This window comes from Mobula hypostoma, chromosome 4, assembly GCF_963921235.1.
Source record: "Mobula hypostoma chromosome 4, sMobHyp1.1, whole genome shotgun sequence".
NCBI classification, from domain to species: Eukaryota; Metazoa; Chordata; class Chondrichthyes; order Myliobatiformes; family Myliobatidae; genus Mobula; species Mobula hypostoma.
The window spans coordinates 185,040,275-185,184,453 of NC_086100.1; the positions used below are offsets into that span (position 1 = coordinate 185,040,275).

At 43.2% G+C, this 144,179-nt stretch overlaps 1 protein-coding gene and 1 long non-coding RNA gene across 2 annotated transcripts; one reads left to right on the forward strand and one right to left on the reverse strand.

Annotated features, from left to right (window-relative positions):
- Positions 1–14,793: 14,793 nt before the first annotated feature.
- Positions 14,794–46,714, reverse strand: LOC134344995 (uncharacterized). The gene is made up of 4 exons (XR_010017587.1): positions 46,435–46,714; positions 42,146–42,253; positions 19,072–19,181; positions 14,794–15,844 (listed from the first exon to the last, which is right to left on the reverse strand). It is a non-coding gene; the product is annotated as an uncharacterized LOC134344995 (long non-coding RNA).
- Positions 46,715–46,829: 115 nt separating this feature from the next.
- On the forward strand, positions 46,830–109,705 carry LOC134345834 (UDP-glucuronosyltransferase 3A1-like). Its single transcript, XM_063047118.1, has 7 exons — positions 46,830–47,072; positions 73,320–73,418; positions 84,992–85,106; positions 90,816–91,347; positions 92,039–92,264; positions 95,633–95,852; positions 105,447–109,705. Exons 1-7 carry the CDS (start codon positions 46,991–46,993, stop codon positions 105,730–105,732), a joined length of 1,560 nt encoding a protein of 519 aa, XP_062903188.1. The 5' UTR covers positions 46,830–46,990; the 3' UTR covers positions 105,733–109,705.
- The last annotated feature ends 34,474 nt before the right edge of the window (positions 109,706–144,179 follow it).

Consider the following 144,179-nt stretch of genomic DNA (forward strand, 5'->3'; position numbering starts at 1 on the left):
CCCCAGTCTGGGTCTCTGAGCTAAACTCTAATACACTCTTCAGTATTAGTGACTGACACGCTCCCGTGTCTCTCCAGATCCGCACTGGAACTGGTTTTAACCCCTCCTTCACTGACACCAGTCCGGCCGAGATAAACCTCTCGCGCCCTTCCTGGACTTTTTCAGACCTGTCCTTCCCTAGCGGTTCGCTTAACAGCTCGATACAGCCATTCAAAATTTCCGCTTTTCCTTTCCCCGTCTCCTTCCTTGGGGCAAAGCACCTGGACGCAAAGTGTCCGACTTTCCCACAATTATAACAGACGACCCCAGGAGACTTCCGACCAGACTGCTCCCGGTCTACCTTATCCTTTTCACTAGTCCCCGGCTTACTTTCTGACTTTTCCGGTGGACTCTCCCCGCCGTCCTGACTACCCTTCTGGTAGCCTTTACTCGGGGCAACCTTCATTTTATGCGTCAACGCATACTCATCCGCTAACTTAGCAGTTGCGGCTAACGTGGCTGCCTCTTTCTCATCGAGGTAGGGTCTCATACCCTCAGGGACACAACCTTTAAACTGCTCAATCAGAATCAGTTGCAGCAGTCTGTCATAATCCCCCTCTACCCCTTTCGAGGCGCACCAACGCTCACAATATGTTTGCATCTCACGAGCAAACTCCAAATACGTGCGGTCCCACCGCTTCCTCGCATTCCGGAACCTCTGCCGGTATGCCTCCGGGACCAACTCATAAATCCTGAGGATGGCCTCCTTCACCACCTCATACTTCTGGGCATCTTCCGCGGATAAAGCGGAGTAAGCTTGTTGGGCTTTCCCTTTCAGTACACTCTGAAGTAAAACAACCCACTTATCCCTCGGCCATTCCTGACTTATAGCCACCTTTTCGAAGTGGAGAAAGTACCGATCCACATCGGTATCGTCAAATGGGGGAACCAGCCTAACCTCCTGGGTCGCCCGGAACCCTCCACCTTGGTTCGGCACGAGCCCCTGCTCGGCCCTTATCTTTAACTTCTCCAGCTCAAATTCCCTTTCCCTCTGTTTCTCCTCTCTCTCCAACTGTCTGTCCCTCTCTCTCTCTTCTCTCTCCAACTGTCTTTCTCTCTCTTGCCTTTCTACCTCTTTCTCTCTCTCCTGCCTTTCTAACTGCTTCTCTTCGTGTTCTAACTGCCGTACCCGGAACTCGTGCTCGAGTCTCAGTTTTTCAAGCTGTACCTGTACCGCGTCTCCAGCAGGTTTTTCAATAGACACCACCCCCAGCTCACCTTGGGGAAACACACCTTTAGATACATAGTGCTCTACAATAGCTCTGTGTATCTCCTCTCTCCTCATTGTCGACTTCACCTTAGCAAGATTCACCCGTTTGGCCACAGCTATCAATTCCGATTTCCTGGCATCCTCTAATGCCTCCAAGGTCGGCGCCTTTATAAATTCCTCAAGCTCCATTTCTGCTGTTTGTCTTTTCTTTCTTTCGGGAATTTTAACCCAATCAATTTACTCCGTCCCAAATTTAGCGTTCAAAATCGCGGACGAGAACCCCACTTATGTTACGTACCCCGTAACTGGGTTGCCAAACCAGCAGAAATGGATCACTCAGTTGGAGTCTGGAGTACTAGAACTAAGAAAGTTTTATTAAAGAAACCAGCAACACAGTAATCGAAAGGATAATAAATGCAACAATTCAACAATGATAACCACACATGTGCACAGAATTAAGATAACAGCATCAATCAAGCTCTATCGTTGTCTAGGGGTAAATGACCAATTTCAAAATGACTCAAAGTTCAGTCCAGTTTGTAGTTCAGTTCGCAGTAATCGTTGCCATGGCGATGGACAAGGTGGGGGAAGAGAGACATAGAATAGGAACAACTCATCATTCAGCACAGCTTCACTCACAGACCAGCGAGATGGCTCACAAACAGCATTTGGGCGGGTCCTTGGTGATGTCACCTGAGGTCACCGACTGTGACCCCTCCTCCAGATGCGGTCGATCCTCTGCAGTGAACCCGGCACCCAGGCAAGGGCGGACACACACCGGGTTCCCGCTGATCGTACCTTTCCACCCTGGTCGTTGTCTGGCACTTCTCACCCACTCGTGAGAAGCGTACCGCTTCCAGGGTCTCGTTACCTCGGGTGGCGTGTGTGTCTGTCTTAGCGAACCTGTCCCTTTTTATCCCCCTGCTGGGGTATCGCCTGTCCATCACTTCAAACAGTTCAGGGTTCAAAGGGGGGAGCCGCTCCAGACAGCTCTTCCTCCCACATCCCTTCATTACACATCTCCAGACGCTGCTCCATTGTTCCTTATCTCTCCTTCCCCTGAGGGCAGGTGGCAGACCAACTGCTGATGCCACTGATGCTAGCCCAGGCCAGCAAACATCTTAATTTTATGTGTATTCTCGTAACACTTCCCCCCTTTAAGGATTTTTACCGGGAGGTAAAAATTACAAACATGACTACATTATCTGATACATACACAATATACATCTTTAACAGTTATTTAGCTAATACAGAGAATTTGAAGCTGTCAACACCTTGACAGACAGTCATCACATTTTCTGTTCCTTTTACACGTGTTATTAATAATCCCTTAGACCAGGCTCCAACTCAGCAAACTTCATAGTGGCCAAAAACACTGATGAATTGCGACCAATGTAACCTCTCATTTGGTTTTGTCCCGGACCACAATAACAAGGGTCGTCCCATTCCGACTCAATTTTCTCTCGCAAGGGCTTAGTAGGAGGGGGACGGGTATTGACCGCAGAGTTATTGCAAAACTTCCTGCAGTACTCCACCATCTCCAAAAGCCTTCTGAGGGCCCTCTTGTCTGTCGGGGTTGGGAGGTCAGCGATAGCCTGCAGTGTAGCTTGCATCGCTGCCAGCTGCCCCTGTGTCACCACAATTTCCAGGTAAGTGACCCTCGTGTGGCCGAATTCATTTTTTTCAAGGTTCACTATCAAGCTGGCTTCAGACAGCCGTGTTAAATTGCCAATACACACCTCTGTGTTCATCAGCCCTTTAGTCACTGAATTACTCGAAAAATATGGGTGTTGTTTACTTGGCTGCCCTATTGTAACCACAATCGCCCAACGTCCCAGTTCTTTGCATTTCCTCGGGACAATCAAACACATGGGTGCGAGTCGTTTAATTACTCCTTCGGGGATTAAGGGAGAGACCTTATCAGTAGACCTGGCCAAAACAATAGCCTTCTCCCATCTGACCGATCCCATCCTAATCTTTTCAAAATGGTTTTTTTCTCTTATCAAGGGGCCCCTAGCTTCATTGATTTCCACGCTAACACCGACTAGGTTTGTTAGCATATCAAAAGCCGGTGACCGTCTCAGTTCGCGTCGGTCATGATCAATAACATTCTTCCCCCTGGGCAGCCGGTAAATCTCTTTCATGATTCCACCAACTGTTTCCTCCAGCACCGCAAAATGTCCACCGGGGGGTACCTCGTGGGCCATGTTAAAAACCTCATCCCCATAACTCTTTTGCACCACCCCCCACTCCTCATCTGCGGATGCTGTACTTGATTTCCCTTTCTTCCTTAGCACTTCCTCATCCGCACAATAGCTTGTCAAGGCTGTGTCAGAGAGAGCGGTCTCTGCCAAAACCATCAGCCCCTCGTCTCGCTCCTGCGTCTGCACAAATTCTTTCCTGGCTACTGCTACGTCCGTCCCAGCTCCCTCACTACCTCTTATCTCACTACACCCTGTCTCATACAAGGTTGGCAGAAATGTTTCAGCCAAATTCACCATCGCGGGCGGGGCCTCCATGCTGGCAGGCTGACCCGTCAATCTCACGACTGGGAACACGATTCCTCCGGCGATGTCATTACCGAGCAAGACTTCCACGTCTTTCATCGGTAATTCGGACCTCACCCCGATCGTGACTAGTCCAGAGAACAGGTTGCTCTGTAAATGTATCTGGTGCAAAGGGACTGACTCTGTCCCTTCCCCAACACCTTTGACCTTGACCTCCCCAGTCTGGGTCTCTGAGCTAAACTCTAATACACTCTTCAGTATTAGTGACTGACACGCTCCCGTGTCTCTCCAGATCCGCACTGGAACTGGTTTTAACCCCTCCTTCACTGACACCAGTCCGGCCGAGATAAACCTCTCGCGCCCTTCCTGGACTTTTTCAGACCTGTCCTTCCCTAGCGGTTCGCTTAACAGCTCGATACAGCCATTCAAAATTTCCGCTTTTCCTTTCCCCGTCTCCTTCCTTGGGGCAAAGCACCTGGACGCAAAGTGTCCGACTTTCCCACAATTATAACAGACGACCCCAGGAGACTTCCGACCAGACTGCTCCCGGTCTACCTTATCCTTTTCACTAGTCCCCGGCTTACTTTCTGACTTTTCCGGTGGACTCTCCCCGCCGTCCTGACTACCCTTCTGGTAGCCTTTACTCGGGGCAACCTTCATTTTATGCGTCAACGCATACTCATCCGCTAACTTAGCAGTTGCGGCTAACGTGGCTGCCTCTTTCTCATCGAGGTAGGGTCTCATACCCTCAGGGACACAACCTTTAAACTGCTCAATCAGAATCAGTTGCAGCAGTCTGTCATAATCCCCCTCTACCCCTTTCGAGGCGCACCAACGCTCACAATATGTTTGCATCTCACGAGCAAACTCCAAATACGTGCGGTCCCACCGCTTCCTCGCATTCCGGAACCTCTGCCGGTATGCCTCCGGGACCAACTCATAAATCCTGAGGATGGCCTCCTTCACCACCTCATACTTCTGGGCATCTTCCGCGGATAAAGCGGAGTAAGCTTGTTGGGCTTTCCCTTTCAGTACACTCTGAAGTAAAACAACCCACTTATCCCTCGGCCATTCCTGACTTATAGCCACCTTTTCGAAGTGGAGAAAGTACCGATCCACATCGGTATCGTCAAATGGGGGAACCAGCCTAACCTCCTGGGTCGCCCGGAACCCTCCACCTTGGTTCGGCACGAGCCCCTGCTCGGCCCTTATCTTTAACTTCTCCAGCTCAAATTCCCTTTCCCTCTGTTTCTCCTCTCTCTCCAACTGTCTGTCCCTCTCTCTCTCTTCTCTCTCCAACTGTCTTTCTCTCTCTTGCCTTTCTACCTCTTTCTCTCTCTCCTGCCTTTCTAACTGCTTCTCTTCGTGTTCTAACTGCCGTACCCGGAACTCGTGCTCGAGTCTCAGTTTTTCAAGCTGTACCTGTACCGCGTCTCCAGCAGGTTTTTCAATAGACACCACCCCCAGCTCACCTTGGGGAAACACACCTTTAGATACATAGTGCTCTACAATAGCTCTGTGTATCTCCTCTCTCCTCATTGTCGACTTCACCTTAGCAAGATTCACCCGTTTGGCCACAGCTATCAATTCCGATTTCCTGGCATCCTCTAATGCCTCCAAGGTCGGCGCCTTTATAAATTCCTCAAGCTCCATTTCTGCTGTTTGTCTTTTCTTTCTTTCGGGAATTTTAACCCAATCAATTTACTCCGTCCCAAATTTAGCGTTCAAAATCGCGGACGAGAACCCCACTTATGTTACGTACCCCGTAACTGGGTTGCCAAACCAGCAGAAATGGATCACTCAGTTGGAGTCTGGAGTACTAGAACTAAGAAAGTTTTATTAAAGAAACCAGCAACACAGTAATCGAAAGGATAATAAATGCAACAATTCAACAATGATAACCACACATGTGCACAGAATTAAGATAACAGCATCAATCAAGCTCTATCGTTGTCTAGGGGTAAATGACCAATTTCAAAATGACTCAAAGTTCAGTCCAGTTTGTAGTTCAGTTCGCAGTAATCGTTGCCATGGCGATGGACAAGGTGGGGGAAGAGAGACATAGAATAGGAACAACTCATCATTCAGCACAGCTTCACTCACAGACCAGCGAGATGGCTCACAAACAGCATTTGGGCGGGTCCTTGGTGATGTCACCTGAGGTCACCGACTGTGACCCCTCCTCCAGATGCGGTCGATCCTCTGCAGTGAACCCGGCACCCAGGCAAGGGCGGACACACACCGGGTTCCCGCTGATCGTACCTTTCCACCCTGGTCGTTGTCTGGCACTTCTCACCCACTCGTGAGAAGCGTACCGCTTCCAGGGTCTCGTTACCTCGGGTGGCGTGTGTGTCTGTCTTAGCGAACCTGTCCCTTTTTATCCCCCTGCTGGGGTATCGCCTGTCCATCACTTCAAACAGTTCAGGGTTCAAAGGGGGGAGCCGCTCCAGACAGCTCTTCCTCCCACATCCCTTCATTACACATCTCCAGACGCTGCTCCATTGTTCCTTATCTCTCCTTCCCCTGAGGGCAGGTGGCAGACCAACTGCTGATGCCACTGATGCTAGCCCAGGCCAGCAAACATCCTAATTTTATGTGTATTCTCGTAACAAGACCGAGACCCTTCATCGGAACTGGAAAGGAAGGGGGCAGAAGCCAGAATAAGAAGGGGGTGGGGGGGAAAGGGAAGAGTACAGGGGGAAGGTGAGTGGGTGGATGAAGGGGAATGATGTGAGTAGCTGTCGGTGGAAGAGGTGAGGGGCTGAAGAAGTAAACTGACAACAGAGGACAGTGGACACTGGAAGAAGGGGAAAGAGGAGGGGAAGAGAAGAGAATGGGGTAAGAGGAAAATCAGAATCTTGTCATACAGGGCAATATTAAAGGAGTGCAATGGAAGAAAGGGGTGGGCATTACACGCTTTTGCAGAAAGCGTAGTGAAGCTTGCATGTTGCCCAATACAATCCTCGAACTGTGTTGGTCATTGACGCAAGTGAGGCATTTCACTCTATGTTTCAATGTACATGTGACAAATAAAGCTAATCTTGAAAAAAAAGGGGGATTATGGACCTAACTCAGACCCTAACAACCTCATGATTAATGCCAACAAAACAAAGAAGCTAATTGCTGACATCAGAAAGGGAACATTGGGGAAGTTCAGAATTGAGAATTGAAGGATTTTAGATATCTCAAAGGGAAATGGGGTTGGAGAAAGTTACAGAGTTAAGTAGGACAGTGGACAGAAAGGTTATGGAACATAAGACAGTACAGGCCCTTCGGCTCACAATGTTGTGCTAACCTTTTAACCTAGGCCCAAGATCAATCTAACCCTTCCCTTTCACATCTCTCTCCATTATTTCTGTAATCCATGACTGAAATGAGCAAATTTTAAAATCAAGAGTGAAGTGCAGACAGGTGACTCAGTAAGGACAGTGATGGCAGGCAAATGGTCCTTTGCTTAAACTGGTACATGGACAGGAAGAATTTTGGTTCAAAGTTACAGAGAGATGCCAATCAGTTGTGGACTGGAATGATCAACTGAAGGCATGCATCTGACTTTCAGCAGCATTTCAGGGGTGGGGTTGCCAGAAGACGTGGTCTTGTGTTAATGTAAAATAAAATTAGATCTGATTGACGCACAAATTGTCTTACTCCAAACATGGTAAAGATATGGTCCACAAAATTTGAGAGCCAGGACAAGACATTATAAAAAAGCAAGCAGAGTGGGGATGAGATATCTGGGATTGTTTCCATGCTGTATTCAGATTAGATTAGATTATGAGGACACGCAGTCCTCTTTTATTGTCATTTAGTAATGCATGCAGTAAGAAATGATACAATGTTCCTCCAGAAGGATATCACAGAAACACAAGACAAACTAAAAAAACTGACAAAAACCACATAATTATAACATATAGTTACAACAGTGCAAAGCAATACTGTAATTTGATAAAGAACAGACCATGGGCACGGTAAAAAAAAGTCTCAAGGTCTCTCGAAAGTCCCATCATCTTATGCAGACGGTAGAAGGGAGAAACTCTCCCTGCCATGAACCTCCAGCGCCACAAACTTGCCGATGCAGCATCCTGGAAGCACCCGACCACAGCCGACTCTTGAGTCCATCCGAAAACTTCGAGCCTCCGACACTGAGCACCGAGCACCATCTCTGCCAAGCGCTTCGATCCCGGCCCCGGCAACAGGCAATAGGCAAAGCAGAGGATTTGGGGCCTTCCCCTCCGGAGATTCTTGATCGCACAGTTGCAGCAGCAGCGAAGCTGGCATTTCAGAAGTTTCTCCAGATGTTCCTCCGTGCTTCTCACGTCTGTCTCCATCAAATCAGGATTGTGCATAGCCCCCACTTAACAAATACGATATCATTTCGGAGCGGCCACACGCGCTGCGTCGCGCTGCCATCTTCTCCTCTCCTCCTTACTTTTCAAAGTCAAAGTAAGTTTATTATCAAAGTACATATATTTTGTATAAATTAATCCCAAGGTAATATATGGTAGTATATACCATATACATGACTGATCCATTTTCTTCTCAGCCCCGATGACCTGCCTTCTCCCCATATCCCTTCATGCCCTCACCAATCAAGAATCTATCAACTTCTGCCTTAAGCATGCATGAAGAATTGGCCTCCTCTATTGGACATTGTGTCCTCTGGTCATAGACCCTCCCACCACCGGAAACATCCTCTCCACATCCTCTCTATCAAAGCCTTTCACCAATCGATACGTTTCAATGAGGTCACCCTTCATTCTTCCGAATTCTATTGAAAACAGGCCCAGAGCTATCAAATGCTCTTCCTATGACAAGCCGTCATATGGAATCATTTTTGTGAACCTCTTTTGAACCCTCTCCAGTTTCTGCACACCCTTTCTAGGATAAGGGGCCCAAAGCTGCTCACAATACTCCAAGTGAGGCCCCACCAGTGGTTTATAAAGTTTCAACATTACATACCTTCCTTTTATATTCTAGTCCCCTTGAAATGAATGCTAACATTACATTTGCCTACCTCACCACAGACTCAACCTGCAAATTAACCTTTAGGGAATCCTGCACAAGGACTCCCAAGTCCCTTTGCGTCTCAGATTTTTGTATTTTCTTGTAGGCATTTGCACTCTCACTCAATGTCGGCTAAACCAAGCGGTTGATTATTGACTACAGGAGGAAGAAGCCATAGGTCCATGAGCCAGCCCTCATTAGGGTATTGGAGGTGGAGAGGGTCAGTAACTTTAAATTCCCTGGAGTTATTATATCAGATGATCTGTCCTGAGACAATCGCAGAGAAGGCATGACAGTGCCTCTATATACTTAGAAATATGTGGAGGTTGAACATGTCACCTAAAGCTGACAGTGCAGAGTATCACAGCCTGGTATGGAAACACCAATGCTCAGGAATGGAGAAGTCTACAGAAAGTGATGGATACAGCCCAGCCCATCATAGGCAAAATCCTCCCCACCATTTACAACGATCACTGCAACAAGAAAGCAGCATCCGTCACTGAAGGCCACCACCGCCCAGGCCATGCTCTCTTCTCACTGCTACACTCAGACAGGAGGTACAGGATCCTGAGGTACCATACCACCAGGTTCAGGACTTCTACAACAATCTGACTTCTGAACCGGAATGGAAAACTTTTCCTATTCTAATTTTTAAAATGTTGATAAACATTTAGTAATTAGGACTTTGTGAAATTTAACAAAGAACAGCACTAATATTAAAGGACATTGCATTTCTGATATTCTCTGAATGTGTGAGACTAGGTTCTCCCCTTTCGCAACTTTTTAAAATACATTCAGTGGCCACTTTGTTGGGTATATCCTGTAAAATTACTTTGTACTTTGTAGTTTACTGCCTCTGGGTTGGTATAATCAGGGTTCACCGTGTTGATGCCTGGGCTGAAATCACTTTTCAATGCTAAATCAATGGAATGATACACTGTGGACTTCAGACAAATGAGAAATAATTTCATGTAAATGTACACTCAGTGATCACTTTATTAGGTACATCTATACATCTCATTGATGCAAATATTTAATTAGTATCCTTGTGGTCTTCTGCTGCTGTAGTCCTTCCACTTCAAGGTTTGTCATGTTTTGTGTTCGAAGATGTTTTTCTGCACACCACTGCTGTAACATGTGTTTATTTGAGTTACTGTTGCCTTCCTGCCAGCTTGAATCAGTCTGGCCGTTCTGCTCCGGCCTCTCTCATTAGCAAGGCGTTTTCACCCACAGAATTGCCACTGACTGGATTTTTTTTCTTTTTTACACCATTCTCTGTAAACTTTAGAGACCTTTGTGAGTGAAAATTACATGAGATCAGCAGTTTCTGAGATATTCTAATCACTCTGAGTGACAGCAATAATCTTTCCAAGGTCAAAGTCACTGGGTCACATTTCTTTCCCATTCTGATGTTTGGTCTGAACAACTGAACCTCTTGACCATGTCTGCATGCTTTTATGCATTGAATTACTGCCACATGATTGGCTGATTAGATATTTGCATCAACAGCAGGTGTATTGGTGATTTGTATGACAGAATTGATGGATTTATGGCCAGGTTTGCAGACGGTACAAAGATAGAGGGGCAGGTGGTGTTGAGTAAACAGGGAGTCTGCAGAAGGACTTAAGACAGATTGGGCGAATGGCCAAAGAAGTGGCAGATATCCACTTTGGTAGAAGGAATAAAGGAGTAGACTATTTTCTAAACAGGGAGAAAATTCAGAAGTCAGAGACGCAAAGGGACTTGGAATCCTTGTGCAGATTCCCTAACGGTTGCTTGCAGATTAAGTCGGTGGTGAGGAAAGCAAATGCAATGTTAGCATTCATTTCAAGAGGACTACAATATAAGAGCAAGGGTGTGATACTGAGGCTTTATAAGGCACAGGTTAGACTGCACTTGGATCATTGTGAGCAGTTTTGCATACCTTATCTAAGAAAAGATGTGCTGACATTGGAAAGGGTTCAGAGAAGGTACAAAAAATGATTCTGGGAACGAAAGGGTTAACATGCAGTATTATTTAAAAGTCTCAGGTACTTGTATATAGCGAGGGTGCCTAACACTTTTGCACAGTACTGTAGTAATTTTATGTATTGCACTGTACTGCTGTCACAAAAAAATAAATCATGACATATGTAAGTGATGATAAACCTGATTCTGATTCGGGTCTGTGTTGTGGAATGAGATTGGGAATGGGTCAGGGAGAGGGGAATCATGGTTGAGAAAAGGGGGAGGAAGAGGGAGGGGAGTGGGAAGCATCAGAGAGACATTCTGTAATGATCAATAAACCAATTGGTTGGAATTGAACAACCTAGCCTGATGCCTCAGGGCTGGGAGTGCCTTCATCTGCACTACCTCCCCATCCTGGCACTGCTTCTCTGCCACCTGTCCCACCCCACATCCCTCTCGCAGCACTCCACCCTCACCATTTCCAACATCCTTCGCTCCCGCCAGATTTACAAACTTGCTATCTGGTCCACATTGACAAATACTGTACTATGCAAAAGTCTTTGGCAGCCTAGCTATATGTATGTGCCCAAGACTTTTGCACTGTACTGTATGAGAAACATTTGATGGTCCTGGGCTTGTACTCACTGGAGTTTAGAATAATGGGGGAGTGTGGAGGGGAGGAAGGTGGAATCTCATTGAAGCCTATTGGACATTCACTGGCCTTGACCTTATGGATGTGGAGACGATGTTTCCTATAGTGGGGGGATCTAGCACCAGAAGATACAGTTTCAGAATAGAAGAATGTCCCTTTAGAACATAGGAGGGGGAATGACTTTAGCCAGAATGTGGTAAATCTGGGGAATTCATTGCTACTGATGTCTGTGGAGGCTAAGTCGTTGGGTGTCTTTAAAGCAGAGGTTAATAGGTTCTTGATTAGTAAGGTCTTCAAAGGTTACGGGAGAAGGCAAGAGAATGGGTTGAGAGGGATAATAAATCAGACATCATGGAATGTCAGAGCAGACTCAATAGGCCAAATGGCCTAATTCTGCTCCAATGTCTTATGGGCATTATGGCTTTATGGTATTATTTTCAAAATGCATATATGCCACCACATACCACCCCGAGCTTCATTTACTTGCAGGTAATATATATCCAACCTTAAAAAAAAGGACCAAAATGCAACACAAAATTCAAGTGTGGTTTCTGTGGATGCCTGCACTGTTGTTACAAAACTTCCTACCTCTTGCACTCAATCCTCCATGCAATGAAAATGCAATATTCTGTTTGCCTTTTTAGTTACTTGCCTTGTCACATTTCATCAACTGCTTTCATGAAGTCCCTAAACTTAATTGTCATTTCTAGCTGTGCATGATCTTTGGTGCATTTTGAGAATTTTCTTCTTCAGTTTCACAGATCCAATACTCACTTTTTTTAAAACCACATAAATCTGTTATATTAATGCAACACATTTGAGATCATGTAAGTGTACATTTGCTTAGTGTAGCAAGGATTTGAAATGTATATTAATCTGCTTTCTGTTAAAACACTGTCAGTGTGATTCGGTAATAATAACGATGGCAGACTTGAGACTTCTACCTGTCAGACACTAATAACTAATCATTATATCGTATTTATAAGGCATTGGTCAGACCATACTTGGAGAATTGTGAACAGCTTTGCGTCCCTTATCAAGAAATGGTTGTCATAGCATTGGAGAGGGCCCAGAAGAAGTTCACGAGAATGATTCTGGAAATGAAATGGCTGATGGAAAGTTTGATGGCTCTGGGCCTGTGCTCACTAGAGTTAAAAGAATGAGGAGGGATCGCATTGAAACCTAGCGAACATTGAAAGGGCTAGATAGAGTGGATGTGGAGAGAATGTTTGCTATAGTGGGAGAGTTTAGGACAAGAGGGCACAACTTCAGAACAGAAGGAACTTGGCCCAGTACATGGTGACATGAATGGAGTCTGATAATAGATTATAGATTATGAGAACACTCAGTCCTTGTTTATTGTCATTTAGAAATGCATACATGCATTAAGAAATGATACAATGTTCCTCCAGAGTGATATCACACAAAAACAGGACAAACCAAAGACTAACACTGACAAAACCACATGGTTATAACATATAGTTACAGCAGTGCAAAACAATACCATAATTTGATAAGGAACAGACCATGGGCATGTTAAAAAAAGTCTCAAGTCCCGATCGACTCCTATAGTCTCTGATAGCAGGCGGCAAAAAGGGAGATACTCCCCTGCCATAAACCTCCAGGCACCGACAACTGACAACTGCCAATGCATTGGAAGCACCTGACCACAGCCGACTGAGTCCATCCGAAAACTTCGAGCCTCCGACCAGCCCCTCCGATACAGCCTCCCGAGTGCCATCCTCTGCCGTGCGCCTTCGACCTTGTCCTGGCCGCCAAAACAAGCAAAGCCGAGGACTCAGAGGCCTACTCCTCTGGAGATTCTGGATCACACAGTAGCAGCAGCAGCGAAAGGGGCATTTCAGAAGTTCCTCCAGATGTTCCTCCACACTCTCACATCTGTCTCCATCAATGAGTTTTACTTTGAACTTTGAATTCTCTTTAGAACAGAGATGAGGGGGAATTTCTTTAGCCAGCAGGTGGTGAATCTGTGGAATTCATTGCCATCGTCTGTGGAGGCCAGGTAATTGGGTATATTTAAATTGGAGGTTGATAGGTTGTTGATTAATAAGGTGTCAAAGGTTATGAGGAGAAAACAGGAGAATGGGTTAATAAATGATGGAATGGCAGAGCAGACCAAATGGACTAATTCTGCCTCTTTGTCTAATGGTCTTATCATTTACTGTTGGAAGTAATTAGAAAGTCGTCAGCATCTATAGTGAGAGATGTCTCTGGTCATTATCCTTTCTTCAGAACTGGAAAATATTAGAGAAAATTGATTTAACAAAATGAAAGATCGAAACCAAAAAAAAAAACTATTGAGGGCAAAGCAGAATTTCATTAAGTTCAAAGCTCAAAGTAAATTTATCATCAAAGTACATATATGTCATCATATGCAACACAAGATTAATTTTCTTGTGGGTATACTCAATAAATCCATAGAAGAATAATAACCATAATAGAATCAATGGAAGACCGCAACAACGTGGGTGTTCAACTAGTGTGCAAAAGACAATAAACTGTGCAAATATAAAAAGAGAATAATAATAATAAATAAACAAGCAATACATATCAAGAACATGAGATGAAGAGTCCTTGAAAATTAATCCATGGGCTGTGGAAACATTTCAGTGATGGGGAAAGTGAAGTTATCCACTTTGCTTCAAGATCCTGATGTTTGAAGGGTAATAACTACTCCTGAATCTGGTAGTGTGAGTCCTGAGGCTCCTGCACCATGTTCTAATGGTAGCAGTGAGAACAGAGCATTGCCTGTGTCGTGTGGGTGCCTGATGATGGATGCTGCTTTCCTGCAACAATGCTTCATGTTTAATAGTAGGGAAGGTTTTACCCATGATGGACTTGGCTATACCCACTACTTTTCGTAGGACTTTCTGTCAAGGATATTAATTCTGTCAACATCTACCAAAGGAGAAAGGACAGTTAATTTTTCGGGTCAATATGGTCGCATATTACAGCTTAGGGTATCAGAGTTCAGAGTTCAATTCTGGCACCCACTGTAAGCAAATTTCTACGTGCCTTCCTGTGTGCACATGGGTTTCCTCCTAACGCTCCGGTTTCCTCCCACAGTCCAAAGACGTACCGGGTATTAGGTTAATTGGTCGGTGCAAATTTTCTGGTGATTAGGCTAGGGTTAAATTAGTGGGTTGCTGGGAGGCGTGGCTCGAAGGTGGGAAGGGCTGTATCTCTAAATAAAATAAAGAAACTTCCTGTCATCAGAACCACAACAACACACACAAAATGCTGGAGGAACTCAGCAGGCTAGGCAGCATCTATGGAAAAGAGTAAACAGTCAAAGTTTCCGGCCGAGACCCTTCATCGGGACTCGGCCTGAAACATCGACTGTTTGCTTATTTCCACAGAGGTTGCCTGGCCTGCTGAGTTCCTCCAGTATTTTGTAAGCATTGCTTTGGATTTCCAGCAGTTACAGATTTTCTCATATTTATCAGAAGCACAACCGGTGACTGCTGAGAATTGACAGTTTTGTCCAGAAAATTTCAGATTTTTTGATTGCAATTTTTAAAAGTTTTTTTGAGAAAATTTCACATCATGCAATTAAGTTTTGTTAGTGGAGGAAGAGAGACTTATTTTCCAATTCACTTCCATGGAAGTATTAGGCTGAAACTCCTGGCCAGTGTGGCCATTCACCACAACTCTGAACTAGTTTCACAACCTACAAATCACTTTCATGGACTCTGCATGTTCTATTATTTATTTTTTGTTTGCACAGTTTGTCTTTTGTTGTTTGTCGTTAGAATCAGAATCAGGTTTATTATCATCAGCATGCGTCGTGAAATTTGTTAACTTAGCAGCAGCAGTTTAACGCCATACAAAATATAGAAGGAGATAAATCAGTCATCTACAGTATATGTATATCGAATAGATTAAAAATTGTGCAAAAACAGAAATAATATATATAAAAAAAGTGAGGTAGTGTTCATGGGTTCAATGTCCATTTAGGAATCAGATGGCAGAGGGGAAGAAGCTGTTCCTGAATTGCTGAGTGTGTGCCTTCAGGCTTCCGTACCTCTTACTTGATGGCAACAGTGAGAAAAGGACATGCCCTGGGTGCTGGAGGTCCTTAATAATTGATGCTGTCTTTCTGAGACACCACTCTTTGAAGATGCCCTGGGTGCTTTGATGGAGCTGACTAAATTTACGACTCTCTGCAGCTTCTTTCGGTCTTGTGAAGTACCCACCGCCCCTCCCCCCATACCAGACAGAGATGTAGCTTGTCAGAATGCTCTCCAGGGTACATCTACAGAATTTTTGAGTGTTTTTGTTGACGTACCCTATCTCTTCACTCCTAATAAAGTATAGATTATTAGATTGATCTTTGAGTAGGTTAGAAGGTTGACGAAACTCCGTGGGCTGAAAGGCGTGTACTCTGCTGTCATGTTCCATGTTCCAAGCTAATGTTTTGTTTTGCATCAATTTTATTGTATTTCTTTCCTTTCCTGTAAATGCCTGCAAGAAAATGAAACTCAAGTTAGTATGTGGTGACATATATGTACGGTACTTTAATAATAAATTTACTTTGACTTTTAATAGTGGTATTTCATGCCACAGAAATCTTTCTACACAGTCTACAACTTAAATCACAAACTTTCACCAACTTCAGTTTGTGCATGCTTCAGGAAAGGTTGAAACAGATAAAACAAAGATTATGCTGTGTGTGATACATGTATCGTGTGTTGTAGCTTGGCTCTGGAGCAACAATGTTTCTTTTAGCTGTATACAGAGGCATGCAAAAGTTTGGGCACCCCTGGTCAAAATTCCTGTTACTGTGAATAGTAATAGTAAGTGAGTAGAAGATGAACTGATCTCCAAAAGTCATAAAGTTAAAGATGACACATTCTTTTCAACATTTTAAGCAAGATTAGTGTATTATTTTTGTTTTGTACAATTTTAGAGTGAAAAAAAGGAAAGGAGCACCATGCAAAAGTTTGGGCACCCCAAGAGATTTGAGCTCAGACCTTAATTAGCTTGTTAGGGCTATGGCTTGTTCATAATCATCATTAGGAAAGGCCAGGTTATGCAAATTTCAAAGCTTTATAAATACCTTGACTCCTCAAATCTTGTCCCAACAATCAGCAGCCATGGGCTCCTCTAAGCAGCTGCCTAGCACTCTGAAAATTAAAGTAAATGATACCCACAAAGCAGGAGAAGGCTATAAGAAGATAGAAAAGTGTTTTCAGGTAGCCGTTTCCTCAGTTCATAATGTAATTAAGAAATAGCAGTTAACAGGAACGGTGGAGGTCAAGTTGAAGTCTGGAAGACCAAGAAAACTTTCTGAGAGAACTGCTCGTAAGATTGCTAGAAAGGCAAATCAACATCCCCCTTTGACTGCAAAAGACCTTCAGGAAGATTTAACAGACTCTGGAGCGGTGGTGTACTGTTCTACTGTGCAGCCACACTTTCACAAATATGACATTCATGGAAGAGTCATCAGAAGAAAACCTTTCCTGCATCCTCACCACAAAATTTAGCGGCAGAAGTTTGCAAAGGGCCATCTAAACAAGCCTGATGCATTTTGGAAAAATCAAGTGTCAAGTTCGCTGATGACACGACCGTGATGGGTCTCATCAGCAAGAACGATGAGTCAGCATACAGAGAGGAGGTGCAGCGGCTAACGGACTGGTGCAGAGCAAACAACCTGTCTCTGAATGTGAACAAAACAAAAGAGATGGTTGTTGACTTCAGGACACGGAGCGACCACTCTCCGCTGAACATCGACGACTCCTCCGTAGAGATCGTTAAGAGCACCAAATTTCTTGGTGTTCACCTGGCGGAGAATCTCACCTGGTCCCTCAACACGAGCTCCATAGCAAAAAAAGCCCAGCAGCGTCTCTCCTTTCTGCGAAGGCTGAGGAAAGTCCATCTCCCACTGCCCATCCTCACCACATTCTACAGAGGTTGTATTGAGAGCATCCTGAGCAGCTGCATCACGGCCTGGTTCGGAAATTGCACCATCTCAGATCGCAATACCCTGCAGCGGATAGTGAGGTCAGCTGAGATCATCAGGGTCTCTCTTCCCGCCATTACAGACATTTACACCACACGCTACATATGCAAACAGCATTATGAAGAAACACAGCAGGCCAGGCAGCATCACGCATCCCTCATACAAACTTTTCTCCCTCCTACCGTCTGGCAAAAGGCACCAAAGCATTTGGGCTTTCACGACCAGACTATGTAACAGCTTCTTCCCCCAAGCCATTAGACTCCTCAATATCCAGAGCCTGGACTGACACCAGCCTACTGCCCTCCACTGTGCCTATTGTCTTGTTAATTATTTATTGTAATGCTTGCACTGTTTTGTGCACTTTATGCAGTCCTGGGTAGGTCTGTAGTCTAGTGTAGTTTTGGTGTTGTTTTATGTAGTTCAGCGTAGTTTTTGTATTGTTTTATGTAGCACCATGGTCCTGAAAAACGTTGTCTTGGTTTTACTGTGTACTGTACCAGCAGTTATGGTCGAAATGACAATAAAAATTGACTTGACTTGACTTGAAGTCCTGTGGACTGATGAAGTTAAAATAGAACTTTTTGGCTGCAATGAGCAAAGGTATGTTTGGAGAAAAAAGGGTGCAGAATTCCATGAAAAGAACACTTCTCCAACTGTTAAGCACAGGGGTGGACTGATCATGCTTTGGGCTTGTGTTGCAGCCAGTGGCACAGGGAACATTTCACTGGTAGAAGGAAGAATGAATTGAATTAAATTACCAGCAAATTCTGGAAGCAAACATCACACCGTCTGTAAAAAAGCCAAAGATGAAAAGAGGATGGCTTCTACAACAGCATAATGATCCTAAACGTACCACAAAATCCGCAATGGACTACCTCAAGAGGCGCAAGCTGAAGGTTTTGCCATGGCCCTCACAGTCCCATGACCTAAACATCATCGAGAATCTGTGGATAGACCTCAAAAGAGCAGTGCCTGCAAGATGGCCCAAGAATCTTACAGACCTAGAAGCCTTTTGCAAGGAAGAATGGGTGAAAATCCCCCAAACAAGAACTGAAAGACTCTTAGCTAGCTACAGAAAGCGTTTACAAGCTGTGATACTTGCCAAAGGGGTTGTTACTAAGTACTGACCATGCAGGGTGCCCAAACTTTTGCTTTGGGACCTTTTCCTTTTTTGTTATTTTGAAACTGTAAAAGATGGAAATAAAAAAGTATTCTTGCTTAAAATATTAAAGAAATGTGTCATCTTTAACTTTATGCCTTTTGGAAATCAGGTCATCTTTTACTCGCTTAGCTATTCAAAGTAACAGAAATTTTGACCAGGGTGCCCAAACTTTTGCATGCCACTGTACATGACAATTAAACTTGATCTTGAATTTGAACTTAAATCAATAACTTTTTGTTCACTTTTTGTTCTTAAGTGATACTGGACAGAAAAGTTTGAATTCAGTTTAAGAGGACTGAGATGGCTTTTGTTCCCCAAAATAACCCCTTTTGTCTCCCATTGCTCAGAGGAATAGTATTATTAGATTGACTCAGCTATCATTGGTGGTTTCCTTTGTGCTTTGTAATGACGGACAATGGCCAGGAAAAAAAAGGGCTGCTTTGGCTCTGATAAGTGAATGGCAGAAAGCTAAGGTGGAGAGACTTCAATCATGCTGTGGTAAGGCTGATGAAAATCTGTAACAGGTCAGAGAAAGGGCAGAAAAAGAAGCAGAGCTAATTGTATCACCTGACTTTGATGCAGGGTGTACACTAAAACAGCTGAACGTTCGTCTCCAGGAGACCGGGTATTTCACAGTGACTGGCCACAGTCCCATGTTAATCACAGTTGATTAATACCTTAAAATAGTACAAAGTACAAAGAACAAAGTAAAATTTACTATCAGAGTACATTCACGCCACTACATACATCCCTGAGATTCTTTTCTGAGAGCATACTTAGAAAATCTATAGAACAGTAATTGTGAACTGTAAACATCAGGAACTGTTAACTGTAAACAATCTGCAAATAAATAGCAATAAATAATAAGCATGAAATAACAATATTACAGAGTCCTTAAATGAGTGTAGCTATCCCTTTTTGTTCAAGAACCTGATGGTTGAGGGGTAGCAACTGTCCTTGAACATGGTGGTGCGAGTCCTGAGGCAGCAGTGAGAAAAGAGCATGGCCAGGGTGGTGAGGATCTTTGACAATGGATGCTGCTTTCCTAGGGCAACATTTCATATAGATGTGCTCAATGTTTAGAAGGGTTTTACCTGTGATGTACTGGGTTGAATCAACTACCTTTTGTAGGATTTTCAACTCAAAGGCATTGGTGTTCCAGGCTTTAATGCAGCTAGTCAACATACTTTCCACCACATATCTATAGAAGTTTCCCAAAGTTTTTGATGACATTGCAAACCTCCACAGACTCCTGATGATGTAGAGGCGCTGTCATGTTTTCTTCACAATAATATTTATATGATGGGTCCAGGACAGGTCCTCTGAGATAGTAACACCCAGGAATTTAAAGTTACTAACTTTCTCCACCTCTGATCCTCTGATGATTACTGGCTCATGGACCTCTGGTTTCCCTCTCCTGAAGTCTACAATCAGTTCCTTGGTCTTACTGACATAGAGTGAGAGGTTGTTGTTATTACACCGCTCAGCCAAATTTTAAATCTCCTCTTTTATGCTGATTCGTTACCCCCTTTGATACTACCCACAACAGTGGTGTCATCAGCAAACTTATATATGGTGTTGGAGTTGTACTTAGCCACACAGCCGTAGCTGTAAATCGAGTAGAGCAGGGGGCTAAGTACACATCCCTGTGGTGGTCCTGTGGCTCCAAGTAGCTGTCTGAAGCTGAGAGAGGCTGCACCTCAGTTCACCATTTCAACGGGAGAATGAGGTGAGGAGAGCCAGTGGGCCTCATACCCCGGTGAGGTTGGGACATTCTTGTCGTAGTTGGTCACTGAAAACGTCCTACACAATTGGGAAAGCTCTATTTTCTGAGGAGTCTGAAGAGAACTGGTCTTTGTACATCTATACTCATGTTATTTTACAGATGTGCAGAAGAGAGCATCCGAAGTTGCTGCATCACTGCATGGTACAAAAATTGCACTGCAGAGGACAGGAAGGCTCTACAACAGGTAGACTGTTTGTTCCACTTCCATCAGGGAGGAGGCTACAGTGGTTTGTGGAAAGTTTGTGAACCCTGTAGAATTTTCTCTATTTCTGCATAAATATGACCTAAAATATGATTAGATCTTCACATATGCCCTAAAACTGGATAAAGAGAACCCAATTAAATAAACACAAAAAAATTATACTTGTTGAGAAAAACTTTCCAATATTACATGTATTTGTTGAAAAAAATATGTGAACCTTTGCTTTCAGTAACTGCCGTGGCCCTCTTGTACAGCAATAACTTCAACCGAACATTTCCGGTAACTGTTGATCAGTCCTGCACATCGGCTTGGAGGAACTTTAGGCTATGCCCCCTTACAAAACTGCTTCAGCTCTAGGATGTTGGTGGGGTTCATGCATGAACTGCTTGCATCAGGTCCTTTCACAACATTTCTATGGGATTAAGAGCAGGACTTTGATATGGTCATTCCAAAACACCAATTTTCTTCTTTTTAAACCATTTTGATGTTGATTTAATCTTATCTTTCAGATCATTGTCTTGTTCCATTATCCAACTTCTATTAAACTTCAGGTGACGGATTGCTACCCTGATGTTTTCCTCTAAAATGTTTTGATACAATTTCGAATTCAATGTTCCTTCAACGATTGCAAGCTGACTCCACCATGCTTCACAGTTGGGATGAGGTTTTGGTTTTGGTGTGCAGTGCCCTTTTTCCTCCAAACATAGCAATGTGCATTTCTGCCAAAAAGTTCAACTTTTGCCTCATCTGACCACCGAACATTGTCCCAGAAATATTGGAGAATATCCAGATGGTCTTTTGCAAACTTGAGACATGCAGTAATTTTTTTTTTGAAAACAGTGGTTTCCTCCATGGTGTCCTTCCCATGAGCACCATTCTTGTTCAATGTTTTTCCCTTTGTGGACACATGAACAGAGACTTTAGTAAGTTCTAGAAATTTCTGCAGCCTTTTGCTGTTACCCCGGTTTCTTTTTCACTGCTTTCTTGCACACTGTGCTCTTGGTGTGATCTTTGCAGGGTGCCCACTCCTAGGAAGAGTAGCAACAATTTCCTCCATTTGTAGACAATTTCTCTTACTGTGGACTGATGAACACTCAGATCTTTAGAAAAGCTTCTGTAGCCTTTTCCAGCTTTATGCATCTCTACAATTCTTCTTCTCTCTTTCAATATTTGTATTAGTTTTTTACATAGAAGAATACGGAGTACAAGAAAGTATATATAAAGGTCGATAAAAACAACCACCAATTACTTATATCTATTCATGATAACAATCTCATTACCCCATATTCATGTAGGTTAGTCAAAGTTATATTGAAATATACTAATTAATTACAAAAAAGGTCTAACCCCTACCAATACCAAAGCTGTTTATTAAGGAGAAAAAAAGGTAAGATACCTTCTCATATAATAAAAATTAATAATAGCCTACATCTAACTTTAAATAATGAGTTGAGGGTTTTGAAAGTTTTGAAAATAATTCAGAAAGGGTCCCCACAATTTTTGAAAGTCTTGACGATATTCAGAAATTGAACAATGAATCTTCTCTAAATCTAAGCATGACATAACGTTGCATAACCATTGACCATGAGTAGGAGGAGAAACATCTTTCCATTTAAACAAAAGCGCCCTCCTAGCTATAAGAGGGCTAAAGGCCAATATATGTAAATCAGATGTCTTCAACTTGATATCTTGTCCTGCAACAATAACGAATAGGGCCTTCAGAAGATTAGGCTTAAAATTGACTCTGAAAAGTCAAGAAAAAGTTTGAAAAACTTCCTTCCAATATTTTTCAAGACATGGACAAATCCAAAGCATATGAATTAATGAAGTTTCTCCATTATTGCATCTGTCACAGTAGGGAGATATATCCGAATAAAAACGAGATAGCTTATCTTTAGTCATATGGACTCTATGTACCACCTTAAATTGTATGAAGGAATGGCGAGCACATAGCCATGAAGTATGAACCAGTTCAAAAATTTCATTCCAAGTTTCCTCAGATATTGATGTATGTAAATCTTGTTCCAAGAGATTCTTAATTTTGTCTAAAGGAACATTCCTTGTCTCCAGTAACATACCATAAATATTAGATATTGAACGATTATAAAAAGGTGTCAAATTAAAAATTACGTCTAGTAAGTTCTTATCTGAGCTTATAGGAAATGTGCATAATTGAGATCTTAGAAAGTCTCTAATTTGTAGTTATCTAAAAAAGTGAGTTTTGGGTAGGCTATATTTAGCTGACAATTGCTCAAATGAAAAAAAAGATTTCCTTTAGCAAACAGATCCCAAAAACATTTAATAGCCAACCTGTCCCATTCTTTAAAGACTAAATCAGTCATGGAGGGTTTAAAAAAGAAATTAGAATAAATGGGACTAGAAAGGGAAAATCTCAATAAACCAAAATGTTTTCTAAATTGTATCCAGATCCCCAGATAATTTAACTATTAAATTATCAGTTAGTTTACCTACAAATAAAGGAAGTGAGGGTCCAAGAAGAGAAATACAGTAATAGAAAATTTGTTAACAGAAATAGCTTCTAAAGAAATCCATACCGGACAGTCTACACGATTAAGGTAATATAGCCAAAACATAAGATATTGTATATTAACTGCCCAGTAATAAAACCTAAAATTAGGTAAGGCTAAACCTCCAGACTTTTTAGGTTTTTGAAGATGAACTTCATTTAAACAAGGATGTTTATTTTTCCATATATAGGAGGATAAAATAGATTCAAGAGAGTCAAAAAAGGATTTAGGAATAAAAACAGGTTAAGCCTGAAAAAGATACAGTTGAAGTCAGAAGTTTACATACACCTTAGCCAAATACATTTAAACTCAGTTTTTTACAATTCCTGACATTTAATCCTAGAAAACATTCCCTGTCTTAGGTCAGTTAGAATCACTACTTTATTTTAAGAAATATCAGAATAATAGTAAAGAATGATTTATTTCAGCCTTTATTTCTTTCATCACTTTCCCAGTGGGTCAGAAGTTTACATACACTTTGTTAGCATTGCCTTTAGATTGTTTAACTTGGGTCAAACATTTTGGATAGCCTTTCACAAGCTTCTCACAGTAAGTTGCTGGAATTTTCTTCCATTCCCCCAGACAGAACTGGTGTAACTGAGTCAGGCTTGTAGGTCTCCTTGTTCGCACATGCTTTTTCAGTTCTGCCCACAAATTTTCTATTGGATTGAGGTCAGGGCTTTGTGATGGCCACTCCAATACCTTGACTTTGTTGTCCTTAAGCAATTTTGACACAACCTTGGAGGTATGCTTGGAGTCATTGTCCATTTGGAAGACCGATTTGTGACCGAGCTTTATCTTCCTGGCTGATGTCTTGAGATGTTGTTTCAATATATCCACATAATTTTCCATCCTCATGACGCCATCTATGTTGTGAAGTGCACCAGTCCCTCCTGCAGGAAAGCACCCCCATGCTTCACGGTTGGGATGGTGTTCTTCGGCTTGCAAGCCTCACCCTTTTTCCTCCAAACATAATGATGGTCATTATGGCCAAACAGTTAAATTTTTGTTTCATCAGACCAGAGGACATTTCTCCAGAAAGTAAGATCTTTGTCCCAGTGTGCACTCGCAAACTGTAGTCTAGATTTTTAATGGTGGTTTTGGAGCAGTGGCTTCTTCCTTGCTGAGCAGCCTTTCAGGTTATGTTGATATAGGACTCGTTTTACTGTGGATATAGATACTTGTCTACCTGTTTCCTCCAGCATCTTCACAAGGTCCTTTGCTGTTGTTCTGGGATTGATTTGCACTTTTCACGCCAAAGTACATTCATCTCTAGGAGACAAAATGTGTCTCCTTCCTGAGTGGTATGACGGCTGCGTGGTCCCATGGTGTTTATACTTGTGTACTATTGTTTGTACAGATGAATGTGGTACCTTCAGGCATTCGGAAATTGCTCCCAAGGATGAACCAGACTTGACAACATTTTCTGACCTCAATCCGATAGAAAATTTGTGGGCAGAACTGAAAAAGCGTGTGTGAGCAAGGAGGCCTACAAACCTGACTCAGTTACACCAGTTCTGTCGGGAGGAATGGAACAAAATTCCAGCAACTTACTGTGAGAAGCTTGTGGAAGGCTACCCAAAACTATAGAAACCATAGAAAAACTACAGCACAGAAACAGGCCTTTTGGCCCTTCTTGGCTGTGCCAAACCATTTTCTGCCTAGTCCCACTGACCTGCACACGGACCATATCCCTCCATACACCTCCCATCCATGTATCTGTCCAATTTATTCTTAAATGTTAAAAAAGAACCCACATTTACCACCTCATCTGGCAGCTCATTCCATACTCCCACCACTCTCTGTGTAAAGAAGCCCCCACTAATGTTCCCTTTAAACTTTTCCCCCCTCACCCTTAACCCATATCCTCTGGTTTTTTTCTCCCCTTGCCTCAGTGGAAAAAGCCTGCTTGCATTCACTCTATCTATACCCATCATAATTTTATATACCTCTATCAAATCTCTTCTCATTCTTCTATGCTCCAGGGAATAAAGTCCTAGCCCATCCAACCTTTCTCTGTAACTGAGTTTCTCAAGTCCCGGCAACATCCTTGTAAACCTTCTCTGCACTCTTTCAACCTTATTTATATCCTTCCTGTAATTTGGTGACCAAAACTGAACACAATACTCCAGATTCGGCCTCACCAATGCCTTATACAACCTCATCATAACATTCCAGCTCTTATACTCAATACTTTGATTAATAAAGGCCAATGTACCAAAAGCTCTCTTTACGACCCTATCTACCTGTGACGACACTTTTAGGGAATTTTGTATCTGTATTCCCAGATCCCTCTGGTCTACTGCACTCCTCAGTGCCTTACCATTAACCCTGTATGTTCTACCTTGGTTTGTCCTTCCAACGTGCAATACCTCACACTTGTCTGTATTAAACTCCATCTGCCATTTTTCAGCCCATTTTTCCAGCTGGTCCAAGTCCCTCTGCAGGCTCTGAAAACCTTCCTCACTGTCTACTACACCTCCAATCTTTGTATCATCAGCAAATTTGCTGATCCAATTTACCACATTATCATCCAGATCATTGATATAGATGACAAATAACAATGGACCCTGCACTGATCCCCGTGGCACACCACTAGTCACAGGCCTCCACTCGGAGAAGCAATTCTCTACTACCACTCTCTGGCTTCTTCCATTGAGCCAATGTCTAATCCAATTTACCATCTCTCCATGTATACCTAGTGACTGAATTTTCCTAACTAACCTCCCGTGCGGGACCTTGTCAAAGGCCTTACTGAAGTCCATGTAGACAATATCCACTGCCTTCCTTTCATCCACTTTCCTTGTAACCTCCTCGAAAAACTCCGATAGATTGGTCAAATATGACCTACCACGCACAAAGCCATGTTGACTCTCCCTAATAAGTCCCTGTCTATCCAAATGCTTGTAGATTCTGTCTCTTAGTACTCCCTCCAATAACTTACCTACTACCGAAGTTAAACTTACCGGCCTATAATTTCCCGGATTACTTTTCGATCCTTTTTTAAACAACGGAACAACATGAGCCACTCTCCAATCCTCCGGCACCTCACCTGTAGACAGCGACATTTTAAATATTTCGGCCAGGGCCCCTGCAATTTCAACACTAGTCTCCTTCAAGGTCCAAGGGAACACCCTGTCAGGTCCCAGGGATTTATCCACTTTAATTTTCCTCAAGACAGCAAGCACCTCCTCCTTTTCAATCTGTACAGTTTCCATGATCTCACTACTTGTTTCCCTTATTTCCATAGACTTCATGCCAGTTTCCTTAGTAAATACAGATGCAAAAAACCTATTTAAGATCTCCCCCATTTCCATTGGTTCCGCACATAGCCGACCACTCTGATCTTCAAGAGGACCAATTTTGTCCCTTACAATCCTTTTGCTCTTAATATACCTGTAAACGCTCTTTGGATTATCCTTCACTTTGACTACCAAGGCAACTTCATGTCTTCTTTTAGCCCTCCTGATTTCTTTCTTAAGTATTTTCTTGCACTTCTTATACTCCTCAAGCACCTTATTTATTCCCTGTTTCCTATACATGTCATACAGCTCCCTCTTCTTTTTTTTATCAGAGTTGCAATATCTCTTGAGAACCAAGGTTCCTTATTCCTATTCACTTTGCCTTTAACCCTGACAGGAACATACAAATTCTGCACTCTCAAAATTTCTCCTTTGAAGGCTTCCCACCTACCGATCACATCTTTGCCAGAGAACAACCTGTCCCAATCCATGCTTTTTAGATCCTTTCTCATTTCTTCAAATTTGGCCTTCTTCCAGTTTAGAACCTCAACCCTAGGAAAAGATCTATCCTTGTCCATGATCAGGTAGAAACTAATGGTGTTATGACCACTGGAACCAAAGTGCTCCCCTACACAGACTTCCGTCACTTGCCCTAACTTGTTTCCTAACAGGGGATCCAATATTGCATCCCCTCTAGTTGGTCCCTCTATATATTGATTTAGAAAACTTTCCTGAACACATTTTACAAACTCTAACCCACCTAGACCCCTAACAGTATGGGAGTCCCAATCAATATATGGAAAATTAAAATCCCCTACCACCACAACTTTATGTTTCCTGCAGTTGCCTGCTATCTCTCTGCAGATTTGCTCTTCCAATTCTCATTGACTATTGGGTGGTCTGTAATACAATCCCACTAATGTGGCCATACCTTTCCTGTTTCTCAGCTCCACCCATAAGGACTCAGTAGACAAGCCCTCTAATCGGTCCTGCCTGAGCACTGCTGTAATATTTTCCCTAACAAGCAATGCTACTCCCCCACCTTTCATTCCTCTGCCTCGATCACATCTGAAACATCGGAACCCTGGAATGTTAAGCTGCCAGTCCTGCCCCTCCTGTAGCCAAGTTTCACTAATTGCTGTAACGTCATAATTCCACGTGTCAATCCACGCCCTCAACTCATCCGCCTTCCCCGCAATACTCCTAGCATTGAAATATATACACCTCAGAAGATTTTTACCACCACCCGCAACCCTTCTATTAGTGGATTTACTTGAACTTTTAACATGATTTATTTTCACCCCAGCCACACTGTCAGCTCTGGCACTCTGGTTCCCATCCCCCTGCAAATCTAGTTCAAAGCCTCCCCAATAGCACTAACAAACCTCCCTGAAAGGATATTGATCCCCTTGTAGTTCAAGTGTAACCCGTCTCTCTTGTACAGGTCCCACCTGCCCCAGAAGAGGTACCAATGATCCTGAAATCTGAAACCCTGCCCCCTACACCAGTTCCTCAGCCACTTGTTCATCCTCCAGAGCATCCTATTCCTACCCTCACTGGCACGTGGCACAGGTAGCAATCCTGAGATTACCACCCTCAAGGTCCTGCTTTTCAACTTCCTACCAAGCTCTCTATACTCACTCTCCAGGACCTCCCACTTCAGAATGTCATGCAAGTGATCAGAGACATCCTTGACCCTGACACCCGGGAGACAACAAACCATCCTGGATTCTCTGTCACGACCACAGAACCTCCTATCTGCACCTCTAACTATCGAGTCCCCTATCAATACCGCTCTCCTCTTTTTCTACCCTCCCTTCTGCACTGCAGAGCCAGACTCAGTGCCAGAGATCCAGCTACTGCAGCTTGTCCCAGGTAAGTCACCTCCCCCCCCCGCAACAGTATCCAATGTGGTATACTTGGTGTTGAGGTGAATGGCCACAGGGGAACCATGCTCTACCTGCCCTTTCCTCTTCCTTTGCCTAACAGTGACCCAATTTTCTGTCCTCTGCTCCTTTGGCATAACTACCTCCCTGTAGCTACTATCTATAATCTCCTCATTCTCCTGAATGATCTGCAGGTCATCCAGCTCCTGCTCCAGTTCCCTAATGTGGTTTGTTAGGAGCTGCAGCTGGATGCACTTCTTGCAGGTGTCGTTGTCAGGGACACCGGAGGGCTCCCTGACTTCCCACATCCTGCAACAGGAGCATTCCAACATCCTGCCTGGCATTCTCTCTACTCAAAACAATCTGAACAAAAAACTTACCGGAACCTACTGGCCTCTGCCTGTTCTCGCCGAAGCCTGTTGAGCCAAAGCCGTCCCACTCTGACTCAGTCCACTCCGACGATGGCCGCTTATGGTGGTCTGCTTTTAAACCTTGGCGCGCTACATCACGCGACTGCGCAGTGCAGATCCTTCTCCCTGAGCAGTGCTTAAAAAAAAATGACTTTTTCTGCCTGATTTCTTCACTCCCTTCTTCTCAGCAGCTTGCTTCGACTGAAACGTTTGACCTAAGTTAAACAATTTAAAGGCAATGTTACCAAATACTAACAAAGGGTATGTAAACTTCTGACCCGCTGGGAAAGTGATGAAAGAAATAAAAGCTGAAATAAATCATTCTCTCTATACATTATTCTGACATTTCTTGTTCTTAAAATAAAGTAGTGGTCCTAACTGACCTAAGACAGGGAATGTTTTCTAGGATTAAATGTCAGGAATTGTGAAAAACTGAGTTTAAATGTATTTGACTAAGGTGTATATAAACTCCTGACTTCAACTGTATATAAATTTAGGTAGAATATTCATTTTAATAGAATTAATTCATCCAATCAACGATATTGAAAGAGGTGACCAATTTAATAATATCTTTTTTACATGGTTCAATAAAGTAAGAAAGATTTCTTTAAACAGGTGTTTGTAATTCTTAGTGATTGTTACACCCAAATAAGTAAATTGGCTCCTTACAATTTTAAAAGGGAGATTAGTATTAGTTGATACCAAATTATTTAAAGGAAATAATTCACTCTTATATAGGTTCAAATTATATCTTGAAAACTGACTAAAACGGGAGAGTAAAGAAAGTACACAAGGTAACGAGGTCTCAACATTAGAGATAAGAAGCAATACATCATCAGTGTAAACTGAAATTTTGTGGATGATACCACAGATATCATTAGATTCTCGAAAAGCAATGGCAAGGGGTTCTAAAGCTAAATCAAAAAGCAAAGGACTCAACGGACAGCCTTGTCTAGCTCTGCGGTGAAGTTTAAATGGTTTGGAATTTTGAAAATTAGTAAGAACCCGAGCAGAAGGAGATAAATAAAGTAATTTAATCCATTGAATAAAATCTAGTCCAAAATTAAATTTTTCTAAGGTTTTAAATAAATAATTCCCTTCAACCCGATCGAAGGCCTTCTCAGCATCTAAGGATATCACACATTCTGATATCTCCTGAGAAGGAGAGTAAATAACATTTAATACACGGCGTATATTAAAATGGGAATATCGGTTTTTAATAAATCCAGTCTGATCATTCAGAAATAATAGAAGGTAAAATATTTTCAATCCTACAAGCCAGAACTTTAGAAATAATTTTAGTATCTATATTAAGTATGAAATTGGCCTATACGAAGAGCATTTAGTTGGATCCTTGTTCTTTTTTAGGATAAGCGAAATAGAAACTTCATAAAAAGATTGAGGCAAACTAGCCAATTTGAAAGAATCCAAAAAGACTAAGTGTAACTGTGGTATAATTAATGAAGAAAAAGCCTTATAAAATTCTCCAGAAAATCCATCTGGACCCGGAGCCTTCCCCGAGTGTAATGAACGTATAGCCTCGGGATTTCCTCATAAGAAATGGGTTGATCCATCTGTTTGCAATTATCTGCAGAAAGTGCAGGGATATTTAATTGATCTAGAAAATTATTCATTACAGTATTATCTTTAGGGGAATCAGAACTATTAAGTTTAAAATAGAATTCTCTAAAGGTATCATTTATTTCAGAGTAATCAGTTGTCCTATCACCATTAGTTTTGCAAATTTCTTTAATTTGTCGTTTAACTGCACAAGTTTTTAATTGGTTGGCCAATACTGTGCCTGATTTATCTCCGTGAATATAAAATTGAGTTTTATCTTTAAGAAGCTGAGTTTCAATTGGATACATTAACAGAAGATCATATTTAGTTCTAACTTCAACACGTCTTTTATATAAAACAGGATCTGGAGCTATTGCGTATTTTTGATCTAATTGTTTTAATTGATTGGCTAATTCAATTCTTTCTTTATTAGCTTTATTCTTAACACTCACAGTATAAGAAATAATTTGTCCTCTCATACAGGCCTTGAAAGTATCCCATACAATAAGATTATAAGTCTCTCCCTTTTTATTCTCTTCAAAAAAAACATGCTTCTCTAGAAATTTTAAAAATTCCTCATCAGATAACAACGTTGTATTAAAACGCCAAAATCTGTTGGTTTGAAAAAGATTGGGGAGTTTTACAGATAAAAATATAGGAGCATGATCTGAAACAGCAATTTCTTTATATTCACAGGAATGAACTGATGAAATCATTTGACTATCGATAAAAAATAATCAATCCTGGAATATGTGTGATGAACATGGGGAAACAAATGAATACTCCCTATCTAAAGGACATAAAAAATGCCAAACATCAACTATACCACACTTCAATAAAAAGGATTGAATACACAAAGCTGATTTATTAAGGGACACTGGTTTAGAAGATGATCGGTATAAAATTGGGTCTAACCAACAGTTAAAATCTCCTCCCATCAGCAAAGAATAAAGATTCGGATCTGGTTAAAAACTAAAAGAAACGTTCAAAGAATCCTGAGTCTGGGGTATACAGAAGTGTTCAAAAAAATCTACATTTGGGGCATACACATTGGCAAATACTATTAATTTATTATCTAGTTTTCCTGAAACTATAATAAAATGTCCATTAGTATCAGACACCACTTTATGTTGGACAAAGAAAAGTGTATTATCTATAAGAATCGAAACTCCTCTAGATTTGGCCTGAAAAGAAGAGTGAGAACAAACTCCATTCCAACGGCTAAAAAAACGCAGATTATCACATTTGCTTATGTGAGTTTCTTGTAAAAAAAAATATAGGGACCTTAAATTTCTTAATGTAAGCAAAAATCTTATTACGTTTAACGGGGCGATTTAACCCTTCCACGTTAAAACTGAGTAAATTAATAGTTTGGTCCATTTTTAATATTATTTAAAGGAAGGGTTAAAATGCAAGTTAAAAACCAAGCCATAAGCATTGGGAAATGGTAACCAAGCAACAAGTTGGCTAAAAATTCGAAAACAGCTTCTGGGAAAAAAATCATAACCCCGCCCACCTCCCAAAGAAAGAAAACTGATCGATAGAAAGTCAGCATCTACAAACTACGGACAACCCCCCAAAAAAACCTGGTGATCGCTCCAATTAGTTTCAAGGTTATTTATATTCCAACCTAGACTAAACAATACCCAAACAAGAGATTCAATTCTTGTATATCAAAAATACAGTATTAAAAAATACAAAAGGAAATCAGTTACAAAGGTTTACCAAAAGTAAAAGATGCAATTATTCATACAGATAGACATTGAACATTAATCTTATATCTTCATGGAAAAACAGACTAAGCAATTAGCCTTCAAATTTAAAAAATCTTTGTGCTTCAGCATTCAAACGAAACCATTCAAAGGATCCATCTTTAATGAGATTCTCAGTAAACTGGGTAGCCAAGGGACGGGTTAAAACCCTTGTTAAAAAAATTCCAACAGAGCTTGTTTAAACTTAGCACATTCCTGCCTAACCTCAAGCAAATAATCTTCAAGAACCTTAGTATCCCACCCTATAACCAATCGTGCCCCTTCGATGTGATTTGCAAGTTAAAACTTTCTCATTTAATCTTGTGTCTTCATGTAAGGAGAAACTAAACAGTTAGCCTTCGGATTTAACCTTCAGATTTTAAAAACTTCTGTGCTTCAACAGTCGAGTGGAACCATTCGAAAGAACCGTTTTTAAGTGTGATTCTGAGTCGGGCTGGGTAGCGAAGGGAAGGCTTAAAACCCATATTAAAAAGCTCGGACATAACCTCAGGCAAATAACCTTCAACAATTCTAATCTTGCGACCATTATAGTCAATCATGCCTCTTCGACGAGATTGGTGAATTAGGAGTTCCTTTGTTTTAAATTCCTGAAAACAGATTATTACTGATCTTGGTCTCTGAGCATTAGGAGGTCTAAATGCAGGAGATCTGTGAACTTGATCGATCATAGGCACAGACGTCAAAATCTCCAGAAATAATTCTTGCAAAAAGTTTGCAAAAAACTCCATTGGATGGTTACCTTCGATTAATTCTTCGAGTCCCAGAACTCGTAGGTTGTTCCTTCTACTTCTATTTTCTAGGTCGATAATCTTCTGTCTTAACTTCTTGGTGGACTTCAATTGCTTTTCACAAAGCTAACAATTCTTCTTCTAAGGTCCTCTGCAAGTTGTTTTGAATGAGGCATGATGCACATCAGCAGATCTTTGTTGAGAATAGCAGGCTCTGTCAGTCACCTGACTTCAATAGCTTTCAAAAGGTACACTTAATGTCAGAGAACTGTGTACAATATACATCCTGAAATTCTTTTTGTCTCTTTTATAGGGCAGGGCACCTCTACAACCCACATCTCCAATCTCATCTCACTGATTGGAACACCTGACTTCAAATAGTTTCTGTAGAAGGCATTACCCCAGAGGTTCACATACTTCTTCCAACAAATACATGTAATATTGGATTATTTTTCTCAATAAATAAATGAACAAGTATAATATTTTTGTGTTATTTATTTAATTAAGTTATCTTTATCTAATTTTGGGACTTGCATGAAAATCTGATCACATCTTAGGTCAAATTCTACAGGGTTCACAAACTTTCTTGCACCACTGTACATAGCATCTATGCTAGGACTACCAGACTCAAAAACAGGCCCAAGCAATAAGGCTGATCTACACATCCACCCACTAACTCACCCTTCCACACCCTCCACCACCACTACTTTCCTGTCAGTTACCTTACGTACAGACACTTCTGTGCCTAGATTCGCTCCATGGACACATAATGAATCTATGTATATAAGCTATCTTATCATTTATATTTATTATATTTTTGTGCTTATTGGATACGGAGGAATGATTATTTCATTTTCCTTTACATTTAGGCACTGGAAATGACATTAAGCATTAAACAATTCTGACTAGTTGTATCACCACCTGCTACGGATACCCCAATGAACAGGACTGAAAAAGGATGCTGAGGATTATAGACTCACCCAACTCTATCATGGGCTGTAGCCTCCCTACCGTCGAGGACATCTTCAAAAGGTGATGCTTCAAGAAGGAGACATCCATCATGAAGGGTCCTTGCCACCTGGGACATGCCCTCCTCTTATTACTACTATCAGTGATGAGGTAGAGGAGCCTGATTATCCATACTAATATTTTAGAAACAGTTTCTTCCCATATACCATCAGATTTCTGAATAGCCCATGAACCCAAGGACACTAGTTTGCTCTCTTATTGCACTATTTCTTCATCTATCTATTTAATTATGTTTTTATTTATTGTTTGTTTATTTATTTAAAATGTATTATTGTAGCCTATAATCACTCTTCCATAAGACACAGGAGCAGAATTAGGCCATTTGGCCCATCGAGTCTGCTCTGCCATTTAATCATGGCTGATCCTTTATCCCCCTCTTCAGCCCCACTGCTCAGCCTTCTCCCCATAACCTTTGATGCCGTAGCTAATCAAGAACCTATCAAGCTCTGCCTTAAATACCCCCAATGACCTGGTCTCCACAGTGGCCTGTGGTAATAAATTCCACAAATTCATATCCCTCTATCCTGAGACTATACCCTCTTGTCCTTGACTCCCCCACCATGGAAAATATCCTTTCCACATCTACGGTCCAGGCCTCTCAACATTCAAAAGGTTTCAAATGAGAACCCCCTCATCCTCCTAAATTCCAGCAAGTACAGACCCAGAGCTATCAAATGTTCCTCGTAAGATAACCCTTTCATTCCCAGAATCATCTTGTGAACCTCCTTTGAACCCTCTCCAATGCCAGCACATCTTTTCTCAGATGAGGAGCCCAAAACTGTTCACAATACTCAAGAGGAGGCCTCACCAGTGTCTTATAAAGCCTCAGCAGTACATCACTGCTCTTGTATCCTTTACCTCTTGCACTATACTGCTGCCACAAAACAATAAATATCATGACATATGTCCGAAATCAACACAATTCTGCTTCATTAACTACATTTAATATGTGAATGAATAGAAAATGTTTAGAGCAATGTGGGCCAAAAGTGGATAAATAGGTCTTGCTCAGATGGGAATCTCGGCTGGCATGGAGCAGATGGCCTGAAGGGTCTGACTCCATGCTGTAAGACTAACCTTGATGAGCTACCTCTTTATTCTGTACCCACAGCTCTCTCTTTCTACTCTAACAGACATTATTTTGCCAGTAGCTACTCTTTCTCCTCCTGTTTCATGAATCATTTGCTGGTTTAGTTGTCCAGGTAGTTGACTGGTGTTTCAGGACATTCCCATTTCTACTCTTGCACATATTTTTTGGCTTCTATTACTTCCTGACAGAGTTAAGCACATTCACTCTTATTTTTCAAGAGAATACCATCTGACAATACGTAGACGGAGCTAGCTAGTTTTGAATACTTTTGTTACTCCATGATACAGGGCGGCATGGTAGTGTAGTGGTTAGTGCATTGCTTCACAGCACCTCCTGTAAGATCATGGTTCGATTCCCACTGCTGTCTGTGAGTTGTACATTCTCCCCGTAACTCTGTGGATTCCCTTCAGGTGCTCTGACTTCCTCCAGAAATCTATGATTAGGGCTAGTAAATTGAGGCCATGCTATGATGGTGCAAAAATCACGGTGACACTTGCCCAGCACAATACACGCTGATTTGATTTGGTGCCATCCATTTCACTGTGTGTTTTGATATGCATGTGATAAGTTGAGCTATTTCTTAAAAAATATCTTTAAGTCTTACTACTAGAATTGAAACCTGTGCATATTTGCATGCTGGGATTTCTGATCTCTGTGTATGTGTCTCCCTCTGCAGGCTCAAAGTCACGAAGACCTAGTAAAGGTCAGAAGGCAGTTTAGCACAGTAGCTAATCTAGCATCACAGCCCTCCTCAAAAATCACAAGGGCACATTCTCTCCTAATGCTAGCAGATCTGGGAGGCACAAGAGATGGCAGAGAGTGGAATCTGGGACTAAAAAGCAAACTGCATAGGAACGATCATAAAGCATCTGGGAAGGCAAAGTGACGGTCGATATCTAAGATCGAAATCTTGCGTCAGATCTTCACCCAAAATGTCAGAATCAGAATCAGCTTTAATATCACTGGCTTACGTCATGAAATTTCTTGCCTTGGTGGCAGAAGTACAATGCAATACATAATAGAGAAAAAAACTGAATTACAGTAAGTATATATACTTTCTGTATACTTACTCTTCAAACGCCCTTAGACTACCTATGTCAGGATGCTGTTCATCGATGATAGCTCAGCATTTAACACCATCATTTCCACAATCCTGATTGAGAACTTACAGAAACTGGGCCTTTGTACCTCCCTCTGCAATTGGATCCTCAACTTCCTAACTGGAAGACCACAATCTGTGCAGATTGGTGATAATATCTCCTCGCTGACGATCAATACTGGTGCACCTCAGGGGTGCAAACATGAGGAAATCTGCAGATTCTGGAATTTCAAGCAACTGACACAAAAAGTGCTGGTGAACGCAGCAGGCCAGGCAGCATGTCTAGGAAGAAGGGTCTCGGCCCGAAACGTCGACTATACCTCTTCCTATAGATGCTGCCTGGTCTGCTGCATTCACCAGCAATTTCTGTGTGTGTACACACACCTCAGGGGTGTGTGCTTAGCTTACTGCTCTACTCTCTAAATACACATGACTGTGTGGCTAGGCATAGCTCAAATATCATCTATGCATTTGCTGATGATCCAACTATTGTTGGTAGAATCTCAGGTGGTGATGAGAGGGCATACAGGAGTGAGACATATCAACTAGTTGAGTGGTGTTGCAGCAACAACCCAGCACTCAATGCCAGTAAGATGAAAGAGCTGATTGTGGACTTCAGGAAGGTTAAGACAAAGAAACACATACCAATCCTCATAGAGGGATCAGAAGTGGAGAGAGTGAGCAGTTTCAAGATCTCTGAGGACCTAACCTCATCCCAACATATCAATGCAGCTACAAAGAAGGCAAGACAGCGTCTATACTTCATTAGGAGTTTGAAGAGATTTGGTATGTCAACAAAAACATTTAAAAACTTTTATAGATGTACCATGGAGAGCAGTTGGCCAGGCTGCATCACTGTCTGGTATGTGGCGGGGGGGGGGGGGGCGGGAGGGACTACTGCACAGGACCGAAAGAAGCTGCAGAGGGTTGTAAATTTAGGTAGTTCCATCTTAGGTACCAGCCTACAAACTACCCAGGACATCTTCAAGGAGCGGTGTCTCGGAAAGGCAGTGTCCATTATTAAGGACCTCCAGCACCCAGGGCATGCCCTTTTCTCACTGTTACCATTAAGTATTATTTTTTTTTCTTCTTCTATATTATGTATAGTATTGAACTGCTGCTGCTAAATTAACAAATACCATAATAAACCGGATTCTGATTCTGATGTTTGCCTGGTCTTTCTCTCCCTCTCACTAGCTACTGTAAGAGGAAAGTGTAGAAGTTTTGGGTCCACGTTGTAAGGATTGTTGAAGAGACTGTAGGCTCATTTTGGGGGACTTTGGGGTTCATGTTGCATGTGTTCCTGGATCCTGGTTGCTCTTTTTTCTTCTGTTTGTCAGCTGCTCGATCAGGGCAATCGGTGTGGCCTGGGGTGCTTCAGCCTGCAGTGGGACACTGAACTGAGCTGAATACTATTGGTTTGATGTTTGATATTCTCTATGTTGTCCACTTGTTTTTTGCCATTTGTAAAATTTGTTCTTCATGCATTAGGTGTTTGATGTTTACTTTAACGGGTTCCATGGTGTTTATTTTGTGGCTGTCTGTGGGACAATGAATCTCAGTTGTACTTTGTATACATACTTTGATAATAAGTGCACTTTGAATATTTGAATCTTCTAGCAATTTCCTTTTGAACTCATTCACCTTTTGCTTGCTCCGTTGCTGTTGCAACCAATATCATCATTTTCTTGTCACCTACATCCAAAATCCAAATCAGGTTTATTATCACTAACAGAGGTCACTTTATTTGGTACAGGAGGTATGTGTTTCTTATTATTTATAGTATATTGATACATTTCACTGTACTGCAAAAAAATTCACAAGTATTTCACTTGGTAAATTTTTCTACGGCAGTGGTTTGCCATTGCCTTCTTCTGGAAACCCCAGCAATTATCAATACTCTTCAGAGATTGTCTGCCTAATGTCAGTGGTGGCATAACCAGGAAATCAGGACTTGTGATATGTACCAGCTGCTCATACAACCATCCACCACCTACCCCTGTAGCTTCACATGACCCTGATTTGAGGGCTACACGGGTACAACACCTTGCCCAAGGATGACTTGCAGGCTAGCAGAGGGAAGGAACACCTTGGACCTCCTTTGGTAGAGACACATCTCCACCCCGCCACCCGTATTTCATGAGTACCATTCAGAAAATGCCAAATGAGATTTTGTACTCTGATCTCTGGAATCATCTTATCACCAAACAGGACATCTGCAACAAATTGTAGGGAGTTGTAAATGCAGCCCTGTCCATCATGAAAATCTCCCCTGTAATAAACTCTGTCTACACTTTCTACTCTCGTGGGCAGAAAGTGCTAAATCTTGAAACACACTTAACACCTGGCTGTAGGACAGCTTCTATCCCATTGTTACAAAACACTTGAATGGACCTCTTACAGAAAAATCTTCTGAGGATTCTCACCTTGTTGTGGTGGAGAGGCTTGTGAGAAATTGAAATCCCTAGAGTGATGCTGCCTGGAGCGTAGCTCCTGGTGGGGTCACCCATGGTGGAAAGGTCAAAGGGGAGTTCCTAGACAGAAAGCAATCCAGTGAAGACCCCAGTGGTGGGGCTGACACGTCACAATGATAGTGTTAGTGATAATGTTAGTCAGGATGAAGGGTCTCGGCCTGAAACGTCGACTGAACCTCTTTCTAGAGATGCTGCCTGGCTGCTGCGTTCACCAGCAACTTTGATGTGTGTTGCTTGAATTTCCAGCATCTGCAGAATTCCTGTTGTATGCACAGGCATTCTCCATTAAGGGAATAACCCCTTGGGAGAACATCATACTCAACTTGAGCAGTCACACTACTACTACTATGACAATATATATTTTGTAATTCAAAATTATATTATTCTGTGAACGAAATTATATTCTGTATTCTCTTTTTTCCCTTCTATACTACCTTGATTGGGTGGCAGGGTGGAGGTATGACTCTACAACAGGAGATGTATGGGTGTCAGCAATCCTCTCCACTAGTCAGCAGGTCACCCTTGGGCAAGGTGTAGCACCTGCTTAGCCCCCCTCACCCCCTTCCCCAATCAGGGTCACGTGAAGTCATGGGAGCAGGCGGTGGATGGTCGTATGAGAAGCTGGTGCATATCACAAGTCCTGGTTATGCGACCACTGATGCCAGGCAATCTCTGAAGAGTACTGATGATGGCTGGGGTCACCCATCTTGTAAAGACAGTGCCCAGAGGGAGGAGCTTCTTCATTTAGAGGGTGGTGCGGGTGTGGAACGAGCTGCCAGTGGGAGTGGTGGAGGTGGGTTCAATTTCAATGTTTAAGTGATATTGGGATAAATACCCGGATGGGAGGGGTATGGAGGGCAGCTTCCAGGTGTGGATCAACGGGAATAGGCAGAGCAATAGTTCAGCATGAACTCAATTGTCTGAAGGGCCTGTTGTGCTATAGTGCTTGATGACTCAGTAACCTTAAGTCTCCTTTGAAAGCTCTTACTGAATATGTTTTCTCTACAATTTAATGGAATGCCCTTCCAATAATACTTCTTATGAAATTTTTTCTCTCTCACAAAACCCATATAATTTTGGCGATTACTTTAAATTTATAAATCCTTACAGCAAAACAGATTGACCAATTTCAAGGAGCATTTTACATTAAATATCGTTCTCAGAGGTCCATCGGTTTCATCGGTGATTTAACAAATAAGCATATTGTGTTTTATCAAAACACCAACTTCGATGCCTCCAGAGTATCATGTAATTTTGTTACACATACTACTAAGGGTGTTTTTTTAAATCCTTTTATACTTAGATAGATTAGATTAAGGATGCGCTAGCATTATGTTCCTGTTCATTGCTATCCTTTCAATTTTGTTCATAGCAGAATCAGAATTAAAATCAGGTTTAATATCACCGGTAATGTCATGAAATGTCTTGTTTTGCAGTAGGAATGCCTTGCACTACATAATATAATAAGAAGTGTAAATATGGATTTGTGCAAACATTTTAGGCACATATAGTATATATAGATAGGGGAGCCTAAGACTTTTGCACAGTACTACAGCAGTTTTATGTATTACACTGTACTGCTGCCACAAAAAAAATTCATGACATATGTGAGTGATGATAAACCTGATTCTGATATGGGTCTTTATTGTGGACTGAGAGTGGGAAGGGGGCAGAGAGAAGGGAATCATGGTTTGGGAAAGGAGAAGGCAGAGGGGAGGGAACAGGAAGCACCAGAGAGACATTCTGTAATGATGAATACACCAATTGTTTGGGATCAAATGGATGTGCCTGGAGTACCCGCAGCACCACCTGCCACAGACACTCCTTTTCTGCCACCCCCACCTTCACCATTCCCAAACACCATTTGCTCGCGCCAGATTCACAAGCTTGCTCTCTGCTCCATGTTAACAAATACAGTACTGTGTAAAGGACTAAGGCACCCTAGCTATATTCACAAAATGCTGGAGGAGCTGAGGGCGAATGAAGGGTCTTAGTCCAAAACACCGACTATTTATTCATTTCCACAGGTGCTGCCTGACCTGCTAAGTTTCTTCAGTATTTTGTGAGTGCTGTTTTGGACTTCCAGCATCTGCAGAATCTCTTCTGTTTACCCTAGCTATCTATTCAATTTATACATTCTATAAATTGAATAAATAGTGCAAAAAGCAAAAAAAAAGTGAGGTAGTGTAATTGGGCACATCGTCCATTCAGAAATCTGATAGCAGTGGGGAAGAAGCTGTTGACTGTGGGCCTTGAGGCTCCTAAACCCTAAACCACCTCCCTGATGGTAGCAATAATGGTAGCAGGTCAAGATTCCCTGAAGCACTTACCAGTGGTGCTTCAGTTACATAGTGCTGTGTGCATTATTTAAAGAATGTCGAGCTAAAAAAGAGGATGTAGCTATATTTACAAGAATGATGCCATAACTGGAAACTAATGGCTGTTATGAAAAATGTAAGGGCTTGGGCTCTTTTCTCCAGAAAAGAATCAGAATCAGATTTATATATACTGACATGTCTAGTGTGTTTTACAGTAGCAGTTCAGTGCTAAAACATAAAATTACCATAAATACAAAAATAAATAAATCACAAAAAGGAATACAGAAGTAGAGAGCAAAATAAAGACTGTTCATGGACTATTCATAAATTTGATGGCAGAAGGGACGAAGCTCTTTCTGAATCATTGTGTCTAGGTCTTTAGGCTTCTATTCCTCATCTCCTATGATTGTAAAGAGAAGAAGGCAAATCCTCTTACCTTGCAATTTGCCTACTGCTGAAACAAAGACTTGACAACTGATGTTCCCGGTATTATTTATTTAGCTATTTATTTGTTTTGTTATTTATTTTTGACATCCGTTAGTCTCATGAGACCATGGATTTGTGCCTTGGAAAGTTTCCAGGGTGCAGGCCTGGGCAAGGTTGTATGGAAGACCGGCAGTTGCCCATGCTGCAAATCTCCCCTCTCCACGCCACCGATGTTGTCCAAGGGAAGGGCATTAGGGCCCATACAGCTTGGCACCAGTGTCATCGCAGAGCAATGTGTGGTTAAGTGCCTTGCTCGAGGACACACACGCTGCCTCAGCCAAGGATCGAACTAGTGACCTTCAGATCACTAGACGAACGCCTTAACCACTTGACCACGTGCCACATACTTGTTTGTTATTTATATTTTGTTCATATTTGCACATATTGTCTTTTTTGCATATTGAATAACTACAATAGAATCAATGATAGACTGCACCCACTTGGGCGTTCAATTAGTGTGCAAAAGGCAACACACTGTGCAAATACAAAAGAAAACAAATAAAAACAAAAATAAATATTAATAAAAATTAAGAGGAATAGCTAGACTGGATAGCTAGCGCCTCTTTCCCAGGGTACCACTACTCAATATAAGGGGCATGGGGGTGGGAAGTTCAAGGGGGATAATAGAGGAAGGTTTTTTTACTCAGAGAGTGGTTGGTGCATGGAACGCACTGCCTGAGTCAGTGGTGGAGGCAGATACACCAGTGAAGTTTAAGAGACTACTAGACAGGTATATGGAGGAATTTAAGGTGGGGGCTTATATGGGAGGCAGGGTTTAAGGGTCGGCACAACAATGTGGGCTGAAGGGCCTGTACTGTGCTGTAGAATTCTATGTTCTAAGTAAATATGCAAAAAATATTGAGAACATCAGATGAAGAATCCTTGAAAGAGAGTCCATAGATTGCGGAAACAGTTCAATAACGTGGCAAGTAAATTTGAATGAAGTTATCCCCTTTGGTTCAGTAACCTGATGCTTGAAGGGTTAATAACTGTTCCTAATCTTGATGGTGTGAGTTCTGAGGCTCCTATACCTTCTTCCTGATGGCAGCAGCATGAAGACAGCCTAACCTGAGTGGTGAGGATCCCTGTGTGTAGTTTTCCATTGACTCAGATGTATTTCTTTGTTCAATTGTGAATGCCTGCAAGAAAATGAATCTCAGGGTAATACATGATGACATATATATATATATTGATAATGCATTTACTTTGCAATTTGAACTTTGAAACAAGTCTATGGCAGACACCATAAGCACAACAAATTCTGCAGATGCTGGAAATTCAGAGCAACTTAAACAAAATGTTGGAGGAACTCAGCAGGTCAGTTCACATCTATGGAGTGGAATAAGCAATCGATGTTTTGCACGGAGATCGTTCATCAGGACTGTAGAAGACAGAGAAAGAAGCCACAATAAGATATTTCTGGGAGAAGGAGTACAAGATGGTATGAGACAAGTGAGACCAGGTGAGGGGGAAAAGTGTGTGGTTGGAGGAGGGACAGGAAGTGAGAAGCTGGGAGGTCATCGGTGGAAGAGGTAAAGGGTGAAAAAATATGGAATCTGATAGGAGAGGAGAGTGGACAATGGGAGAAAAGGGAGAAAGAGGGACGCTAGAGAGAGTGTGTGGGCAGGTGAGGTGAAGAAACAGAGATGGCAGGCACCATCTCCCTGCACTGCACTCATCTCTGGAGCACCTGGACAGTGAAAACACCATCATCAGACTACTGTTTATTGACTACAGCTCTGACTTCAATGTTATAATTCCAAACAAACTCAACTGCGAACTCCAGACCTGGGACTCAATGATGTTCCCATGACTGAAAGGTGTTCTGAAACTGTGCACCTTGAACCTGGTCCTTGTGAAAAACAGAACAGAAAGACTGGACTGAATGATTTGCTCTTGTACTGTGAATTTTGGTTTTACCTTTCACTTTCAAGTTCCTGTAATCACAGTTTAAATTAATATGGAACACAGAACAGTACTGCACAGGAACAGGCCCTTCAGTCTACGATGTTGTGCTGAACCTGCACTAACTGCTCGCTCCCCTTACTTCAGACGCTTACTACCTGAAGCTTGCACTCCGGGTGTGACCACTGCAGAAGAAGTTTCATCTGCGAGGTTTTCAGCCTCCTGGCTGTTCCTGATAATTCCAGCTCCAACTCCAATTCCTTAACATTTTCAGCCAGGAGCTGAAACTGGGTGCACTTCCTGCAGATATAACCATCAGGGAGACCGCAACCCCCCACCTCATAGAAGGAGCATTCCACTGCCTTAACTACTATCCTGCCTACGCTTGTTATACCTTTGGCTCTAACTTAATAAACTTAAATTCTACAGTCAACTATATCAGCGGTCCCCAAACACCGGGCCGCAGAGAATGCGCTACCGGGCCACGAGGAAATGATATGATTTGGCGATAGGAGTCAGCTGTACCTTTCCTCATTCCCTGTCACGCCCACTGTTGAGTTTGAACACACGCGAGGTTATTACCCGCGCATCATCCATGTCAGCGCGGGAAGGAGATCAATTCCTCGAGCTTGCAAATGACGGCGGGCTGAAAAGTATGTTTGACATAACACCTCTGCCGGCATTCTGGATCAAAGTCAAGGCTAAATATCCTGAGATAGCCACGAAAGCACTGAAAACATTGCTTCCATTTCCAACACATCTCTGCAAAGAAAACTAATTGCGGAATAGTCCGGACATAAGGAACCCCCTTCGAGTATCGCTGTCTCCCATCACCCCTCGATGGCACCGTCTTGTTGCAGGAAAACAAGCCCAGGGCTCCCACTGATTCAGCGATATTGGTGCGTTGCAATGATTTTATATGTTCATACGAGGAAAATACGCGTTGTGTGTTTAGTATCCAAACATTACTTAAAACGTTATGATGCTACTGACTTATATAACCATATAACAATTACAGCACGAAAACAGGCGATCTCGGCCCTTCTAGTTCATGCCGAACGTTACTCTCACCTAGTCCCACCAACCTGCACTCAGCCCGTAACCCTCCATTCCTTTCCTGTCCATATACCTATCCAATTCTTCTTTAAATGATAATATCGAACCTGCCTCTACCACTTCTACTGAAAGTTTGTTCAATACTTACTTCAAGCTCCCCTGATAATTGACTTATCACTATATTCATGCGAGGAAAATATGCGCTGTGTGTTTAATATTAAATTCGTTAGAAAACCCTTTTAGAAACGAAATTGAGTGTATTAGCCAGTTATCACCTATATTCTGGTCGTGATTAATACCGCCGCTGCCGCCGTACAGAATCACCAAAAACGACTCGTGGAAGAAAGTCGGCACGTCCACACACGCGCAAGTGACGCATGCGCACTGGTGCCCGCGCAAGGCTTCATGGTCATTGTAGTCTTTCATGGGGTAAACCCAACGTATTTGACTGCTAATCTTGTCTGTAGGCAACCACCACCACCCACCAAGGTTCTGGGTCCTTGTCCAGTCTCTGGCTCGGGGTTCAAGCCCGGGCTCCTAGTTCATAGTTCCTTGTCCGGTTTCCCTGTTACTTGTCCATGTTGTTGCCCAGGTCCTGCATCCTTGTCCTGTTCCTAGTACTTCAGTGTCTGTGTCTTGCATTTGGGTCCGCTACCAGCACCCCCCCCCCATCGTGACAGCTATGGAAAAAGAGTAAACAGTCAATGCTTTGGGCCAAGACCAAGGACTGGAAGAAAAGATGAGAAGTCAGAGCAAGAAGGTGGGGGGAGGAGAGGAAGCAGTACAAGGTGATAGGTGAAACTGGGTAGAAGCCATCCTTGGGTCCGGTGATACATCCTTCTAGACTTTTTTTAAACTTATGCGTGATGGGAGGGTAGAGCAGAGAGAATGTCCAGGATGAATGAAATCTTTGATTATGCTGGCTACTTTACCATCTATACAATACAATACATGATAAATGTATGAAACACTAAATATATGAATGGCAGTAAGCATATGTATATTCCTCTGCACTCCTCTTTTCATGAATGATTGCAAAGAAAAAGAATTTCAGGATGTATATTGTATACATTTCTCAGATATTAAATGTACCTATTGAAACCTACTGAAACTCAAATCGTTAAATTAAAAAAAAGTGCCAAAACAGAAATAATAGAAAAGTGAGGTAGTGTTCATGAGGTCAACGTCCATTTAGAAATTGGATGGCTGTGGGGAAGAATCTGTTCCTAAATAGCTGGGTATGTGCAGGCTGCTTTACCACAGCAGCAGGAAATATCCACAAAGTGCTTGGAGAGAAAGTTGGTTTCCGTGAGGAGGGGAGCAACGTCCACAACTCTGCACTTTCTTATGGTCGTGGGCAGCGCAGTTGGAATTGAAATTGGGTTATTAACGTCACATGTACCAAAGTAGAAATAAAAGCTTGTCCTGCATAGTGTTCATACAATACATGCTGCATTGTCGTAGTACAAGAGAAACAATTACAGTACAGAATAAAGTAACGGAGAAAGTGCAGTTCAGGTATACATTAACGTGCAAGATCATAACGAGGTCAAAGTCAATCAATGTCTTTAACCGAGGAGTAGAAACTGACCTTGAGCTTGACCGTATGTGCTTGTAGGCATTTGTTCTTTCTGTTGGAAGGTGGATAGGGTGGGTAGAGAGCCTCTCTAGGGTAGATGGCATCTTTGATTAGCCTGGCTGCTTTACTACGGTAATGGGAAGGGCAGACAGTCCATTGGGGGGGGGGGGGGGACTGATTTCCACGATGTGCTGAGCTGTGTCCACAAGTCTCTGCATTTCTTTAACGGTCAAGGACAGTAGTTGCTGTACCAATGATGACATTTAAATGAATCCCACCTGTCTGTATCATCCTGTTCATGTGTTGGTCTAAATACCTCTTATCCTTTCCTATTTAACTTCCCCCACCGTCCCAGGCAGCATATTCCAGGCAATGCCACTCTCTGAGTAAAATAAATATGCCCCGTAAATCTCCTTTACACTTTTAAACAAGAGAAGCTAAAGCTCTGTCTAAAGTCCAATCCGCTGCCGAGCTGAATGTTAAACATTGTGAAACTCCAAAACAAAACGAATTCAAAGAAAAACGGGAGTTGGAAGATAAGTTGCGGACTTTGTTTGTACTTTTAACTTGGCGTGTGCACATCACGTGGTAGCGCCATGACGTTTGCAATTCATTTTTTACATATAACTTGAAACAAATTATTTAAATAAACAAGAATGCTTCATCAATCTATCTATCTATCTATATATATATATATACACACACACACGATTCCTCAAATGTAACTAGATTCCTCCCTGCTTAGCTATGAATCCAACTCAATTATAGAAAGCATCTCACCTCTATACACAGTATCGAGAAAACCTGCAGATGCTGGAAATTCTGTATATTTGTGTGTCTCTATACACAGTAAACTGCACAATACAACTACTACATACAGACGCCACAGCACAGTAACTTTTTTAAATTGTCCCTTCCAGATTCAATCGCGGTGGAGGCTTTCTTACTTTTGAGCGACAACATATTTTTCTGACAAGAGGGAATCACTCTGCTTGGCAGGTGAGACCCGTGGCTTTGAAACAATCTCAGCCTCTGGGACCTCCTTCGTGGCGGTTCAGGAACCGACTCTGGGACTGCAGAAGGTGGTTCTGGATAACAGACACAGCTCTCGACAACTTGAAACAGAATGGGGGTGGGCGTGGCCTCAGGTCTCCAATCAGCAGCGGGCGGCGCCTCGGCCTGTGCTATCACCGCTGGTGAATTCAGTGACTCTGGAAGGAGCGTTGCTCTTTGTCCCTTGATCGCAGTTTCAAGAAATCTCTGTTAACAGTCCGATCACAGCAGTTCGTTTCTCCAACGCGGGTTAGCCGCCAGCGGGAGAACCGTTTGGTGCGAAATGGCAAAGCAAATTTGGCTGGTATTGTTAACGTGCGTCTCAGTGGCTAACTGCGCAAAACTGTTAACCGTGGCCCTGATGGGTAAGAAGTTCTTGATGTTGTTTTCAAGTTACAGATTTGGTATCTGGAATAGGTAGAATCACTCTGTAACGCATCTTGCGTAGCCTGCTCTGCAGCATAGGCCATGTGTTTTATTACCGCTGCACCTTGACCTCCATAAAATACATATCTTCCACCCCCACCGATGACCCCTTCTCCCGTCTACAACCCTCCTCTTCTTCATGGACACCCCGCTTTGGTCTTCTGCCTGCTCTGGATCTCTTTATCGCTAATTGCCGACGGGACATCAACCGTCTCGACTTCGCCGCACCTTGTCCCCACTCCAACCTCACTCCTTCGGAACGCTCGGCTCTCCACTCCCTCCGCACTAATCCTAACCTTATTATTAAACCCGCCGATAAGGGGGCTGCTGTTGTAGTCTGGCGTACTGACCTCTACCTTGCCGAGGCACAGCGACAACTCGCGGATACCTCCTCTTATTTACCCCTCGATCGTGACCCCACTAAGGAGCACCAGGCCATTGTCTCCCACACCATCACCGACTTTATCCGCTCAGGGGATCTCCCATCCACTGCTACCAACCTTATAGTTCCCACACCCCGCACTTCCCGTTTCTACCTCCTACCCAAGATCCACAAACCTGCCTGTCCTGGCCGACCTATTGTCTCAGCTTGCTCCTGCCCCACCGAACTCATTTCTGCATACCTCGACACTGTTTTATCACCCCTTGTTCAATCCTTTCCGACCTATGTTCGTGACACTTCTCACGGTCTTAACTTTTCGATGATTTTAAGTTCCCTGGCCCCCACCGCTTTATTTTCACCATGGATGTCCAGTCCTTATATACTTCCATCCCCCATCAGGAAGGTCTCAAAGCTCTACGCTTCTTTTTGGATTCCAGACCTAATCAGTTCCCCTCTACCACCACTCTGCTCCGTCTAGCGGAATTAATCCTTACTCTTAATAATTTCTCCCTTGGCTCCTCCCACTTCCTCCAAACTAAAGGTGTAGCTATGGGCACCCGTATGGGTCCCAGCTATGCCTGCCTTTTTGTTGGGTTTGTGGAACAATCTATGTTCCGTGCCTATTCTGGTATCTGTCCCCCACTTTTCCTTCGCTACATCGACGACTGCATTGGCGCTGCTTCCTGCACGCATGCAGAACTCGTTGACTTTATTAACTTTGCCTCCAGCTTTCACCCTGCCCTCAAGTTTACCTGGTCCATTTCCGACACCTCCCTCCCCTTTCTAGATCTTTCTGTCTCTGTCTCTGGAGACAGCTTATCCACTGATGTCTACTATAAGCTTACTGACTCTCACAGCTATCTGGACTATTCCTCTTCTCACCCTGTCTCTTGCAAAAACGTCATCCCCTTCTCGCAATTCCTCCGTCTCCGCCGCATCTGCTCTCAGGATGAAGCTTTTCATTCTAGGACGAGGGAGATGTCTTCCTTTTTTAAAGAAAGGGGCTTCCCTTCCTCCACTATCAACTCTGCTCTTAAACGCATCTCCCCCATTTCACGTACATCTGCTCTCTCTCCATCCTCCCGCCACCCCACTAGGAATAGGGTTCCCCTGGTCCTCACCTACCACCCCACCAGCCTCCGGGTCCAACATATTATTCTCCGTAACTTCCGCCACCTCCAACGGGATCCCACCACTAAGCACATCTTTCCCTCCCCCCCCCTCTGCATTCCGCAGGGATCGCTCCCTACGCAACTCCCTTGTCCATTCGTCCCCCCATCCCTCCCCACTGATCTCCCTCCTGGCACTTATCCGTGTAAGCGGAACAAGTGCTACACATGCCCTTACACTTCCTCCCTTACCACCATTCAGGACCCCAAACAGTCCTTCCAGGTGAGGCAACACTTCACCTGTGAGTCGACTGGGGTGATATACTGCGTCCGGTGCTCCCGATGTGGCCTTTTATATATTGGCGAGACCCGACGCAGACTGGGAGACCGCTTTGCTGAACATCTACGCTCTGTCCGTCAGAGAAAGCAGGATCTCCCAGTGGCCACACATTTTAATTCCACATCCCATTCCCATTCTGACATGCCTCCTCTACTGTAAAGATGAAGCCACACTCAGGTTGGAGGAACAACACCTTATATTCCGTCTGGGTAGCCTCCAACCTGATGGCATGAACATCGACTTCTTTAACTTCCGCTAATGCCCCACCTCCCCCTCGTACCCCATCGGTTACTTATTTTTATGCACACATTCTTTCTCTCAATCTCCTTTTTCTCCCTCTGTCCCTCTGAATATACCCTCTTGCCTATCCTCTGGGTCCCACCCCCTTGTCTTTCTTCCCGGACCTCCTGTCCCATGATCCTCTCGTATCCCCTTTTGCCTATCACCTGTCCAGCTCTTGGCTCCATCCCTCCCCCTCCTGTCTTCTCCTATCATTTTGCATCTCCCCCTCCCCCTCCAGCTTTCAAATCCCTTACTCACTCTTCCTTCAGTTAGTCCTGACGAAGGGTCTCGGCCTGAAATGTCGACTGCACCTCTTCCTACAGATGCTGCCTGGCCTGCTGCGTTCACCAGAAACTTTTATGTGTGTTGCTTGAATTTCCAGCATCTGCAGAATTCCTGTTGTTTACATATCTACCGATATATTTTATAAACCTCCCGATCCCAGGGCTAACATTCTGTCTCCCCATCCGGTCTCCTGTAAAAATACTTCCTCTTTTCATTTCGTTTCCCACGCATTAATTGCCAGGATGAGGATTTTCTTTCCAGGACATCGGAGATGACCACTTCCAAAGAATGGGTTTCCCCTTCCTCCACCATTGTGGCAGCCCTCATTCGCATCTCCTCCATTTCCCGCCTCAACACGGATAGAGCGCCTCTTGTTCTCACCTCGAGCCTCCGCATCCAACACACCATTCTCCGCAATTTCCGCCTTCTTCAATGGGATCCTAGCATCAAACACAACTTTACCTAGCCACCGCCCTCCCCAGCCCACCCTCTGCTTTCCGCAGGGATCGCTCACTCCGCGATTCCCTTGCCCTTCCCCGTTATTCTTCTTCCTGTGGCACTTGTCCCTGCGGACAGAAGAGGTGTAACGCGCACAAAAATGTTGGAGGAACTCAGCAGGCCAGGCAGCATCTATGGAAGAGGCGTTTCAGACCGAGACCCTTCATCAGGACTGGAGGGAAAAAATATGAGGAGTCAGAGTTAGAAGGTGAAGGGAGGGGAGGGAGAAGCACAAGGTGATAGGTAAAACCGTGAGGGAGGAGGGGGGAAGTAAAGAGCTGGGAAGTTGATTGGTGAGAGAGATACAGGGTTTGAAATGGCAGAATCTAATTGGAGAGGACAGATGGCCATGGAAGAAAGAAAAGGGGGAGGAGCACCAAAGGGAGGCGATGGGCAGGCAAGGAGAGAGACGGAAAAGGGGATAGGCAATGATGAAGGGGTTGGGGGGCATTACTGGAAGTTCGAGAAATTGATGTTCATGCCATCTGTTTGGGAGGTTACCCAGACAGAATGTAAGGAGTTGTTCCTCCAACCTGAGTGTGGCCTCATCTCGACAGTAGATGGAGTGATACGTCAGAATGGGAATGTGAAGTGGAATTAAAATGGGTGGCCACTGGGAGATCCCACTTTTTCTGGCAGACGGAGCATTGGTGCTCGGTGAAGCAGTCTCCTAATCTACATAGGGGCTCACCGATATACAGGAGGGCACACTTGGAGCACAGCATATAGAAGATGACCTCAACAGACTCACGGGTGAAGTGTTTTACTTCAACTGGAAGGACTGTTTTGGGCCCTGAATGGTAGTGAGGGAAGAATGTAGGGCAGGTGTAGCTTTTGTTCTGCTTGCAAGGATAAGTGTCAGGAGGGAGAAAAATGGGGAGGAACGAATGGACAAGGGAATCGTGGAAAGCAGTAAGTGGGGCGGAGGGAAAAATGTGCTTGTCGATTAGATCCCGTTGGAAGTGGCAGAAGTTATGGAGAATTATGTGCTGGACACGGAGGCTTGTAGGGTTGTAGGGGAGGGCAAGTGGAACCCTACTCCTGGTTGGATGGAGGTAAGATGAGGTAAGAGTAGACATGCACGAAATGGAGAAGATGCGGTGGAGGGCGGTGTTGATGGAGGAAAGGAAGCCATTTTCTTTGAAAAAAGGGAACATCTCCTTTGTTCTGGAATAAAAAGACTCATCCTGAGAGCAGATATGGCAGAGATGGATGAATTGAGAGAAGGGGATGGCGTTTTTACAAGTAACAGGGTGGGGAGAGGAATAGTCCAAGTAGCTGTGAGAGTCAGTGGGTTTATAATGGACAACAGGAGGTAAGCTGTCTCCAGGGATAGAGACAGAGAGATCGAGAAAGGTGAGGGAGATGCTGAAAATGGACCAGGTAAACTTGAGGGCAGGGTGGAAGTTGGAGGCAAAATTGATGAAGTCGTCGAGCTCGGCATGGGTACAGGAAGCAGCACCAATGCAGTTGTTAATGTTGTGTAGGAAAAGTGGGGGAGTGAAATCAGTGTAGGCTTGGAACATAGACTGTTCTACGTAGCCGACAAAAAGGCAGGCATAGCTGTGACCCATGCAAGTACACATGGCTACATCTACTCTTTGAAGGAAGTGGGAGGAGACAGAGGAAAAATTATGAGAGTGAAGACAAGTACCTTAATAATTTCTGTTGCAACATTGTGATGAGGCCACACTCAGGTTTGAGGAGCAACAGCTTATATTCCATCTGGGTAGCCTCCAACCTAATGGAATAAACATGATTTCTTGATCTTCTGGTAATGCCCCCCCTTCACCATTCCCCATCCCCTTTTCCCTCTCTCATCTTATCTCCTTTCCTGCCTATCGCCTCCCTCTGGTGCTCCTCCCCCTTTTCTTTCTTCCACAGCCTTCTGCCCTGTATCTTTCCCATCAATCAACTTCCCAGCTCTTTACTTCACCCCTCCTCCTCTCGATTTCACCTATCACTTTGTGTTTATCCCTCCCCTCCCCCCACCTTCTAACTTTGACTCCTCATATTTTTTCCTCCTGTCCTGGTGGGGGCTCTTGGCCTGAAATGTCGACTGTACTCTTTTCCATATAAGCTGTCTGGCCTGCTGAGTTCCTCCAACATTTTGCGTGTGTTGCTTAGATTTCCAGCATCTGCAGATTTTCTCTTGTTTGTGAACCAGTGGAGGTGGTACTCCTGCCCATTCGCCGCCACTCTCACCTCCATTCAGGACCCGAAATAGTCCTTACAAGTGAGGCAACACTTCACCTGCAAATCTGTTGCGGTCATTTACTATATCCAGTACTCCTGTTGTGGTCTCCTCTACACTGGTGAGACCCGACATCGGTTTGGGGGCCGATTTGTTGAACACTATTGCCTCATCAGAAAAAAATCAGGATTTCCCAGTGGCCAGCCATTTTAATTCCAATTCAACATATCGAGGCACGACTGCGCAGGCGCGTGGTCGTCAGCAAGTTAGACTGGCTGGAAGAATTTAAAAGGAGAGCATTTTTTCTTCCGTAGTTTGGTCGAGGCACGAGTGTGTAGGGACATCAGCGAGTTAGACCGACGGGAAGAATTTAAAAAGAAGACAGCTTTATAGAGCGGGTGTCGGATTAGTGGGCAACAGAGTAGAAGGGAGTCAGAGTAGGAGGGCTTTGGCTCAACGGGGCTTTGGCGATAACGGGTTGAGGCGAGGTAAGGTGAAGAATAGGAATAGGAAGTATGTCTGCAAGGCTGGTGTTCTGTACTGGGTGGAGGATGTGGGATGTCCAGGAAACTCTCAGCCTTTCGGACGACCACATCTGCACCAGGTGTGTCGAGCTGCAGCTCCTTACAGACCGTGTTAGGGAACTGGAGATGCAGCTCGATGGCTTTCGTCTGGACAGGGAAATTGAGGAGATGATAGAGAGGAGCTATAAGCAAGTAGTCACATCGGGGTGTCGGGAGCCAGATAAGTGGGTAATAGTCAGGAGAGAGAAGGGCAGATGCTAGAGAGTACGCCTGTGGTTGTTCCCCTCAGCAATAAGTACTCCTGTTTGAATGCTGTTGGGCGGACGGCCTACCTGGGGGAAGCAACAGCGGCTGCGCCTCTGGCACAGTCTGGCCTTGTGGCTCAGAAGGGTAGGGAAAGGAAGAGGATGGCAGCAGTAATAGGGGACTCTATAGTTAGGGGGTCAGACAGGCGTTTCATTGAACACAGGAAAGAAACATGGATGGTAGTTTGCCTCCCAGGTGCCAGGGTCCGGGATGTTTCTGCTTTCACAAGCGAGTTGTGCTCTTTTATATGAAGTAGGAGCAGGAGCAGGCCATCAGGCATATGAAGCCTGTTTCTTCATTCGGTAAGATTATAGCTGAACTGGTCTTGGATCAGATCATCTTATATCTTCCTGCCTTTTCCCCATAACCCCCAATGCCCCTCCTATGAACAGTATCTATTGACTCAGGAAGGTTTCCATTTGGGGTTTAAACAAGAGTTGCAGGGGGTTGGGAACCAGAGTGCCAGGACATTTAGTAGTGAGGTTGTGGAGGCAGAGGGTAAGACCTTAGATAAAGTAAGGAATCAAAATTGGTGCGACTAGTGTCCTGAACCGCATATATTTCAATGTATGAAGTATCGTAGGAAAGGCAGATGAGCTCAGGGCTTGAATCAACACCTGGAATTATGACATTGTAGCCATCAGTGAGACTTGATTGCAGGAGGGGCAGGACTGGCAGCTCAGTATTCCGGGGTTCCATTGTTTTAGATGTGACCGAGCGGGAGGGATCAAAGGAAGAGGGATGGTGTTACTAGTCAGGGAAAATGTCATGGTGGTGCGCAGTCAGGACAGATTGGAGACCTTGTCTAATGAGGCGTTATGGGTGCAACTGACAAATAAGAAATATATAACCACGTTAATGGGGCTACATTACAGACCACCCCACTGTCCTAGGGATTTAGAGGAAAAGATTTGTAGAGAATTTGCAGACTGTTGCAAGAAACATAAGGTTGTTATAGTAGGTGATTTTAACTATCTACATGGTGACTGAGACTCCCATACTGTAAAAGGATTATATGGGATACAGTTTGTCAAATATGTTCAGGAAAGTTTCCTTCGTCAGTATGTAGAGGCACCAAAGAGAGAATGTGTGATACTTGATCTGCTGTCAGGGAATGAGACAGGGCAAGGGACAAGTTTGTGTAGGGAAACACTTTGCATCTAGTGATCATAATGCCATTAGTTTCAAGGTAGATATGGAAAAAGAAAGGTCTGCTCCAGGTTGAGATTCCCTACTGGAGAAAGGCCAATTTTGATGGTATCAGAAATGATCTAGCAAGCGTGGATTGAGACAGGCTGCTTTCTGGCAAAGGTGTACTTGGTAAGTGGGAGGTCTTCAAAAGTGAAATTTCGAGAGTACAAAGCTTGTATGTGCTTGTCAGAATAAAGATAAAAATAACAAGTGCAGGGAACCTTGGTAATCAAATTATTACATTCAGGAGAAGTTGCATAAGACATTGTTAATTAACATCATGGGAATTAGCGAAGTTCATTGGACGGGTGCTGGAACATGTCAGAATAGAAATAAAACACTGATTTATTCTTGTGGAACATCCCATACTAATGGAGTAGGAATTCTTATGGATTAAACATGGCAAAAAGTGTTTTAGGACATTGGGCAATATCAAAAAGAGTGCTCCTTGTTAGATTCAGAGGACAACCATTTGAGTTAGCAATTATACAGGTATATGCACCAACAACAGATGGAACAAATGAGGATGTAGATAAATTCTATGAAGAGCTTGAACAAGCAAAGAATGGATGCAAATCTCAAGATATGGTTATTGTCATGGGAAATCTAAATGCTAAAGTTGGACAAGGTGCTGATGGAAATACAGGAAAATTTGGATTGGGGAAAGAAATGAAAGAGGCGAGTAATGGGTAGAATGGTGCAAGATGAATAATCAGGTCGTTGTGAATACCGACTTTAAAAACCATCCAAGACACTTGTGGACCTGGTAAAGTCCAGGTGATAACACTAGAAATCAAATTGACTTTATTACTGTAAACCAAAGATTTAGAAACTCAGTGACTGAATGCAAAACATATCCAGGTGCAGACTGTAATAGTGACCATAATTCAGTAATGTACCATGTAAAAGTAAAACTTAAAAAACTAAAGAAGCAAAAACCTGAACAATCCCTTGACTACTTGCAAATAATTAAAGAAGGAAACTTAAGGCAAAGATTTACAATTAAATTAAGGAATAGATTTCAAAGTCTAGGAATAGAGTCTGTTGAAGATGATAGCAGTCATGTAGAAATGAAGTTTAACTCTCTGAAGGATGCCTTGGTAGAATCAGCAATGTCAGTAATTCCTAAAAAAGAAAAAAGCACAGAGAATAAATGGATGACAGACAAAATCAAAAATCTAATGGAAGAAAGGAGACTGAAGAAAGCAAATTCTACAGAATAGGATAAAAAAGTTAAAAGCCTATGTCAAAAAGCCAAAGAAGAATGGTTAAACCAGGAATGTGAGCAACTAGAAAGAATCCCTGTTACTGATCCAAAAAAGTTATATCAACAAATCAAGAATATTACTGGTAAAAAGCTCCTCTGTTCTTCAGGTGGATGTTTGAAAGCAAAGGACGGTACCATTATCATGGAAAAAGATGAGTTTATGAACAGACGGACTGAGTATATTCAGGAATTGTTTGAAGATGATCAAGGCCAGAAACCAGAAATTAAGAACATTGAAGGTTCAAGTATTTTAAAATCTGAAGTTCGTAATGCAATAAATAAGATGAAGAAAGGAAAGGCAGCAGGTCCTGATCAATTAGTGATAGAACAAATTATCGCCCTTGGAGATTATGGAATTGAAAAGCTTACTGATTTAATCAATGACATTTATGAGACTGGAATAATACCAGAAGAGATGAAAAAATAAGTATTTATCACTTTTCCTAAGAAACCTGGAGCAATAGAATGAATTATATAGGACCATAGTTTAATGAGTCATATCACTAAGATACTTCTAAGAATTTTGATGATAAGAGCTAAAAGTAAGGTACAAGCTGAAATAGGTAAAGAACAATGTGGTTTTGTGAAAGACAAAGGTACAAAAAATGTGATATTGATGTCAAGGATACTATCAGAACGAGCTATTCAAGTGCACAAAGATTTGTTTGTTTTATAGACTACACAAAAGCATTTGATGAAGTGAGGCACAATAAGTTACTTGAAATATTACAGGAAACTCTAGATCTAGATTTGAAAGACCTCCACCTAATCAGAAATCTGTACTGGGAACAGACTGTCGCTGTAAGAATAGATGGAGAAGTGAGTCAGTTTATGAAAATCAAGAGAGGCGTTGGACAGGGGTGTGCTTTCTCCCCTGATTTGTTTAATGTGTACAGTGAAACAATATTACAAAAAATAAGAGACATCTTGGGAATCAAAGTTGGCAGTGAAAACATCAATAGTTTTAGATATGCGGATGACACTGTGCTAATTGCAAGTATGGAGGAAGAACTACAAAACTTAATTGATATAGTTGTTGAAGAAAGTGCAAAAATGGGTCTATCTATCAATTACAAAAAGACAGAATGTATGGTGATATCCAAAAAGAAGGAGAATCCTATCTGCAGGCTGAGAATAAACGGGGAAGACATAAAACAAGTACAGAACTTTTGCTACTTTGGAAGCTGGGTGACATCAGATGGCAGGTGCGACATGGACGTCAAAAGAAGAATAAGGATGGCAAAAGACACCTTTACGAGAATGAAGAATATACTGACCAACACTAAACTAGGCGAGACAACCCAGCTCAGAGTACTGAAATGTTACGTTTATCCTGTTATGTTATTTGCCTCAGAATGTTGGACAATATCTAGTAACATGAGGAAACGAATTGAAGCAGCAGAGATGTACTTTTTGAGGATGATACAAAGAATATTATGGATGAAATGAATACCTAACGAGGATGTCATGAACAGAGCAAGCACAAAAAGAGAAATAATGTATGAGATCATGAAAAGGACGTAACTTCATTGGACATGTGATTAAGAAAGAGGCATTAGAATGCACGGTAATTATTGGAAAGATTGAAGGGAAGAAGGCAAGAGGAAGGCAAAGACAAATGATGATGGAGACAGCAGCCAGAGAACTGTAAATGAATACCAGTGAATTGATCCACTTGACCCGAAACAGGAGTGTGTGGGCCATGGCAGTCAAAGCTCAAACTGGGCATGGCACCTGATGATGATGATGATGAAAGCCTAATTTGGAGTATTGTGTGCACTTTTCATCACCTACATACAGGCAAGATATAAATAAGATTGAAAGAGTACGGAGAAAATTTATGATGATGTTGCCGGGTCTGGAGGACCTGAATTATAAGGAAAGATTGAATAGCTTAGAACTTATGCCTTAGAACGTAGAAGATTTGGGAAGAGATTTGCAAGAGGCATACTAAATTACTGAGGGGTATAGATAGAACCATAGAACCATAGAAACTACAGCACAGAAACAGGCCTTTTGGCCCTTCTTGGCTGTGCCGAACCATTTTCTGCTTAGTCCCACTGACCTGCACACGGACCATATCCCTCCATACACCTCCCATCCATGTATCTGTCCAATTTATTCTTAAATGTTAAAAAAGAACCCGCATTTACCACCTCGTCTGGCAGCTCATTCCATACTCCCACCACTCTCTGTGTGAAGAAGCCCCCACTAATGTTCCCTTTAAACTTTTCCCCCCTCACCCTTAACCCATGTCCTCTGGTTTTTTCTCCCCTTGACTCAGTGGAAAAAGCCTGCTTGCATTCACTCTATCAATACCCATCATAATTTTATATACCTCTATCAAATCTCCCCTCATTCTTCTATGCTCCAGGGAATAAAGTCCTAACCTATTCAACCTTTCTCTGTAACTGAGTTTCTCAAGTCCCGGCAACATCCTTATAAACCTCCTCTGCACTCTTTCAACCTTATTTATATCCTTCCTGTAATTTGGTGACCAAAACTGAACACAATGCTCCAGATTCGGCCTCACCAATGCCTTATACAACCTTATAATAACATTCCAGCTCTTATACTCAATACCTTGATTAATAAAGGCCAATGTACCAAAAGCTCTCTTTACGGCTCTATCTACCTGTGACGCCACTTTTAGGGAATTTTGTATCTGTATTCCCAGATCCCTCTGTTCCACTGCACTCCTCAGTGCCTTACCATTAACCCTGTATGTTCTACCTTGGTTTGTCCTTCCAACATGCAATACCTCACGTCTGTATTAAACTCCATCTGCCATTTTTCAGCCCATTTTTCCAGCTGGTCCAAGTCCCTCTGCAGGCTCTGAAAACCTTCCTCACTGTCTACTACACCTCCAATCTTTGTATCATCAGCAAATTTGCTGATCCAATTTACCACATTATCATCCAGATCATTGATATAGATGACAAATAACAATGGACCCAGCACTGATCCCTGTGGCACACCACTAGTCACAGGCCTCCACTCGAAGAAGCAATTCTCTACTACCACTCTTTGGCTTCTTCCATTGAGCCAATGTCTAATCCAATTTACCACCTCTCCATGTATACCTAGCGACTGAATTTTCCTAACTAACCTCCCATGCGGAACCTTGTCAAAGGCCTTATTGAAGTCCATGTAGACAATATCCACTGCCTTCCCTTCATCCACTTTCCTGGTAACCTCCTCGAAAACCTCCAATAGATTGGTCAAACATGACCTACCACGCACAAAGCCATGTTGACTCTCCCTAATAAGTCCCTGTCTATCCAAATGCTTGTAGATTCTGTCTCTTAGTACTCCCTCCAATAACTTACCTACTACTGATGTTAACTTACCGGCCTATAATTTCCCGGATTACTTTTCGATCCTTTTTTAAACAACGGAACAACATGAGCCACTCTCCAATCCTCCGGCACCTCACCTGTAGACAGTGACATTTTAAATATTTCAGCCAGGGCCCCTGCAATTTCAACACTAGTCTCCTTCAAGGTCCGAGGGAACACCCTGTCAGGTCCCGGGGATTTATCCACTTTAATTTTCCTCAAGACAGCAAGGACCTCCTCCTTTTCAATCTGTACAGTTTCCATGATCTCACTACTTGTTTTCCTTAATTCCATAGACTTCATGCCAGTTTCCTTAGTAAATACAGACGCAAAAAACCTATTTAAGATCTCCCCCATTTCCTTTGGTTCCACACATAGCCGACCACTCTGATCTTCAAGAGGACCAATTTTATCCCTTACAATCCTTTTGCTCTTAATATACCTGTAAAAGCTCTTTGGATTATCCTTCACGTTGACTGCCAAGGCAACCTCATGTCTTCTTTTAGCCCTCCTGATTTCTTTCTTAAGTATTTTCTTGCACTTCTTATAGTCCTCAAGCACTTATTTACTCCCTGCTTCCTATACATGTCAAACAACTCCCTCTTCTTCTTTATCAGAGTTGCAATATCCCTTGAGAACCAAGGTTCCTTATTCCTATTCACTTTGTCTTTAATCCTGACAGGAACATACAAATTCTGCACTCTCAGAATTTCCCCTTTGAAGGCTTCCCACCTACCGATCACATCCTTGCCAGAGAACAACCTGTCCCAATCCACGCTTTTTAGATCCTTTCTCATTTCTTCAAATTTGGCCTTCTTCCAGTTAAGAACCTCAACCTAGGGTAAATGCAAGCAGGGTTTTTTCCACTGTGGTTCGGTGGAACTGCAACCAGATGTCATGGGTTAAGGGTGAAAGGTGAACAGTTTAAGGGGAACACGAGGGGAACTTCTTCACTCAGATGATTGTGAGAGTGTGGAATGAGCTGCCAACAGAAGTGATACATGGGAGTTCGATTTTAACATCTCAGAAAAGTTTGGATAGGTACATGGATAGTAAGGGTATGGAAGCCGATGGTCCTGGTGCAGGTCAATGGGAGTAGGAAGTTTAAGTGATTTTGTCACAGACGACATGGGCCAAAGGACCTGTTTCTGTGCTTACTTTTCTTTGACTCTATGACTCAACTAATATAATTGAAATATGGCATTATCACTTTGTTCTTGCAGGAGCTTACTATGTAAAGATTATCTTCTATATTTGACAAGACCACAGCTCTATTTGAAAAATATTTCACTAACTATGGAAATGCTTTGAGGTATCTAGAGATAAAGACCCTTTCATATTGATTAGGATTTGAAACTTCTACCATTCATGCCTCTAAAGATAGAAGGGATATGGAGAAGATGTTTCCTACTGTGGGAGAAGTCTAGGACCAGAGGGCGAGACCTCAGAATAGAAGGATGACCCTTTAGTACAGAGATGAGGAGGAATTTCTTTAGCCAGAGGGTGGTGAGTCTGTGGAATTCGTTGCCACAGTCAGCTGCGGAGGCCAATTCATTGGGTTTATTGAAATTGGAGGTTGATAGGTTCTTGATTAGTCAGGGTGTCAAATGTTACAGGGAGAAGGCAGGAGAATGAGGTTGAGAAGGATAATTAATTAGCCATGATGGAATGATGAAGCAGACTCTGGGCTGAATGGTTTAATTCTGCTTCTATATTTGATAGCCTGATTTGAAATATGTGACTGCTCGAGGATAAAGGGGGGAATATTTGTTTGGATTCAGAGAATATGAGTGAGATACTTAGAGAGTACTTTGCATCAGTATTTATGAAGGAAAAGGATATTGAGGACCAGGAGATCACTGTTGAGTGTATAAATATGTTAGTGTGTTTAGAGGTCAAGGAGGAGGAACTGTTGGGCCTCCTAATAAGTATTAAGGTGGATAAGTCTTCAAGGCCTGATGGAACTTACACCAATTTATTGAAGGAGGCAAGACACAAGATTGCTGGACCCTTAACCAGTATCTTCATGTCCTCTCTAGGCACAGACGAGGTCCCGAAAGACTGGCCAATGGCTAATGTTATATCTCTGTTTTTAGAAGGGAAAAAGGGAAAATCCTGGTAACTATGGACTGGTGAGTCTCACTTAAGTTATAGGGAAATTGCTGGAGATAATTCTTGGGGATAGGATATTTGAAAACTCATGGTGTAATTAGGGAGAGCTATCATGCTTTATGTGTGGCAGGTTGTACCTTACCAACTTGATTGTGTTTTTTGACAAGGAGACTAGACAGATTGATGAGAATTGGGCAGTGGATGTTGTCTACATGTAAGGCATTTGACAAAATCCCTCATGAGAGGCTAATCCAGAAGATTAAGATCCCTGGGGCGCATGACGAATTAGCTATTTGGATTCAGAACTGGCTTGGTGCCTAGAACACAGGGTGTTGACTGAAGGGACTTATTCGAGCTGGAGGTCTGTAATTAGTGAAGCTCTGCAGAGATCTGTGCTGGGACCTCTGCTGTTTGTGATGTATATAAACGACCTGGATGAAAATGTAGATGTGTGGGTTAATAAATTTGCAGATGATGCCAAGCTTGGTGGAGCTGTGAATAATGTAGAAGACTGTCAAAGAATACTGCACAATATAAGTCAGTTGCAGATATGGGCTGTGAATTCGCAGATGCAGTTTAACCCAAATAAATGTGAGGTATTGCACCTCGGTAGGGCAAATACAAGGAGACAGTACACTGTTAAGGGTCAGATCCTGAAGTGTTACTGAGCAGAGAGATCTTGGGATCCAAGTTCATAGCTCCTCGAAAGTGGCTACACAGGTCAATAAGATGGCTCAGAAAGCTTATGGATTACTTGCTTTTATTAGTTGAGGCATTAAGTTCAAAAGTCAGGAGGTTATGTTGCAACTTTATAAAACTCTGGTTTGGCCACATCTGGAGTATTGCATGCAGTTCTGATTACCCCACTGTAGGAACAATGCTGAGGCTTTGGAGAGTGTGCGGAAGAGGTTTGCTAGGATGCTTCCTGGTTTAGAGGTTATGTGCTATCACAAGACTAGTTAAACTTAGATTGTTTCCTCTGGAGCACTGGACGTTGAGAGGAGATCTGATTGAGGTTTGCAAGATTATGAAAGGCTTAGATAGAGTAAACAGGGAATATCGGTTTCCCAGGGTTGGAATGTCTAATACCAGAGGGCATGCATTGAAGGTTGCGGGGGGGGGGGCGGGGGGTAGGTTTAAGGGGGATGTGAGAGGTATGTTTTTTACTCAGAGTGGTGGATGCCTGGAATGCGCTGGCTGGTATGGGGGTAAAGGCAAATACATTAGAGGCTTTAAAGAGAAGTTTGAATCAGTATATGGATGTATGAAAGGTGGAGGGATATGGATAATGGTGTCAGTAGAAGGAATTAGTGTTTAGGTGGTTTTTGATTTGCTTTTTAGCTGGTTTGGTTCAACATTGTGGGCCAAATGGCCTCTGCTGTGCTGTACTCTTCTATGTTCTATGTAAAAGGCAAAATATTAAAATAAATTCTGAGGTTGCTCTCTTAAGATGGGGCAACTTTCCAGCTTCTGTTAACACAGAACTGTTATCTCCATGTAGGAATAGTTCACTAGGGATACTGAGGCTCTGGTCAGGAAAATGCAGGAAGCATGGGTCAGGTACAGATTGCTGTGATCAAGAAAGCCCATTGACGAGTATAAGGGGTGGAGGGGTATACTTAAGAGGGAAATCAAGATAGCAAAAAGAATAGATGAGATAGCATTGACAGATAATGTAAAAGAAAATCCTAAGAGATTATACCATAATATTAAGAGCAAAAGGTAGCTAGGTACAGAGCAGGTCCCTTCAAGGATCAGTGTTGTCTTCTATGTGTGGAGCCACCGGAAATGGGCAAGGCCTGAAAGGAATACTTTTCATCTGTAGTTGCCATGGAGAAAGTCATGGAAGTTAGGGGATTTTGGGAAGAAAATGGTGATGTCCTGAAACACATTACAAAAGAGTTGTTTATGCTGATCTTAAGGAGCATAAGGATTGATAAATCCCCAGGGCCTGACAAACTGCATCCTAGTGTTACAAAGATCTACCCCTTAGCAATAAAGATTGGGGAGAGAAGCTGTAATTTTCAGCAAGTATCTTTATGGTCTCAACTGAAGAGCACGCAAATTTACACAACTGAATACCTGTGTACACACGGACTAAGTTTTCCTGACCCTCCATGAGCAGTCAAAGAATAGAAAAGGTGATACCAGTAAAAATGATTCTCTGTTGGCCTCTTGTTCCTCGTAGTCCCATTTCAAAGCTCCGGGAGAGTAATCACTATCTTGTATCTTAAAATCTCTGCTTTTATACTCATCCCTTAGTAGTTCAAATGTTGCCTTTCTGTTTTATTGAGTATGGATTATGTGACTGACCTTTAACACCTTCTTATTAGCTTTGATTCAGAGGTGACAAATGGTAATTTATAGTTGTTTGTTCTCTTCATCTCTGACTAGTTTTAAACAGTCAAACCAGGTGATCCAGACCCTGAGTCTAATGAGATTACTTCTACAAACCTGCCATTGTACACAATACACAGCTCATCTGAGAATGATCTTAGGTGTAGCAGGGCAACAGCAGAAACTCCTTGTGTCCGCATTCAATTGCTCTGATTAAAGTATCCCAAAGCAGAAGCAGTTCTCAAATATTTCACAAGATGGAGTCACAGTGCGGGATTATCGTGCTCAGTTCTGGTCGCCTCCTTATAGGAAGGATCTGGAAGCTTTGGAGAGTGTGCAGAAGAGATTTACCAGGATGCTTCCTGAACCAGAGGACATGTCTTAGGTTGGGTGAATTAGGGCTAGAGTCTTTGGTATCATTCCAAATCTCCTCAATCTGCAGTGGAGGTAAACAATAATGTGCAAGATCAAAATAAGGTAGATTGTGGATTAGATTCTAGATTAGAGAGCACGTTTTATGAGGATAGACTGTGCGAACTAGGGCTTTTCTCTTCGGTGCAAAAGAGGATGAGAGATGATAGAGGTGTAGAAGATAATAAGAGGCAGAGATAGAGTGGGCAACCAGAGACTTTTCCCCAGGGAGGAAATGGCTAATATGAGGGTGAATAATTTTAAGATAATTGTAAGAAACTGTAAAGGGGTTGGCAGCTGTAAATTCTTTACACAGAGAGTGGTGGATGCATGGAACACTCTGCACCAAGGGGACTTGAGGAGTAAGTTTTATGACAGAGGGTGGTGTGTATATGAAACAAGCTGCCAGTGGAAATCGTAGATCTGGGTACAACTAGAATCCTTAAAATAACACAAGAGAGTCTGCAATTGCTGGAAATCTAGAGTAACACATATTAAATGCTGGAGGAACTCAACAGGTCAGGCAGCACCTGTGGAGGGGAATAAACAGTCACCATTTTGGGCTGCGACCCTTTGTCAGGACTGTAAAGGAAGGGGGAAGAAGCAAGAATAAAAAGATGGGAGGAGTACAAACTGGCAGGTGATAGGTGAAAGCAGTTGAGGGAGAAGGTGGGTGGGAGCTTAAAAACATTTTGAAAGTTACAGCCTCAAAGCCCCTCCCTCTCTCCAGATCTTGGGCACTCAGATGGGTCCAAGATGCACCTACTGTGTCTAGAACATGTAGAACACCATCTTTATCAGATTGTTAAGTCCATTTCCTCAGTTCCTTCTAGATATTGATGACTGGATTAGTGCTGTTTTCTAGACTCCTATAGAACTTAAACTTCATCACTTTTGTTGCCAGTTTCCATCCTTCCTCACTTTTACCTGTTCCATACCTCACTTTCCCTTTTGGATCTTTCCGTCTCAAGCAAGTAACAAGCATCTGCTACAAGTTCACAGACTGCCACAGAGGTCTTGACTGCACTTCACTGTCAGTCCACTGGGAGAGTTTAAGGCCCGATGTCTGTGTGCCCTTGACTGAACCAACGCTAGAGACCAGAGAAGGCGGACTGCCTTGGGGTCAGAGGACTGTGTATGGGTGTGGGTGAGAGGGAGCAGCAGAGTTTGTTTTGTTGATTGTTGTGTTCTGCCGAGCATTGTGGGCATGCTATGTTGGCGCCTGAATGTGTGGAATGACTTGCGGGAAGCCCCCAGCAAACCCTTGGTGTGTTGTTTGTTAGCATAAATGACGCATTCACTGTATGTTTTCATGTACATGTGAGAAATAAAATTGAACGTTGAATATTGAACTTACTCAGACTCTTTCTTCTCCATGGACTCTATCCCATTCTTCTAGTTCCTCTGACTCCATTGTATTTGCTCCCGTCATGATACTTTCTACTCAAGTGTTTCTGGAATGTCTTTCTTTAAAGTTCAAAGTAAATTTGTTATCAAAGTGTATATATGTCATCATTTACAACCCTGAAACTCATTTTCTTGTGGGTATACTCAATAAATCCAATAACCATAATAGAATCAATGAAAGACTGCACCAACAAGGCAGACAAATAATGTGCAAATGACAATAAACAGTGCAAATACAAAAAGAATGAATAATAATAATAATCATAAACGAATAAACAATAATTGAGAATATGAGATGGAGTTCTTGAAAGCGAGTGCATAATTTGTGGGAACTGTTCAATAATGGGGTGAGTGAAGGTGAGTGAAGTATCCCTTCTTGTTCAGGACCCTAATGGCTGAGGAGTAATAACTGTTCCTGAAGCAGATGTGTGGGTCTTGAGACTCCGGTACCTCGTCCTCGATGGCAACAGCAAGAAGAGAGCATGATCTGCGTGATGGAGGTCCCTGATGATGAATGCTGTTTTCCTGCAACAATGCTCCGTGTAGATGTGTTCTATGGTGGGGAGGGCTTTACCCTTGATGGACTACATTTTGTAGGATTTTCCACTCAAGGGCATTAGCGTTTCCATACCAGGTTGTGATGTAGCCGGTCAATATACGGTCCGCCACACATCTAGAGAAGTTTGTCAATGTTTTAGATGTCATTTGGTTTCCCCTGTCAGGTTGGATGAGACTAGAACCAATGATCATAGGTTTGGGGTGAAGGGTGAAATGTTTAAGGGAACCTGAGAGCATGATTGAATGGTAAGTGTCTCGGATGATAAAAGCTTCTTTCTTGTAACAGTGCTCCGTGTAAATCTGCTCAGTGGTGGGAATGGACTGGGCTGTATCCACTACGTTTTGTAGGATTTACCGTTCATGGGCATTGGTGTTTCCATATCAGGCTGTGATGCAGCCAGTCGAAATACTCTCCATCATACATCCATACTGGACCATGGTTTCTTTCCCCTATATCATAATGATCAGAATCCATGAATGCATTTCAGCTAATTCATGCATCTTTACTTTAACCTCTCCTTCCTCCTACACAAAGCAAGAATACTTCTCCTGGTCCTCACCCTCCACCTGACTAGCCTTATGTTCAACAGGTCATCCTTTACAATTTCCACCAGCTCCTACAAGCTTCCACCATGAGTTGCCTTCTCCCCTCTCCTTCCAGCATTTCAAAGATAAAGAAAAATATTAGTTTCATTTGACACATGTCCATCAAATCACCCTGTGAAATGTGTCAAATCAAATCTGCGAGAATTGTGCTGGGCAGCCCGCAAGTTCCACCATGCTTCCTGTGTCAAAATAGCATACCCCAACTCACTAACCCTAAACGGTAAGTCTTTTTGGAATATGGGAAGAAACCAGTGCACCAGGAGAAAGTTCACATGGTCACAGGAAGAATGTGCAAACGCCCTACTGACAGTGGTGGGAATCGAACCTGGAACCCTGTTAGCGTTGTAAAGTGTGGCACTAATTGCTACACTACATGTCGCTCCATTTCAAAGGAGTTACTGCCTTCATAGCTCCCAGGTCCACTCTTCTATCCACACCAACCACTCTCTACCTGACAGCACTTTGCCCAGGACTACAGGAGACAAAATAGTTGACCTTTCACCTCACTGCTTCCTACCGACCCAAATGGCCCCTTTGGCTGAGGCAACTCTTCCAATCCACTGAACTGCAGTCTGTGACTGTAGTGTCGTCTATTCTGAAGCTAAGGCTCTTCTCTTTGGAGTGAAGGAGGATGAGGGGCAACTAGATGTGTATAAGATAATGAGAGGCCTGGAAAGAGTGGACATCCAGAACCTTTCCTTATTCTTAGGTTGGCATTGGACAGTACCAGAGGACATCTATTTAAGATGAGAGGAGGAAAGTTTAGGGGAGTTATCAGTGATAGTTTGTTACATAGATGTTAAGCGTCTAAAATGCACTGCTGGGGTAGTAGTAGAAGCTGATACATTAGAGACATCAAGTCTCTTAGATGGGTTCATGTATGTACGAAAGATAGAGGGTTGTTGGCTATGTAGTGGGGAGGGTTATACAGGTGATGTGGAAAGGTTACATAGAATTGTGGAGTTGGTGAATACTGTATACTGTAGGTCAGCACAACATTGTGTGCTGAAAGGCCCATATTGTGCCATAAAGAAAATGCACAATAAAGATAAAATGCCATAAAGGTAAAGCAAACTATGGGCCTTTTCAGCACCCAATGTCACATGTATATCAAAACATTGAAACAATACAGTACAGTAAAATGTGTCAATGACCAACAAAGTCTGAGGATGTGCTGAGGGTAACCAGTGCCAACATAGCATGTTTATAACTTACTGACCCTAACCTGCACATCTTTAGAATGTGGGAGGTAACCCACGCGGTCATTGAGAGAACATACAGTGGAAATTGAACCTGAATCACTGGTCCTACACCACTATGCTACCCCACTTACAATACAGTACTGTACCACGATGTCTGCATCAAACACTGTGCTTAATTAATCAAAATCTCTTCTGCCTGCCTGTGCTCCCTGCATACTTATCTGTCTAACTTAAACTTACTGCTCATTGCGCCACTGGCATTTAGGGCAGCAGTGAAGGTCCTCCATCTCTGGTGGTGTTCAGGGCTTCCTTCGTTTTAGCAGCATCCTCTCAGTTTTCACTTCTGTCAGTCATGCAAGTCTCGGGTGGAGACTGCAGAATACTGTCAACACTCTGATGTAGGAGGATTCTTCATTGCTGTTTCCATAACACTTTTGTTTTACCAGTCGGGGTCGTTAGCCTTGAGCTGAACCCCCGAACTTGGAGGACCCATGGACCACTCTTAGTCTGGCCTCTACTCAAAACCTGTTTGACACGGGTGACCCTACCAAGATCCAAAGCCCTGACTCCAGCTAACATAACTCTCCAAGTTATTGAGGAACTCAAACCTTCAAACCCAATGACAAGTTGTGGTCCTCTTGATGGTCTATCTTAACCCAGCCTCTATTAATGCGGCACTCCACTAGTCACAGGCCTCCAGTCAGAGAGGCAACCATCTACTACCACTCTCTGACTTCTCCCACAAAGCCAATATCTAATCCAATTTACTACCTCATCTTGAATGCCGAGCGACTGAATTTTCTTGAACAACCTCCCATGAGGGACCTTGTCAAGTGCCATGCTAATGTCCATGTAGACAATATCCACTGCCTTGTCTTCATTTACTTTCCTGGTAACTTCCTTGAAAACTCCATAAGATTGGTTAGACATGACCTACCATGCTCAAAGCGATACTGATTATCCTTAATCAGTCCACGTCTATCCAAATGCTTGTATATCTGGTCCCTTAGAATACCTTCCAATAATTTTCCCACAAGTGCTATCAGACTCACTGGTCTATGTTTAGAGCTTTCTTTTAACCATTGGAACAACATTGGCTATCCTGGCACCTCTCCTATCGCAAAGGATGATTTAAATATCTCTGCTAGAGCCCCAGCAGTTTCTGCACTTTCCTCCCATGGGGTGCAATGGAACACCTTGTCAGGCTTAGGGATTTATCCACCCTGATTTGCCTCAGGATTGCAAACATCCCCTCCTCTGTAATCTGTACAGAGTCCATGAAGTTGATGCTGCTTTGCCTCACTTCTATAGACTCTGTGTCCGTCACTGAGTAAATGCAGATGCAAAACCTTTCTTTAAAATCTCCCCTATCTCCCATTACGATCTTCCAAAGGACAAATTTTGTCCCTTGCAATCCCAGTTCATACTTGCCAGACCATTTCTGATACCTACAAAATTGGCCTTTCTCCAATTTAGAATCTCATCCCATGGACCAGACCTATCTTTCTGCATTTTTGTTTTGAAACTAATGGCATTGTGGTCACTGGATGCAAAGTGTTTCCCCACACAAACTTCTGTCATCTGCCCTGCATCATTCCCAAACAGCAGGTCCAGTTGTAGGAATTCTATGTACTGATGAAGGAAACATTTGACAAACTCTATTCTATCTAGTCCTTTTACAGTGTGGGATTCCCAGTCAAAATGTGGAAAGTTAAAATCACCTCCTATAACAACGTTTCTACAATGTTTCTAGCAACAGTCTGCGATCTCTCTATAAATTTGTTCCTCTAAATCCCACGTACTGTTGGGTGGCCTGTAAAATAACCTCAGTAACATGGTCATACCTTTCTTATTTCTCAGTTGCACCCATAACACCTCACTAGATAAGTTCTCCAGACTGTGCTGACTGAGTACTGCCACTAGTAATGCTCCTCTCCTCCTTTAATCCCTCCCGCTCTATCACGTCTAAAACAATAGAACCCAGAATATTGAACTGCCATTCCTACCCCTCCTGCAACCAGTCTCACTAATGGCTACAATGTCATAACTCCAGCTGTCGATCCACGCCCTGAGCTCATTTGCCTTTCCTATGATGCATCTTGCATTGAAGTACATGCAGCTCAGTCACACCATGCTCAACCTTTAGACTCCTAACTTTGTCTGAGGTCTTAGTAACATCTGTCTCCACAATATCTCCACTAAATATTCTGGCATTCTGGCTCCCATCCCCCTGCAACTCTAGTTTAAACCCCACCATGCAGCATTAACAAACATTCCTGCTAGAATATCAGACCCCTCCAGTTCAGATGCCGTCTCTTCTTCACAGGTCGAATCTTCCCTGCAAGCGAGCCCAATGATCCAACTTTCTCATGGCCTGCCTCCTACACTTATCCATGTGTTAAACTGCATAATCTTCCTAGTTCTGGCCTCATCAGCACATTGTATGGGATCACAACCCTGGAGGTTCTGCCCTTTAACTTAGCACCCAACTCCCTGAATTCCCTTTGCAGAACCTCGTCACTTGTCCTACCCATGTCACTGGTACCCACATGGACCATGAACTCTGGCTGTTACCCCTCCCACTTAAGAATGCAGAGACCTCCATCTGAGATGTCCCAGACCTTGGCATCCGGGAGGCAACATACCATCCAGGAGTCTTGTTCTCGCCCACTGAGCCTCCTTTCTGTTCCCCTAACTAAAGAATCCCCTATCACCACAGTCTCTTCTATCTCTTCTCCCCCCCCCCACCTTTCTGAGTCACAGAGCCAGACTCTGCCACAGACCGTACCGCTATGACTTTCCTCTGCCCGGTCATCCCCCCCCTCAGCACTATCCAAACTGATACACCTGTTGTTGAGGGGGTTGGCCACAGGGCAACTTTGCACTGGCTCCTTAACCCCTTTCCCCTTCCTGACTGTCACCTGATCTCCTGTGTCTCTCTACATGTCCTATCTATCACCCTTCAGCCCCCCCCCCCCGCCGAATGATCCGGATTTCATCTAGTTCCAGTTTCAACTCCTTAATGTGGTTTGTTAGAAGATGAACTTCTCGCAGTAGTTGTCAGGGACACTCCCTGCCATCCCACACCTTGAAGAGGAGCATGAAGGGATATGGGGAGAAGGCAGGAGATTGGGGCTGAGAGGAAAATTGGATCACCCATGAAGAAATGGTGGAGTAGACTCGATGGGCCAAATGGCCTAATTCTGCTCCTATATCTTATGGCCTTTTGAATAGGGCATGTGGGGTGTAGAATTGTTATTTTCCTTGTACTTTAACGTTCCTCTGCTTGGCTGTTTGTGTTTAAGATGGCATTGGTGAACTTCAGCGACTTCTGGCTGGTAGATGATCGCTACTATATGCTTTGTTTTTTCACACCTCGTGTGGCAAACGATCATCACAAATAATCGTGTGTGACTTCCCTTTGGACTTGGAGGCAATTCAGTGTGGCAGAACTGAGACAAGGCGAGGCAGCGGGCCCGTTGCTGAGAGCGTGGAAGAACATGAAAGATGGGGCACAGGCCAAATCGAAGCTGCGGAGTTCCAGGCGCCAGACGCGACTGAGCATGGTATGCATACGGAGGTTTACAGGTCGAAATCCGGCGAATCCAAGCAGCAGAATGGATTTAAGCGCCAGGCCAAATTGAACAGGTCAGGGCGTCGATGCCTATGGCTAGGTACGGGCTAGAACATGATGTTTGAATGGAGGGTTATGCGCCGGGTCAGATTGAAAAGGTCAAAGTGACGGAAAGGTCAGGGTGTCGGGGCCTGAGGTGAGGTACGGGCCGATTAAGATCGCTGCTCCACAATGTTTACTTGGCTTTGCGCTGAACTATGGGACTCCTTGCAGACTTCAGTTCAGAAACACTATTTGCTTGCAATTAGTTATTCTTCGCATGATGTTTTTTTTTCATTGCACTTTGGCTGTTTGGCTGTCTTTTTTATGGGTTATTTTATTTTCTTATGGACATTTTTATTCTCTGCAGACAGCCTTTTTTCATATATACAATATGGGGTTTGGTTTTGGGTTTCTTTGTTTTGTGGCTTCATGTTAGGGGACAATCTCAAGGTTGTATAATGTATACATACTTTGATAATAAATGTACTTTGAACCTTTGTTTGTATTTTTATATAATCACCTTTTTAAATGTATTCAGTGAATTTTCCATTACACAGAAAGAGAGAGAGAAAAAAAAAACAAATCGTGCAAACAATAAAAGTAAGCAAATAGTTTCAGAACCGGAGTTTTACGTAAGACACAAAGCCAGAGTAGAAATCTCTTCAGCTGGTTGGATGACTTAGTCAGAAATTTCAAATAGTAGAGAACATGCATTTAAAGTGAGAGGGGGGAATGGTTGAAGGATACACGCGAGGATGTTTTTTTTTACGTGGCGTGGTGGGTGTCTGGAATTGACTGCCAGGCAGGAGTGGTGGTGAAAGCAGATGTGATGATTGTGTTTTAGTGGCAGGTAGCCACATGATCGTGCAGGGAATGGAGGGTATGCGTCATGTGCAGGCAGAAAAGATTTAGATTAATATGGTAACATGGTTAGTCCAGGCATCATAGAATGAAGAATCTGTCCCTATGCAGTACTCTTCTACGATCTTTCGACGACAAGAAACTGCAGGGAGTTGTCCTTACGGTTCAGCACATCATAGGAAGTGGCCTCCCCTCTGTGGGCTCTAATTTCCTGCTGCCTTGTTACCCCTTTCATCCCAGACATTCTGACATAAAAGATACAAAAGCCTGAAAACGTGTACAACCAGGCTCAAGAATGGCTTCTGCTCTGCTTTTATAAGAAAATGGAACACTCTAGTATGACAAAATGGACTCTTTACCTCACAAACTACTTCAACATGGCCTTTGACCTTATTGTATCCCTGCACTACACTTTCCTTTATGTTCTGTGTTCCATTTTCCACAGTGATTTCATACAACATAGAAAGTAGAACAGTACAGCACATTACAGGCCCTTTGGCCCACAATGTTGTGCCAACCCTCAAACCCTGCCTCCCATATAACCCCCCACCTTAAATTCCTCCATATACCTGTCTAGTAGTTTCTTAAACTTCACTAGTGTATCTGCCTCCACCACTGACTCAGGCAGTGCATTCCACACACCAACCACTCTCTGAGTAAAAAACCTTCCTCTAATATCCTCCTTGAACTTCCCACCCCTTACCTTAAAGCCATGTCCTCTTGTATTGAGCAGTGGTGCCCTGGGGAAGAGGCGCTGGCTATCCACTCTATCTATTCCTCTTAATATCTTGTATACCTCTGTCATGTCTCCTCTCATCCTCCTTCTCTCCAAAGACTAAAGCCCTAGCTCCCTTAATCTCTGATCATAATGCATACTCTAAACCAGGCAGCATCCTGCTACCCTTTCCAATGCTTCCACTTCCTTCCTATAGTGAGGTGACCAGAACTGGACACAGTACTCCAGTTGTGGCCTAACCAGAGTTTTATAGAGCTGCATCATTACATCGCGACTCTTAAACTCTATCCCTCGACCTATGAAAACTAACACCCCTATATTCTCCACTCACAATTGAGATGGCTCAAACATTGCTGTGTTCAAATATAGGCAATAGATCTCTACATATAAAAAAGGTAAGCGGATCTGCAGGAAAACTGGTGTTTGAGGTATGATGTAGCCTTGTCCAAGCAGAAGAATGCTGCATCCTTACTATATCTTTCGTAGGTTTTAACCTTTGTTAGGGAGACTGATATATGTTGCCTGGAAATAATCTCTTTTCCTTCTGAGTAAATACACTTTAATCTTAGCATTATATTTTGAAAGGTTTGAGACTTTAATTTATGACTGTGAATCTATCCTCAGGTGGAAGTCATACTCTGATGATGGAGGAAATCTCAAAGATCTTGGCACGGGAGGGCCATAATGTATCCAACCTCAATCACGTGATCAATTCATTTGATGGTGAGTTCCAACCCGTTACATGTATTTGTGCACTTTGTCTTAAATTAATTTTCTTTTTCAGAACGTGGGTAAAGTTCCAGTTCAAAGTTCAAAATAAATTTTTGGGTTCTGAAATGGGTAGCTGAAAAGATTCTGGAGGCATTAGTAATGATCTTTCGAAAATCACTAGATTCTGGAATGGTTCCAGAGGACTGCAAAATTGCAAATGTCGCTCCACACTTTAAGAAGAGAGGGAGGCAGAAGAAAGGAAATTATTGGCCAATTTCTCTGACTTCAGTGGATGGAAAGATATTGGAGTCTATTATTAAGAATGAGCCAGGTGCATTGAGACGCAGTTCCATAGAGACTGTTTTATGGAAATGGAGCTGCAGCTTGATGACCTTCGGGTTGTTAGGGAAAGTGAAGCAGTAATAGACTGCCACATGACAGTGAGTATAGGAATACAGGAGGTGGAGAAAAAATGTGTGGTTGAGGGATTGGAACAGGGGGCAGAGATTCAGATTTCTGGATCATTGGGACCTCTTTCAGGGCAGGTGTGACCTGTACAAAAAGGGCGGGTTGCACTTGAATCCCAGGGAGACCAATATCCCGGCGGGGAGGTTTGCTAAGGTTATTGGGGAGAGTTTAAACTGGAATTGCTGGAGGGTGGGAACCGAACTGAAGTGACGGAGGAAAGGGAGGTTGGCTCACAAATAGAGAAAGCTTGGAGACAGTGCGAAAGGGAGGTTAGGTAGGTGATAGAGAAGGGATGCACTCAGACCAATGGTTTGAGATGTGTCTGTTTTAATGCGAGGAGTATTACAAATAAAGCAGATGAGCTTAGAACGTGGATCAGCACTTGGAGCTATGATGTTGTGGCCATTACAGAAACTTGGATGGTGCAGAGGCAGGAGTGCCAGGCTTTAGATGTTTCAGAAAGGACAGGGAGGGAGGCAAAAGAGGTGGGGGCGTGGCACTGTTGATCAGAGATAGTGTCACAGCTGCAGAAAAGCTGGACGCCATGGAGGGATTGTCTACGGAGTCTCTGTGGGTGGATGTTAGGAACAGGAAGGGGTCAATAACTCTACTGGGTGTTTTTTATAGACCACCCAATAGTAACAGGGACATCAAGGAGCAGATAGGGAGACAGATTCTGGAAAGGTGTAATAATAACAGGGTTGTTGTGATGGAGGATTTTCATTTCCCAAATATTGATTGGCATCTCTCTAGAGTAAGGGGTTTAGATGGGCTGGAGTTTGTTAGGTGTGTTTAGGAAGGTTTCTTGACACAATCTGTAGATAAGCCTACAAGAGGAGAGGCTGTACATGAACTGGTATTTGGAAATGAACCTGGTCAGGTGTCAGGTCTCTCAGTGGAAGAGCATTTTGGAGATAGTGATCACAATTCTATCTCCTTTACCATCAGTGTGTATGGAACTGGGGGAGATAGCAGAGGTGCTTAATGAATACTTTGCTTCACTATTCACTACGGAGAAGGATCTTGGCGATTGTAGGGATGACTTGCAGTAGACTGAAAAACTTGAGCACATAGATATTAATGAAGAGGATGTGCTGGAGCTTTTGGAAAGCATCAAGTTGGATATGTCACTGGGACCGGATGGGATGTACCCCAGTGTACTGTGGGGAGTGAGGGAGGAGATTGCTGTGGCTCTGGCGATGATCTTTGCATCATCAGTGAGGACGGGAGAGGTTCCAGAGGATTGGAGGGTTGAGGATGTTATTCCCTTATTCAAGAAAGGCAGTAGAGATAGCTCAGGAAATTATAGACCAGTGAGTCTTACTTCAGTGGTTGGTAAGTTGATGGAGAAGATCCTGAGAAGCAGGATTTATGAACATTTGGAGAGACATAATCTGATTAGGAATAGTCAGCATGGCTTTGTCAAGTGCAGGTCATGCCTTAAGAGCCTGACTGAATTTTTTTGAGGATGTGACTAAACACATTGATGGAGGAAGAGCAGTAGATAGAAACATAGAATCATAGAAACTAGGTGCAGGAGTAGGCCATTCGGCCCTTCGAGCCTGCACCACCATTTATTATGATCATGGCTGATCATCCAACTCAGAACCCCACCCCAGCCTTCCCTCCATACCCCCTGATCCCCGTAGCCACAAGGGCCATATCTAACTCCCTCTTAAATATAGCCAATGAACTGGCCTCAACTGTTTCCTGTGGCAGAGAATTCCACAGATTCACCACTCTCTGTGTGAAGAAGTTTTTCCTAATCTCGGTCCTAAAAGGCTTCCCCTTTATCCTCAAACTGTGACCCCTTGTTCTGGACTTCCCCAACATCGGGAACAATCTTCCTGCATCTAGCCTCTCCAATCTCTTTAGGATTTTATACGTTTCAATCAGATCCCCCCTCAATCTTCTAAATTCCAACGAGTACAAGCCCAGTTCATCCAGTCTTTCTTCATATGAAAGTCCCGCCATCCCAGGAATCAATCTGGTGAACCTTCTTTGTACTCCCTCTATGGCAAGGATGTCTTTCCTCAGATTAGGGGACCAAAACTGCACACAATACTCCAGGTGTGGTCTCACCAAGGCCTTGTACAACTGCAGTAGTACCTCCCTGCTCCTGTACTCGAATCCTCTCGCTATAAATGCCAGCATACCATTCGCCTTTTTCACCGCCTGCTGTACCTGCATGCCTACTTTCAATGACTGGTGTATAATGACACCCAGGTCTCGTTGCACCTCCCCTTTTCCTAATCGGCCACCATTCAGATAATAATCTGTTTTCCTATTTTTGCCACCAAAGTGGATAACTTCACATTTATCCACATTAAATTGCATCTGCCATGAATTTGCCCACTCACCCAACCTATCCAAGTCACTCTGCATCCTCTTAGCATCCTCCTCACAGCTAACACTGCCACCCAGCTTCGTGTCATCTGCAAACTTGGAGATGCTGCATTTAATTCCCTCATCCAAGTCATTAATATATATTGTAAACAACTGGGGTCCCAGCACTGAGCCTTGCGGTACCCCACTAGTCACCGCCTGCCATTCTGAAAAGGTCCCGTTTATTCCCACTCTTTGCTTCCTGTCTGCTAACCAATTCTCCATCCACATCAATACCTTACCCCCAATTTCTTGTGCTTTAAGTTTGCACACTAATCTCCTGTGTGGGACCTTGTCAAAAGCCTTTTGAAAATCCAAATATACCACATCCACTGGTTCTCCCCTATTCACTCTTCTGATTACACCCTCAAAAAATTCTATGAGATTCGTCAGACATGATTTTCCTTTCACAAATCCATGCTGACTTTGTCCAATGATTTCACCGCTTTCCAAATGTGCTGTTATCACATCTTTGATAACTGACTCCAGCAATTTCCCCACCATCGACGTTAGGCTAACCGGTCTATAATTCCCCGGTTTCTCTCTCCCTCCTTTTTTAAAAAGTGGGGTTACATTAGCCACCCTCCAATCCTCAGGAACTAGTCCAGAATCTAACGAGTTTTGAAAAATTATCACTAATGCATCCACTATTTCTTGGGCTACTTCCTTAAGCACTCTAGGATGCAGACCATCTGGCCCTGGGGATTTATCTGCCTTCAATCCCTTCAATTTACCTAACACCACTTCCCTACTAACATGTATTTCGCTCAGTTCCTCCGTCTCACTGGACCCTCTGTCCCTTACTATTTCTGGAAGATTATTTATGTCCTCCTTAGTGAAGACAGAACCAAAGTAATTATTCAATTGGTCTGCCATGTCCTTGCTCCCCATAATCAATTCACCTGTTTCTGTCTGTAGGGACCTACATTTGTCTTTACCAGTCTTTTCCTTTTTACATATCTATAACAGCTTTTACAGTCCGTTTTTATGTTCCCTGCCAGTTTTCTCTCATAATCTTTTTTCCCCTTCCTAATTAAGCCCTTTGTCCTCCTCTGCTGAACTCTGAATTTCTCCCAGTCCTCAGGTGAGCCACTTTTTCTGGCTAATTTGTATGCTTCTTCTTTGGAATTGATACTATCCCTAATTTCTCTTGTCAGCCACGGGTGCACTACCTTCCTTGATTTATTCTTTTGAACAATTGAACAATTGTTGTAGTTCATCCATGCAACCTTTAAATGCTTGCCATTGCATATCCACCGTCAATCCTTTAAGTGTCATTTGCCAGTCTATCTTAGCTAATTCACGTCTCATACCTTCAAAGTTACCCCTCTTTAAGTTCAGAACCTTTGTTTCTGAATTAACTATGTCACTGTCCATCTTAATGAAGAATTGCACCATATTATGGTCACTCTTACCCAAGGGGCCTCTCACGACAAGATTGCTAATTAACCCTTCCTCATTGCTCAAAACCCAGTCCAGAATAGCCTGCTCTCTAGTTGGTTCCTCGACATGTTGGTTCAAAAAACCATCCCGCATACATTCCAAGAAATCCTCTTCCTCAGCACCTTTACCAATTTGGTTCACCCAATCTACATGTAGATTGAAGTCACCCATTATAACTGCTGTTCCTTTATTGTACACATTTCTAATTTCCTGTTTAATACCATCTCCGACCTCACTACTACTGTTAGGTGGCCTGTACACAACTCCCACCAGCGTCTTCTGCCCCTTAGTGTTACGCAGCTCTACCCATATCGATTCCACATCTTCCCGGCTTTTGATAAGGTACCCCATGCAAGGCTTATTTAGAGAGTAAGGAGGCATGGGATCCAAGGAGACAATGCTTTGTGGATCCAGAATTGGTTTGCCCACTGAAGGCAAAGTGTGGTTGTAGACGGGTCATATTCTGAATGGAGGTTGGTGACCAGTGGTGTGCCTCAGGGATCTGTTCTGGGATCCCTTCTCTTCGGGATTTTGATAAATGACCTGGACGAGGAAGTGGAGGGATGGTTTAGTGAATATAATGATGACACAAATGTTGGGGGTGTTGTGGATAATGTGGAGGGTTGTCAGAGGTTACAGTGGGACATTGTTAGGATGCAAAACTGGGCTGAGAAGTGACAGATGGAGTTCAACCCAGATAAGTGTGAGGTGGTTCAATTAGTAGGTCAAATTTGATGGCAGAATATAGCACTAATGGTAAGACTCTTGACGGTGTAGAGGGATCTTGGGATCCGAATCCATAGGACACTCAAAGCTGCGACACAGGTTGACTCTGTGGTTAACAAGGCATACGGTGCATTGGCCTTCATCAACCGTGGGATTGAGTTTAAGAGCCAAGAGGTAATGTTACAGCTATATGGGACCCTGGTCAGACCCCACTTGGAGTACTGTGCTCAGTTCTGGTCGCCTCACTACAGGAAGGACGTGGAAGCCATAGAAAGAGTGCAGAGGAGATTTACAAGGATGTTGCCTGGATTGGGGAGCATGCCTTATGAGAATAGGTTGAGTGAACTTGGCCTTTTCTCCTTGGAGCGATGGAGGATGAGAGGTGACCTGATAGAGGTGTATAAGATGATGAGAGGCATTGATCATGTGGGCAGTCAGAGGCTTTTCCCCAGGGCTGAAATGGCTAGCATGAGAAGGCATAGTTTTAGGATGCTTGGAAGTAGGTACAGAGGAGATGTCAGGGGTAATTTTTTAATGCAGAGAATGGTGAAGGTGGTGAAGGTGGAAATAATAGGCTTTTTTCAGAGACTCCTAGATAGGTACATGCAGCTTTGAAAAAATAGAGGGCTATGGGTAAGCCTAGGTAGTTCTAAGGTAAGGACATGTTCAGCACAGCTTTGTGGGCCGAAGTGCCTGTATTGTGCTGTAGATTTTCTATGTTTCTATAGGAGATACAGGGAGGTAGTCACCCCAAGGGCTACAGCAACAGATAAATGGGTGACTGTCTGGAAAGGAAAGGGAGGATGTCTGATAGTGGAGAGCACCCCTGCAGCCATCCCCCTGAACAATAAGTACTCCATTTTGAGTACTGTTGAGGGTAGTGACCTACCTGGGGGAAGCAACAGCGGCCATGCCTCTGGCACTGAGTCTGGCCCTGTGGCTCAGAAGGATAGGGAACTGAAGAGAATGGCAGCAGTTATAGGGGACTCTGTAGTCAGGGGAACAGATAGGTGACTCTGTAGACGCAAAAAGGGAAAAGGAAATGGATGGTAGTTTGCCAGGGTCCGAGATGTTTCTGGATGCTTCCACAATATCTTGAAAGGGGACGGTGAGCAGCCAGAAGCTGTGGTACATTATTGGTACTGTACCAACGACATAGGAAGAAAAAGGGAGGCGGTCTTGAACAGAGAATATATGGAGTTAGGAAGCAAGCTGAAAAGCAGGATCTGAAGGATAGTAATCTCAGGATTGCTGCCTGTGCCATATGACAGTCAGGATAGAAATAGAATGAAGTGGCAGATAAATGCATGGCTGAAGAATTATCAGATTGCTGGATAATTGGGACCTCTTTTGGGGCAGGTGGGACATGTACAAAAGGGACGGGTTGACTTGAATCCCAGGGGGACCAATATTCTTGCGACCAACTTTACTAGAGCTTTTGGGAGTGGTTTAAAATAATATGGCAGGAGGATGGGAACCAGGATGATAGAGCTGAGGATGAGCCAGTGGGTTTACAAGTAGATGATGGGTGTAACATAAATGTAAGGAAGGACAAGCCAATGATAGGGTACAAATGCAAACAGAGCAAAGAGTTAAATTGTACCACAGAGGCAAAATTCAAAAGGGTGAAGAATGCAGGATTGAAGCTGCTGTATTTAAATGCACGTAGCATTCGGAATAATGTGGATGAACTTGTGGCGCAATTAGAGATTGGTAAGTATGATATTGTGAGCATGGTTGAAAGAAGGCCATAGTTGGGAGCTTAACATCAAAGGATATACTTTGTATCGAAAGGACAGGCAGGAAGGCATAGGCAGTGGCTCTGTTGGTAAGAGATGGAATTACATCTTTCGAAAGAGGTGACATAGGGTCAGAGAATGTTGAATCTTTGCAGATGGAGTTAAGAAATTGCAAGTGTAAATAGCCATTATGGGAATCATATATAGGCCTCCAAATAGTATTCAAGATATGGGGTTGAGATTGCAAAGGGAGCTGAACAAGGCATGCAATAAGAGTAATGACATAATTGTAACGGGAAGCTTCAATATGCAAGGGGATTGGGAAAATCAGGTTGGTGTCAGATCACAAGAGAGGGAATTTGTTGAATGCCTATGAGATGGCTTCTTAGAACAGCTTGTGCTTGAGCCTACTCGCAGAAAGGCTATCTTAGACTGGGTGTTGTGTAATAACCCAGATCTTATTAGGGAGCTTAACGTAAAGGAACCCTTAGGAGACAGTGATCATAATATGATTGAATTCATACTGCATTTTGAGAGGGAGAAGCGTAACTCACATGCATCTGTATCGCAATGGAATAAAGGGAATTACAGAGGCATAAGAAAGGAGCTTGCCCAAGTGGATGTTGGAGGATACTGGCGGGGATGACAGCAGAGCAGAGATGGCTGAGGTTTCTGGGAATAGTTCACAAAGTGCAGGATAGAGATGTCCAACAGAGGAAGTTGTTCTCAAATGGCAGGGGTAGGCAACCGTGGCTGACAAAAGATGTTAAGGAAAGTGACAAAAAGATGTTAAAGTAACAAAAGTGAATGGAAAGTTGATTGGGAAGCTTTTAAAATCCAACAAAAGGCAACTGAAAAAGCTATAAGAAGGGAAAAGATGAAATATGAGGGTAAACGAGCCAATAATATAAAGCAGGATACTAAAAGTTTTTTCAGTTATTTAAAGAGTAAAAGGGAGGTGAGAGTTGATATTGAGCCACTGGAAAATGATGCTGGTGAGGTAGTAATGGGGGATAAAGAACTGGCAGATGAACTTAATGGGTACTTTGCATCAGTCTCCACTGTGGAAGACAATAGCAGTGTGCCAGAAGTCCATGAGAGTCAGGAAGCAGGAGTGAGTACCATTGCTATTACAAGGGAAAAAGTGCTAGGCAAACTCAAAGATCTTAAGGTGGATAAGTCACCTGGGCCAGAAAGACTATATCCCAGAGACCTGAGAAAAGGTGCTAAAGTGATAACGAACGCATTGGTCATGATCTTTCAAGAATCGCTTGATTTTGGCTTGGTCCCAGAGGACTGGAAGATTGAAAATGTCACTCCACACTTTCAGAATGGAGGAATCCCAAAGAAAAGAAATTATAGGCCATTTAGCCTAACCTCAGTGGTTGAGAAAGTGTTGGAATCTATTATTGAGGATGAGGTTTCGAGGCACTCGGAGAGTAACGGTAAAATAAGTCAAAGTCAACATGTTTTCTGTCAAGGGAAATCTTGGCTGACAAATCTGTTAGAGTTCTTTGAGGAAGTAACAAGCAGGGTGGACAAAGGAGAGGTAGTAGATGTCATTTACTTGGATTTTCAGAAGGCGTTTGATAAGGTGCCTCACATTAGACTGCTTAACAAGGTAAAATCCTATGGCGTTACAGGAAAGATACAGGCATGCATAGCAGAACGACTGACAGGCAAGAGGCATCAAGTGAGTATAAAGGAGGCCTTTTCTGGTTGGCTGCTGGTGACGAGTTGTGTTCCTCAGGGGTCAGTATTGGGACTGCTGCCTTTCACATTGTTTGTCAGTGATTTAGATAATGGAATTGATGGCTTTGTGCCAAAGTTTGCAGATGATACAAAGATAATTGGAGGGGCAGGTAGTGCTGAGGAAGCAATACGATTGCAGCAGAACTTAGACATATGTAGGCAAAAAAGTGGGTGATGGATTACAGTGTTGGGAAATGTATGATAATGCACTTTGGTAAAAGGAACAATAGTGCAGTCTATTATCTAAATGGGGAGAAAGTTCAAACATCAGAGGTGCAGAGGGACTTTGGAGTCCCTATGCAAGCCTCTAGGAGGTTAATTTACAGGTTGAATCTGTGGTAAAGAAGGCAAATACAATGTTAGCATTTATTTCAAGGGAATTGGAATATAAAAGCAAGGAGGTAATGCTGAGCCTTTAACGCTGAGCCTTTAATGCTGAGTATTATCAACAATTTTGGACCCCATAGCTCAGAAAGGATGTGTTTTCATTGGAGATAGTCCAGAGGAGGTTCACTGAGGATGATCTGGGAATGAAGGGGTTAACGTACGAGGTGCATTTGGCTGCTTTGGTCCTGTACTCACTGGAATTTAGAAGAATGCGGGGGATCTCATTGAAACCCACCAAACGTTGAAAACACTAGATAAGGTGGATGTGGAGTGGTGTTTTCGATGGTGGGGGTATCCAGAACTAGAGTGAACAGCCTCAGAAATGAGGGGTGACCCTTTAGAACAGAAGTAAAGAGAAATTATTTTAGCCAGGGAATAGTGAATCTGTGGAATGCTCAGCCACAGACAACTGTGGGGGCAAAGACTGTGGGTATATTTAAAGCGAAATTTGATAGTTTCCTGATTGGTCAGGGCATCAAAGGATATGGCAAGAAGGCATGTGCATGCGGTTGAGTGGGATCTGGGATAAACCACGATGGAATGACAGAGCAGACTCGATGGGCTGAATGGCCTAATTCTGCTCCTATGCCTTTTGGTCTTCTGAGGTTTCAAGGTGATTGCTGGTGCATGATAAAGTAGGCTAAAATTAGCATAATTTTTCTAAGGGGGAAATCTTGTCTGACAAATCTATTAGAATTCTTTGAGGAAATAACAGGCAGGATAGACAAAGGAGAATTGAGGATGTTGTTTATTTATATTTTCAGAAGGCCTTTGACAAGGCACCACTTACGAGACTGCTGAACAAAATAAGAGCCCATAGTATTACAGGAGAGGTACTAAAATAGATAGAAGATTGGCTGATTGGCAGGAGGCATAGTGTAAGAATAAAGGGGAGCTTTTTCTGGTTGACTGCTGGTGACTAGTGGCGTGCCACAGGGGTCAGTGTTGGGACTGCTTCTTTTCACGTTATCTGTCAGTGATTGGGATGAAAGAATTGATGGCTTTGTAGCCCGGTTTGCAGATGATACAAAGACAGGTGGAAGGGCAGGTGAAGCAGGATATCTGCAGAAGGACTGAGACAGATTGGGAGAATAGGCAAAGACATAGCTGATGGAATATAGTATAGGGAAGTGAATGGTCATGCACTTTGTAAGTGGAGAGAAAATGCAAAAATTTGAGATGCAGAAGGACTTGGGAGTCCTCGTGCAGGATTCCTGATTGCAGGTTGAGTCAGTGGGAAGGAAGGCAAATGCAATGTTGCAATTCATTTCGAGAGGACTAGAGTAAGGATGTAATGATGAGGCTTTATAAGGCATTGGTCAGACCGCAGTTGGAATATTATGAACAGTTTTTGTCCCTTTATTTAAGAAAAGTTATGCTGGCTTTGGAGAGAGTCTAGAGGAGGTTCACGAGAATGACCCCAGGAATGAAAGGGAAGAGTGTCTGAAGGTTCTGGGCTTGTGCTTGTTGGAGTTTAGAAGAATGAGGGTGATCTCATTGAAACCCACCAAATATTGAAAGGTCTGGATTGAGTGTATGTGGAGAGGATGTTCTCTATAGCGGGGAGCCTAGGACCAAAGGTCACAGCCTCAGAACTGAGGACCGCCCATTTAGAACAGAGATGCCGAATTTTTTCTTTAGCCAGAAGGTGGTGAATCCGTGGAATTCTTTGCCACAGATGACTGTGTAGGCCAAGTCATTGGGTATGTATAAGGTGGAGATTATAAGGTGGAGAATGTACAGATTCTTAATCAAGGCGTCAAAGTTTATGGGGAGGGGTTGAAAGGGACAATAAATCAACAATGATGGAATAGAAGTGCAAACTTGATGGATGAGATGGCCTAATTCTGCAATTAGGTCTTATGATGTTATGGTATAAATGTATTATTGAAGTACATATTAGTCACTATACACTACCCTGAGATTCAATTTCTTCCAGGTATTCACAGTTGATCCAAAGAAACACAATAGAATCAATGAAAAACTATGCACAAAGACCTACAAGCAACCAATGTGCAAAAAAAAAGTAAATAAAAAAAGCTGAGAACATGAGTTGTAGTCCTTGAAAGTGAGTCCATAGGCTGTAGAATCACTTCATTGTTGAGGTGACTGAAATTATCCATGCTGGTTCAGGAGTTTGATGGCTGAGGGGTAATAACTGTTCCTGAACCCAGTGGTGTGGGTGCTGTGGCTCCTGTACCTCCTTCCCAATGGTGGTGGTGGGGAGAGAGCATGTCCTGGATGGTGGGGGTCCCTGGTGATGGTTGATGTCTTGTGGCAATGCACCTTGTAGATGCACTCAATGAGGGGAAGGGCTTTTCCTGTGACGGACTGGGGCATGCCTACTACCTTACCATTCCATGGCAAGAGCAGCATTTATTGTCATTCCCTCATAGACTTTGATGAGACAGGATTGAGCTACCTTCTAAAGCCACCGCAGTCCTCTCGAAGAGGGTAATTTTTTTTACTGCTATTAGGGAAGGATTACCAGGATTTAGATGCAACAACGATGAAGGGAGGGTCAGTTTTGTGTGTGATCCTGACCAGTTCCATTCAGGCATTCGAGACTAGTTCAGATAAAGGACTTTGTCAGCATGGACATGTTGGGCCAAAGGGCCTGTCTTCTGTGCCATGCATGTTTGACTAAAAAAATGAGAAGTTTGAAACAAATATTTTGGCTTTCAGAACCAGAGATCACACGTGATAATTATACATACATCCCTTGGAGCATAGGAGGAAATTATCCAGAAATACACCGAAAAGCCAAGTATGCATTTGTGCAGAATGCTCTTCAAGGAAAGTAAGTTTATAGTTTAAATGCACATTTTGTTTTAAGGGAAGTTGCATACTTCACTTGACACATTGCTGGGGAGAAAGTTTTGGCGTGACAGATACACCCTTTACAAGAGCTTCATTGTCTGCAAGCAAGGCATTAAATGGCTTTAGAAGCCTTTTGTATTTTAGAGAAGGATAAAGCACTGCAGAATTTCCACAAAACATCCAGGTTTTTAAAAACAAATTCCAGCTAAGCTAAGCCGAAAGCACAGTGAGAGTTTTGAACAGTCAGCATGAAGATAAACCTTTGCTGACACTCTACTTTTTCTGTAACAGAGACACTATGATTTTGCATTCTGTCTTTAGTTCATTTTGTGCTACCTCAGTGTACTTGTGTTTGGAATATTCTGTCTGGATGGCAGGAAAACAAGAGCTTTTCAGTGCATCCTGGAATACACTGAATGGCCACTTCATTATTTACTGTATGTACCTTCTGTACCTAATAGAATGGTACTAATGAAGTGCATGTTTGTGGTCCTCTGCTGCTGTAACCCATCCACTTCAAGGTTCAACGTGTTGAGCATTCAGAGATCTCCTACACACAACAGCTGTAACACATGGTTATCTGAGTTACTCTTGCCTTCCTGCCAGCTTGAGCCCATGTGACTTTGAAGAGAAATTTTCTGGCCAAGATGGTGCCACTGAACAACAATTCCTCAGGCGACATCTTCCAGATATTCAATCATTTCAGCTTTCCACGTCTTTTTATTATTATTTTTATCTTAATTTTGTTTTTGAAACTGTTCGAGACTGCAATTTACAGTCTGTAGTTTGATCGAGTGAGCTAGCACTCTGTGGTCCCTGAGAAATCTCCAGGAGAGAAATACAAACACGAGCTACCACGAGGAGAAGCTCAGTGATGTTATCAAAATTCTGAGATTTATGGATTGGACTGTAACTCATATTGGTCTCTTTCAGAACTATCTTTTATTTTGTGTTCTCACCCATTCTTTCTTGTTGCCAATTAGTAGGCTGGGGGTTTGGGGTTTGATGTCCTTGTTTTTGTTTCTCCATGTGGGTGATCTGTTAGTTTTTGTTTGAGGGAGGGATTGTGGGGAAAGGTTTGGTTGTGAGATTTTTTTTCTTTTTCTTTTTGGAGGGGGTGTTGATGTCTTTCTTTCAACTACACTCGATGGTTTTCTGTACTTTATGGCTATCTGGAGAAGACAAATCTCAGAATTGTATTCTGCATACATACTTTTATAATAAAATGAACCCTTGTAACGTTGTGGCCATTCTCATCTGACCTCTCTCATAAACAAGCAACACACATCAAAGTGTGCATAAAAATAAGTAACAGATGGGGTACGAGGGGGAGGTGGGGCCTTAGCGGAAGTTAGGAACATCGACTTCTCTAACGTCCGCTAAGGCCCCACCTCCCCCTCGTACCCCATCTGTTACTTATTTTTATGCACACTTTCTTTCTCTCACTCTCCTTTGTCTCTCTGAATATACCCCTTGCCCATCCTCTGGGTCTCCCCCCCCCCCCAGTCTTTCTTCCCGGACCTCCTGTCCCACGAACCTCTCGTATCCCTTTTTGCCTATCACCTGTCCAGCTCTTGGCTCCATCCCTCCCCCTCCTGTCTTCTCCTATCATTTTGGATCTCCTCCTCCCCCTCCAACTTTCAAATCCCTTACTCACTCTTCCTTCAGTTAGTCCTGACGAAGGGTCTCGGCCTGAAACGTCGACTGCACCTCTTCCTACAGATGCTGCCTGGCCTGCTGCGTTCACCAGCAACTTTGATGTGTGTTGCTTGAATTTCCAGCATCTGCAGACTTCCTGTTGTTTCTCTCAGAAACAAGGCATTTTCATCCACAGAACTGCTGCTCACTGGATGATTTTTGTTTTTTTGCACCATTCTCTGTAAACTTCAGAGACTGTTGTACATGAAAATCCCAGGAGATCGGCAGTTTCTGAGATACTCAAACCACCCCGTCCTGCGCCAACAATCATTCCATAACCAAAGTTACTTAGGTCACGTTACTTCCCACGTCTGATATTTGGTCTGAACAACAACTGAACCTCTTGACCATGTCTTTCTACTTTCTACTTTCTACTTTATTGTCGCCAAACAATTGACACTAGAACGTACAATCATATTTGATTCTGCGCTTCCCACTCCCTGGATTACAAATATTAAATATTAAAAATAGTTAAAATAGTAAAAATTAGTAAATATTAAAAATTTAAATTATAAATCATAAATAGAAAATAGAAAAATGGAAAGTAAGGTAGTGCAAAAAAACTGAGAGGCAGGTCCGGATATTTGGAGGGTACGGCCCAGATCCGGGTCAGGATCTGTTCAGCAGTCTTATCACAGTTGGAAAGAAGCTGTTCCCAAATCTGGCCGTACGAGTCTTCAAGCTCCTGAGCCTTCTCCCGGAGGGAAGAGGGACGAAAAGTGTGTTGGCTGGGTGGGTCGTGTCTTTGATTATCCTGGCAGCACTGCTCCGACAGCGTGCGGTGTGAAGTGAGTCCAAGGATGGAAGATTGGTTTGTGTGATGTGCTGCACCATGTTCACGATCTTCTGCAGCTTCTTTCGGCCTTGGACAGGACAACTTCCATACCAGGTTGTGATGCACCCTACTAGAAGAATGCTTTCTACGATGCATCTATAAAAATTAGTGAGGGTTTTAGGGGACAGGCCAAATTTCCTTAGTTTTCTCAGGAAGTAAAGGTGCTGGTGGGCCTTCTTGGCAGTGGACTCTGCTTTAATGCATTGAGCTGCTGCCACATGATTGCCTGATTGAATATTTTGCATTAATGACCAGGTGTACATTTGTATATAATAAAGTATATCTGACAACAGAACCATCGAGGTTTTCCTATCCAGGAAATATACGGAAAGCGTTGTATTAACAGAGCCCTCAGCATTGTCAAGGACATCTCCCATCCATCCACAATCTCTTTGACCTCCTACCATCAGGCAGAAGGTACCACAAGTTAACAACGGGGACTGTTAGGCAGGATAGCAGCTTCTTCCCCCGCGCTGTGAGACTTCTGAACAGCCTGCTACCACCCAGTACATTATTTATGACAGTGCCAGTAACATTTTACCGTTGTATATTTGACTATACATTGTATATGCACTTTATATCAATTTGTACATCTGCAGAATTTTTTTTATTATCTGTTAATATTATTGTGTTAATTTTATTTTATGTGCTGAATGTGATATATGTACTGTGTTTTGCACCTTGATCCCAGGGAAACATTGTTTTGTTAGCCGGATACAAGTGTATGGTTGAATGGCTTTAAATTTGAACTTCAGTGTTAGTGGTTCAATAGTTCAATTTAATGTCAGAGAATATACATTGTATACAGCCTGAAATCCTTATGGACATCCACGAAACTGAGAGCAGAGAAACCCAAAGAATGAATGACAGAAAAACATTAGAAAGCCAAAGCTTCCTCTCCCTTCCCACGCACAAACCAGAGCAAAGCACCAACCCTCCCCACATTCCCCACTTGTTCCAGCAAAAAGCATCAGTATCCCCCACCAACCACCCACCACTGCAAACAAAAGCAAGTCCCTAAAGACCATGGTCTATTGTCCATGAAAAACTGCTATTCATCCCAACACCTCAACATCTTAACAGGCCCTTCCTCTCTCTGTAGCAAGGGAGAGAGAGAGAGAGAGAGAGAGAGAGAGATATTGCTCCAGCCTCAGCGAGATGAGAGGCCAACAGATCGCTGATTCGATATTACAGTCTGTAGCGTCGCTTACTTTGAGTTCGCCCGACTCAAGGATTAGCTCAAATTTAAATTTCCCAGCCAGCACAGAGCGGCGGCATAGTCTCTGATCTCTCATCCCCAAGTCTGGTCAGTTAACTGCTGCCCCACTGTCCCCGAATGCAAAGGATTAAGTTGTTTTTAGAGATTATGTAAACTAATGTTGCATTCTCCAGAATTTAGGAATTTCATGCATGATTTACATAGAGCAATGCAGCACCGGATGGCCCATGGCGTCTGTAGTAATCATAATGCTGATTAAACTAATCCCTTCTGCCTGCACATCCCTCCATCCCCTTCACTGTCACATCTGCTTCCATGATTTCACCTGGAAGCCCATTCCACTAATTATGTCCTATATATTGAACCCAAATCTTGTCCTGCACATCTCCATTTTACAATCTCCCTGTTACCTTTAACCTATGCCCTCTAATATTTGACGTTTTATATGTGCTTTCAGTACAGTGGATTTGTTATTTGGGCCATCAGTTAATCGAGTCAGCCGCTTATTTGGGAGAACTCTTAAAGAACAAAAACTAATTGGAAAAATGGCTGGGATTCTATTCCCCTGACTCTGTTTATTTGGGACACTATGCTACTTAATTGGGATAGGAGACTATTGGCAAGCAGTTTCTAACCAGCCCCAGTCACACACACTTGTGTGGCAGTTGTACCATGCTTAGAGCAAACAATGTTTAAATAGCATCAGTTGTCTGTGTTTGCATTCAAAACACAGTGATTTTTGTCACTGATAGTTGGCAAGAAACAAGCAATAAGTCAATTCAAAGCTGTTTTGCTCACTGTGGTTTCAAGCATGCCGACTTGGAAATGCCAGAAATGGCCAGGAGTGAAAATGAAATGATTTCACTGCTTCAACAAGTTAGGAACTATGAAAAATTTGAAGGCTTTGACAATCATTTTGAATGTTACGTTTGGTGCCCACTGGAAACCCAGCTCTCACCTATGACTTCAAGTAGCTGTTTGCATGCGACTCGGCCACACCCCAGTACACGGCTTCAGCAGGTGGGCTGATGCAGGTGAGGGTAGCCAGTGAGTCGTCTACCCCAGTGAGAAAGGGATATGCCTGTCCTCGCATGCTAAGCCAGCTCTGGCAGACTGGGTGGATGAGATCCACAACGGGATCCAACTGCTAGAAAGGCTATTCTGCAATGGTACGTGGAGAACGAAGGGCGTGACGAGGTCACGGTCATTCACTGCAACCAGGGAAGACTCCAGTTGTGACATCTACTTGTGCTTCTGGATCCAGACTTAAAAGGTCAAGAGGTTGCAACTGTCCCAGTGCAACAGCTTTTTCAATTTAAAAACTCTCCTGCACAGTTCACCTGTCATTGTTGGATACAACAGACAGCCATCAGCAGCATTGTTAGTATTCTAATCTGTTCTGCATTTCACTTAAGTACATAATTTGTTACTCAGTTAAATAGTAGCTTGTCTTTTTATACCTTTTTAACTATTTCCATGAAATTTTTGCGAACTAGGGCGGCCACTTCAGTGGGTCAAATTGTACTGGTCCTGATGCATCCTAAATAACCAGAATCCACTGTCTATTGTGGGGAATTCATCAAGTAGATGCAAATTCATTTTCGGATTGTCTCGTGACAAACAGCTGAAAACTGGAAGAGGAATTAGATCATGTCAGGTCAGGTCAGGTCAGGTAGGATCTATGGAGGGATATGAGCAGTCAATGCTTTGGACTGATGAAGGGTCTCGACCTGAAGCATTGCCTTTCCATTTCCCTCCATAGGTGCTGCCTAACCACCAGCAACTTGTGTGTGTTGCCTACGTTGATTGTCTTGTATTTTAAAATTAATGTCAAGGTCTTATCAGTGAGCCCAGGCACATCACAAACTCAAACTCACTAAACACTGAAAACTAATGGCAATTTATTAACATTAGCCTTTGTCTTCTCTCCAAAACAGGTATTCTCTTCGTTGGTTCTTCAATATCCTGGATTTGCATGCTTACGAGTGTGACAGGCTGTTATCTGATTCTGATTTACTGACCAGGCTAAGGAACAAAAACTTTGACCTGCTGGTGATTGAGGCCTTTCACTTCTGTACCTTTCTGCTGGCCGAGAAGCTCAAGGTGCCTTTTGTTGCCATCTATGGCACCTCGGCCTACAACGCGCACTACGTTCACATGCCCTCAAACCCCAGTTATGTGCCTGCCCTTATGTCTCACTTGACGGATTCCATGAACTTTCTTGAGCGCCTCCAGAACGCCTGGGTGCAACTGCGGAACTACTTTGAAGGTCAGATGTGTTTTAGTCGCTTCGATGGTGTGATCAGGAAGCATTTCTCGGGTGAGGATATAAACCTGGAGGACCTACATCATAAAGCAGAGCTCTGGATCTATAACACGGGCTTCTCTTTGGAATACCCTCGACCACTGCAACCCAATGTGGTCTTTGTTGGTAGTTATCTTGCTAAGCCTGCTGAATCATTGCCCCAGGTAGGTATAGTTGCAGTATATTTCACACATCTAGTCCCTGTGAGTAATTTATGTGAGATTAGTTTCAACTCCAATCCCACCAATGGGTATTTAAATTTGTATTGGATTATATATGGGGAAATTTAAATTTAATTTCATGGAAAATAAGGTGAGGTGCTGCACGTTGGGAGGACAAACCAAAGTAGGACTTACAAGGTGATCAGTAGGGCACTGAGGAGTGCAGTAGAACAGAGGGATCTGAGATTACAGTTCCATAATTCCTTGAAAGTTGCATAAGGGTCATAAAGAGAGATTTTAGGTGTTTCCAGCCTTGGACCCCTACCATTAACTGAGGGCTCCCTGAGCTCCAGGTTGGTAACTCCCTGTTCCAGAGTTTGCAGTAAATGGTGCAAGAAACAAAAATCATCCAATTCTGTGGGTGAAAATGACTTGTCCATGTGAGAGGTCAGAGGAGAATGGCCAGGCTGGTTCAAGCTGACAGCAAAGCAACAGTAACTCAAGTAACCATGTGTTACAGTAGTGGTGTGCAGAAGAGCATCTCTGAACACACAACACGTTGATACTTGAAATGGATGGGCTACTGCTGCAGAAGACCACAAACATACACACAGGAGATACGTAACAAAGTGGACACTGGGTGTATTCCTGTATGTGAAATGTGATTTTTATGGTGTTTCATTTTCATCCATAGGAAATGGAGGACTTTGTAACAGGCGAGCAGGGCTTCATTGTAGTTGCTTTGGGGACAATGGTGGAGTCAATTGCAGATCAGCACCTGGTAAAGAAGATGATCAGAGTTTTCTCTCAGCTTCCACACAGGGTCATATGGCGACTCAGCAACAGCTCCTGGCCTCCTGACCTCAGCATGCCCAATAATGTGAAAATATACAAATGGCTTCCACAGAATGACTTGCTGGGTAAGACGTGCCTCGTTGTAAGTGGGGTGGAAGTAATGACGGGTGCTGGAAAACAAAAAATTGTTGGAAACACTTGGCTGTCAGGCAACTTCTGGGGTTTGGAGCAATAGTCTTTCATCAGGTCTGAGATTGAACCTTTCATCCAAGGTTTGATTCCCAGCACAATACACACATTCGCTTACTACTGGCGTTTAGGACAGCGATGAAGGTCCTCCATGTCTGGTGGTGTTCAGGGCTTCTTTCATCATGTCAGTAGCTTCCTCTCAGTTTTCACTACTGTCAGTAATGCAACTCCCGGGTGGAGACTTGGGAATACCATTACACTTCGTTGCTAGTTCCATGACAATTATGTTTTACTATGAGTTGAACCCCCGAGCCTGGACCACTCTTAGTCTGACCTCTACCCTTTGACCTGTTTGACCCTACCGAGAGCCAAAACAGAAAGCCCTGTCTCCAGCCAATATAGCTGTCCAGGTCATTGAGGTACACAAACCTCCAAGCCACGACAAGGTTGTGGTCCTCCTTGAGGACAACACACATGCTGCTTCATTATGAACAAGAGATGTTAAGTCATCTGCACTTGTGATGGAATCAGTCACCATATTAGAAGCAGGATTAGGAGGAAACAGGTTGAAAGGAAATTTGGAGAAGCCATCTTTCACTCCTAGAGTCACAGAGCACTACCGCACAGAAACAAGTCATTCAGCCTATCTATTCTGGCAAGCCATTTAAACTGCCCCGTTCCATCGACTTGCACCTGGACTACAGCTCTCAATACTCCTTCCATTCATGTACTCATCCAAATTTCTATTAAATGTTGAAATCAAACCCATGTCCACCACTTCCACTGGCTTCTCATTCCATACTCCTACCACAATTCGAGTGAAGAAGTTCTTCCTCATGTTCCCCTTAATCATTTCACCTTTCACCTTTTACTCATGACCTCTAGGTGTAGTCTAAGCCAACCTCATTTGAAATGGCCTGCTTACATTTACCCTTTATGTACCCTTCATAATTTTGTCAAATCTCCCCTCAATCTTCTATGTCTAGGGAATAAACTCCTAACCTGTTCAACTTTTCCCCCTAATTCAGGTCCTCAATTACTGCCAACATCCTTCTAAGTTTTCTCTGTACCCTTTGAATCTTGTATCCTTCCTCTAGGTAGGTGAACAGAATTGCACACAATACTCCAAATTAGGTCCCGTTGATACATTATACAACTTCAGCACAACATCCCTCCTACTGTACACAGTATTTTGATTTATGATGGCCAATATGCCAAAAGCTCTCTTTACAACTCTGTCTGTGATGCCACTTTCAAGGCAGTATGGATTTGTAGTCCCAGTTTTCTCTGTTCTACTGCACTCCTCAGTGCCCTATCATTCAATTCATTTCAGTTCAATTCAATTTAAGTTGAAATGTCATTCAACCAGATATGAATACCCATGAATACAGCCAAATGAGACAGAGTTACTCCAGGATCCAAGGTGCAAAACACAGTACCAACAGTCTCACAGCACAAAGCATGAATAGCACATACAAGCAGATTTCTGCGGCATTCATTGTCTCAGGGTGTGAACAATTTTGTGCGTGGCTGTATCTTACTGATATCTTTATGTGGGATATCAGTAAGATGCAGCAACACAAAAAACTGGTCCACGCCCTGGGTCCATGAATGCAACAGGAATCTGCTATTGACTACCATACAACTTGTCTTCTGCCAAGGGAACGGTGGTGGGAGGGGCGGAGGGGGAGGCCAGCACTGACTCCAGCTGGACAGTGTGACACTTCTCTCCTCGTGGCTGTAAACAGGCGACACTGCGGCTTGAGGCCTAGTCCGCACTACAACTGAGGCCACACAGTCCCCCCCCCCCCATTTGCCCCTGCTCTCTGCCAATAAATTAGTGAATCGAACTTGTGGCATTCCACCGTAACACTGTCCAAAAGGTTCTTGCGATCACAAGAAGAGCGACCAAGATGGTCGCTTGCTGTTAGATTGTACGCCTGTTTCGATGCAGACATTAATATAATGTGCAGCTCCTTCATTTTCTCTGCCAACAAGCAACGTGCTGATGGGGTAGGCCTGCAGTATTTTTAGTTCTTAACATCTAACAGGATCTTGTGATCATAAAAAATACACTTAAGAAAGAAAATAGCAGCTTTTGTTGACCCTGTCGAAGCCGTTACGATCACATATGCCATGATCTTACCAGAACCTGTATAAGTCCTATCCTGGTTTGACCTCCCAAAGTGCAACATCTCTGTACTTAGGTACAACATTTGAGGAGGTCACTTGACCCATGATAACTCCCAGGAAAGCAATCTTATCAGTTCCATTCCCTTCCTCCCCTGTTCCCTGTTGTCCCACAGCTTCTTGTTTGCTACTCCCACCTTTCAAATCCCCTTCCTGATGCTGCTGCCATGTTCTCGAATCCTTATTTCTAACTCTTCCGTTAATGTCATTTCAGTATTTCTTTGTCAGAGACAAAAATTCTGCAGATGCCGGAAATCCAGAGTAACGCCCACAAAATGCTGGAGGAACTCAATAGGTCAGGCAGATCTGTGGATGGGAATAAGCAGTCAACGTTTTAGGGTAGGACCTTTTATCAGGAGTGGAAAGAAAAGGGGTCAGAAGCCAGAATAAGAAGGTGGGGGTGTAGCGTAATGTAATGGGTGAAAATGAGCCAAATTCACACAACCACCAACATTGAGTTGGGGTTCACTTTGAGAGACTGGTCTGTCATGATGACATAATTATGTGGAAGTTTGTGTTATTGTGCTTTATGTTCAGTGTTTGGAGAGCAAGAAAAGAGCTTGTTACGGTTTTCCTTATACATAAAATGCCTCACTGTTTTTGTTTGTGAAAGCCTACAATGGGGGCGGGGGGCTCCAACCTTCTTATTCTGGCTTTTTATTCCAGTCTGAATGAAGGGTTTCAGCCTGAAATGTTGCCAGTTTATTTCCCTCCATAGATGCTGTCTGATTTGCTGAATTCCTCCAGCATTTTGTGTGTGTTTACATCACTATCCTTTGCTTCATTCTAGTGCTTTGTACTCATTTTGTGTATACTGTTTACTCTATGGCTTCACATGAACAAGGAATTTCAATGCGCCTTGGTGACCCTGACGGTAAACATCCATCTATAAACCCTTCCACTTCTCTGTATCCCTGCAGGGCTCCATGACTCTACATCTTCGCCAGAAGAGTTACGGAAAGTCAAATGGCATTAAAACCAACAGGCATGGGCAATAAATGTCTACTGTGCTTCCACACCATTACAAGAATGACGCTATCTTTAAGTGTACTTTTGCAGAGTAGGACAGTGTGATTGGAGCAGTGTGATTGGTCAAATAATATTTTGCATGTAGGACACCCACAGGTTCGAGCATTCATTTCGCATGGGGGGATAAACAGTTTGCACCAGGCCGTGTACCACGGAGTCCCAGTGCTGGGTATGGCTCTCTTCTATGACCAGATGGATAACATCATCCGCCTGATGAGCAAAGGAATGGCCCTTTCTATATCCGTAGGAGAACTGGAAGAAGAGACTTTACGCGCAAAGCTGACACAACTATTAACCAATCCCAGGTAACGTATTCCTACTTAAATAGATAGCACATGGTATATTTCCAATCTCAGCAATGAAGAGAATTTATAATTGCTAATAAATGATGCAGTCCTACATTGCAGAATGAGGCCATTCGGCCCATTGAGTTTTGGTCTGCTCTTGGCCTGTCTTCCATTAGTGTTATTCTCCTACACTTCCCTCACAGCCATGCAAATATTTTCTCTCTCATAATATTTATCAGACTCCATTCTGAATTCATGGAAATGTTCCTACAACCAATGGACTTACTTTCAAGGGCTCTTCATCTCGTGTTCTTGATGTTTATTGCTTATTTATTTATTGGTATGGTTTCTTCTTTTATATTTGCACAGTTTGTTGTCTTCTGCAATTGGTTGAACACTCCAGTTGGGCAGTCTTTCATTAGCTTTGTTAGAGTTATTATTAGAAACACAGAAACCCTACAGCACAATACAGGCCCTTCTGCCCACAATGCTGTGCCGAACATGTACTTACTTTAGAAATTACCCAGGGTTACCCATAGCCCTCTATAAAAGCAACGAGATAATGCTGAGCCTGTATAAGACACTAGTTATGCTGCACTTGGAGTTTTGTCAACAGTTTTGGGCCCCATATCCCAGAAAGAATGTGTTGTCATTTGAGAGAGTCCAGAGGAGGTTCATAAGGATGATTCCGGGAGTGAAGGGGTTAACATATGAGGAGTGTTTGGCAGCTTTGGGCCTGTACTCACTGGAATTTAGGAAAGTGTGGGGGGATCTCATTGAAACCTACCGAATGTTGAAAGGACTCGATAGGGTGGATGTGGAGAGAATGTTTCCTCTGGTGGGGGTATCCAAAACTAGACAGAGCCTCAAAATTGAGGGGTGACCTTTTAGAACAGAGGTAAGGAGTAATTTTTTTTATCCAGAGAATAGTGAATCTGTGGAATGCTCTGCCAGAGACTGCTGGGGAGGCAAGTCCGTGTGTATATTTAAGGCAACAGGTGATAGTTACATGATTGTCAAGAGCATCAAAGGATATGGTGAGAAGGCAGATATGGGGTTGAATGGGATCCGGGATCAACCGTGATGGAATGGCAGAGCAAACTCAAAAGGCTGAATGGACTAATCCTCCTCCTATGTCTTATGGTCTTATTTTCTAAATCTGATAGTGGAGCGGAAGAAGCTGTTCCTTAAATATTATGGGTCCTCAGGCTCCTATACCTCCTCCCTGATGGTAGTAATGAGAAGAGGGCATGTTCTGGATGGTAGTAATGAGAAGAGGGCATGTCCTGATGGTAGTAATGAGAAGGGGGCAAGTCCTGATGGTAGTAATGAGAAGGGGGCATGTCCTGATGGTAGTAATGAGAAGGGGGCATGTTCTGATGGTAGTAATGAGAAGGGGGCATGTCCTGATGGTAGTAATGAGAAGAGGGTATGTCCTGATGGTAGTAATGAGAAGGGGGCATGTCCTGATGGGAGTAATGAGATGAGAGCATGTCCTGGATGGTGAGGGTCCTTAATGAGGCTCTGAAATCAAAGATGTCCCAGATGGTGGGGAGGGTTGTACCAGTTTTAGAACTGGCTGAGTCTACACCTCACAGTCACCTCTTTTGATCCTTTATGTTGGAGCTTCCATCGCAGGTAGTTGTACAAAATGTTGGAGTTATCTCCACCAAACAACAGTAGAAATTTGCTAGAGTCTTTGGTGACATACCAAATCTTCTCAAGCTTCAAATATAGCTGGTGAAGTGCCTTCTTCGTGAGGATCATTGTGACAGCCCAAAATTAGATTCTCTGAGATGTTGACATTCAGGAACGTGAAGCTGCTCACTCTTTCCACCGTAGACCCCTCGATGAGGACTGGCATGTGTTTTCCTGATTTCCCCTTCCTGAAGTCCACACTCAGTTCCTATGCAGGTTAAGCCATCCCAATTTCTGTAAATTTGTTTTGTAAGTGAATACTAACTGGATGAACTACAAAGGAATGGTTAACAGTGGGATGATTTCTGCAAAAACACTTCTGCTCAAATTTGACAGTAAATGTGGAGAATGAATTTATGGGAAATAGTTCTAATTGGCTGAGTCTTGAAACACATTCCTTCTCATACATAGATTTTGAACAGTCCTAGCTTTGTATTGTTCTCTCATTCTTCTCTCTCTCTCTCTGACTTTCAAATGTCTAATACATTTTCTATAGATTTGTTGAGTATGCCCACAAGAAAATAAATCTCAATGTTCTATATGGTGACATATATCTACAAACGTTGTACTTTGATCATAAATTTACTTTGAACTTTGATCAACATTTATGGTTGTGATTTTGCGAGTATGAATTTATTGCAACGTACTATATTTAGGACAAAATTTTTCAAACATGAATTTCAATTATTTATAATTTGGTGTTAAATTGTATACACTGCTCACTTGCCAATGTTGGATATGGCTCACTTAATACCTTTGTACCTTGGCACTGAGGGATTTGTTTGATCTATCATCACATGTGAATAGACATAGTGAAAAGCTTGTCTTGCATATTGCTCATACAGATCAAATCATTACTTAGTGTTTTGAGCTAGAATAATCTGAAACAATAACAATGCAGAATAAAGTGTAAAAGCTGCTGGAAGGGAATCAGAATTAGGTTCAATATCACTGGCGTATAAGAACACAAGAAATAGGAGCAGGAGTAGGCCATCATGCCCATCGAGCCTGCTCTGTCATTCAATAAGATCATGGCTGATCTGACCATGGGCTCAGCTCCACCTACCTGCCTTTTCCCCATAACCCTTAATTCCCTTACTATGCAAAAATCTATTGAATCTTGTCTTAAATATATTACTGAGGTAGCCTCACTGCTTTATTGGGCAGAGAATTCCACAGATACAACACTCTCTGGGATGAGCAGTTCCTTATCTCTGTCCTAAATCTACTCCCGTGAATCTTGAGGCTATGTTCCCTAGTTCTAGGCTCACCTACCAGTGGAAACAACTTTCCTGCCTCTATCTTATCTATCCCTTTCATAATTTTATATGTTCCTATAAGATCTCCTCTCATTCTTCTGAATTCCAGTGAGTACAGTCCCAGGTGACTCAATCTCTCCTAACAGTCTAACCCCCTCATCTCTGGAATCAACCTGGTGAACCTCCTCTGCAACGCCTCCAAAGCCTGATATATTCTTCCCTAAGTTAGGAGACCAGAACTGCATGCAGTACTCCAGATGCGGCCTCACCAGAACCCTATACAGATGCAGCATAACATCCCTGCTCTTAAATTCAATCTCTCTAGCAATGAAGGCCAACATTCCATTTGCTTTCTTGATAGCCTGCTGCACCTGCAAACCAACGTTTTGTGATTCATGCACAAGCACTCCCAAGTCCCTCTGCACGGCAGCATGATGCAATCTTTTACCATTTAACTAATAATCTGCTCTTTCATTTTTCCTTCCAAAGTGGATGGCCACGCATTTACCAACATTGTATTCCATCTGCCAGACCCTTGCCCACTCACTTAACCTATCTATATGTCTCTGCAGACTCTCTGTATCCTCTGCAAAATTTGCTTTTCCACTCAATTTAGTGTCATCAGCAAACTTAGATACACTACAGTCAGTCCCCTCTTCCAGATCGTTAATGTATACAGAATTGTGAACAGTTGCAGGCCCAGCACTGACTCCTGCAGCACAATGCTCACCACTGATTGCCAACCAGAGTAACATCCATGTATCTCAACTCTCTCCTTTCTATTGGTTAACCAATTCCCCACCCATGCTAACACATCACCCCCAACTCTATGCACCCTATCTTATGGATAAGTCTGTTATGTGGCACCTTATCGAGCACCTTCTGGAAATCCAAGTAAATAATGTCCATCTATTCCCCTCTACCACTGTGCTTGTTATATCCTCAAAGAACCGCAATAAGTTTGTCAAATAGGACCTACCTTTGCTTAATCTATGTTGTGTCTGCCTGATGGATCCACTTCTTTTCAGATGACTTGCTGTTTCTTCTTTAATGATATCTTCAAGTATTTTCCCAAATACAGAGGTTAAACGAACTGGCCTATAGTTACCTGCCTTTTCCCTACATCCTTTTTTGAACAGTGGCATGACATTTGCCTTCTTCCAATCCACCAGGATCTGCCCAGAGTCCAGAGAATTTTGGTAAATTATCATCAAAGCCTCAACTATAACCTCTGCCATTTCTTTCAGTACCCTGGGATGCATTCCATCAGGACCAGGGGACATCTATCTTTAGATCCACAAGTTTGCTCAGCACTACCTCTTTAGTGATAGCTGTTGTACTGAGGTCTTCACCTCCCATTGCATCAATATCAACTTTCTTCAGCATGTTTGATATGTACCGCCATGAGAACTGACACAAAATGGTCATTCAAAGCATCGGCCATTTCCTCATTACCCAATATCAATTTCCCCTTCTTGTCCTCCACTTTGGCCACCCATTTCCGCTTTATATAATTATAAAAAATTTGACTTCCGTTTTCATACTTCGTGCTAGTTTATTTTTGTTATCTATCTTCCCTTTTTTTATTGTTCACTTATTGGTTCTTTGTTGCTTTTTAAAGTTTTCCCAGTCTTCCAGTTTCCCACTACACTTGGCGACTTTGTATGCCCGAGCTTTTAGTTTGATGCCTTCCTTTATTTCTTTAGTTATCCAAGGCTGGCTCTCCCCACCCTTACTGACCTTGTTTTTAACTGGAATATACTTTTGTTATGCAAGTTGTTGTTTTGTGGCAGCTCTACATTGTAATACTGAATAAAAAATCTGCAAATTACATAAAGAAATATATATATAAAATTAAATAAGTCGTGCAAAAAGAGAGCAAAAAATAGTGAGGTAGTGTTCATGGGTTCAGTGTCCATTCTGAAATCTGATGGTAGACGGAAAGCAGCTTTTTGTAAAACAATGAATGTGTGTCTTCAGGCTGCTGTACCTCATCCTTTATGGCAGCAATGAGAAGAGGCTATGCCCTGAGTGATGGGGGTTCTTAATGATGGATATCTCCTTTCTGAAGCATTGCCTTTTGATGGTGTCCTCCATGCCGGGGAGGACAGTGCCCATGATGGAGCTGGCTGAGTTTACAACTTTCTGAAGCTTTTTCTACCCCTGTGCAGTAGGCCACCCTCCCCCATCCCGGACGATGATGCAACCAGTTAGAATGCTCTCTCCAAGCTACACCTGTAGATTTTGCTGAGTGTCTGGTGATATACCAACTCTCCTCATTCTTCAGTGCAGGTGAACAATAAGGTGCAAAATCAAAATTAGGTTAATTGTGGATTAGGTTCTGGATTAGAGAGCATGTCTTATGGGGATAGACTGAGCGAGCTGGGGCTTTTCTCTTTGGTGCAATAGACAATGAGGGGTGACTAGATAGAGGTGTCCAAGATGATAAGAGGCATAGATCAAGTGGATGGACAGAGACCTTTAAACAGGACAGAAATGGCTAATATCAAGGGCATAGTTTTAAGGCGATCAATGGAAAGTATAATGGGATGTCCAAGGTAAGTTATTTATGCAGAGCGAGGTAGATGCATGGAACACCCTGCCAGGGGTCGTGGTGGAGGCAGATACATGAGGGGCATTTAAGTAACTCTTAGACACGCACTTGGTTGAAAGAAAAGTAAATGAAAAATGGTATGATGGATGGGCTGGATTGATGCTAGAGTAGGTTGAAAGGTCGGCACAACATCGTAGTGCTAATGTTCTAGGAGAGATATTGGCATTGATAGAGGAATGGCTGACAGGGAATAAAGAGGCCTTTTCTGATTGGCTGCCGGTGACTAGTGGTGTTCCTCAGGGGTCAGTAATGGAACCGTTACTTTTCACATTGTCAGTGATTTACATAGTGAAATTGATGGCTTTGTGGTAAAGTTTTCAGGTGATATGAAAATAGGAGGAGGGGTTGGTAGTGCTGAGGAAGCAATGCGATTGTAGCAGAACTTAGACACATTGGAAGATTAGGCAAAAAAGTGACAGATGCAAAACAGTGTTGGGAAATGTATGTTTGTGCATTTTGGTAAAAGGATCAATAGTGCAACTTGTTATCTAAATAGGGAGAAGGTTCAAACATCAGAGAGACTTAGGAGTCCTTGTGCAAGATTCCCAGGAGGTTAATTCACAGGTTGAGTCTGTGGTAAAGAAGGCAAATGCAATGTTGGCATTTATTTCAAGGGTAATAAAATATAAAAGCAAGGAGATAATGCTGAGGCTTTATAAGGCACTAGTCAGGCCGCACTTGGAGTGTTGTCAACAGTTTTGGACCCCATATCTGAGAAGGGATGTGTTGTCATTGGAGAGAATTCAGAGGAGGTTCATGAGGATGACTCCAGGAATGAAGGGGTTAACATATGAGGAGCGTTTGGCATTTTTCACCCTGTACTCACTGGAATTTAGAAGAATGCGGGTGGATCTCATAGAAACCTACTGAATGTTGAAAGGATTAGATCGGGTGGATGTGGAAAGGATGTTTCTTATGATGAGGGTATCCAGAACTAGAGAACATAACCTCAGAATTGAGGAGCAACCTTTTAGAACAGAGGTAAGGAGGAATTTTTTTAGCCAGAGTGTGGTGAGTCTGTGGAATCTTCTGCCACAGACTGCAGCGGACACCAAGTCCATAGGTATATTTAAAGTGGAAGTTGATCGTTTCCTGATTGGTCAGGGCATCAAAGGATATGGCAAGAAGGCAGGTTGATAGAGTTGAGTGGGATCTGGGATCAGTCATGATGGAATGGCGGAGCGTACTCGATGAGCTGAATGGCCTAATTCTGCTCCTGTGTCTTATAGCCTTACAGAAAGTTGTAAAATTAGTCAGTTCCATCATGGGTACTAGTCTCCATAGTATCCAAGACATCGGCAAGAAGCGTTGCCTCAGAAAGGGGACGTCCATTATTGAGGATCACCCAGGGCATGTCCTCTTCTCATTGTTACCACAGGTAGGAGGTACAGAAGCCTGAAGGCACACACTTAGTGATTCAGCAATAGCTTCTTCCCCTCTGGCATTCAGTTCCAAAATAGACATTCAACCCATGAACACTATTTTTAATTTAACTATTTGATACATATATTTAATGTAATTGTTTTACTTATTTTTTTTACCATATGATCATCTACTGCTTGTGCTGCTGCTGGCAAGTTAACAAATTTGTTGACCATATGCTGTTGATATTAAACCTGATTCTGAAAATCAGAACTATTCATTACTGCAGATGGTCTGTATTGACTTTGCAGCATTCTGACGTGTAAGGTATATAAATGTTGTTTTCTTCTTCATCACTCAAACAGTAAGGTTAAGCCTATTACTGTAATCCCAGTAAGTGTTTGGCCAAGAATGGAAACAAAAAACTTCTGAAGTCTGGATAGAAAATAATGTTACACTTTGTTTATTTGATTAATCCTTGACCCCACCAGGGCTTGTACCAACAGTGGATTGGTTTTAAAATTTCATATAGCACTACAGCTTAGTACAGGCCTTTCGGCCCACAAAGCTACACCATGCACACGAGCCTCCCCAGCATCTTCAAAAGGTGATATCCCAAAAAGGCAGCATCTATCATTAAGGACTCCCATCACCCAGGACGTGGCCTCTTTTCATTGCTACCATCAAGGAAGGAGGTACATAACCTGAAACACACACTTGAAATGTTTTAGAAAAAGCTTCTTCCTCTCCATCATCAGATTTTTGAACCCATGTACTCTACCTTAGTATTGTTTTTAACTCTGTTTTAACTTGTTTAATTCAATTTTTTACAGCTAGATATATGCATATAGTCATAGTCATAGTCATACTTTATTGATCCCGGGGGAAACTGGTTTTCGGTACAGTTGCACCATAAATAATTAAATAGTAATAAAACCATAAATAGTTAAATAGTGATATGTAAATTATGCCAGGAAATAAGTCCAGGACCAGCCTATTGGCTCAGGTTTTCTGATCCTCCAAGGGAGGAGTTGTAAAGTTTGATGGCCACAGGCAGGAATGACTTCCTATGACGCCCTGTGTTGCATCTCGGTGGAATGAGTCTCTGGCTGAATGTACTCCTGTACCCAACCAGTACATTATGTAGTGGATGGGAGACATTGTCCAAGATGGCATGCAACTTGGACAGCATCCTCTTTTCAGACACCACCGTGAGAGAGTCCAGTTCCATCCCCACAACATCACTGGCCTTATGAATGAGTTTGTTGATTCTGTTGGTGTCTGCTACCCTCAGCCTGCTGCCCCAGCACACAACAGCAAACATGGTAGCACTGACCACCACAGACTCGTAGAACATCCTCAGCGTCGTCTGGCAGATGTTAAAGGACCTCAGTCTCCTCAGGAAATAGAGACGGCTCTGACCCTTCTTGTAGACAGCCTCAGTGTTCTTTGACCAGTCCAGTTTATTGTCAATTCGTATCCCCAGGTATTTGTAGTCCTATATGTTGTTGTTCAGTTGTTAAGTTGAGTCCAACTCTGTGTGACCTGATGGACTTTTGCATAAGGTTTTCATGTCAAATTACTGGAGTGGGTTGCCATTTCCTTCTCCAGTGGACTATATTTAGTCTGACCTCTCTGCCCTGACCTAGAGCTCTACATGGGATAGCTCATGGCATCACTGAGATACACAAGCTCCCTCACCATGACAAGGTAATGGTCAATGAGGAGGAGATATATACATCAAAGTTCAAAGTACATGCAGCATATGTCACCATATGTTGTGGGAACATTTCATTGACAGCAAGTGAGGTGGAGTGAAGTTCTCCCCCCTGGTTTTGGAGCCTGATGGTTGAAAGGTAATAACTATTCCTGAATGTGATGGTGTGAGTCCTGAGGCTGTTGACAGCAGCGAGAAGAGAGCATGTCCTGCTACGTGGGTGGTGGTCGGGGGTCGATCCCTGATGATGGAAGCTGCATTCCTGTGAAAAAAATCACGTAGATGCACACAATGGTGAGCAGAGCTTTACCCATGGTGCACTGGGCTGCATCCACTACCTTCTGTAGGATTTTCCATTCAAGGGCTTTCGTATCCCGTACCAGGCTGTGATGCAGCCAGTGAATATACTGTCCACAGCACATCTATAGAGATTTGCCAAAGTTTTATTTTATTATGCATTGCACTGTACTGCTGCTGCAAAACAACAAATTTCATGACATATGCCAGTGATAATAAAACTGATTGTAGTTCTGATTCTCATTCATGGTGTTGTTTTGCCCTTTTAACCTACTCTAAGGTCAATCTAATCCTCTCCTCCTACATAGCCCTCCAATATTCTGTTATCCATGTGCGTATGCATTTCTAAAATGCCACTAATGTATCTGCCTCTTGATAGCGTAAGATATCAATTGTAATTGTACAAGGTAGCGTTGGCTCCATTACTTTTTACATCGCACTTATCATTTCAAGACGTCTTTGTGTCTTTATCAATTCCCCATCCACGCCCCCCCCAACTCTAAACCTTGCCACTATCCTTTCCCTCAGCTCTTTGATCAACTATTTGGCATGACCATTAACTTCTGTCTTCAACTTGAATTTTGTCAAATTCCACTTGTGCTAAATGCCATGTGATATGTCACTATACCGGAGGTGCCACATAAATGTCATTCTTATCTTTTCAGCTTCAAGCAGAATGCCATCAGGACAAGCAAGCAGCTAAAGTTCCAGCCCTTCACTGTGGCTGAGCTCACCAGCAGGTGGATTGAATCGATTCTGAAAGTCGGAAGCGGGGAGCACTTAAAGCCTCATTCTTACCAAATGCCTGCTTACCAACTGTACTTACTGGACGTCTGTGGCTTTGCATTGGCGGCTGCAGTGTTGATCATATTCTGTGCTTACCAAGTCCTCAGGAGCCTGATACACCGATTGCATCCGACCAAAGCTGGAAAGAAGGAAAAAGCCACTTAGTGGGAATATGTATTGTCAAAGCCCCAGTGAGCTACTTTGCTTACCACAGTTAGAATGTGTCACAGGGTCTGGGAAACTTTTTTATTCTAACATATAGATGCCTAGACTGATTCCTAGATAATGACAATGATTTGTACTTTGTTTATAAAATTAACATTTAGGCAAAAATCAGTATAGTACCGGGAGCTTATTGTGCTTATTGAATCAGAATTTGATTCAAAATCAGATTTAATACCACTGACATATGTCGTGAAATTTGTTGTTTTATGGAAGCAGTATAGTACAATACATTAAAAACTACAAACTACAATAAGAAGTATATATAAATTAAATAAATAATCAAGAGAGCAAAAATAGTGAGTGGTGATCATGGGCTGGTTGTGAAATTTGTTGTTTTGCGGCAGCTGTACAGCACAATATATAATAATAAAAAATACATGAAGAAAATATATATTAAAAACTTTAAAGATAAGTTGTGCAAAAGAGAGCAAAAACAGAACAAGAAGTGGTGAGGTAGTGTACATGGGTTCATTGTCCATTCGGAGATCTGATGGTGGAGAGGAAGAAGCTGTTCCAAAAATGTGGAGAGTGTGTCTTCAGGCAATGAGAAGAGGGCATGTCCTTAATGATGGATACCACCTTTTGAAAATGCCTTTGATGGTGTGGAGGCTGGTGCCCATGATGGAGATGGCTGAGTTTATAGCCCTCTGCAGATTTTTCCGATCCTGTACAGTGGCCCCTCCATTCCAGACAATGATGAAACCAGTCAGAATGCTCTTCATGATTCATCTGTAGAAATTTGCTACAGTCTTTGGTGACATACCAAATCTCCTCAAGTGAAAGGATCACTGGCAAACTCAAGCACAGGAATCACAGAGACTTCAGCAATTAAAATAAAACTAAAGATTTAATATAGGAATGAAGAAGAAAAAAAGTAACAGGAGCTCGGTCTGAGTTTCAAAGAAGAGTTGGCATGTCCCCCGAAATACACCCTGGAGCCCATAGGAATTCTGGAGTAATCAGGTAACACAAGTGTCCAGACAAAGCAATAATCCCTGAAGCCAACAACTACGAAACAAGACATTGAATATACCATTCTGATGATCCCAAATTTAAAAAAAATTATAAATATAAAGAGAATGTAACTATTCCCATGATACCAAATGAGACACCTGCAAACCAAAGTGAAAATCCAGATCTAATCCAAAGACAATTAGACATAAAAGGTAAATAAACCAAGGACAATGAATACCAATGAGGTGACACTGAGAAAATACAGTCCACATACTAATTCACAAAAAAACCCCACATTTTTAAGAATGATCCCTGGTTGTGACATCAAGCTCGTAATATTCATCTTCGCACAGGCAGCCACGAAACAAAGAAACACCATGGAATCTGTTCAAAGAAAACATCAAACACCCAACACACACTCAAAAAAGAACAAACCGTACAAGTGGCAAGAACACGAGCGATTAATACACTGGATATTAAACATCAAACAGCAGAATCCTTGAAACAGTCGGGGAATGTTTAGTGTAGTTCAGTTCAATTCAGTGCTGTGCCTTTCTACATAAGGAAAGTGACAGTAATGCAAAGGTTATCCATAGGCCATAATTGGGGTTGGGAACTCCACTGGTTGTCGAAAGACTACAGAAATACATCTTTGTTTTATATTTGAACATCAGTGTGGAACGAGCTGCCGACAGAAGTGGTAGGTGCAGGTTCAGTTAGAACATAGAACAGCATAGTACAGGAACACTTTCCCATCCACAAGGTTTAGCCGAACCTAATGATTTAGTAATCAAATGGCCAACTATGCTAATCCTTGTATATCCTGCATAATATCTATATCACTCCACTTTCCTCACATTCACGTGTCTATATAAATGACTCTTGAAAGTCCCTAATGTATCTGCCTCTACCACCACCCCAGGCAGCTCATTCCAGACACCCACCACTCTCTATGTTAAAGACTTGCCCCTTGCAACTCCTTTACAGCTTCCCCCTCTCACCTTAAATGCATGCCCTCTGGTAGTAGACATTTTAATCCTTGGAAAGAGACATTGTCTGTCTAGTCTATCTATGTCTCTCATGATCCTACAGACCTTTATCAGATCTCCACTTAGCCTCCGCTGCTCCAGAGAAAACATACTAAGTTTGTCCAACATCTCATTATAACACGTGCCCTCTAATCCAGGCTGCTGGCATCAGCGCTGGACTTCAGAGCGAAGGCTCCGGATTTCGAATCCAGCCGGCTCCCTTGCATACTTTCCGTCCGTGCTGGGTTGAGCGTCGAGTTAGCAACTCAGCCTCGTAAAAATAAGAAAGCCTGCTAAAAAAAACACCGTCATGACGGCATCCCGATGACTCCACTCGGAGTCAAGGGCTTTCTTCTTCTTCTAATCCAGGCACCATCCTGGTAGATCTCTTTTGCACCCTCTCCAAAGCCTCAATGGTCTTGCTATAAAGGGGCAACCAGAATTCTTTGCAGCACTCCAGATGCGGTCTAATTAATGTTTTATAAAGTTGCAACAAAACATAATTGTAACATAATTAGAAGTTTGGATGGGTACATGGCTTGGGTACTGATAGATGGTACTAGACAGAAGACCAAGTTGGCACAGACAAGATGGGCTGAAGGGTCTGTTTCAGAGCTGTAGAGCTCTATGACTGTTTGTTTGAAAACCTAATGGTGTAAAGTTTGGTCATTGTTATAATGTGGAAAATATTGCAATCAGTTTATACACAGGAAGCTCCAACATACAACAATGGTTAGTAATTCAGAACATAGAAGCGTACAGCACAGGAACAGGCTCTTTGCACCATTAGGGTCAAACTAATTATGTTAATGACACCTAATCCCTTCTGTCTACACATATCCATATCCCTCAGAAGAGACCATAAAATATAGGAACAGAATTAGGCCATTAGGCCCATTGACTCTGGTCCGAGAGCTGGAGAGGTAACTACTGTATAAGGATATGGGAAGTGGGTGAGGGAATAGGATAAGTCAGCTAGCCGACATGGAGCTTTATTTGACCTGAAAGGCCAAACTGTTTCTTTCTGTACCTCAACCATTTTGTAAACTGCCTATTCTTTAGCTTTCGAAAATAACTAGCAAAACAGTCCTGAAACACTTTTATATTTTCCTTGACCTGCTCTGATTTATTTTGTACTAAATAAAGCACCATGGATTCATTACAGGGAAATCATGACAAGTCCGGTAAGACGGCGGGGCATGCAGACGCAGTGGCCTCTCAGGGTAAAACCAAAGGTGCTTTTTATCTTTGTTAATTGTGTTATTTTTATCGTAAGACTATACTGGACTCTAATAACTATGGGTACAGCAGGTCTACCGTATCAGTGAGCTGCTCATTGTTTGATGTAGCCGGCCGTGGGAGGAGAGTCGGGCCGCCAGGTCATGAGAACAGAATCGAGCTGCAGGGCCGTAGGTGGAGCCAGATTGAATTCAGAGGAGATAACCTAGGTGCAGATCATGCTGCCTGCTACTCAAAGGCACAGGAGATGGTGCGTGAAGGCAGTGTGCAGTGAAACCGTGAATGACTGTTTTGGGCCCTGTTGAACATTGATTGCCGCAGGCCTGTTCCTCCTGTATGGTGGCGAAACAGCAGGTGAGGCAGCAGTGTCACCTCTGTTGTAGCAAGGACTAGTCTTCAAGCTGTGGGCTTGTCTGCTGCTGCAGTCCAGGTGAGGAGACGCCGGAGACTGTGTAGTGTGGCGTCCGTACTCAGTTGTGGGTGGCCTCCCTTGTCAGTGCTGCCCTCCAGTGTTGGATCAGTGGAATTACCAGCTGGACTGCCAGGAACCATCAACATGCATGACTTTTCGCTCAGACTCTTGGACTAAAGATGTGTTTTCTTGAGTGACTATATTCTTTTTTCTCTCTCGCTATTTTAAATGTGTGTGTATATTTTTGCACCTTGGCCCCAGAGGAACTTGTTTGGCTATATTCATGTACAGTTTGAATGATAATTAAACTTAATTTGATTTTGATTTGAGTGTGTTGAATATTTTGAATTTGCACTCAGAATGAGTATATTGTAAACTTTCTGAAGTCCTTTAATAATGAGTTATTACACAAAACTGGAATTAAATAAAAATTACTGATTTCACTAAACGGTGATAACACATTGGAATATGCAGTGCTTTGGGGTTTAAAGTCATAGAGTCATAGAGCACTACACCACAGGCAACAGGCCCTTTGCTCCATCTCCTCAATGCTGAACTACTATTCTGGGTCATCCCATCAACCCGCACCTGGACCGTAGTCCCAATACCACTCCCATCCATGTACTTGTCCAAATTTTTCTTAAATATTGTAATTTAACCTGTATCCTCCACTTCCCCTTGCAGCTTGTTCCACACTCTCAACACCCTGTGAGTGAAGAAGTTCCCTCTCAGGTTCCCCTTAAATATTTCACCTTTCTCCTGCAACTTATGACCTCTAGTTCAAGTCTCACCCAACCTCAGTGGAAAAAGCCTGCTTGCATTTAGTCTACCTACTCCCCTCATAATTTTGTATACCTCTATCAAGTACCTCATTCTCCTACACTGCATAAAATCAAGTCCTCTCCTATTCATCCTTTCCCTAAACTTCAGGTCCTCAAGTCCCAGGAATACCCTAGTAAAGTTTTCTCTGCACTCTTTCAACCTTTATGATATCTTCCAGTTTGGTGGGTGACCAGAATTGCGCACAATACTCCAAATGAGGCCTCACTAATGTCTTATGCAACTTCAACATGACATCCTGACCTCTGTGCTCATTGCAACACACAAAAGTGCTGGAGGAACTCAGCAGGCCAGGCAGCCTCTATGGAAAAGAGTACAGTCGACGTTTCTGGCTGAGACTCTTCAACATCTGAAGATTTACTCTTGCCCGTACTCATTGTTCTGATCTATGAAGGCCAATGTGCCAAAAGCTCTCTTTACAACCCTATCTACCCGTGACTCGCCAGTTAGTATTTGCTTTTCCGGTCTGCTCACTGCAGCTTCAGTTTCTTGACTCGATTGAACCTCCCTTCTCACACCTCCTCCCGTTTACCATAACACTCATTCCCATCTGCCCATTCAATTCCCTGTGGCTCCATTTAGCAGACTTTCTACTGACCTTTAACTTTATCAAGTCAACTGGGAAATTTATTAAAGTACAATGTAATATCTTAAAAGGAGTGAATTAAAATGTGTGTTAGTGTAGCATCAAATCCAACAGTCCAGAAATTCTACTATCCAGTATGACCAACATCCCAAATGTGCTGAATTATCAGTTTTATGAAATAGAAAACTTCAAAGTTCAAAGTAAATTTATTAGCAAAGTACATATATGTCACCATGTACAACCCTGAGATTCATTTTCCTGTGGACATAATAAATCTAAATATAATAATAATCATAATAGAATTATTGAAAAACCACATCAACTTGGACATTCAATCACTCCGCAAACCACAAGAAACTGTGCAAATGCAAAAATAAAAATTAATAATAATAAATAAATATGTAATAAATATCAAGAATATGAGATGACAAGTCCTTGAAAGTGAATCCATGGGTTGTGGGAACATTTCAATGATGTAATGAAGTTGAATGAAGATATACCTTTTAGTTTAAGAGCCTGGTGGTTGAGGGGTAATAACTATTCCTGAACCTGGTAGTGTGAGTCCTGAGGCTCCTGGACCTCCTTCCTGATGGCAGCAACAAGAAGGGAGCATGTCCTGGGTGGTGGGGGTCCCTGATGATAGATGCTGACTTCCCTGCAACAATGCTTCATGTAGATGTGCTCAATGGCGGGGAGGGCTTTACCTGTGATTGACTGGGCCATGTCCATTACTTTTTGTAGGAATTTCCATTCAAGGGCATTGGTATCTCCCTGCCAGTCAGTGATGCAGCCAGTCAATATACTCTCCACTATAGAAGTTAGTTGAAGTTTTAGATGTCATGCTGAATGTTTGCAAACTTCTAAGGAAGTAGAGGTGGTAGTGTGCTTTCTTTGTAATCGCACTTAAATGCCAGGCCCAGGACAGATCCTCAGAAATGATAACACCGAGGAATTTAAATTTGCTGACCTTTTCCACCTCCGATTTCCCGATGAGGACTGGCTTGTGGACGTCTGGTTTCCTTCTGCTGAAGTCAATAGTCAGCTCCTTGGTCTTGCTGACATTCAGTAAGAGGTTGTTGTTGTTGTGACATTACTCAGCCAGATTTTCAAAATTGTGCTGATTCATCGCCACCTTTGATTTGGCTACGACAGTGGTGCCATCAGCAAACTTGAATATGGCAATTGGAATTGTGCTTGGCCACATGGTCATAGATGTAAAGCAAGCAGAGCAGTGGACTAAGCACACAGCCCTGTGGTGCACCTGTGTTAATGGGAATTTATGGAGATGTTGTTGCCAATTAGATTGGGAAGTGAGGAAACAGAGGATCCAATTGCACAAGGATGTATTGAGGCCAAGGTCTTGAAGCTTATTGATTAGTTTAGAGGGGATATTGATATAGAGGGGATACTGCTGAGCTGCAGTCGATAAAGAGCATCATAATCTATGTATCTTTGCTGTCCAGTTGTTCCAGGGTTGAGTGAAGTGTCGGTGAGATGGCATCTGCTGTGGGCCTGTTGCTTGGTAGGCATTTTACACTGGATCCAAGTTGCTTCTCAGCCAGAAGTCAATATGTTTCATCACCAACCTCTCAAAATACTTCATCATTGTGTACGTAAGTGCTACTGGATGATAGTCGTTGAAGCAGGTTACCACAAGTGGGTACCTCAGATTGCCAAAGCGAGAAGTTAAAGATCTCAGTGAACACTCCAGCTAGTTGACCAGCACAAGTATCTAGTACTTGGCCAGGTACCCCGTCCGGGCTGGATGCTTTTCGAGGGTTCACCTTCCTGAAGGTTGCTCGCACATCAGCCTCAGAGTTTGAAATCACAGGATCATCAGGGGCTGTGGGAGTTTGTGATTGTTCCTCAAAGCAAGCATACAAGGCATTAAGCTCATCTGGAAGCTTGTTGTCACCTATGTCACTTGATTTAAATTTATAGGAGGTGATATTACTTAAGCCTGCCACAGCTGGGCATCCTTCATTGATTCATGGTTAGTTCAGATTTGCCACTTCGCCTGCGAGATGGTTTCCTGGAGATTGTACCTGGACCTCTTATAACATTCTTGGTCACCAGATTTGAGTGCCTCTGCTCTGGCCCTCAGCAGATTGAAGATCTCATGGTTTATCCAATGCTTCTGGTTGGGGATGACTCTGATTGACTTTGTGGGGGCACTCTAGTCAACAACTAGAGTGAGGGGTTTAGATGGGGTGGAGTTTGTACGGTGTGTTTAGGAAAATTTCTTGACACAATATGTAGATAAGCCTACAAGAGGAGAGGCTGTACTTGATCTTGTATTGGGAAATGAACCTGGTCAGGTGTCAGGTCTCTCAGTGGGGGAGCATTTTGGTGATCATAATTTTATCTCCTTTACCATAGCATTGGAGAGAGATAGGAACAGACAAGTTAGGGAAACATTTAATTGGAGTAAGGGGAATTATGAGGCTATCAGGCAGGAACTTGGAAGCATAAATTGGAAACAGATGTTTTCAAGGAAATGTATGGAAGAAATGTGGCAAGTGTTTAGGGGATATTTGCGTGGGGTTCTGCGTAGATACATTCCAATGAGATAGGGAAAGGATGGTAGGTTACAGGAACCGTGGTGTACAAAGGCTGTTGTAAATCTAGTCAAGAAGAAAAGAAGAGAAAGGTTCAAAAAACTAGGTAATGATAGAGATCCAGAAGATTATAAGGCTAGCAGAAAGGAACTTAAGAATGAAATTAGGAGAGCCAGAAGGGGCCATGAGAAGGCCTTAGCAGACAGAATTAAGGAAAAACCCAAGGAATTCTACAAGTATGTGAAGAGCAAAAGGATAAAACGTGAGAGAATAGGACCAATCAAGTGTGACAGTGGAAAAGTGTGAATGGAACCGGAGGAAATAACAGAGGTACTTAATGAAAACTTTGCTTCAGTATTCATTACGGAAAAGGATCTTTGCAATTGTAGGGGTGACTTGCAGCGGACTGAAAGGCTTGAGCATGTAGATATTAAGGAAGAGGATGTTCTGGAGCTTTTGGAAAGCATCAAATTGGATAAGTCACTGGGACCGGAAGAGATGTACCTCAGGCTACTGGGGGAAGTGAGGGAGGAGAATATTGAGCCTCTGGCAATGATCTTAGCATCATCAGTGAGGATGGGAGAGGTTCCGGAGGATTGGAGAGTTGCGAATGTTGTTCCCTTATTCAAGAAAGGGAGTAGGGATAGCCCAGGAAATTATAGACCAGTGAGTCTTACTTCAGTGGTTGGTAAGTTGATGGAGAAGATCCTGAGAGGCAGGATTTATGAACATTTGGAGAGGCATAATATGATTAGGAATAGTCAGCATGGCTTTGTCATAGACAGGTCATGCTTTACGAGCCTGATTGAACTTTTTGAAGATGTGACTAAACACATTGATGAATGTAGAGCCGTAGATGTAGTGTATATGGATTTCAGCAAGGCATTTGATAAGGTACCCCATGCAAGGCTTATTGAGAAAGTAAGGAGGCATGGGATCCAAGGGAACATTGCTTTGTGGATCCAGAACTGGCTTGCCCACTGAAGGCAAAGATTGGTTGTAGATGGGTCATTTTCTGCATGGAGGCCGGTTACCAGTGGTGTGCCTCAGGTGTCTGTTCTAGGACCCCTACTCTTCCTAATTTTTATAAGTGACCTGGATGAGGAGGTGGACGGATGTGTTAGTAAATTTGCTGATGACACAAATGTTGGGGGTGTTGTGGTTAGTGTGGAGGGCTGTCAGAGGATACAACAGGACATTGATAGAATGCAAAACTGGGCTGAGAAGTGGCAGATGGAGTTCAACCCAGATAAGTGTGAAGTGGTTCATTTTGGCAGGTCAAATATGATGGCAGGATATAGCATTAATGGCAAGACATACAGGACCCTGGTCAGACCCCATTTGGAGTACTGTGCTCAATTCTGGTTGCCTCACTACAGGAAGGATGCGGAAACGATAGAAAGGGTGCAGAGGAGATTTACAAGGATGTTGCCTGGATTGGGGAGCATGCCTTATGAGTATAGGCTGAGTGAACTTGGTCTTTTCTCTTTGGAGCGACGAAGGATGAGAAGTGACCTGATAGAGGTGTACAAGAAAATGAGAGGCATTGATCATGTGGATAGTCAGAGGCTTTTTCACAGGGCTGAAATGGCTAGCACGAGAGGGCATATTTTTAAGGTGCTTGGAAGTAGGTACAGAGGAGATGTCGGGGGTAATTTTTTTACGCAGAGAGTGATGAGTGCATGGAATGGGCTGCCAGCGGCGGTGGTGAAGACGGAAACAAGAGGGTCTTTTCAGAGACTACTGGATGGATACATGGAGCTCAGAAAAATAGAGAGCTATGGGTAAGCCTCGGATGTTCTAAGGTAAGGACATGTTTGGCACAACTTTGTGGGCCGAAGAGCCTGTATTGTGCTGTAGGTTTTCTATGTTTCTATGTTTCTAACTGTTTTTATGGTTTATTCATTCCCTGAACACGATCCAGTCCACTCACTTGAAACAATCCTATAGCAACTTCATTGCCTCCAACAACCACCTCTTTGTTGTCCTAATCTCTGGAGCCTTGCTCCTTAGCCTCTGTCTGTAAGCAGCTAGGAGAAGGACAGCCAGGTGATCAGATCTGCCAAAGTGCTGTCTGGGCATGGAATGGTAGGAATTCCTTAACCTCGTATAACAGTGGTGTAGTGTGTTGGGACCTCTGGTGCTACAGGATATATGCTGATGGTAATTGGGCTGGAACTTCTTCAAGCAAGGCTGGTTGAACTTTCCGACCGTTTTTTTGGAATGCTCGGAATGGACTGTTTCTTGTTTGGAGGCGGCGTCATGCAGTATCTCAGGCACTTGAATATAGTCAGCCGCTGGTTTTGTGTAAACTGCTGTCAGGATTATGGAGGAGAATTCCCTGGGTTAGTAGAACAGATGGAATTTGGCCATTAAGAGTTCAAGGTCAAGGGAACACAAGTTTGACTCAACCGCCATATCAGAGCACCACTGAAGGTTTATCATGAAACACACACCTCCAGCTTTTGCCTTTTCTGAATCAACAATTTGGCCCATCCTGTGAAGCAAGAAGCCTATGGGTTTGATCTGGAGTGCTGGGTGTAAGCTATGTCTTCTTCAAACACAGGACACAATAATGGCTCATTTCCCTGGCCTCAGGTGCTCAATTTTGTTCTCCAGCAACAGCACATTTGCTAACAAGATGCTGGATAGGAAGAAGCAGGGAGGGATCTCATCTCTCTGCATTTCATCCTGGCTTGGAGACTCCCCCTCCAGCCTTGCTTCTGGCCATGGCCATGAATACTCGTCTGCTTAAAAGTTGTAACTGCTTGGTCTGCCAAGTCCTTCAGAAGGTCATCAAATCAGGAGATCATTAAGTTGATTTAAAAGTGCATTTCTTAAAGGGAAATTACTTGCTGCAGATTGCAGTGAGAGTAATTCAATAGAGTTATGTTTAGAAGTATTGTACGGATCCTATAATCCTATAATCCTTAAATTTTATAATCCTTAAATTTTCTTACATCCGTGCATCTAAGAGTCTTTTAAGTGTCCTGATTGTATCAGCCTCTACCATCACCTCCAGCAATGCATTCTGTTGGACGAACTCATGGCACAACAATTACAGACAGGTCAGTGTGACATATACCACTCCTTGTGTAAAATAACCCATTTCTGACATCTCCCCTAAACTTTCTTCCACTCATTTTAAATGGATGTCCTCTGATGTTCACCCCGGAGGAAAGGTGCCAGTTGCCCACCATATCTATGCCCCTCATAATCTTATACACCTCTATCAAGTAACTCAAATAACCTCTAATCCTCCATTGTCCCAAAGAGAAAAACTCTAATTTACTCAAGCATTCCTCATAAAACATATTCTCTAATCCAGGCAGCATCCTGACAAAAATATCTTCTGCACCATGTCTAAAGCTTCTAAAACCTTCCTGTAATGAGGTAACTAGACGGAACACAATATTCGATGTGTGCTCTAACAAGAGTTTTAGCTCATGGCTCTTGAACTCAATCACCCAACTGCTGAAGAGTAGCATAACATTTGCCTTTTTAACAATTCTATCAACTAGCACTGCAGCTTTAAGTGATCTCTGGACTTGGACCCCAAGAACCCTCTGTTCCTCCACATTGCTAAGAGTCATTCCATCCCTCTATCTCATCCTCCTATATCAGTTCCTTTTCATTTTTTCTGTTCTTTTAAAATTTCGATTCTCTTTGAACATCCATTTAGTTCCTCATTTTGATCACTTAGTAGCCATGTTTCTATAATACAATGAGGACATTCTTATCACAAATATTTGTGCCACTGATTCATCTTTGTGAAAATTGCAGGCATTTAGATGCATCACCTTTAACTTTGCCATGATAGCATCTTTAGCAAGTTGACTCCATTTGCTTGTTGCCTTGATTTCTGTGGCCTATTTATTTTACAGACTAATTTTAATCATTTAAAGCTTTATTTGAAAGTTCAAAAGCAGATTTATTATCGAACTACATATATACCACCATATATGTGCTTTACTAGAGCTGTTAGTAGTGGTTTAAATTAATATGACAGGGGGATGGGAAGCAGTATGATAGATCAGAGGATGAGCCAGCAGGTTTACAAGTAGATGATGGGATGATGGGTGTAATATGAATGTAAGGAAGGTCAAGCCAATGATTGGGTACAGATACAGGCAGAGCAAAGAGTTAAGTTACCATGGAGGCAAAATTCAAAAGGGCAAAGAATGCAGGACTGAAGGTGCTATATTTAAATATGCGTAGCATTTGGAATAAGGTAGATGAACTCATGGCACAATTACAGATAGGTCGGTATAACGTTGTGAGCATCACTGTCATAGCTACAAGAAAGATATAGTTGGGAGCTTAACGTCAAAAGATATACCTTGTACCGAAAGGACAGGTAGGGAGACATAGGCAGTGGTGTGGTTCTGTTGGTAAGAGATGGAATTACACCTTCAGAAAGAGGTGACATAGGGTCAGAGAATGTTGAATCATTATGGGTGGAGTTAAAAAAACTACAAGAGTAAAAGCACCATTATAGGAACATTATATAGACCCCCAAATAGTGGTCAAGTTGTAGGGTTAAGATTGCAAAGGGAGCTGGAAAAGGCATGTAATAAGGGTAAGGATGCAATTGCAATGGGAGATTTCAATATGAAAGGGGATTGGGAAAATCAGGTTGATGTTGGATCACAAGAGAGGGAATTTGTTGAATGCCTACAAGCTGTCTTTTTAGAGCAGCTTGTGCTTGAGCCTACTAGGGGAAAGTGCTGAGGAAGCAATGCGATTGCAGCAGTACTTAGACAAATTGGAAGAATGGGCAAAAAATGTGGCAGATGGAATACAGTGTTGGAAATGTATGATAATGCATTTAGGTAAAAGGAACAAAAGTGCAGACCATTATCTAAATGGGGAGAAGATTCAAATATCAGACGTGCAGAGGGACTTATGAGTCCTCGTGCAAGACTCCCAGAAGTTTAATTCACAGGGTGAGTCTGTGAAAAGGAAGGCATATACAATGTTGGCATTTATTTCAAGGGGAATAGAATATAAGAACAAGGAGATAATGCTGAGGCTTCAAAAAACAATAGTCAGGCCACACTTGGAGTATCATCAACGTTTTGGGCCCCGTATCTCAGAAAGGATGAGTAATCATTGGAGAGAGTCCAGAGGCGGTGCATGAGAATGATTCTGGGAATGAAGAGGTTAACATATGAGGACTGTTTGACAGCTTTGGGCCTGTACTCTCTAGAATTTAGCAGAATGTGTTGAAACCTACCGAATTTTGAAGGGACTAAATAAGGTGGACGTGGAGAGGATGTTTCCTATGGTGGGGGTTTCCAGAACTAGAGGGCACAGCCTCAAAATTGAGGGGAAACTTTTTAGAACTGAGGTAAGTAGGATTTTTAGCCAGAGAGTAGTGAATCTGTGGAATGCTCTGCCACAGGCTGCAGTGGAGGCTAAATCTGTGGCTATATTTAAAGCGGAAGTAGATAGTTTCCTGATTGATTATGGCATCAAAGGATATGGTGAGAAGGCAGATGTATGGGTTTGAGTGAGATCTGGGCTCAGCCATGGTGGAATTGCAGAGCAGACTTAATGGGCTGAATAGCCTAATTCTGCCCCTATGTCTTATTGTTTATGGTCTTTTGTACTTTATTTCTTCGTTTCTGATTTCACTTTATGATTGCCAAAGATGTTTAAACAGTCCCCATTAATACTGGCAAGATTTTCTGCAAAGGTATTGATCTAAGAAAATTAAACAACTATTCAGAAGTGATGACACCGTGAACGGTCTATTTACCTCAGATAACACTGTATAACATGGTTGCATGCCAAAAGATAATGTTGAAACACTTAGTGGAATGCCAAAATTCTGAATATATGGCTATCATTATTCCATCACAGAGGTCAATATTAAACTTTGAACTTTGAAATCTAAAGCCAAGAAATTACTGAGAGCACTGGGAATCTCAGGAATTCTCTCCCCTATACTGTTGATTAAGTTAGACCATTGGAAGAGGAGGCAGATAATTTTTTTTGAGGTATTGTGGAACTGGGAGCAGTGGGGAATGGCGCAGATCAGCCGTGATCGTAATCAATGGCAAGACAAACTTGAGCAGCCAAATGCCCTATTCCTGTATCTATTTTTTTAATGTTTTATTTAGCAATATGGTAACAGGCCCTTCCAGCCCACAAACCCAAACTGCTACCCAATTTCCCGCATGTCATCAGTTAATCTGCAGACCTGAACACCTCTGGAATGTGGGAGACAACCAGAGACCATGGAGGGAAAGCACAAATTACTTATTGACGGTGGTGGGAATTGAACCCGAGCCACTACTGCTTTAATAGCATCATGCTACCCACTACATTACCATGCCAACACACCTTATGGATACAGTGGGCATGGAACACATCAATGTTCTCCAGCTCTAGCCAGGTTAGAAACACTGTCTAATTCGTACAAAACACGGTTCCATATGGAGTAGTGAGATGTTTTATTATGCTGGGTTGAAGGTGAAGTCTCATAACACCATGTCCTTGTAAACATTGGCAAGGGATCATCTCTGCCTATATACAATACGTGTTGGTAGGTTAACTGTCTACTCTCAATCAAACCACAGTGTAGATAAGTTATGAAAAGAATCAAAGGGGAGTTGATTGTTTTGTGTTAGAGGTTAAGGTACATGGAAGTAAACAAAGGGAGAATAGGACTGACGAAGGGTCTCGGCCTGAAACGTCGACTGCGCCTCTTCCTATAGATGCTGCCTGGCCTGCTGCGTTCACCAGCAACTTTGATGTGTGTTGGGAGAATAGGACTGATGGAGTTCTCTTTTGGGTGTCAGCATGAACCCACTGGAATCCAATGATCCCCTTCAGTGTCAGAGGAAGTAACTGGGTTGGAAAGTGCAATCCGTCGTATCATTTTATTATCAAAGCTTGTATGCAGAATGCAACTCTGAAATTTGTCTTCTCCAGACAGCCATAGAATACAGAAAACATTATAAGGGTAGTTGAAAGAAGGGCATCAAAAACTCGCAAACCCCAAACACTCCCCTCACTGGCACTGAGGCTAGTAGAACACCCAAACCCGTTAGTTTTGTCTGGTGGCAGGTCCCCAAGTGGTTACAGAGGCCAACTCGGGATCTACATATTCTGGTGCAGTGTGGACAAGAATAAGTGATGGCTGTGGTCAGTGGCCGGTTCTTTTGGTTGTTTAATGTCTCCTTTTGCAGCCGCCGCTTGTTCTCTGCAGCACGGCAGAGGGCACTCTGATGTAACGCTGCTCCCTCTTGAACAGGTGTATCCATTGAGTGCCATGTCTTGCCAATTTTTAGGTGTAAAGTTGAATTTTTTTTCAGGCTGATTTTAATTTTACAAACGTATTTTGGAAATGTTTCTTTTGCCCACCAGGGGCTTGCAGACCTTCCTTCAAACGGCAGAAGGGGATCTGTTTGTGAGACTTGAGTTAGGCATCCGAGTAACGTGACCTATCCCTCGGGGTTGGTGTTGCTTTATCATGGTGGAGATGCCATTCAGTTTGGCCCTACCCGTAAGCTGTTGTCATTACATCTGTCCTTCCAGCCAATCCTCAAAACTTTACGTAAGTAACTAACTTTCTTGAAGTGTCTACATGCAGGGTCTTCACCTGAAATGCTGACAGTTCCTCCACACCCCGTAGATGCTGCTCAACCCATTAAATTTACCTCCACGCTAACAGCCAAGTCTCCAGATATGTCTGAAGCATTTTAAGGCATTTCAGAGGCACAGAATAAGGTGCTTTTAAAAAAAAAACAAGCCTTTCCTCACAGATGCACAATTAAAAAGCCCAAAGCACAATTATAAATATCCAGCCAGGTGGCTTCTACATCATTACATTTCATTAAGGAAGTACTAAATCTAGTTTATAATTTCCCAAATGTCCGACTTGTGAACTTTATTGAAATTAAAAGCTTAAATGATTAGAAAGAAGAATAACTAGATTTGCCAACCTCAGTTAAGCCACAATACTTCCATTGGTTTACTTTACCTTCACTTCTCTAACAATATGGACTCAAAATACAACTTCTTGTTAACCATCAACAATTCTTTCCCCTCAAGATTTAACATCATGTTCCAGTGCAGTACATAGTCTAGAGGTATACAAAATTATGAGGGGTATAGTAGGATAAATGTAGCCATTGGGTGTGACCAGAACTAGAGAACTTAGGTAACTACGGTGGACTTCACGACTGAACAGATAAGACAGCTGAAACGTCTCAACCCAAGCAAGGCTGCAGGACTGGATGGTGTCAGTACCAGGGTGCTCAAAGCCTGTGCCCCTCAGCTATGTGGAGTACTTCGCCATGTATTCAACATAAGCCTGAGGCTCCGGAGGGTTCCTGTACTGTGGGTGATGTCCTGCCTCGTCCCTGTGCCGAAGACGCCGCGCCCCAGCGGCCTCAATGACTACAGACCAGTGGCATTGACCTCCCACATCATGAAAACTCTGGAGAGACTTGTTCTGGAGCTGCTCCGGCCTATGGTAAGGCCACACTTAGATTCCCTCCAATTCGTCTACCAGCCCCGACTAGGAGCTGAGGATGCCATCGTCTACCTGCTGAACCGTGTCTACGCCCACCTGGACAAGCCAGCAAGCACTGTGAGGTCATGTTTTTTGACTTCTCCAGTATGTTCAACACCATCCGCCCTGCTCTGCTGGGAGAGAAGCTGACAGCGATGCAGGTGGATGCTTCCCTGGTTTCATGGATTCTTGATTACCTGACTGGGAGACCACAGTACATGTGCTTGCAACACTGTGTGTCCGACAGAGTGATCAGCAGCACTGGGGCTCCACAGGGGACTGTCTTGTCTCCCTTTCTCTTCACCATTTACACCTCGGACTTCAACTACTGCACAGAGTCTTGTCATCTTCAGAAGTTTTCAGATGACTCTGCCATAGTTGGATGCATCAGCAAGGGAGATGAGATTGAGTACAGGGCTACGGTAGGAAACTTTGTCACATGGTGTGAGCAGAATTATCTGCAGCTTAATGTGAGAAAGACTAAGGAGCTGGTGGTAGACCTGAGGAGAGCTAATGTACCGGTGACCCCTGTTTCCAGCCAGGGGGTCAGTGTGGACATGGTGGAGGATTACAAATACTTGGGGATACGAATTGACAATAAACTGGACTGGTCTAAGAACACTGAGGCTGTCTACAAGAAGGGTCAGAGCCATCTCTATTTCCTGAGGAGATTGAGGTCCTTTAACATCTGCCGGACGATGCTGAGGATGTTCTACGAGTCTGTGGTGGCCAGTGCTATCGTGTTTGCTGTTGTGTGCTGGGGCAGCAGGCTGAGGGTAGCAGACACCAACAGAATCAACAAACTCATTCGTAAGGCCAGTGATGTTGTGGGGATGGAACTGGACTCTCTCACGGTGGTGTCTGAAAAGAGGATGCTGTCTAAGTTGCATGCCATCTTGGTCAATGTCTCCCATCCACTACATAATGCACTGGGTGGGCACAGGAGTACATTCAACCAGAGACTCATTCCACCGAGATGCAACACAGAGCATCATAGGAAGTCATTCCTGCCTGTGGCCATCAAACTTTACAACTCCTCCCTTGGAGGGTCAGACACCCTGAGCCAATAGGCTGGTCCTGGACTTATTTCATAATTTACTGGCATAATTTACATATTACTATTTAACTATTTATTACTATTTTCTCTTACTATTCTATTACTATTTATTATTTCTATGACTATTACTATTTACTATTTACTAATAGTAATATTACTATTACTATTTATTATTTATGGTGCAACTGTAACGAAAACCAATTTCCCCCGGGATCAATAAAGTATGACTATGACTATGACTATGACTAAGGGTGAAAGGTGAAATATTTGGGGGAAACAAGCTGCCAGCAGAAGTACTGGATGCGTGCTCAATTGCAACTTCTAAGAGGAGTTTCGATAAGTACATGGATGGGAAGGATATGGAGGGCTATGATCCAGGTGTGGATCGAAGGTGCAAGGCAGAATATTAGTTCGACATGGACTAGATAGGTCGAAGGGCCTGTTTCTGTGCTGTAGAGCTCTACTGAGGGGGATGGGAACCAGAACAGATAGTGGAGTGATTGTGGAGAAAGATGTTGTGAAGCCTATATACAAAGTCAGGAATCGAAAGGTCAAGTACTGTGGGACTAATATTCTGAACTGCATGTATTTCGGTGTAAGGAGTATCATAGGAAAATCAGATGAGCTTAATAGAGGGATCTAGGAATACAGATCCACAGTTCCTTGAAAGTGGCACCGCAGGTATATAGGGTCGTAATGAAAGCTTTTGGCACATTGGCCATCGTAAGTCAATGTATTAGTACAGCTGTTGGGAGGCTATCTTGAAGTTGTATAAGACATTGATGAGGCCTAACTTGGAGTACTCTGTGCAGATTTGGTCACCTATGTAATAAGACTGAAAGGGTATAGAGAAAATTTACAAGGATGTTGCTGAGACTTGAGGACCTGAGTTATATGGAAAGATTAATCAGGTTAGGACTTCATTCCCTAGAACGTAGAAGATTGAGGAAGATTTAACAGAGGTTATACAAAATTGTGAGAGGTATAAATTGGTAAAATGCAAGCAGACTTTTTTTTCCACTGAGGTTGGGTGAGGCTACAACTAGTCTCACCCAACTCAGTAGGGTGAGACTAGTTAAAGAGTAAAAGGTGAAATGATTAAGGTGAATCTGAGGGGGAGCTTCTTCACTCAGAGGGTGGTGACATTGTGGTGTGAGCTGCCAGCAGAAGTGGTGGATGCGGATTGATTTCAACATTAAAGAGAAATTTGAGTAGGTATATGGATTGGAGGGCTATGGTCCAGGTGCAGCTCGATGGCAATAGGCAAATTAACAGTTCACATGGAGTAGATGGAGCAAAGGTCCCGTTTCTGTGCTGTAGTGATCTCTAACTCTATCATTCCACTGAGTGTGGTGTCATCAATTGGATGATGCATGAAGGTTTTGTCTACCCCTTTACACGGCCTTGCAAAAGTATTCAGCCCCCAACCACTGATTCTGCTCAATTTAACTAAGACTGTTTTTTTGTGGGAATCAATGCTCCTTTTTTCACAGTACATCCCAAAAAACAGGGAAAATAGTAAAGAAATAAAAACTAAAAACTCAAAAATTTAAATGTCAGCAGTTCAAAAGTATCCATCCCCCTTTGCTCAATACGTACTTGAATCACCTCTCACAGCTAGTCACAGCTAGTCACCCAGTAGTCGATTTTGGATAAGACCTATTAGCTTTGCACAACATGATGGAGCAAGATTTGCCTGTTCCTCTGTGCAACCTTGCTCAAACTGTGCCAGGTTAGTTGCAGAGTGGCGGTGAACAGCATTCAGGTATTGATAGAGTATTCGGTCGTGTTAAGCTCAGGACTCTGAATGGGCCACTCAAGGACATTGATTTTCTTCATTTGAACCCATTCCACAGTTGCGCTGGCAGTGTGCTTTGGGTCGTTGTCCGGCAGAAAGTCTAAGCTTGCTGGCAGAGGCTAGTAGGTTTTTATCCAGGAGACCGTGTTAGAGAACTGGGGCTGCAGCTCGATAGGCTTCAGCTTGTCAGGGAGAGTGAAGCAATGATAGGCAGGAGCTACAGGGAGGTAGTCACCCCAAGGCCACAGGAGACAGATAAATAGGTGACTGTCAGGAGAGGGAAGGGAGAACACCCCTTTGGCCATCCCCCTCAACAATAAGTGATTCATTTTGAGTACTGGTGGGGGAGGAATAACCTACCTGGGGGAGTCAACAGTGGTCGTGCCTCTGGCACTGTGTCTGGCCCTGTGGCTCAAAAGGGTAAGGAACTGAAGAGGATAACAGCAGTAAGAGGGACCAGGGGGAGACAGATAGGCGATTCTGTGGATGCAAAAAGGAAACATGAATAGTAGTTTGCCTCCCAGGTGCCAGGGTCTGCGATGTTTCTGAACACATCCATGATATTCTGAAAAGGGAGAGTGAGCAGCCAGAAGTCGTGGCACATATTGCTACCAATGACATAGCTAGAAAAAGGGAGGACGTCCCGAAAAAAGAATACAGGGAATTAGGAAGGAAGTTGAGAAGCAGGATCTCAAGTGTAGTAATCTCAGGATCTACCTGTGCCACAGGATAGGAATAGATTGAGGTGGCGGATACGTGCATGGCTGAAGAATTGGAGCAGGGGGCAAGGATTCAGATGTCTGGATAATTGGGACCCCTTCAGGCACGTTTACTAGAGCTGTTGGGAGTGGTTTAAACTAATATGGCAAGGGGATGGGAACCAGAAAGATAGAGCTGAGGATAAGCCAGCAGGTTTACAAGTAGATGATGGATGTAACATGAATGGACAAACTATTGATTGGGTACAAATGCAGACAGAGCAGAGAATTAAATTGTACCACAGAGGCAAAATTCAAAAGGGCAAAGAATGCAGGACTGACGGCGCAGTATTTAAATGCACGTAGCATTCGGAACAGGGTGAACAAACACATAGCTCAATTAGAGATTGGTCGGTATAAGATTGTAGGCATCACTGAGTCGTGGCTGATAGAAGGCCATAATTGGGAGCTTAACAGCAAAGGATATACTTTGTATCGAGAGGACAGGCAGGAAGACATAGGCAGTGGTGTGGCTCTGTTGTTAAGAGATGGAATTACATCTTTAGAAAGAGGCGACCTAGGGTCAGAGAATGTTGAATCTTTGTGGCTAGAGTGAAGAAACTACAATGGTGAAAAAAACCATTATGGGAATCATATATAGGCCTCCATATAGTAGCCAAGATGTGGGGTTGAGTTTGCAAAGAGAGCTGGAAAAGCCATGTAATGACACGATTGTAATGGGGAACTTCAATATGCAAGGGGATTAGGAAAATCAGGTTGGTATCGGATCATAGGAGAGGGAATTTGTTGAATACCCATGAAAGGGCTTTTTAGAGCAGCTTGTGCTTGAGCCTACTCAGGGAAAGAGTAACTTAGATTGGGTGTTGTTTAATAACTTGATTTAAAGGAACCCTTTGGAGGCAGTGACCATAATATGATTGAATTCATAATGCAATTTGAGAGTAACATAAGTTACATGTATCAGTATCGCACTGGAATGAAGGGAATTACAGAGGCATGAGAGGGGAGTATACCATAGTGGATTGGAGGAGGATACTGGTGGGAATGATGGTAGAGAGGAGGGGTGAAGTAAAGGAAGAAAGAAAAGAGGGAAGGAGCACTAGAGGGAGGCAATGGGCAGGCAAGGAGATGAGGTGAGAGAGGGGAAAGGGGATGGGGAATGGTGAAGGGGAGTCTGCTCTGTCGTTCAGTTATGGCTGATTTATTATCCCTTTCAATCCCATTCTTCTGCCTTTGATGCTCTAACTATTCAAGAACTTATCAACCTTCACTTTATATATACCCAAAGACTTGGCCTCCACAGCTGTCAGTAGCAACAAATTCCATGGATTCACCACCCTCTGGCTAAAGAAATTCCTTCTCATCTCTGTTCTAAATGGACGGCCCTCCATTTTGAGGCTGTATCCTCTGGTCCTAGACTCCCCCACTATAGGAAACATCCTCTCCACATCCACTCTATCTAAGCCTTTCAATATTTATAACCTGATGAAAGATGTTGGCCCAAAACACCGACTGTTTATTCATTTCCTTAGATGCTGCCTGACCTGCTGAGTCCCTCCAGCATTTTGTGTGTGTTGCTCTGGATTTCCAGCATCTGCAGAATCTCTTGCGTTTATTATTTGGATTTTGTCTACTTTGTCTCATCTCTCCTGGGTGTCCTACCCTGCCAGCTCTTGGAGTGCATACCATTTTGTGAATGTCTCATAGTGTGTTCTTTCTGATGGAGTTTAGTCCTTCACTGGTCCAATGGAGAGTGGTGAGTCCAGTGGTCATCACATGGATGCAAGACTGGCTCTGACAACCAGCTTTTGTGTTTAAGTTATAACCTTGTCCACATCCAGTAAAGAATGGAGAATATTAGAACTTGCTATCTTCCTCTGCTTCATCCTTTCTTCCCATTCTTTCCTTTGATCATTCAGTCCTTCCCTCCAAAATTTGCTCTCTTACTTTCTCTCTCCTGTTCTTCCTGCTCTCATTCCTCCCACCCTTCTGTTGTTTAAAACCTTCTCCCTATTAATTTATGTATATTTACTCTGCAATGCCGGTGTTTGATCTAATTCATCAACGGATTTATCATACATTAGTTTATTAAATTTGTTCTCTTTGAGGCTGTGAAGTGGACTGACTGTGAAGTGGAATTCTTTGTCATTTGCACCTGTCAGTGGTTGATGTAGTTCTTATTTAAGACTGTGGTTGAAATAATGCAAAATATAAACATTGAAACCCTTTAATTAAATAGCTATCTAGTGAGGATGATACTTAACCTTATCTAGCCATTTTAACAAGTAATACAACTGTATCCTAGCAGGTACGTCACTGCAGCAGTTTGAGAGGGAATTCCAATTAGGAATGGGCAGTGAACACTGGCCTTAGCAGTAAGTTATCAGAATCAGAATCAGGTTTAATATCACTGGCATATGTCATGAAATGTTGTTTTGTGGCAGCAGCACATTCCAATACATAATAATAAATTACAGTCAGGCAGATGGGGCTCGTCAGCCTTGGATGGCAGCCCCGCCTAAGAGAAGGAAAACTCTGATCTTAAACTTGCGCTGCCTTGTGGCCATACCCACCCATGGGAAAGGCTTCAGGAATAAACCCCGAGGAAGAATATATATACACACACAATATTAAATTAAATAACTAGGGCAAATAGAGAGCAAAATAACATGGTAAAGTAGTGAGCATGGGTTCATTGTCCATTCAGAAATCTGATGGCGGAGGGGAAGAATCTGTTTCTGAAAGAAGTACGTACAGTATGTCACATATAGTACCTTGAGATTCATTTTCTTGTAGGCACTTACAGGTAAATAAAGATTTATAATAGAATTATTATTTATGAAAAAACTATAAATAGCAAGGACTGGCAAAGGACTAATGGGCTGTCTACAAGAAGGGTCAGAGCCATCTCTATTTCCTGAGGAGACTGAGGTCCTTTAACATCTGCCGGACGATGCTGAGGATGTTCTACGAGTCTGTGGTGGCCAGTGTGATCATGTTCGCTGTTGTGTGCTGGGGCAGCAGGCTGAGGGTGGCAGACACCAGCAGAATCGACGAACTCATTTGTAAGGCCAGTGATGTTGTGGGGATGGAACTGGACTCTCTCACGGCGGTGTCTGAAAAGAGGATGCTGTCCAAGTTGCATGCCATCTTGGACAATGTCTCCCATCCACTACATACTGGGTGTACTGGGTGGACACAGGAGTACATTCAGCCAAAGACTCATTCCACCGAGATGCAACACAGAGCGTCATAGGAAGTCATTCCTGCCTGTGGCCATCAAACTTTACAACTCCTGCCTTGGAGGGTCAGACACCCTGAGCCAATAGGCTGGTCCTGGACTTATTTCCTGGCATAATTTACTTTTTACTATTTAACTATTTATGGTTTATTACTATTTATTATTTATGGTGCAACTGTAATGAAAACCAATTTCCCCCGGGATCAATAAAGTATGACTATGACTATGACAATATGCAAAAGAAGACAAATGGTGCAAATAATAAAAAAGTTAATGAATCCTTGAAGGTGAGTCTATAGGTTGTGGAGTCAATTCAGCAATGCACACATCCGCACACCCAAAAAAAATGAATAAAGCGACAACCTTCCAGCTATCCTCCTTCCCTTCCCTCCACCTTTTATATTCTAGCATCTTTCTAGGGTCTTGGCCCAAAACGTTGACTGTTTATTCAATTGAATAGATGCTGCCTGACTTGCTAAGTTCCTCCAACATTTTATTTGTGCTACTAAAGTAAAAACAAAGCTTCCCACTAAAATGCAGAACTGTTACTAAGGTGGGACTGAAAGCTTGGTCAAAGATCTGGGAGTTAGGAGCAACTAAAGAGGACAATAGAGTATGAGACAGTTTATGACGGGAATTCTGGAGATTAGGATCTTGGCAGCTGAAGGGGTGGATGGAGATGGGGAGTGATTAAAGGGTGGAGGACATTGCAGAGACTTGAACCATGAAGGGACCTGAAAGAAAGGGTGAGAGGTTTAAAATCGTGACCTTTGCAGTAAAGACATCTATATCAGGCTATTGTTTTTTGGATGATGATTAAGTCTTTGCCACTATTACTTCAAGTAAACTCATCACAAAGTTCTGGACACTGGGAGTTAACACCTCCCTCTGCAAATGGATCCTGGACTTTCTGACCAACAAAGTGCAATCAGCAAGGATAGGCAGCAGCACCTCCGCCATAATTAGAGGTGATGCCGTAAGTGGACTGAATAGGCTAATGGGTCATTGTACCATAAGGTGAGACATCACAGGCAAGTGTAGCTGGACAATGCGGATCATAATGTGTGAGTACAGTGTCTGACGTCACCATTTCCTTTACCTTTGTGAAAGCCACCTCACACTACTTTGTCCATTGCTATTTCTTCCCGATCTGTAGTATTGAGTTCAAGAGGTGGAGCACAGTAGCCAGGTTTGGCAGGAACCTGTTATAGTAATTGATGAACCTTAAAAAAGACTGCAACTATGAAATGTCCTTTGGCCTTGGGGCATCCACCACTGTTTGAATTTTCTCAGCACCCTTGTGTAATTCTTGTGTGTCAATGTCATGACCACTGTAAGTCATATCTGGTTTAAAGAATTCACACTTGTTGCATTGTGCTCTCAGTCCATAATCTTCTAATCTCTTTAATACTGATGTGAGATTTTGGAGATGGTCTTTGTCACCTTGGTAGTAACAATGATGTCATCCAGGTAACACTGAGTGCCTGGGCCAACTTGCAGCACCTGCTCCATAGATTTCTGCCAAAGTGCAGGTGCAGAAGCTACCCCCAAAATAAGTCTATTATAGCAATAAAGCCCTTTGAGTGTTTATGATCAGAAAAACTTTGGGCTCTTCTTCGATCTCCTTCTATAGGTAGGCCGCAGCTAAGTCCACTTTGTTTTCCTCCAGAAAGGTTTGTAAAGTTAGCTTCTGTCCTTGGCACAGGGTATTGATCTACTTTCAGTACCGGTTTGATGATGACCTTAAAATCACCACAGATCCTGACAGACCCATTCTTCTTGGCTACTGGGGTTATTGTTTTGCCCATGGGCTCCACTCAACCTTGGAAATAATTCCTTCAGCTTCTATGCGATCTAACTCACTGGTTGCTTTATCACAGATTGTATGATGAACTGTACTGGCTTTGTAAAATCTGGGTGTGGCATTTTTATTTAACACTATTTTACCCTTTATAAGTTTGAGTTTTCCGGTACCATCCTTGAACATGGCTGTGAGTGTCATCCAGTACCTTTCTCAACTCACTTTCAGTTGACTCTATTGTAGGGATGTGGCATGCAAATGGTAGATGGATCTCCAATCAAGATCTAATTGTCTCAGCTAATCATGATACCCCAATGCTGGACCTCTAGATTTTACCACATACAAACCAAAGTGGCTTGTTGCTTGTTGTATTTAATTTCAATTAATGTCAGTCCCACAGGAGTTGTCCTTTCTCTGGAATAACTTCTTAGTTGGGTATCTGCAGGCTTCATTTCAAAATCATTCAAACTCATTTTGTGGAATGAATGAAACAGCTGAGTCAGAGTCCAATTCCATTTTAATTAATTTGCTGACCACCTCTGGTGTAAGCCATATTGATTGTCTTTTGTTAGTTTTCACATTTTAAATCTTAAAGCTACCTAGTTCTGTGTCATTCTAATCATTATCAGATTTTCTATCAACAGCATGTAGATCAGTGCTCTATTTGAAACAGCAAATTGCCTTTTTATCTTTTTCTCTTCCCTGTGCAGCCCTTTTATTTTTGTCTGCCTGACATGCTGCTTGTATGTGTTGTAGTTTGTTGCATTTTCTGCAAGTTTCACCTTTAAATCTGCATTTGCCTTGTGTATCTGAGCCCCTGTCATAGTAAAGGCATCCGTTGGTCTTGCGAGACCATGGATCTGTGCCTGGAAAGTCCTCGTTCTCCAGGGCGCAGGCCTGGGCAAGGTTGTATGGAAGACCAGCAGCTGCCCATGCTGCAAGTCTCCCCTCTCCACGACATCAATTTTGTCCAAGGGAAGGGCATTAGGACCCATACAGCTTGGCACCAGTGTCGTCGCAGAGCAATGTGTGATTAAGTGCCTTGCTCAAGGACACAACACATTGCCTCGGCTGGGGCCCGAACTCACGACCTTCAGGTCGCTAGTCCAATGCCTTAACTACTTGGCCACATGCCCACACCGTTATGGCCCCTGTCATAATGGTAACATAATATGTTTGACCAAGAGAAAATCTGCAGATGCTGGAAATCCAAGCAACACATACACACACAAAATGCTGGAGGAACTCAGCAGGCCAGGCAGCACCTATTGAAAATAGCATAGTCGATTTTTTGAGCCGAGACCCTTTATCATGAAGAGATGAGGAGCCAGAGTTAGAAAATGGGGGGGTGGGAGAAACACAAGGTGATAGGTGAAACCGGGAGAGGAGGAGGGGTGAAGTAAAGAACTGGGAAGTTCATTTGTGGAAGAGATACAGGCTGGAGAAGGGGGAATCTGATAGGAGATGATAGAATGCCATGTAAGAAAGAAAAGGGGGAGGAGCACCAGAGTGAGGTGAAGTGCAAGTAAGGAGGTAAGGTGAGAGAGGGAAAAAGGAATGGGGAACAGTGGGGGGGGGAGCATTACCGTAAGTTCACAAAATCGAAGTTCATACCATCAGCTTGGAGGCTACCCAGATGAAATACAAGGTATTGCTCCTCCAGCCTGAGTGTGGTCTCATTTCAACAGTAGAGAGGCCATGGACTGACATGTCGGAATGCAAATGGGAAGTGGAATTAAAATGGGTGGCCACTGGGATGTCCTGCTTTTTCTGCCAGATGGAGTATAGATGCTCAGCAAAGCGGTCTCCCAATCTACATCGGGTCTCACCGATATTCAGGAGGCCACACCAGCAGCACCAGGTACAGCAGATGACCCCAACAGACTCACAGGGGAAGGGTCATCTCACCTGGTAGGACTGCTGGGGCGAAGAATAATAGTGAGGGAGGAGGTGTAGCACTTGTTCCGTTTGCAAGCATAAGTGCCAGGAAGGAGATCAGTGGGACGGGACGAATGGACAAGGGAGTTGCGTAGGGGACGATCCCTACTGAAAGTGGGAAGTGTGGGGAGAGGTGTATGGAATGTCTCGGGTTTATTTTTAAACTACCTCATCACCACTGTTATGCCTTGTAACTCCAAACATAAGACTAATTGAGAGAAAGCAAAGGAGTATTGAGACGTGCACCTACGACATGGTGGTGTAATGACGTATGCAATTCATGTACTTTTACATACAACCTATAATGAATTATTTCAACAATGTAGAATACAATACTATATTTTTACAAAGTTACTCAAATATTATTGAAAAATTAAATGCACAACCTATACTGTATGGACAGAAAAAACCTAGAGGGATATGGGACAAATACAGGTAATGAAACCGTGGTTGGCGTGGGTGAGTACGGGTGAAAGGCCTGCTTCTGCTCTAACACGATCCACAGGTTTGCAAATCATACCAGTGTAGTGGGCCATATTCCAAACAGCAATAATCAGAGTACAAGAAGGAGTTAAGAGCACAGTGACATGGTGTCATGAGAACAACCTTTCCCTCAATGTCAACAAAACAAAAAAGGTGACCATTGCATTCAGGAAGAGGGGAGCACATGCTCCTGTCTACATCAAGAGTGTTGATGTTGAGACGGTTGAGAGCTTCAGGTTCCTAGGTGGGAACATTACTAATAGCCTGATTCAGCCATATTGATGGCACAACCAAGAAAGCTCATAAACACCTCCACTTCCTCAGGAAGCTAAAGAAATCTGGCGTGTCCCCATCGGCTCTGACCAAGTTTTATCAATGCACTATAGAAAGCACTCTATCTGGATGCATAATGGCTTAGTAACTGCTCTGTGTGTGATTACAAGAAACTGCAGAAAGTTGTGAACACATCACGGAAACCTACCTTCCCTCATGGACTTTGTGCTTCTCGCTGCCTCAGTAAAGCAGCCAGCATAATCAAAAGCTCCCACCCACCCCAGGCAAAAGGTACAAAAGCCTGAAAGCACATACCACCAGGCTCAGGGACAGCTTCCCTATGAACAGACTCCTTGTATGATAAGATGGTCTCCTGGCCTCACAATCTACCTCGTTAGGATCTTGCACTTTATCAGTTTCCTGCACTGCACTTTCTCTGTGGCTTTTTTACTTTATTCTGCAGTATTTTGTGTTATTTTATTGTTCAGAGTGCTGTGTATTGATTTGATCTCTACACAAGACAATTTTTTTTGCTGTATCTTGGTACATGTGACAATAACCAATACCAAGAAGCCAGTGCAGGTTAGTGAGCACAAAGAGAAGGGAGGTTGTGTGTGAGGCGATGGGGAGTGAGTTTTCAATCATTTTGAGTTGATTGGGGGTAGAATAAAAGTTGAAATAAAAACAGAATGCTGAAAATGTTCAGCTGGTCAGGTAGCAACGGTGGGGAGGGAAAATGAAGTTGGTGGCCTCATTACCAGAAAGATGAAGGACTTGAAACATTAACTTAATTTCTCTGTCTTTGGGTGTTGTTTAAACTGTTTTTAGTTTTCACTTTTTTTATCTCAGCTTTCCAGCATCTGCAGCTTCTTGCTTAGTGAATTGGAAGAGTTGATTGTGGAGGTGACAAATCTATGGCCAGGGATTAGGCAGCCACTGAGCTGAGACAGGGCAAGAGTCTGACAGCGTGAAGGGGGTGAAAACCGGAGGCATGTTCACCTGGTAAGGTTAAGGTCATGTATAATACCAAATCAGCTTCATTCTCAGGCAGTGGGAGGGACAGTGTGAGTGCTTTGGGAACAGAGTAGTGGCAGGAACTGAAAGTAATGTTCAGAGTCACAAAGTCATACAGCAGGAAACAGGCCAGGCCTTTCAGCCTAACTAGTCCATACTGACCAAAATAACACGTCTAATCTACTTTCATTTGCCAGCATTTCACCCATTTCCTAAACCTTTCCAATCCATGTACCTGACCAACTCTCTTTTAAAAATTATTATTGTGTCTGTTTCATCTGCTTCTTCTGACAGCTGAATTTTAAACAAAGAGAATTTAAAAATCAGCTACCAGAGGCTTTACAAATTTTTCCTTGTTAAATGTATTCTTATACATAATAAGACTATTCTTGACTCTAATAACTACCTATACAGCATGTCCACCTCATCAGCGAGCTTCTCATTGTTTGCAGTAGCCATACAGGGCGCCATGAGAGCCAGCCGGTGGTTTGGAGAAGGTGAGTCGGCCCATTGGGCTGGGGAGGTCGAACCAGGTAGTCGGGCCAGGGATGTCGAGCTGGGCCATTGGGCCTAGGAATTCGAGCTGAGCCATCAGGCCTGGGGGTTCAAACCAGGCTATCGGGCCGCAGGAGAAGCCAGATTGTGATTGGAAGAGCTGACCTGAATGGAAACCGTGCTGCTACATGCTACTCAGAGGTACCGGAGCTGGTGACTTTGAGTTGGCGCGAAGGCTGCGTGCAGTGAAACCGTGAGTGACTGTCTTGGGTGTTTCTTTTGCAATCTCAAGACCCTTTTGGACATTGATTGCTGCAGGCCTACTTCCCTTGCTTGGTTGGAAGAGACAGGTGGCAAGGCAGCAGTGTTGCCTCGGTTGTAACTAGGATCTCAGGCTTGCATTGTAGCGTGGAGTCCAGGCTTGGTTGAGACTGGCCACTCTAGTCGGTGCTGCCCTCCACTGATGGATTGGTGGAATTACAGGCCAGACTGCTGGGACCCATCAATTCATGGAACTTGTCACGCAGGAACTTGGTGTAAAAATTTGTTTTCTTACGTGACTATGTTCTTTTTTTTCCCTTTCTTATTATATTGAATGCGCATGTATATCTTTGCACCTTGGCCCCAGAGGTATGCTGTCTTGTTTGGCTGTACCCATGTTTGGTTTGAATGACAATTAAATTTGATTTGATTTGATTTAGGGAGGAAATGTTGCAACTCTTCCACTTCTGTAAACTAGACAAGCAGTCTGACAACTTGGAGATGGTGGTAAGTTAGGAAGGGGTATTAGCATAAACACAAGAAAATCTGCAGATGCTGCAACCTCGAGGGCAGTAAGAAAATGGTCGGAGGAGGCTTATGAGGCGCTCCAGGGTTGTTTTGAGGTGACAGACTGGCAGGCACTCTGTGAGCCACATGGAGAGGATATTGATGGACTCACAGAGTGCATCACTGATTACATCAACTTCTGTGTGGACTGCAATGTTCCGACAAGAACTGTCCTTTGTTATTCAAATAACAAGCCATGGGTGACAAAGGACATTAGGACATCCTGAACGCTAAAAAGAGGGCGTTTAGAGATGGAAATAGGGAGGAGCTGAGGGTAATACAAAGGGACCTGAAAGCCAGGAACAGGGAGGATAAAGACAGGTACAGGAGGAAGCTTGAGTGGAAACTCCAGCAGAACAACATGAGAGAGGTCTGGAGGGGGATGAGGTCCATCACTGGGTTCCAGCAAACTAGCAACAGAGGAGCTGAAGGCAGTGTGGACAGGACCAACGAACTTAACCTGTTCTTTAACAGATTTGACAGTGTGGCCCCTGTCCATCCCCCACATGAGCCATCTGTTGTTGACCCCCAACCAACACATATTCCAATCTCCCGTCCTACCCCTCCTCACAGTCCCCCACCCTGCTCTCATGACTATACCCCTTCCCCACACAAAACCACCACGGTGGGCTTCACAGCTGAACAGGTGAGAAGTCAGCTGAAATGTCTCAACCCAAGCAAGGCTGCAGGACTGGATGGTGCCAGTACCAGGGTGCTCAAAGCCTGTGCCCCTCAGCTATGTGGAGTACTTCGCCATGTATTCAACCTGAGCCTGAGGGTCCAGAGGGTTCCTGTACTGTGGAAGACGTCCTGCCTCGTCCCTGTGCCGAAGACGCTGCGCCCCAGCGGCCTCAATGACTACAGACCGGTGGCATTGACCTCCCACATCATGAAGACCCTGGAGAGACTTGTTCTGGAGCTGCTCCGGCCTATGGTCAGGCCACACTTAGATCCCTTCCAGTTCACCTACCAGCCCCGACTACGAGTTGAGGATGCCATCGTCTACCTGCTGAACCGTGAGGGTCATGTTTTTTGAATTCTCCAGTGCGTTCACCACCATCCGCCCTGCTCTGCTGGGGAAGAAGCCGACAGCGATGCAGGTGGATGCTTCCCTGGTGTCATGGATTCTTGATTACCTGACTGGCAGACCACAGTACGTGTGCTTGCAACACTGTGTGTCCAACAGAGTGATCAGCAGCACTGGGGCTCCACAGGGGACTGTCTTGTCTCCCTTTCTCTTCACCATTTACACCTCGGACTTCAACTACTGCGCCGAGTCTTGTCATCTTCAGAAGTTTTCGGATGACTCTGCTATAATTGGATGCATCAGCAAGGGAGATGAGGCTGAGTACAGGGCGACGGTAGGAAACTTTGTCACATGGTGTGAGCAGAATTATCTGCAGCTTAATGTGAAAAAGACTAAGGAGCTGGTGGTAGACCTGAGGAGAGCTAATGTACCGGTGACCCCTGTTTCCATCCAGGGGGTCAGTGTGGACATGGTGGAGGATTACAAATACCTGGGGATACGAATTGACAATAAACTGGACTGGTCAAAGAACACTGAGGCTGTCTACAAGAAGGGTCAGAGCCGTCTCTATTTCCTGAGGAGACTGAGGTCCTTTAACATCTGCTGGATGATGCTGAGGATGTTCTACGAATCTGTGGTGGCCAGTGCTATCATGTTTGCTGTTGTGTGCTGGGGCAGCAGGCTGAGGGTAGCAGACACCAACAGAATCAACAAACTCATTCGTAAGGCCAGTGATGTTGTGGGGATGGAACTGGACTCTCCCATGGTGGTGTCTGAAAAGAGGATGCTGTCCAAGTTGCATGCCATCTTGGACAATGTCTCCCATCCACTACATAATGTACTGGTTGGGCACAGGAGTACATTCAGCCAGAGACTCATTCCACCGAGATGCAACACAGAGCGTCATAGGAAGTCATTCCTGCCTGTGGCCATCAATCTTTACAACTCCTCCCTTGGAGGGTCAGACACCCCGTGCCAATAGGCTGGTCCTGGACTTATTTCATAATTTACTGGCATAATTTATGTATTACTATTTAACTATTTATTGTTTTATTGCAACTTATTATTTATGGTGCAACTGTAATGAAAACCAATTTCCCCCAGAATCAATAAAGTATGACTATGACTATGACTAAATCCAAGCAACACACACAAAATGCTGGAGGAGCTCAGGCCCAGCAGCACCTATGGAAAAGAGTAATCAGTTGACATTTCAGGCAGAGATTCTTCATCAAGACTGGGGAAAAAAAGGATGAGAACCCATTTCAATTCCACTTCCCATTCCCATTCTGACATGTCAGTCCGTGATGACGCCACATTCAGGTCGAAGGAGCAACACCTTATATTTGGTCTGTGTAGCCTCCAACCTGATGGCATGAACATCAATTTCTCAAACTTCCGGTACTTTCCCCTCCCCCTTCAGCATTCCCCATTCCTGTTTCCCTCTCTCACCTTATTTGCTTACCTGCCCATCACCTCCCTCTGGTTCTCCTCCCCTTCCCTTTCTTCCATGGTGTTCTACCATCTCCTATCAGATTCCCCCTCTCCCAGCCTTTCCTCTCTTTCACCAACCAACTTTTCAGCTCTTTACTTAGAAACATAAAAACATAGAAAACCTACAGCACAATACAGGCCCTTCGGCCCACAAAGTTGTGCCGAACATGTCCTTACCTTAGAAATTACCTAGGGTTACCCAGGGACCTGTATTTTTCTAAGCTCCTTGTACCTATCCAGGAGTCTCTTAAAAGACCCTATCGTATCCACCTCCACCACCGTCGCCCGCAGTCCATTCCACACACTCACCACTCTGCGTGAAAAAACGTAACCCTGTCATCTCCTCTGTAGCTACTTCCAATCACCTTAAAACTGTGCCCTCTTGGGCTAATCATTTCAGCCCTGGGAAAAAAGCCTCTGACTATCCACATGATCAATGCCTCTCATCATCTTATACACCTCTATCAGGTCACCTCTCATCTTCCATCGCTCCAAGGAGAAAAGGCTGAGTTCACTCAACCTCTTTTCGTCCCTCTCTCTCTCCCAGTTTCACCTATCACCTGCCACCTTGTTCTTCTTCCTCCCCTCCCCCCACCTTCTTACTCTGACTTCTCATCTTTTTCTTCCCAGTCCTGATGAAGGGTCTCAGCCCAAAATGTCAACTGTTTATTCTTTTCCGCAGGTGCTGCTGAGTTTCTCCAGCATTTTGTTTGTGCTGTAGGGAGAGGTATTGTTGTGTTAACCTGGGTCTCACCAGAGTCCAAATAGAAACGTTAATGCCTTGTTTTCCTTTAACTGATTGTAAGCACCAGGCATTAGCCCAGGTTGCCTCAGTGGTACAACAGCACTTTAAGTCACCACATTTTACTAAGAGAGGATGTAAGACAGTGTGAACCAATGTGGGCCAATAAATTTAATTTGATATTTAACAAAAGGTAAGCATTATTGTGCTAAACTCAGCCTTAATTACGTTCCTTAAAGATATAAAATATACACACTTTCCTTTCATATTCCACTGGTCTCAATTTATCTTCCAGTTCCATACAGGCCAGCAATAACCTGAAACTGCTCCCTTTTAACTCACCATATAAAATCATGGATTGTGTTTGCTGGAAATGAATAGCTTATGGTCATGAATTATTTCATATGGCCTCTTGATGACCTCCTGATGACTCAGTAGGTCGATCCCTTCCCGATGGCTCCTGTTATCTGTCTTGGTATTGGTATTGGTTTCTTATTGTCACATCCACCAAGATTATGGTGATAATAAGATAATCCAAATGTACTGGGACACTGCACCCTTGCCCCCTCACCCCATCCCTCCCCATCTCCCTGTGACTCCACCTTTCTGCTCCTGGCACGGGATCAGGTTCCTCATTCCTGATCTGGGGATTAGAATAGGAGTTGGTTCATTATGAATACCTGTGTCTAGATCTGATGAAAAGCATTTGCTTGCATGCGATCCAGACAGATCATTTTATCCATTCAGAAAGTAAAAAGCAAAAAAAATAAAAACAGAATGCTGAAAGTAATGTTGCAATACAGAATATAGGCAGAAGCTCAAAAGTGTGACCAAAACTTTCTCAAAGAATGGTTGCTTTATGCAAATTTGTGCTTTTATTCAGACATTTTGCCTCCTATATATCAAAGTTCAAAGATTGAAGTAATGTATTATTACAGTACGTATATGGCACCATATACAACCCTGAGATTCATTTTCTTGCGGGCATACTTATTAAATCCATAAAAGAATCAATGAAAGACCACACTAACTGGGTGTTTGACCAGTGTGCAAAAGACAACAAACTGTTGAAAATACAAAAGGAAAGAAATAATAAGAAGAAGTAAATAAGAAATAAATATCGAGAACATGAGATAAAGAGATCTTGAAAGTGTGTCCATAGGATGTGGGAATGTTTGAATGCTTTCAAAATGAAGTTGAGTAAAGTTATCCCCTCTAGTTCAGGAGCCTGATGGTTGGGGGTAATAATGAGAATCAGAATCAGGTTTATTATCACTGGCATGTGTCGTGAAATTTGTTAACTTAAGCAGCAGTAGTTCAATCCAATACATAATATAGAAAAAGAAGAAAATAATCAATCAATCAATCAATCAATCAATCAACCAATCAATATATGTATATGGAATAGATTAAAAATTGTGCAAAAAAACAGGAATAATGTATATTTAAAAAAATGAGGTAGTGTCCAAGGGTTCAATGTCCATTTAGGAATCAGATGGCAGCGGGGAAGAAGCTGTTTCTGAATCGTTGAGTGTGTGCCTTCAGGCTTCTGTACCTCCTACCTGATGGTAACAGTGAGAAAAGGGCATGCCCTGGGTGCCAGGGGTCCTTAATAATGGATGCTGCCTTTCTGAGACACCGCTCCTTGAAGATGTAGGCTAGTATCCAAAATGGAGCCGACTACATTTACAACCCACTGCAGCCTCTTTTGGTTCTGTGCAGTAGCCCCACCTACCCACCCATACCAGACAGTGGTGCAGCCTGTCAGAATGTTCTCCATGGTACATCTTTAGAAGTTTTTGAGTGTATTTATTGACATACCAAATCTCTTCAAGCTCCTAATAAAGGATAGCCGCTGTCTTGCCTTCTTTACAACTGCATCAATATGTTGGGACCAGGTTAGATCCTTAGAGATCGGATCTTGACACCCAGCAACTTGAAACTGCTCACTCTCCGCACTTCTGACCCCTCTGAGGATTGAAACATAGAAACATAGAAACATAGAAAATAGGTGCAGGAGTAGGCCATTCGGCCCTTCGAGCCTGCACCGCCATTTATTGTGATCATGGCTGATCATCCAACTCAGAACCCCGCCCCAGCCTTCCCTCCATACCCCCTGACCCCTGTAGCCACGAGGGTCATATCTAACTCCCTCTTAAACATAGCCAATGAACTGGCCTCAACAGTTTCCTGTGGCAGAGAATTCCACAGATTCACCACTCTCTGTGTGAAGAAGTTTTTCCTAATCTCGGTCCTAAAAGGCTTCCCCTCTATCCTCAAACTGTGACCCCTCGTTCTGGACTTCCCCAACATCGGGAACAATCTTCCTGCATCTAGCCTGTCCAATCCCTTTAGGATCTTATACGTTTCAATCAGATCCCCCCTCAATCTTCTAAATTCCAACGAGTACAAGCCCAGTTCATCCAGTCTTTCTTCATATGAAAGTCCTGCCATCCCAGGAATCAATCTGGTGAACCTTCTTTGTACTCCCTCTATGGCAAAGATGTCTTTCCTCAGATTAGGGGACCAAAACTGCACACAATACTCCAGGTGTGGTCTCACCAAGGCCTTGTACAACTGCAGTAGTACCTCCCTGCTCCTGTACTCGAATCCTCTCGCTATAAATGCCAGCATACCATTCGCCTTTTTCACCGCCTGCTGTACCTGCATGCCCACTTTCAATGACTGGTGTATAATGACACCCAGGTCTCGTTGCACCTCCCCTTTTCCTAATCGGCCACCATTCAGATAATAATCTGTTTTCCTATTTTTGCCACCAAAGTGGATTGGTATGTGTTCCTTTGTCTTATCCTTTCTGAAGTCCACAATCAGCTCTTTAATCTTACTAACTGTTCCACAACCTTTGGTGTGAGCCATGACGCTCCTGTACCTTCTTTCTGATGTCACAGGTGAGAAGATAGCATGAGCTGGGTGGTGAGGGTTCTCAATGATGGACGCTTGTTTTCCTGCAACAGCGCTCCATGAAGATGTGCTCAAATGTGGGGAGTTCTTTACCCGTGATAATCTGGGCTGCATCCACTACCTTTTGTAGGATTTTCTGTTTAAGGACATTGGTGTTCCCATGCAAAGCTGCAATGCAGCCAGTCAACATGCTCTCCACCACACATCTATAGAAGTTTGTCAAAGTTTTAGGTGTCATGCTGAATCTTTATAAACTCCCGAGAAAGTAATTGCACTTATATGTTGGGTCCAGAATAGGTCCCCTGAAATGATAACACAAGGAATTTAAAGTTGCTGATCTTCTCCACCTTTAAACCCCTGATGAGGACTGGCTCATGGACCTCTGCTTTCCTCCTCCTGAATTCACTATCCAGCTCCTTGGTCTTGCTGACACTGAGAAAGAGGTTGTTGTTGTGGCATCACTCAACCAGATTTTCAGTCTTCCTCCTGTATGCTGATTCGTCACCACTTTTGATTCACCTACAACAGTGGTGTTGTCAGCAAACTTGAATATGACACCTCATATTCCGTCTGGGTACCCTCCAACCTGATGGCATGAACATTGACTTCTCTAACTTCTGCTAATGCCCCACCTTCCCCTCGTACCCCATCTGTTATTTATTTTTATATTTTATACACACATTCTTTCTCTCACTCACCTTTTTCTCCCTCTGTCCCTCTGACTATACCCCTTGCCCATCCTTTGGGTCCCCTCCCCCCTTGTCTTTCTTCCCGGACCTCCTGTCCCATGATCCTCTCATATCCCTTTTGCCAATCACCTGTCCAGCTCTCGGCTCCATCCCTCCCCCTCCTGTCTTCTCCTATCATTTTGGATCTCCCCCTCCCCCTCCAACTTTCAAATCTCTCACTAGCTCTTCCTTCAGTTAGTCCTGACAAAGGGTCTCGGCCTGAAACGTCGACTGTACCTCTTCCTAGAGATGCTGCCTGGCCTGCTGCGCTCACCAGCAACTTTTATGTGTGTTGCTTGAATTTCCAGCATCTGCAGAATTCCTGTTGTTTGAATATGACATTGCAGTTGTGCTTAATGTAAAGTGAGTAGAAAAAGAATCTCAGGATTGTACGTGGTGATATTACGCACTCCGATAAAAAGTTTTACTTTGAGTAGAGCAGGGGGCTAAGGGCACAGCATTATGGTGCACTGGTGCAGATGGAGATTTGGAGGGGATGGTATTGTTTTAAAGGATGCTCGCATGTGACCCTCAGGGACTGTTGCATCAGGGGCTGTAGGAATTTGTGATGATACCTCCACGTTTTGATGATCAAAGCAAGCATAGAAGACATTTAGCTTTCATCATTTAGCAAAATCCTGTTGTTACCTATGTCGCTTGATTTTACTTTATAAGAGGCAATAGCATTCAAACTCTATCAAGCATCTCCATTGATTCAAGTTTAGTCTGGAATTGCTGCTTCGCCCATGAGATGGTTTTCCGGTGTCCATATCTGGACCTCTTGTAACTTTCTTGGTTGCTAGGCTTGAATGAATTGAATTGAATTGAATTGACTTTATTTCTTACATCCTTCCTATACATGGGGAGTGAAAAATGTTATGTCTCCAACTAAATGTGCAATGTGCAATTTATAGTAATTTATAATAAATAGTGTGTACAACAGCACAGTCAATATAACATAGAAATACAATTGTATCAGAATGAATTAATCCGCCTGATGGCCTGGTGGAAGAAGCTGTCCCGGAGCCTGTTGGTCCTGGCTTTTATGCTGCGGTACCATTTCCCTGATGGTAGCAGCTGGCACAGTTTGTGGTTGGGGTGACTTGGGTCCCCAATGATTCTTCGGGCCCTTTTTACACACCTGTTTCTGTAAATGTCCTGAATAGTGGGAAGTTCACATCTACAGATGTGGTGGGCTGTCCACACCGCTCTCTGCAGAGTCCCATATCAGGCAGTGATGCAGCCAGTCAGGATGCTCTCAATTGTGCCCCTGTAGAAAGTTCTTAGGATTTGAGAGCCCATACCAAATTTCTTCAACCATCTGAGCTGAAAGAGGCGCTGTTGTGCCTTTTTCACCACAGAGCCGGTATGTACAGACCACGTGAGATCCTCAATGATGTGTATGCTGAGGAACTTAAAGCTGTTCACCCTCTCAACCCCAGATCTATTGATGTCAATAGGGGTTAGCCCATCTCCATTCCTCCTGCAGTCCACACCCAGCTCCTTTGTTTTTGCGACATTGAGGGAGAGGTTGTTTTCTTGACACCATTGTGTTAGGGTGATGACTTCTTCTCTGTAGGCTGCCTCATTATTATTTGAGATAAGGCTAAGTGTAGAGTGATCAGCAAATTTATTTAGCAGATTGGAGCTGTGGGTGGTGACACAGTCATGGGTATACAGAGAGTA

Bases quoted from the DNA above. Each gene is read 5' to 3' on its own strand.
- LOC134345834 (XM_063047118.1), top strand. From the start codon at position 46,991: ATGGCAAAGCAAATTTGGCTGGTATTGTTAACGTGCGTCTCAGTGGCT. The intron at 47,073-73,319 runs GTAAGAAGTTCT...ATCTATCCTCAG, and splicing joins GTTAACCGTGGCCCTGATGG to GTGGAAGTCATACTCTGATG. The intron at 92,265-95,632 runs GTAAGACGTGCC...TTTTGCATGTAG, and splicing joins TCCACAGAATGACTTGCTGG to GACACCCACAGGTTCGAGCA.